General features: G+C 44.0%; 1 protein-coding gene across 1 annotated transcript; it reads right to left on the bottom strand.

The window, feature by feature from the left end:
- Window positions 1-72,659: 72,659 nt before the first annotated feature.
- Window positions 72,660-143,597, bottom strand: plppr4a (phospholipid phosphatase related 4a). Its single transcript, XM_078561819.1, has 7 exons — window positions 143,398-143,597; window positions 113,391-113,576; window positions 101,197-101,326; window positions 97,933-98,128; window positions 86,268-86,325; window positions 80,492-80,665; window positions 72,660-75,936 (listed from the first exon to the last, which is right to left on the bottom strand). The coding sequence occupies exons 1-7, from the start codon at window positions 143,473-143,475 to the stop codon at window positions 74,596-74,598; spliced, it is 2,163 nt and encodes a 720-aa protein (XP_078417945.1). The 5' UTR covers window positions 143,476-143,597; the 3' UTR covers window positions 72,660-74,595.
- Window positions 143,598-144,179: the final 582 nt, after the last annotated feature.

Genomic DNA, 144,179 nt, shown 5'->3' with positions numbered 1-144,179 from the left:
GGCCCAGGCAATGTTACTCTGCAAACAACAATCATTCCACTTCAAAAGGGGCCTAACACTAATGTTGCATAAAGGATCAGGCACAGAACTTGCAAATAACTTTTGCTATTGCAAAGCGTCTGGAAATCCTCTGGAGTCTTTTTGGAGGTGTTGCGGTGAGTTCCTTGATTTGGCAGGGAGTACAGGGAGAGCAGAGAAGTAGGTGATCAGTCCACACAAAGGCTACAACAAGGAGGCTGCCTCTGGGTCTGCAGCATGACATGGGGATAGAACAGGAGCTGTGGAGAAGGCAAGCTCTGCACAATGCCCTCTGGTAGCTTGGAGCTGGATTCTCCCATGCTTCTTGACAGTGGCAAGTGGCAGACCAGCCAATGCACCCAATAACTTGGTGTGCATGCCCATCAGCTTTTTCCTGTCTGTTGGTCTATTGAGGTCTGAGACCTAAGCAGCAGAACTCTTCTGTGACTTCACCCTCTTGTGGGCTAGCTAGTGAACCCCCCTTCACACCCACAGCCCACTCATGCCCAGATGGTTCACTGTGTGCTGACCCCAACTCTATACAATCCTCCAAGCTGTGTGCAGTGCCAATATTTAAGTTAATGGCTGTGAGAGTCAGATCAAACATCGGAGCCTCTTCCTTTGTGATGTGCTGTTGCCCTCTCTCCCTCTCTCTCTCTTTGGGCTGTTATGGCTGGGCAGGTGGGAGTTCTTGGGCATCTGAAAGAGGAAATCAGAAAGGGAGAGGGAAGGGGATGGGAAGCAAGAGATCCATGGTCACCCCCATCTGCAGCTTGCTCATCGTGCCAAATAGCAGGATGAGGGTGAACTTTGAGTTGAGAAGGGGCATAAGACAGGAAGATACCATCATCCGTAATATTCTCAGTGACACTGGATGCCATGGGCTCCATCACAGCCAGCCCCATGATCTCCTTCATAGGGCTCCGGAGATGCAGGTGTCCTTGTTACCCACTGCTTCTGCTCTGCTCTCTTCTATTCTGTCCCACCTTGATTTGTGAGAGGGAGGGCAGAATGTCAGTGATGGTGTAGCACTGTTTTTGGGTGATGTGCCTGCCAGAGTTGAATAGCTGGAGGTATGAGGATGCAGTGAGAGGTGAGTGTGAGACTGGCAGCATTGGAAGGTTGTGTGAGAGTGAGATGGAGTATCTGGATGTTAGATGTGAATGCCGAATGACAGGAAGTGTTGGTGGGTGAGTGCAGTGGATGCAGTGCACTGAGCAGTACAAGAGATTGGTGATGTGTTGGGTGGGACATGTCATGTGAAGATGCATTCACTGACTTTGACCACCCACATGGTGGCACTGTTGCTGTATCCTCAGGCCTAGACTCTGGGAGTTCACCTGTTTGGCCACTGTGCCCTATCCCTTCTGATGGTGATCCTTGAGGGCCACCTGGTAACCCGCAGAAACATGATGTCTCTCCTTCTGTCCACCTCCAAATCTAATAACTCAAATGCCTCATCTATCCCCCTAGAACTCTTTCCTTGCTCTTGTGTTCCATTTCTCATGATTTAAATTCCAGCACCATGATTCAGTACAGCTTCCCTTTAGGAAGAACAGGCAGCTGGCAGCCTGCACCGCCTGCTCTCAGCACAACGCTGAGTCCTCTGCTGAGCACATAGACAGGCAGCAGTGGCTCACAGGAATCCAGCAGTGAGGAACCCATTTGCCCCTATGCTACAATCATGGAATTTGCAGGCGGGACCGGAGATTCCTGCCCGAAATCAACGGACATTTGTCTGGTCCGTCAATTTTTCCGTCTCACCCACAACGATTCCCACCATGGGATTGGCACAGGCAGTTTGCGAATCGTGACACTGGTGCCCAATAAAACAGGGCCAACAAATGCATCCCTCTGTAATGGGCTTTCCTCTTATTGAGGAATTTTAGGACTGAATATTCAAATATAATAACAATATATTTCATGTACGCCTACGTTTATGGTGTGAAATAATCTTACAATTTACAAAATAGACCGTCATTGAGAGCAGGGAATGCTGACTCCACTCTTCAGTTCAACAGGAGAATGGAGTTCTCTGAGGTTCATCTGAGGTGGAAGAAAAACAGTTCATATAGGAGCTGAAAGATGGCCTAAAAGAAAGACTGATAGGTCTTTTTACGTTGTTTTGGTTTTGGGATAGCTTTGTACTGCTACTGCCTCCTGCAATTTAAGAAAAGCAGCTACAAATAGCCAGGCGTTTCCCAATTTCACCCATTATCAAATGCATTAGTAGTATAATTGGCAATGTGAGTTGGCAGGAGTGTATAACAAGTGATATCGGACTACTGTCTGTTGACTTCAATGGAAGGGGAATCTGGCGGAGCGTATAAGCTGATCAGATCACGCTCCCGCCAATAACGCAATGCAGTGAACCTATAATCAGTTCAAAATAACTGCTTACTGCAAGCCCATCCTTGAAAGAAACAAGTAAGGGAATAGTTCAATCAGCAGGACAATAAACTTAACGGTAGAGGAGCTAAGCACGTGTTAATCATTTGCATCAGGTAATATAATGAGCTCCTGACCCTCTATCTATCTTTGCTATATTCAGAATTGCTGAATGCATTTACTTAATTACATCTGCTCTCTGCCTGCAAATGGATTGTCCATCTCCCACCACTAGTTCCCACTCGAACATGATAAATTCTCTTTCTGCATTGTGTCTGTCAGAGCTGAAACTCTGATTCAAGTATAATAGTGTTTGATTGAAAGCTGGGCACATCCAGCCTTTCAATTTACTTGACTGGGTGAAAACTACATTAGAATCGCATTCAATTCTCCTCCTTATTGTAAAAAGCACTGGCATGTCTTCTTGCACGTGAGGAGTGCTTTATAAAATACAAGTAAATGCACATGGTTACCTGCTAAATAATGACTGTTAGCTCTCTCATGTATGCATCGGTATGTTACGGAAATGAGCAAATGAACACATGTATTGTAACAAATTGATCATAGTCAATGTTAGAAAACTGTGCTCGTGACTGAATTGCTTGGACTGTTGTAAAACCTCAACTAGTTCACTAATGCCCCTCAGGGAAGGGAACCTGCTATCATTTCCCAATCTGACCTTCATCTGACTCCAGGCGCCATACTGAGTATATCCGTCAGCACATTCTCAGGGCAAGCAGGGACTGGTTACTGATGCAGCTTTGCCAGGGTCCTATACATGCCTAAACAAATGTTTTAAAAATACAGAATTCATGTTTATGGTACACATGTACTGTGATGGATAACTTGGTATGGAATGGCATCTTAAAGTCTTTGCATAGTGAATCACTATCCGTAAATATGTAGGAGCTAGGGCAGAGGGATAGGATGCCGCAGATACCAGTTTGCTGGAAGGTCAGATCAAATACTCAGCTCTTTGCTGCAGACTTTAAGGTTAGCAAAGAAAGCTGATGGGCATGCACGGCAAAATGCTAGGCGTACTGTACAGCCTGCCAGTGAGCATGTGCACAATGGCTCTGGGCATGGAAGAGTGTTGCCTCCAACTTGTTTTGGTGCTTGGAGCAGAACCTAGAAACCATTCTGTCCAATACAGTCCCAGTGGTCAACTCCGCCTGCTGACAGGCCTGGCAGTTTCCATGGAAACTCTCATTGCTGCATGAAAGCTCAGGTCACTGCCATCTTGGTTCTGGGGGCCAGGACTTGAGTCCCATCACTTCAGCACTCTGTAATGCTAAATAATGCTACACATTACCAAGGAGTGTCCCCTCTACAGACTAGGTGGTAGATGTATCACCTTGAACTCAACAAATGAGGAGGGTATCACTTGGCTTTTGGGATTTGCATTCATTAAATAAATAAATAAGCACTCAGCTGTTGTGGAGGGCTGTAGGAATGCTCAAGCATTGTCCCAGGAAATTGCCTTTAGCTCCATGGAGGAGAACCTGCTGTCCTCACTAAGGATGCCGGCACATGCCACCTAATAGATCTGGACAATGATCTCTTAAAATGGCCGAAGCTATGCCTAACTGTGACCTTAAACAAAAGAGCTATCAGGGCAGTATCACCAAGTCTGGTGCTTCATTATCTCTGAAGAGGCGCAACTACGTCTGCGGGCTGCTGAGACCAAATTCAAAGGGAATTATACAAAGGCCATCTACATTTCATAAGCCAAGCCTGGCCAACCGGAGCTGAATCATCTGCTAGGAATAAGGATCCTGCACCCTTCCTTTCAAATTCTTAATGGTTGGAACATTAACAATCTCAGGAACCTAGATAAAGGAAAATGCACCCTTTGTCAAAGTCAAAGTGGAGAGGTGGGATTCATGTGATGTTTTTTAAAATTATTTATTCATTTATTCATAGAAGATGGACATCGCTGGCTAGGCTAGCATTTATTGCCCATTCCTAATTGCCCTTGAGGAGGTCGTGGTGAGCTGCCTTCTTGAGCCGCTGCAGTCTATGTGGTGTAGGCACACCCAAAGCGCTGTCAGGGGGGGATTCCAGGATTTTGACCCAGCAACAATGAAGGAAATGGCGATACAGTTTCAAGTCAGGATGGTGTATGGCTTGGAGGGGAACTTCCAGGTGGTGGTGTTCCCATGCCCCTGCTGCCCTTGTCCTTCTAAGTAGTAGAGGTCACATGTTTGGAAGGTGCTGTCGAAGGAGCCTTGGTGAGTTGCTGCATTGCACCTTGTAGTTGGTGGACATTGCTGCCACTGTGCATTGGTGGTGGAGGGACTAGATGTTGAAGGTGGTGGATGGGGTGCTAGTCAAAGGGAGTGCTTTGTCCTGCATGATGCTGAGCTTCACGAGCGTTGTTGGAGCTGTACTCATCAAGGCAAGTAGAGAGCATTCCATCACACTCTTTATTTTTCCCTTGAGGATGGTGGACAGCCTTTGGGGAGTCAGAAGGTGAGAAGGCAGGATTCCTAGCCTCTGACCTGCTCTGGTAGCCACAGTATTTATATGGCTGGCCCTGTTCAGATGTTAACCTCCAGGATGGTAGAAGGATTAGAAGGGAAGTTGAGGAGAAATGTTTTCATCCAGGGGATGCTGGGGCTCTGGAACTCACTGCCTCAAAAAGGGTGGTAGAGTTAGAAACTTGCATCATACTTAAAAAAAAAACTTGGATATGTACTTGAAGTGCTGTAAGGCTACAGACCAAGATCTGGAAAGTTGGGTTAGGCTGGATAGCTCTTTTTTGGTTGGCACAGAAACAATGGGCCTTCTGTACTGTAAAGGCCTATGATTCTGTGAAGTATTTTTTTATAAGTAGGTTGTTGGCCATTATAACACTCTCAAAAGTATTTATGCCTGTTCACATAAAAACTCCTACAATGGAAAGTTTTATAACAAAAATCAGACTTTTATTTTTGTCTTAGAGGTGTTAAAATCGTGTTGTGACCATTCACAAAGCAGTGAATTATTTATAAATCGTCCATAAATAATTTAGGGAGAAGGTGTTTCTGGCTCTCTAGTAATTAATTAACTGAGTATGGAATGCTACCAAATAATTAATGAGTTAATCTGATTGACTAAAAGGTGTAGAATATAAAACCAAGAGGTAATGATGGTCCTATTTTAAATCTTAATAAGACCAATTGGTTTACTGTGTGCAGTATTTGCTCCACATTATATACTTTGAGGCTTTATAGAGGAAGTGACACAAATTACTAGGCTGCTGCCTAGTATAAATAAATCCAAATAAAACAAAAAAGACATGGAAAAAATGGGGTTCAGATTACAGGGCAAAATGATGGGAGTTACGCAACTGGGAAGTTCACAGGATTGTTACAGTACAGAAGGAGACCATTCAGCCCATCACATCTTTGCTAACTCTCCGTAGGAGCAATTAACTCCCACTCCCGTGCCCTCTCCCTGTAGGCTTGTATATTCTTCCTTAAATTCTCCCTAAATTATTTCCTTAATAACGGTCCAATTCCCTTTTGAAAGCCTGCGTTGAACTTACTTCTCCCACATTCTCAGGCACTAGCCACTCACTTTGTAAAAAAAACTTTCCTCATGTTGCCATTGCTTCTTTTGCCAATTATCTTAAATCTGTGGCCCCTTGTTCTCGATCCAATGAGAACTGTTTCTATCTACCTATTTTGCCCAGCCATCTCATGATTTTGGATACCTCTATCAAACCTCCTCTCAAGCTGGGATCGAGTAGATGCCTGAAGACTGTTTTCAGTAGTTGAGAGATTTGGAATAAGCGCCCATAGTTACAAGATGAAATTAAAGAGATTTCAAACAGAGTGCAAGAGGAACATCCTTCTACAGAGAGGCGTCAGACTGTGGAATTCACCTGCAGGATTAGTTGGTGAGGGAGGACCTTGGTGTAACGTGGGGTTGTGACGTGTGCGAGATTGAATTGACCCATCTGTTATACACCAAAGGGGAGGAAACCAGACAGGGTGTATAACGGATGGTTGATCTACTACCTGCTGTTTTGTGCTCCCAGTAAAGTTGAATTTTACCCCACTACTGTCAATATTCAAGATTATATTGGATAGCTGAATGAGGAAAATGGGATGAAGGACTGTGGAAACAGGGTAGACAAGTATGATTAGGACAATGTGCTTGTGTGGAAGATAAATGCCGACATGGAGTGGTTGAGCTGAATAGTTATTTTTGAATCATAACTTACATGTATTCCAGTTACTTTCTCTTCACATGCCATGTTTCTTTAGCCAGCCTGTGTGATCGTATCACAGAAAGCTCTTTTTGTACTTTGGTACAACTGGGTGAGGAGGGACAAACTGGCTCTCCTTCATTTAGGCTACTTGGTTGGTCATAACAAAGATTTTTTCAAATTCCTATTCCCGTAAATACCTTTTCCAATCCAAATGTATTTACTTTTTAACAAGAAGTTAATCAAACCAGGTTTTCTAGAGTCAAAGAAAGAGCAAGTTTATTAATTACCAAAGTGGAGAAAAAATAATAAAATGCATGACCACACACACACAGATACACACAAACACACACACTCAGACACACACACATGCACACACACACACTTGAAGTTAGCTAGTTTCCTTTAAAATCCTAGAGTTGAATTGAAGTCCCAATATCTGTATTTCACTGAAAACAATTTCCTTCCTTTTAATTCTGTGATCCATCTCTCAGAAATCGATAGGTTTCTCCCGAGGTTCTTTCTGATGGAAATACCTTACCTCTGTGAATTATTTTTAGTTTAGTTAAGAGATAGAACTTTTCTTAGCTTCAGAGAGATTCTTTTTTGCTTCCCTCAGCAGTTTTTCCGGATGACTTCAATCTCTTCTCTCTGTTTCTGTCCTGGCAAAACTAGTTCTTAAAAACCTCCTGCCTGTATATTCCAAGAAAGGAATTTGACTAACGTATCTTGAAGTAATTGTTGTAGAACAAATAATTATATTTTGATCTTCCATCTCAGAAACTTTGACACATTTCAAGATAGTAGAAACCAATAGGAGATGGGGTTATTTCATCCTCTACAGGGGGGTTCTGAGTGTATGTTAGGTGTATCCTGGTTAGCTAACGCTTCCCCACTGCCTTGACAGACTTATAGTTGATTAAAGTTCAGCATTTTGCATTTTGAATGCCTTCCTTTTAAGAGTCCATTTTTTGAAGTGAACCTCGACACCCCCAGGTGTGAAATTCCATGCAACATGTCAGGGCAGGTCTGCAGTGCAATCCATATAGGAACTTTCCAGAAAAGTGGTCAACTTACAATACCAGACATCAGGTGACTCATGGTAGCTACCTTTGGTTGGTGTCTTTTCTTATATATATTTTTTTTAATGTCTTCTTTAAATAGTTCAATGTGTTTTTGGTTAGCTGGTAAAGTTATAGGTAGCTCTCACTCAGTCACAATTTCCTGTCATTGTGAAAAGTTCGTAATCTGATGCTTTAGCTTCTTGTTCAGTGCACAATTGAATGGAAAGTCCCAGTTCCAATGATTGCATTGTATGAAAATGTCAAATTCAATGTTGCCGCGTTAATGACAGGTTGGGTTGCAACAGGTGTAGTAAATGTTAGTATTCCTGTGAGTAATGTGCTGAACATGAGTACATAATCATGAATGGTGTCAATGTTTTACATAATTTTGTGCTAATAGTTGCTAGCACCTTTCTCTTCATTTTAGATGAGCTGTATCATAGCAACATAACTGCTGATCTTGAGATTAGTGACACTATATGCCCCAGGAGCACATGTTGGGATACTTGCAACATGTCAAGCAATTTACCATTAAGACATCCTATGGCTCTCCCCACGTCTCCTGCCACTCCATGAATTGGTTCAGCTTCTTCATTGTTGCATATACCTGTTTTCATCGGCCTTAAGTTACTTCACACACCTTCCTGTTTCTTTGTTTGTAAACAAGCAATCGAACAGATGTTAGGGTTACATCTAATACCTGGAAAAGTGCATTAATCATTTTATCAAAAGCCTAGTTATTGTGCTTAGCAGCTTCCTTAAACTGTTGCCTGTATAAACAGGTAATCCATACCTAATTATACCATATATGTTGTATTCACCATCCTACTATATAGGCTATAGTTGTGGATCTGCTACACCACTGATGTGGACATATCATTCACACACTTGATTCCCAAAGCTGTCTCCCATAAGAACGTGCAGTCCGGGTGTTAGAACTGAGCTGGACAGATGAAACACGAAAGATTATCTTCAAATCTTGCAATATTAACCCAACAACTGGTAAGATGCAGCCACCAACAAACTGTGATAATGCTTTGTCCAGAATTTTCTGAAGATACTTTGTTTTCAGGAATTCGGCCCATTTGCAGGACCTGACCCCACATTGGTCTGCTGTGTGCCCTCTGGCATGATCTTACGCATATACATTCCAATGAGAAAGAAATATTCCAAGGGGAGGACCCATCATCCATGGTTAACTAAAAAAGTTAAAGATTGTATCAAACTTAAAGTAAAAGCGTTTAATTGTGCAAAGATAAGTGGCAGGTCAGAAGATTGGACAGAATATAAAAAACAACAAAGAATGACCAAAAGATTGATAAGGAAGGAAAAATCAGAGTACCTGGCGGGCTGCACTTCCCTTGGGGCTTCAAGGTTTGTTTGCCTACCTTGCTTCGGTCAGCGCCCGCAGCCATCAGCGCCCGGCTTCACAGACATCATCACCACATCACTTTTAGCGGGGGCTCATAGCAGGTCTCTACCTACCAGATCAGCCATATGTGGGTGGCTTTTCAATGGCTGCAGGGCGAGGGCTTGCTTGGGGAAGGGGGAGAAGTGGCCTCAGACGAGGGAAGTGGCTGCAGGATGAGGGCTGTACTGGGGAATGAGGGTATCCTAGGGTATGTGTGGGGGCACATGTTGATCTGTGCAAGTGGTCTCCAGATGGCGAGGGCTGAACAGGCAGTCTCCAGAGGAGATGGACATGTGAGCGTATGTGTGTGAGAAAGGGTGATAACGTCCCTTGAGCTGGTAGTGAGTGAGATGGCAGTGAATGTGTGATGGGCTTGAGTGTGAGTTTAGAGTGATGAGGTGGTTGCTATACCCTGGCCCCATGGATGAGATCATTCACCCTTTATCTGCATTGGATGGCCAACCTCTCCTGTGCAGCATTGGCACTGATCACCAATGCCACTGCCTCCCAAGCCTGGTTGGTCATGCCACTGCCTATCCTGCGGCCAGAGCGAGGGTAGAGGACATCGCAGCAGGCCTCCACAGCATCCAAAAGGCATCCCAGTGCTGCATCACTAAACCTGGTGGCTGCAGTCTTTTTGCCTTTCATGGACATCTTCCCTGTGGTAGTCGTGGGCTGGAAGCACTGAGATGGGTGTGCACAGCTAGGCTTTACATATGACACCCAGCGTAATTAAGCAGCGAGGTGATGGCAAGGCGGGTGAATGAGAGCCCGCCCGCCATCAAAATGGCGTGTTTCCCGGGAACACATAACTAATGTGGCAGGTTTGGGATGATACAGTATGAAAACCGGCCATTGCGGCCGACAGGTAAAACATCACGTTTGGTGCAAAACTGGGAAGATTCCCCCTTAGATTCGGTGAAGGTTCCATTAGATTGGAAAATAGTAAATGTAACTCTTTTATTCAAAAAGGGAGGGAGACAGAAAGCAGAAAACTACAAGCCAGTTAGCTTAACCTCCGCCACAGGGAAAATGTTCGAAGCTATTATTAAAGGCATTATAGCAGGGCACTTGGAAAAACTTAGGGTAATCAGGCAGAGTCAACATGGAATTGTGAAAGGGAATTCATGTTTAACCAATTTATTGGAGTTATTATTTGAGTAACATATGCTGTGGATAAAGGAGAACCAGTGGATGTACTGTATCTAGATTTCCAGAAGGCATATAAGGTACCACGTCAAAGGTTATTGCGAAAAATAAAAGCTCATGGTGTAGGGGGTCACATATTGGCCCAGATAGAAGATTGGCTAGCTAACAGGAAACAGAGGGTAGGCATAAATGGTTCTTTTTCTGCTTGGCAAGATGTAACAAGTGAAGTGCCATAGGGATCAGTGCAGGGGTCCCAGCTTTTTATAATTTATATAAATGACTTGGATGAAGGAACCAAAAGTATGATTGCTAAAGTTGCTGATGACACAAAGATAGGTAGGATAGTAAGCTGTGAAGAGGACACAAGGCGGCTACAACAGGATGTAGATAGGTTAAGTGAGTGGGTAAACCCCTGGCAAATGCAGTGCAATGTGGGAAAGTGTGGAATTGTCCATTTTGGCAGGAAAAATAAAAAAGAAGCTTATTATCTAAATGGTGAGAGATTTCAGAGCTCTGAAATGAAGAGTGATCTAGGTGTCCTAGTGCATGAATTGCAAAAGGCTAGCATGCAGGTGTAGCAAGCAATTAGGAAAGCTAATAGAAGGTTATCATTTATTGCGAGGGGAATTGAATACAAAAGTAGGGAGGTTATGTTTCAGCTATACAGGGCACTGATGAGACCACATCTGGAGTATTGCGTACTGTATTTGCCTCCTTATTTAAGGAAGGATATAAATGCATTGGAAGTGGTTCGGAGAAGGTTTACTAAACTAATAACTGAAATGGGCGGGTTGTTTTTTGAGGAAAGGTTGGGCAGGCTAGGTTTGTATCTGCTGGAGTTTAGAAGAGTAAGAGATGACTTGATTGAAACGTAAGATCCTGAGGGGTCTTGACAGGGGCAATGTGGAGAGGATACTTCCGCTTGCAGAAGAATCTAGTACTAGGGGCCACTGCTTAAAGATAAGGGTAGCCCATTCAGGACAGAGATAAGAAGAAATTTTTTCTCTCAAAGGGCCATGAGTCTTTGGAACTCTCTCCCTCAAAAGGTGGTGGAAGCAGAGTCTTTGAATATTTTTAAGGCAGAGGTAGATAGATTCTTGATAAGCAAGGGGGTGAAAGGTTATCAGGGGTAGGCGAGAATGTGGAGTTGAGGTTCAAATCAGATCAGCCGTGATCTTATTGACTGGCGGAGCAGGCTCGAAGGGCCAAGTGGCCTACTCCTGCTTCTAATTCGTATGCATCTTCCAGGCGGTCATCTCTGTGTCTGCCATCCCATGAAGAATGATGGGCAGATTCCTGAAGCTGCAAGCCCAATCAGAAGGCCCACAGCTGGGGACAGCCGGCAGCCGCATTGGGTGAGGTGGGAGCTTCTCAAACTGAAAGGCAAGTGTGAGCACGCTGTAGAATGGAGGTACTCTGAGAAACGTGAATAGAATACCAAAAATAAGGAAGCCTGGAGCCAGTAGCCAATAGATTGGAGGAAGAACACCTTCTGGGCATTCATTTGGGCCCCAGCTGCAGCCCCATCGTTGGTGTATGGAGCCTCTGGTTTTGATGGCCCCTGGCCCGCTGCTGGGAAGCTGCCTCCATGGAGCTGCTGGATTCTGCACTCAACGGGACCCCTCTCCAATACCAGTAAAATCCAAATGGAATCCTCAACGTTCCGCCACCGCCGCACCCACCCCCCACCAACCCCCCACCCCCCAAACCCCCACGCCCCACCCCTGAACATTTGGCACTATATTGATCATTATTGGCTACCCGCCTCTGCTAGGTGAATAGCTGCTGCCAATGTTCGGCCGCCTCAGGAAAGATTGCTGGGAAGCGGGAACACGTGGGGGAGCCAGCCCAATACCCTTATCTCTGATCCAGCACTCAATCATGCCATCGAACGTACCTCTGCAGGACTGAATGATTCTGCCCCACGGTTGCAGTGTTGATTCGAATGAATTGTAAATGTCAAGGTTCATAAGCCCACTGAGCCTGCTCCATCATTCAATAAGATCATGGCTGATCTGATTGTTGCCTTGACTCCACTTTCCTATCTGCTCCTCATTAGCCTTGACCCCCTTGTCAATTAAAAATCTGTCTAACTCAGCCTGGAATAGACTCAATGACCCAGTATCCACTGGTCTCTGTGGAAGAGGTTTCCAAAGACTAACAACCCTCTGAGAGAAAAAAATTCCTCTTCATCTCCATCATAAATGGAAGAGCCCTTACATTTAAACTGTGCCCCTGGTTTAGAATACCCCACAAGGGAAACATCCTCTAACCATCTATACTGTCAAGCCCCCTGAGAATGTTATATGTTTCAATAAGATCACCTCTCATTCTTCTAAACTCCAACCAGTATAGGCCCAACCAACATGCTCAAGACAAAGCCCTTCATCCCAGGAATCAGTTTAGTGAACTTTCTCTGAACTGCTTCCAAAGCAAATGTATCCCTCCTTAAGTAAGGAGCTCAAAATTGCACACAGTACTCTAGGTGCAGTCTCAACAATGCTCTCCACAGTTGTAGCAAGACTTCCCTAATTTTATACTCAATCCCCCTTGCAATAAAGGCCAACATTCCATTTGCCTTCCTAATTATTTGCTGTGCGTGCGTGCTATCTTTTATAATTCAAGTACAAGGACACCCAGATCCCTCTGTACTGCAACAGTCTGCAGCCTCTACACTTAAATAATACCTTGCTTTTTTATTCTTCCTGTTAAAGTGGGCAACCTCACATATTCTGACATTACTCTCCAGCTGCCGGATTTTTTCCCACTTACTTAATCTAGCTCTATCTCTTTGCCGACTCCTTTGCCGGAAATTTCCGTGCCCGCTGGCGTCGGGTGTGTTTGGCCGCCTAAGTAGACAATATGAAGAGAAGGCCAAAAATTGGTTTCAGAACTTTGTGAAGCAAGTTTGCAATCATCCACTCTGCCTGTCAATGGCGGGCCACGTTTCCCGCTGTCTGACATCAGGAACCACACTGCGATACATCTGCATATTATTATAAGGCCAGCCCGCTGGAATCATCCCCTTGTGCACCCCCCACCCAGCCCGCTGGATCATCCGAGCACGCCAATGTGTTTCACAACAGCATATATAAGGCATGCACTGCGAGTGGAACTCAGAGGTGAGTGCACAGTAACATTGTGCAACACTCACCAGGGTTGCCTGTTGGACTTCAAGGTTGAGGTGCTTTCGTGGTGGGGGCCACAGCTGCCCTGCGTTTGAGGTGAGTTTGGTGGGGTGTAAAGGCTGCCCTGCATTTGAGGTGATTTTCTGGGGTCGAGGGAGCTGGTGGGTGGCAACCAAGGCCTGCCCTGCAGTTGAGGGGAGTTGATGTGTGGTTTGCAAGGGCTGCACTGCAGTTGACGATGGTGCAAAAGCACGTGTGGGGCGATGGGGAGGGAAGTGGCCACGCATTAGGGAAGCCTTGTATAAAGTGACCATTCCTCCGCAGCTGAGACAGTTCAGACACAGCTTGGAGTCAGGCCTCTAGCTTATCTGCCCACTCAAGCATCAAAGTGCCACCAAGTGCTGCAGAGCTTTTCACCCTCAATGGACTGCAGAACAGTTGGACGAGTGGGCACGTTGTACAATCTCCTTGCAAAAGCTGGCCATGGAGCAGTCATTGGTGGAGGCTCACAGCCCCTTGCAATGTCATCACTCTGGTTTGGACCAGTCTCCCCCATGGTTCCAGCTAACAGTGCTGCCTAGCAGCGTGGGTTAGGAGAATGCCTGTGCCTGAGCTGAGAGCACAGCGTGCAGTCCAATGGGCAAAGCTGCCACCAATCGGTCAGGTGGAGCGGGGCGGAGGTGGGTGGGGTTTTGGGCATCCAATTATGGCCATCCAACTGGTTGCCAACACTCTCTGGAATGCATTAAGGGGCTTTCAGACTTAACCAAGAGAGGTTCTTCGAACAACCATGCTAACCCACATGTCTCTCTCTTTCATCCTGCAGGAGGAGTACATCAGCATCTTGGAGCCTGGTGAACTAGCTGTATGCCTCATGGTGTACAGAGAGCGAAGATGACGGAGAAGAGAGTGACCGGAGCACCTGGTTGCACAGAGTGGGGACCAACACCCTCAGGAAGTAGAGGCCACTGGGGCTTCTGCACATGCCACTGAAGAGCCACAGTGAGCCATCACTGGTCAGGACCTAGCTAGACCCAGGGTGTATAGACGCTGCCTTTCATTCCTGCAGATGACCGAGATCCAATGTCACCGAGGACTGTGCATGTCTGGGAACTGGTCGGGCACATCTGGCAGCTGCTGCAGGATTTGGTGCCATGGGGACATGGAGGGCATCCACTGCCAGTGACGTGAAAGTGACCGCGGTGCTCAATTTTTATGCCAGTGGCTCCTTTCAGAACTCCACAGATGACCTCTGTGGGATATCACAAGCCTCCACCCACAAGCACATCCATGAGGTCACGGAAACTATCTTTGCAAGGACACACAACTTTGTATTTCACCCGGGACAAGGAAAGCCAGGATGCAAGAGTAATCGGATTTGCCCAGATTTCGGGTTTCCCACAGGTGCAGGGTGCGATCAACAGTGCTCACCTGGCACTCAAGTCTCTATCACAACACACAGTAAACTATGTCAACCGCAAGGGTTTCCAATCACTGAATGTGCAGCTGGTGTGTGACCACCACAAACGCATCCGGCAGGTGTGTGCATACTTCCCAGGGAGTGTCTATGACTCCTACATTCTCAGTCAGTCACAGATCCCTGACGTTTTCCAGGATTCACAGAAGCTGCAGGGTTGGCTCCTCAGCGACAAGGGCTACCCACAGAGGCCGTGGCTGATGACACCCATGCAGCAGCCTCAGACTGCAGCTGAGCAACAGTATAACGAGGATCATGCTGCAACTCGCACCTTGGTGGAGCAAACCATCGGGATGCTGAAAATGAGGTTCCGGTGGCTGGACCAGTCTGGTGGAGCCCTGCAATACAGTCCACAGAAGGTGTCACACATCATTGTCGCCTGCTGTGCCCTTTACAGAGAGAGGAGCTGGCTGAGGAGGAGATGGAGGAGCTGGACACCTCCTCCAATGAGGAGGATGTCGATGGGGATAAGGGTGAGGAGGCCCTTGAAGGTGAGGATGATGGCGATGATGCCATCGTACTGGCTAGATGAGGCAGGCATGCTCACAAAGCCCTCGTAGCTGCTAGATTTGTGGAGGGTGATGACGACATGCAGTGAGGAAACACCATAGATCCTCACATTGCATCTATGAACTCCAGTCTGGCTGATGGCAGTGCACATACCTTCTGTGATAAGGAGACACAGCGGAGGCCCTAACAGGTCACTCGATCCCAGGAGGATGATGACGACATACAGTGAGGATACTTCATAGATCTTCACATAGCCTCTGAGAACATTTGACTCCTGTCTGGCCGAGGGCAGCTCGCTTGCACTCCGTGATCAGGGTCATATGGAGACGCAGTCGTGAAACTTTAAAAGCACCTAATCCTTTATCAGCCTTCAGCACCTGACCCCTTCAGGAGCACAGCATCACTGGTTACAGATGCTGACAAGAATGGGGCCAGCCCCATCTGAAAGGTGCTGAGAGCACACAGAGAGAATGACAGAACTCTGTGACGCCTGCCAACAACATTCTGGCAGCAATGACAAGCACCATTGAGGTGCAGGCATCAGTAATGTGTCCAGTGAGTGTGAGGCCGGACCATCACTTTGTTCTGAAGGCTACACAAAGCACAGGGGAAAGGCCCTGGACTGAGACACCTTCCTTTATCTTGTGCAGGAACCAAGGTTTCACATCTGAGTGACACAAACACTGCTCATCATAACAAGGAGCCACAGACAAGGAAATGTTATTGGGAGTTTCTTTACAATCGTGAACATTATGTACAAGTGATTAACACACTTGCCCAGGCTGTGCAATTACATCTTCTTAACCTTCCTAACCCTGCCCCTAAGTCTTGGTCCTCCCCCGACATCCACAGCGGAGATGGAGGCAGCCTGTTGACTGTGACGCCCTGTTTGTGATGACCTTGGCGGGCGTCCTCTGGAGGGCCAAGACTAGGAGGGCCCTGGCCTGCATTCGAGGTCCTCCTATGTGGCAGAGACACCCTCCTCAGCCTGTGGGAATGCAGCTGCTGATGTTACAGGAAGAGGGGAATCGGATGGGCCAGACACTCCTGGAGTCACTTGGGTGGATGGCCCCAGGGTGTGCACCTGCTGATCCTCCTCCCTATGGGTGCCAGAGGGCCCCTGACTAGCTCTTTGAGGAGAAGGGGCAGCTGGAGTGAGATCCTGCCCCACACCCCTCTCACGCACATACTGTTGGAGGCCAACTATGGCATCAGCAATGGAGTTCAGCCCATGCAGCAGTGCAGGACCAATGTCTTGGACCAAGCTCTCTATGCATGCAGCCGCCATCCTACAGTGTTGACCTCAGTGCATTGGTATGACAGCGCTAGCACCTTAGTCTGAAGGTGGATGGACAACTCCATCATGCCTTGCAACCTGAGGAGTGCAGCGGACATCCCTTCCTGATGTTCCTGAGCTTGCCTTTGCAGCTCCAACAATTGAGCTATGACCAAGTCCAGTGGCTCGTCATCTGACTCGGACTCAGCAATGTTCTGGCCTCCAGCAGTGCTTCGAGTGCCAGAGACCTGGAAAGTCTCTGCCACCGCCTGCTGTGGATCAAACAGTGTGATGTGCTCACCAGATTGTGATCCCGGGGCTACTCTAAAACTAGGTCCCACAGAGGTGTGTGTCTCTGCACTGGTGGAGGGTGTGGGTGAATGCTTGATGGGATTTCAAGGAGGGTGCCTCCAGATTCCTCTTCAGAGGTTTCTTCAAGGCTTGACTGGAGCGCCTGGGTCATGGACTCCCTCGGCTGTTTCCCAGATGTGCCAGCGAAAGCAAGGAGAGATAACTAGTGCATGGCAGGGGACTGCGGAAAAGGACACATCACTCACAGGATAGTAGTCTGATGGATGTTGCACTGCTGGATTCTCACTTGGTTGAGCACTGCCAACCTCACCATCAGAACAGGACAGGTCCAGATCCAGCGCAGGCCAGCTGAATGGCTCTATTTTCAAAGTCTGCGAGGACCTTGATTTCAGGCATTCCTTCAGCAGCTTGTGACCTTCTTGTTGTGTGCCAGCTTGTCCTGCACGAATAGAAATGGAGAGAATGTAAGCAGGACACCTGCCAGACCAGGTGATAAGTATGCCTGGCCTGTGCAGGTGGTGAGTGGTCCCATGGACGGGATGAGGACAATGGTGGTGAGTGTGAGAGAGTGAATGGTGATGTCCGTTGAGCTGGCAGTGAGTGAAGTTCCTGTGGATGTGTGATGCATTTGTGAGTATGTGACTTGAGAGTGATGAGAACAGAGGAGGTCATTCATCCTTTATCAGCACTGCGTGTCTATCCTCTTTTGTAGAGCACTGGCACTGACCACTGCTGCCACTGCCTCCCATACAGGGTTAGTGATGTTCCTGCCCCTCCTACAGCCAGACCGAGGGCAGGGGACATCACGGTGAGCCTCCACTGTGTCCAAAACATGCTTGAGGAATGCGTCATTAAAATGCAGTCTCCTTGCCTTTTGGGGCCATGTCTTCTTTGCAGCAATCTTGGGTGCAAAGCACTGAGAGGTCTGTGCGTGACTGCATTTTAAATATGGCGCCCAGCATGATGAAGCAGCGAGGTGATGGCATGGTGGGCGAATGAGAGCCTGCCCACCATAGAAATAGTGTATTTCCCAGGAATGCACAATTAATGAGGTGGGATTGGGACGATATGGCGTGAAAAGCCGCCATTGTGGCCGGAAAGTAAAACATCCTTTTTTCTGCCCGCTACCTCACATAGAGCAAGCCTGGGATGATTCCATCCTTTGTATCCTCCTCACAATCTGCTCCCCTGTCTTGCAAATTTGGATACAATACAATTGGTCCCTCCAACCAATGTCATTAATATAGATTTTAAATGGTTAAGACTCAGTACTAACCCCTGCAGCACTTCAATAGTTACAGTTTGCCCACCTGAGAATGACACGCTTATTATGATTCTCTTTTTCCAGTTGGTTAGCCAACCCTCTATCCATGCTAATATATCACACCCACACCAGGAGCTCTTATTTTGTGTGGTGACCTTTTATGTAGTACCTTATTGAGTGCCTTATGGAAATCCAAATACACTACATATAGTTCCCCTTTATCCACCCTGATTGTTACTTCCTCAAAGAATGTTAATACATCTTTGAAACATGATTTCCCTTTCACAAAATCATGTTGACTCTGCCTCATTGTATTATGTTTTTTCTAAATAACCTGCTATTACCTCCTTAATAATGGATTCTAGCATTTCTCAATGACTGATGTTAAACTAACTGTCCTATAGTACAGTGGATAAAGGGGAACTATATGTAATGTATCTCACTCCTTTCTCGAGTAGTGGTTTAACATTTGCAACTTTCCAATCTGCTGGGAGCTTTCCTGAATCTAGGGAATTTTGGAAGATTACAACCAAGGCAACCATTATCTCTGCAGCCACTTCCTTTAAGACCCAAAGATGCAGGCCATCAGGTTTGGGACACTTGTCATCCTTTAGTCGCATTAGTTTTCCCAGCACTTTTCCACGGTGATCATGATTGTTTTAAGTTCTGCTCTCGCTTTTGCCCCTGGTTTTCTATCACTCTCGGGATGATCATTGTGTCTTCTACTGTGAAGACATGTACAAAATACTTGTTCAAAGTGTTTGCATTTCCTTGGTTCCCATTATTAATTCCCCAGTCTCAGCCTCCAGGGGACACTTCTTCCAAGTCATTAACGAAGACTGTAAATAGTTGAGGCCCAAACACTGATCCCTGTGGCACCTGACTAGTTACAGTTTGCCTATCTGAAAATGACCCATTTATCATTACTCCATTTTATGACTCTATTCCCTGTTCATTAGTCAATCTGTGTTAATATATCACCCCCAACACTATGAGCTTGTATCTTTGTGCAGTAACCTTTTATGTGGTGCCTTATTGAATGCCTTTTGGAAACCTGAATACACTACTTCTACTGGTACTCCTTTATCCACCCTGCTTGTTACATCTTCAAAGAGCTCAAATTTGTCAAACACTATTTCCTTTTCACAAAGCCATGTTCACTCTGAATGATTGTATTTTGATTTTTTAAATGTCCTGCTACTACCTCCTTAATAATGGATAGTAGCATTTTCCCAAAGCCAGGTGTTAGGCTAACCGGTCTATAGCTTCCAGCTTTCAGCCTCCCTCATTTCTTCAATAGAGGTGTTACATTTGCAGTTTTCCAATCTGCTGGGACCTTTTCAGAATCAAGGGAATTTTGGAAGATTACAACCAATGCATTCATTGTAGTTGCGACTTCTGGCTACCAAGTGCCTGGCAAGGAAAGCACCCTTTCTCCCCGCCTCATCAGATGTTCCTTGTGATTTGTGCAGTCTAATGTCTGTGCCCAGGATTAGCTTTATCTCCCACCAGTGCACCCTTAACAACTGAGACTTATTCATTGGTTCGGTGGGAGACTCCATCAATTACTCAATCCATTGTTAAACCAATATTATTTGTATCCTTCGCTTAATGTGAAAAGATTTATTTTTTAGTTATGTAAATTTTATCTATAATTATTTCTACTGTTATTAATGCTAATCCTCTAATAAGCTGCTAAATCTGAAATGATTACATAATGAAATTTTGTAATGAATTTTATCTCTTGTAGATTGAGCACGGAGAGCAGGAAGAACCCACTCTCGTCTTCTATCACCGATATAAGTCCAGAATTATAGATGACAAAAATTTCAATTGAATAGGGATTTAAAGCAGCTTCATGTCCATTTATAGTGATTAATGAAATTAATATTCTATATACTATTATTTAAAAGGGCACTCTCTGACATCCCATGGTTATAAATTTCAGTTTTGTTTCTTTTAGTAACCATGAGTGGCTAGAAAGCTGCAAGGAAAAACAGTATATTATATTTTACTGCTTACTTCAAATGCTAATAATGTTATTTATTGATGATCCAAACAGTTGTTACTATGATTTAAGGCAAACAATCCAGACCTTTCGAATGCTAAGATAAATCCAGTCATTATATAATCCAAAGAAGCTGAAGCTGAAATTTCTTCACAATTGAAATGAGAAAAATTATGATGTGTGACTTTTATATCATGTCAAAATTCCTAACTAGAAATAACCTTAGGACTATCATGTTGCCATATACTTGGTAGATCATATAATTCATGGTTGGCATTCTACCTTTCACTTTTTACAATATTCTCCAAGACAGAGTGACCCTGCTTTTGTCTTCATGGGTTGCATAGCTATGTACCATAAAGCCTTAGGGACCATCTATAAGAGGTAATTTTACAAGGCTCTGTTTCTGATACCCAGATTCACAAGCTGCAAGTGTGGCTGCACAGCCACAGTCACATCCAACAACAACAATAATAACTTGCATTTGTAAAGCACCTTTAATATCGTAACGCATCCCAAGGCATTTACAGGAACATTATCAACAGAATTTGACCCTAAGCTATATAAGGGGATATTAGGATAGATAACCAGAAGGTTGCTCAAAGAGGTAAGTTTTAAGGAGTGTCTTAAAGGAGGAGAGTGAGGTAGGGCAGTGGAGAGGTTTAGGGAGGGTATTCCAGGGCTCAATGCCTAGGCAGCTAAAAGCACGGCTGCTGACGTTGGAGCGATTAAAATAAAGGAATAGAAGCCAGAATTGGAGGAGTGGAGAGAGCTCAGAGGTTTATAGAGCTGAAGAATGTTACAGAGATAGATAGTGAGGCCATTGAGATTTGAAAACAAGAATGAGAACTTTAAATACAAAGATTGTCAGAGCCAATGCAGATCATCAAGTGCAGGGGTGAGAGGGGGACGAAACTTGGTGTGAAGTTTATAGATAACAAAAATTTCAATTGAATAGGGATTTAAAGCAGCTTCATGTCCACTTGTAGTGATTAATGAAATTAATATTCAGTTCTAAATGCACTTGAGTTTATGGAGGGTGGGAGGCCAGTCAGGAGAGCATTGAAATTGTCAAATATAGAGGTAACTAAGACACGGATCAGAGTTTCAGCAGTTCTTTTATCGTGCCATGAGAAAATAATTGGTAATGTGTGTAAGGAGGAGGATTTCAATGATATGTTCAGGATTGAGTTTTTGTTTTTGCCAGCAAGAAAACAGGCTAGAACAACAACAGCTTGTATTTATGTAGCACATTTATTCAGAATCACAGAATTGTTGCAGCGCAAAAGGAGGCCGTTCAGCCCATCGTGTCTGCACCAGCTCTCCAACTGAGCATTATGCCCTCGTGACATTCCCCTGCCTTTTCCCCATGCCCTGCACATTGTTTCTATTCAAATAATCATCTAGTGCCCTATTGAATGCCTCAATTGAACCTGCCTCCACCACACTTCCAGGCAGTGCATTCCAGATTTGAACCACTTGCTGGGTGAAAAAGTTTTTTCTAACATCACATTTGCTTCTTTTGTAAATCACTTTGAATCTGTGCCCTATCATTCTCAATCCTTTTACGAGTGAGAACAGTTTCTCCCTATGTACTCTATCCAGCCCCCTCATGATTTTCAATACCTCTATCAAATCTCCTCTTAGCCTTTTCCTTGCCAAGGCGAACAGTCCCAACCTCTCCAATCTATCTTCATACCTGAAGTTTCTCATCCCTGGCTGAGGCCTAACTAGTGTCTTATATAAGCTCAGCATAACCTCCTTGTTGTTGAACTCTATGCCCCTATTAATAAAGCCCAGTATACTGTATGCTTTATTAACTGTTCTCTCCACCTGTCCTGCCCCCTTCAATTACTTTTGCACATATACACTCAGATCCCTCTGCTCCTGCACCCCCTGAAGAATTGTACCCCTTATTTTATATTGTCTTTCCATGTTTTTCCTAACAAAATGCATCACCTCACACTTATCCACATTGAACTTCATCTGCCACCTATCTGTCCACTCCACCATCTTGTCTATGTCCTTTTTGAAGTTCTACACTGTCCTCCCCATAGTTTACAATGCTTCCTAGTTTTGTAACATCTGCAAACCTTAAAATTGTCCCCTACACAACAAGATCTAGATCATTAAGGTATATCAGGAAAAGCAAGGGTCCCAATACCAACCCCTGGGGAACTCCACTACAAACCTTCCCCTAGTCCAAAAGATATCCATTGGCCTTTATGTTTCCTATTACTCAGCCAATTTTGTATCCACATTGCTATCGTCCCTTTTATTCCATGAGCTATAACTTTTCTCACAAGTTTGTTGTGTGGCCTTTTGAAAGCCCATGTACACCACATCAACAGCATTACGCTCATCTACCCTCTCTGTCACCTCTTCAAAAAAACTCCAGCAAGTTAGTTAAGCAAGATTTCCCCTTTAGAAATTCATGCTGGCTCTCCCTAATCAACCCATAATTTTCCATGTGACTACTAATTCTATCCCAAATAATTGTTTCTAAAAGCTTCCCCGCCACCAAAGTTAAACTGACTGGTCTGTAATTGCTAGGCCTATCCTTACAACCGTTTTTGAACAAGGGTGTAATGTTTGGGGTTCTGGCATCTCCCCTGAGTCCAAGGAAGACTGAAAGATTATGCCCCTGCAATTTCCACGCTTACTTCCTTTAATTTCCTTGGATGCATCTCACCCGGTCCTGGTGCCTTGTCAACTTTAAGTACCGACAGTTCATCCAAGACTTCCTCCTTACCAATTCTGAAACCTTCAAGTGACAGAGTTTCCTCCTCTGTTACCGTGGCCTTGGTAGCATCGGCTTCCTTGGTAAAGACAGATGCAAAGTATTCATTTAACACCTCAGTCATGCCCACTACATCCATGTGTAAATCCCCTTTCTGGTCCCTAATCGGCCCTACTCCTCCTTTTACCACCCTCTTATTATTTATGTGCTGATAGAAGACTTTGGGATTCCCCTTTGTAATAAAATGTTTCATGATATTTTACAGGTGTGTTATAAAGCAAAATTTTACATTGAAACACACAAGATGATATTAGGGCAGATAGTCAAAATCTTGGTCAAGGAGCTAGGTTTTAAGGAGTGTCTTAAGAGGTAGTTAGATTTAGAGAGAGAATTCCAGAGCTTAGGGCCATGGCAGCTGATGGCATGGCAACCAACGATGAAATGATGAAAATGGTAAGGGGCCTGAACTGGAGGAGTGTTATGGCACGGCAGATGATGTGTGCCAAGCTGACCAAATCCACAAGGGAAACTTAACCGCGCTATCACAACGGTTTTGAAATGTGTATTTGTTATGAGAAGCTATGTGCATGAATTCAGAAGTAATGAGTCCACCAAGACATTTAGAGATTTAAAAAAATAAATTAGAACATTTATTAACAATGTAAAAGATTTCAAGCACATACATAAGACTACAAATTACTTATTACTATAACAACTTTTAAAATTCCTAATTAACCTGACTCCCAGTTACACATCCCCTTTAAGGCAATAATCCAAAATAGATTTTAGATTTTAAAACAAAACCAACAAGTTAACACAGTACCCACTTGACAGTGGAATTTCAGATGGCTTCCCCAACTTCAGTTACTTTACATAGACTTATGCAGAAATGGCTGGAGGCTTCTCGAAGGCTGTTTCATACACTCCTGTTAGATCTTACATGGCCATCTCCTAACATAGCCTTTCATTCTCCTTTATATATGTCCCTCTCTCTTTAATATTCTATTGTTCCATATGTCTTTGAAACTGTATCTTCCTTACAATATAAAAACTTTCATATTGCCAATATTGTCAGTAACCTTTGGGAAAAATAAACACACTCCTTAGTCTTGTTTATCTGGATAGTTGTAAACAGACTAACATCCCTTTGAAATCCAAACAATATGTTCATTTATCTAAAAGAATGCAAGTTCCCTTTACACCTTACATGCTAAGCTAGCATCCATGTTTACATTTCAAGCACATTTCTACACCTAGCTTCTCTTGATAATTTAAAGCTTGCAGTCTACTTGACTCCAAATGTAATTAAATCACACAGGCAGAACCAACAATACTTACACCCATAAGTCTACTTCACAATAAATGAGAAAAATGTTATGAAAATTATTACACTGGCCATAATTGTAAGTTGCAATTAATATTTAACCACAAGACAACAAGCCTAGAAGTTTGTTATTTGTTACTTGAGCTTCTTTCATTCTATATCACCCCCTAGAATTAAATCAGTTTCTACGAATCTCACTTTATTTTATTTTATGGTCAAGAACCCCTAAGGTTTGGAAAAGCGCTGTGATATTAAAGTGAGCTAAATAATGCTGGTCTGATACATTGGGTGGAATTTCATGGCTGCCGGCGTCGGGCGTGATTGGTGGCATGAGCGGACAATATGGCGTGATTGGTTTTACGACGGCAGGAAACAAGTTTTTGATTGTCCGCTCAGCCCACCGATGGCAGGCCACGTTTCCCACCATCGGACGTCAGGAACATCGTTGTAATACACCAGCATATCATTATCAGGCCAGCCCGCTGGAATCGTCCCCCCTGCTGGATCGTCCGCCCACATCGGCGAGAAAACATACCGACGCATTTCACAACAGCACATGAAAGGCATGCATTTGGCAGCCTGTGCTTTGAGGGGAACTCGGAGGTGAGTACAAAGTAACATTGTGCAGTGCTCACAAGGGTCGCTTGTTGGACTTCAAGCTTCAGGGGCTTTGGGGGCTCAGGATTAAGGGCAGCCCTGCCGTTGAGGCGACTGGTGGTGGGGGTGAGGGGGGGCGGTAGTGGCAAGGCAGCCTTGCTGATGAGGTGACTGGTGGCCGGGAAGGGGGGAGGTGGTGCTGGTGTTAAGGGCAGCCGTGCCATTGATTATAGTGCATAAGCATTCAGAGTGGGGGGCTAGGGTGGGCGAGGGAAGTGGCCACGCATTAGGGAAACCTGTATAAAGTGGCCATTCTTCTGCAGCTGAGACAGTTCAGGCGCAACAAAAACGGAAAATGTTGGAAAAACTCAGCAGTTCTAACAGCAACTGTGGAGAGAAAAACAGAGTTGATGTTTCGAGTCCGTACCGCTCTTTTTCAGGGCATCCACAGTACTTTGCTTTTATCGTACAGTTCGGGCGCAGCCACATTAATTTGATTCGGGTCAGGCTCCTAGCGTATCTGCCCAGTAAAGCAACGCAGAGGCATCAAAGTGCCACCAAGTGCTCCAAAGCTTTTCACAAACCCCCTCCCCCCTGCCCTCAGCACAGACTGCAAATTCATGAGTGTTTTAGCGGACTGCAGAACAGTTGGATGACTGCACACATTGTATAAAGCTAGCTATAGAGCAGTCACTTCTGGAGGTGCTCACATCCCCTTGCAATGTCAGCATCCCGGTTTGGACCAGTCTCCCCCATGGTTCAAGCTAACAGGGCAGCCATGCAGCACACTAATCTCTGGCCATCCAAGTGGTGGCCAGCACTCTCCTGGGAGCATTAAGGGGCCGTCACACTTAACCAGGACTGGTTCTTAGTACACCCATGCTAACCGTGTCTCCCTCTTTCATCCTGCAGGAGGAGTCATGGAGCCTGGTGAACTAGCTGTATGCCTGATGGCCTACAGAGTGCGAAGACAGCGGAGGAGAGAGCGACTGAGGCTCCTGGCTGTGCAGAGGCAGGAGCAGCAACCTCAGGAAGAAGGGGTTGCTGGGGCTCCCACACATGCCGCGCAAGAGTCACAGTGAGCCGTCTATGGTCGGCGCCTAGCAACACCCAGGGTCTCTAGATGCCGCCTTTCATTCCTGCAGATGACCGAGAACCAGCGTCACCAAAGACTGTGCACATCTAGGGAACTGGTCCCTCACATGTGCCAGCTACTGTATGATTTGGCGCCATGGGAACATGGAGGGAATCCACTGCCAGTGGCCGTGAAAGTGACCACGGCACTCAATTTCTATGCCAGTAGCTTCTTTCAGGGCTCCACAGCGACCTCTGTGGGATCACACTAGCCTCCACCCACAAATGCATCCAGGAGGTCAAATCCATGCAGTTAACCCTCGACTAGGACAGCCAGGATGCAACAGCAATTGGATTCACCCAGATCTCGGGTTTCCCACAGGTTCAGAGTGCGATTGACAGCATCCATGTGTCACTCAGATCTCCGTCGCAACACACGATGGACTACATCAACCACAAAGGATTCCATTCACTGGTGTGCGACTTGCAGGTGTGAGCAGGATTTCCATGGAGTGTGCACAATGCCTACAACTTCAGTCGATCACAACCCCTCAGGTCTTCCAAGGTCCACAGAAACTGCAGGGATGGTTCCTCGGCACAAGGGCTACTTGCAGAGATCATGGCTGATGACACCAATGCGTTGGCCTCAGACTGCAGCAGAGTGACGGTGTAATGAGGCTCATGCTGCAGCTCGCAACTTGGTGGAGCAGACCATCGGGATGCTGAAGATGGAGTTCCGGTGCCTGGACCGGTCTGATGGAGCCCTGCAATACAGTCTGCAGAGGGTGTCACGCATCGTCGTCGTCTGCTGCGCCCTTTACAACCTGGTGCTCCAATGGGGAGACAAGCTGACTGAGGAGGAAATGGAGGAGCTGCACATCCCCTCCGATGAGGAGGACACCGATGGGTATGAGGGTGAGGGGGTCGGAGGCGACGATGACGGGGATGAGGCTCTTGCACTGGCTAAACAAGGCAGGCATGCTCAGGAGGCCCGCATAGCTGCTAGATTTGTGCAGGATGATGACGACATGCTGGGAGGTGTCCCCATAGATCCTCACATTACATCTGTGAAAGTTTGACTCCAGTCTGGCTTATGGCTGCGCGAATACCCTCTGAGAGAATGCTCCTGTCATGGGAATGCAGTGGAGGACCTAATAGTCGCTCGATTGCAGGAGGGTGATGATGAGATGTAATGAGGACACTCCATAAATCTTCACATAGCCTCTGAGAATGTCTGACTCCTGTCTGGCTGAGGGTGGAGACGCAATCCTGAAACTTTAGAAGCATCTGATGCTTTTTCCGCCTTCAGTACCTGAGCCCTTCAGGAGCACAATCAATTGTCACAGTTGCTGAAGAGATGGGAGCCAACCCCTCCTTAAAGGTGCTGAGAGCACACAGAGAGAATGAGAGAACTCTGTGGTGCCTGCCCAATACATTCTGGCAGCAATGACAAGCACCGTGGAGGTGCAGGCATTAGTAACGTTTCCAAGGAGTGTGAGGCTGGACTATCACTTTAGTCTGAAGGCTGCACGGAACACAGGGAAGAGGCCCTGGACTGAGAAGCCTGCCTTTGTCTTGTGCAGAAAGGTTTCACATCTGAGTGACCAGATCACTGCTCATCAGAACAAAGAGCCATAGGCAGGGAGACATTCTTGGGAGGTTATTGACAATAGTGAACAGTATGTACAAGTGTTTAACACTCATGCCTAGGCTGTGCAACTACTTCTTCTTAACTTTCCTAACCAACCCATCTTGGTGCTCCCTGGACATCCACAGCGGAGGTGGAGGTAGCCTGCTGTCTGTGATGCCCTGGCTGTGATGACCTTGACGGGCGTCCTCTGGAGGGCTGAGACTTGGAGGGCTCTGGCCTGGTTTCAGGGTCCTGCTGTGTGGCAGTGGCACCCTCCTTGGCCTGTGGAGCTGGAGCCGCTGAGGTCACAGGAAGAGGGGAGTCGGATGAGCTGGACACTATCGGAGTCATCTGGATGGTGCGCCCAGAGAGTGCACCTGCTGATCCTTCTCTCTATGGGTGCCCGAGGTGACTCCTTGAGGAGCAGGGGTAGCTGGAGTGAGATTGAGCTACCCGGTACCCCTCTCATGTACACACTGGAGGCCAAATATGGCATAAGCAATGGAGTTAAGCCTATGCAGCAGTGTAGGAGCGAAGTCTTGGACCATGATCTCCATGGTGGCCACCAGCCTACAAGTGTTGACCTCGGGCGTTGCAATGCCGGCACTATCACCTCAGACTGAAGGTGGATGGAGTCCTCCTTCGTGCCTTACAATCTGAGGAGAGCAGTGGACGTCCCTTCCTGATGTTCTCGAGCTTGCCTTTGCAGCTCCAGCAACTGAGACATGAGCGAGTCCAGAGGCTCATCACCTGACCTGGGCTCTGCAAAGTCCTGGCCTCCAGCAGCCCTCCAAGTGCCGGGGACCTGGGAAGTCCCTGCCTCCAACTGCTGTGGATCAGTAAGTGTGATGTGCTCAGCAGATTGTGATCCCAAGGCTACTCTAAAGCTAGGTCCCACTGTGTGCATGCCTCTGCACTGGTGTGGATGAGCGCTGTGACGGGACTTCAGGGAGGGTGCCTCAGATTCCTCTTCAGAGGTTTCTTCAGAGCTTGATTGGATACCCTGGATTGTGGACTCTGTCGGCTGTTTGGCAGATGTGCCTGCGAAAGCAAAGGGAAATAATTGGTACATGGCAGTGGCCTGTGAAACAGGACACAACACTCACAGTATGGTCATCTGATGGATGCTGCACTGCTGGATCCTCATTTGGTAGAGCTGCGCTGACCTCACCTTCAGCACAGGACCGGTCCAGATCGGCACTGGCCAGTTGGATGGCTCTGTTTTCAAAGTCATTGAGGACCTTGATTTTGGGCATTCCACCACTGGTCTGCGACCTCTCCCTCTCGTTGTGTGTCTGCTTATCCTGCATGAATAGAGATGGAGAGGATGTAAGCAAGACACCTGCCAGGCCAAGTGATAAGTATGCCTGGCCTGTGTGGATGATGAGTGATCCCATGGATGGGATGAGAATGATGACAGTGAGTGTGAGAGAGTGAAAGGTAGTGTCCCTCGAACTGGCAGTGAGTGAGAGCTCTGTGGTTGTCTGTTAGGTGTGTGAGTGTGTGAGTTGAGAGTGATGAGAAGAGTGACTTACCCTGACGGAACAGAGGAGATCATTCATGCTCATGCGGCACTGGGTGGCTGTCCTCTTTTGAAGGATGCTGGTGCTGACCATCGCTGCCACCACCTCCCAAGCCGCATTCGTGCTGTTGCTGCCCATCCTGCGGCCAGAGCGCCAGTAGAGGACATCCCAGCAGGCCTCCACAGCATCCAAAAGACACTCGAGGGATGCGTCACTGAACCTGGGGGTTGCAGCGTTCTTCAGTTTCAGGGCCCTGTCTTCCACGCAGCAGTGGTGATTTGGAAGCACTGAGATGTGTGCTTGAGGCTGGACTTTAAATATGGTGCCCTGTGTCATGCAGTGGCGGGGTGATAGTGGGCAGGGCGAATCAGAGCCCGCCCGCCATGGAAACGGCGTGTTTCCCGGGAGTGCATAATTAGTGTGGCGGTTTTGGGATGATACGGCGTGAAAACCCGCCATCGCGGCTGGCAGGTAAAACGCCATTTTACCCGCCCGCTACCGCACTTAGTGCAAACCTGGGACAATTCCGTCCATTGGGTTACATCGAAATCCACAGACAGGACAAGATTTGTCAGTTACTACCCAGGCTACAAGATGAGATACCTCACTCTTGCAGCGCTTCTGTATTGAGATATTTCTTCCTCCACACCAGAAAATTGCATTCCATTTCAAAATAGAACTTTAAAAGTGGATTCAGTGTTGCAGGGTGGCCCTGTGTCCTGAATTCTCCATTTCAGGGGGCTATATCTGAGAGCTTTGGGACTGAGCATTTCTGTGGGAGGGAAGGATATAAACTCTAATTCAAATTAATGTCATTGCAAATATTTACATGCAGGATGATTCAATCATTGTCATCCTTACATCTGTGATTCAATCATTAACCATTAGTTTAATTGATGGTTTTTATTTATCTTTGCAGAAATATTTAATATCTGTCATGAAATCACAGTGTGAAAATTGGATTTGCTGACAATGATTCCTATGCTGCTCGGTCCTAACGATGCAAAAATATTACTGCACACAGATAATCCTTGTGATGTTGCAAATGAATTGGACAGATTTTTTTTTTGCCAGTTTGTAAATGATGAATTTGAGGAGCATGTGATTCTGCAGTTGGCATCACTTCGTGAATGAGAAGGATGTTGTGTGACTATCAACAAACGAGAGGTAGAGAAGCAATTCAGCGAGTGAAACCACGGGAAGCCTGCAGCCCAGCTCAGATCTGAAGGAATATGCTCATCAGTTGGCATTTCCTTTCTCTCTGGTCTTTCAGAAATCATTTGACATGGATGCTGCTCCTTGCTTTTGGAAATCAGCCATTATAGCCCTGATTGCTAAGAGGTCACGGCCTGCTGAGCTGAATGATTACCGACCAATTGCTCTTACATTAATAGTCGTGAAGTGTTTTGAGCGCATTGAGTCAAAGCATCTTTTAGATCCTCTTGTTCCACATATTGATTAGTTAGTTTGCGTCTCAATCTCATAAGTCAGTGGACAATGATGTCTGACCTTGGCCCATCTGATCCAACAGCACACAGATAGATTAGGCTCACACTACCTTTGTTGAATTTTCTTAAGCTTTTAATACTATTCAAGCTTATTGAAAAATTGAAAAAACATTTCAATCTTACTCTCCTACTTTGGATCAGTGATTTCCTTCACAATGGGACCCAACGGGTGTTAAGTTTCTGTGATTTACCCTGAGTCCATGTTAACAAATACTGGATTTCCTCAGGGTTGTGTGCACAGTCACCTTTACTTTCCATCCTCTATAAAAATGATTGTTGATCAAAGTATGACGACATAACTATCTTGAAGTATGCTGATGATACAGTACCTCTGGGTCACATCAGGAATAATGAAGTAAACTATAGGGACTCGGTGGAGAAGTTCATAAAATGGTGTGATAACAATTTTCTAAAACTGAACAAAAACAAAAAAGAACTAGTTATAAGCTTTAGGTAAAAGGCAGTTAATGTTTATTTTATACATTAATGGAATCTGGGCATCGGTGTCTAGGCCAGTATTCAATGCCCATTCCTAATTGCCCTTGAGAAGGTGGTGGCAAACTGCCTTTTTGAACCGCTGCAGTCCATGTTGCGTGGGTACACCCACAGTGCTGTTACAGGGAGAGAGTTCCAGGATTTTGACCCAGCGACAGTGAAGGAACGGCGATATATTTCTAAGTCAGGATGGTGAGCGGCTTGGAGGGGAACTTGCAGGTGGTGATGTTCCCATGCATCTGTTGCCCTTGTCCTTCTACATAGTAGTGGTCATGGGTTTGGAAGGTGCTGTCTAAGGAGCCTTGGTGAGTTCCTGCAGTGCATCTTGCAGACCGTACATTCTGCTGCCATTGTGTTTTAGTGGTGGGGGGAGTGGACATTTGTGGATGGGGTGCCAATCAAGCGGGCTGCTTTGTCCTGGATGGTGTCAAGCTTCTTGAGTGTTGTTGGATTTGCACTCATCCAGGAAAGTGGAGAGTATTCCATGACACTCCTGACTTGTGCCGTGTAGATGGTGGACAGGCTTTGGGGATTCAGGAGGTGAGTTACTCGCTGCAGGATTCCTAGCCTCTGACCTGCTCTTGTAGCCACAGTATTTATATGGCTAGTCCAGTTCAGTTTCTGGTCAATGGTAAGCCCCAGGATGTTGATAGTGTGGAATTCAGCAATGTTAATGCCATTGAATGTCGAAGGGTAATGGTTCGAATCTCTCTTGTTACAGATGGTCATTGCCGAGCACTTGTGTGGCGCAAATGTTACTTGCTACTTGTCAGCCCAAGCCTGGGTATAGTCCAGTTCTTGCTGCATTGGAACATGGACTGCTTCAGTGTCTGAAGAGTCATGACTGGTGCTGCACATTGTGCAATTATCAGCGAACATCCCAACTTCTGATCTTTTGATGTGGGAAGGTCATTGACAAAGCAGGTGAAGATGGTTGGGCCAAGGACAGTACCCTGAGGAATGCCTGCAGTGATGTCCTGGAGCTGAGATGACTGACTTCCAACATCCATAACCATCTTCCTTTGTGCTAGGCATGACTCCAACCAGTGGAGCGTTTCCCCAATTACCATTGACTCCAGTTTTGCTAAGGCTCTTTGATGCCACACTCAGTCAAATGTTGCCTTGATGTCAAGGACAGATATTGTTCATGTGAAGATTCATGATGTGGACATTGAAATAATTACTAACTACAAGTACCTAGGTGTCAAGCTAGATGATTGGTTGAATTGAAGGGAACAGTGTACAGATGTGGTGGCCGAGGGATATACATGATTACATGACTTTAGAAAATTAAAATCCTTTTGTCAATCATGAAACTCCTCTATATATCTGTAGTTTGAGAGTGTTATCCTCTTTGGATGTCTCACATGGTACTGTTGTCTAAGGAAAGCAGACTCTTTAAGGGTACAGAAATTGTTGAACCAGGCAGGAAGGGTATTTGATGAGCAGCTCTTTCTTGATTGAATCTGCTCTCGAAGAATTTTGATGAGTGTCATGAACAATGAGAATCACCCTCTGCCTCAGCATGACTGCCGGATGCATTCAGGGAAAAGGCCACTAGCCCTCAGATGCAGGACAATTCAGTCCCTGAACTTGTTTGTGCCCTTCTCTTTAAGAACTTATAACAGCAGCTTGATGAATGGATGAGGATATGAACTCAGGATGAGACTCACTGGCTGAATATTTTAATGCATTGGAATAATTTTTAATACATATTTTAATTAAAGTTAGCTCGCTGTTGCAATAAACTTGGACTGCAGGGCTAGTTTCTTGTAAGAAACAGTAAACTTTATTTACAGACTCCTGGTGAGGCGACATGCTTGTTCCAAGGCCAAGGCTCAAAAACTCTGCCCCTAAGATTCCCTAAGATGCTTAGGGCTGATTCGTCAGTAAAGTCACATGATCCCCATAACAGTAAGAAAAGGTTTAATTTACAATTACTACAGGTGTGATAGGGTAATTTTCTTTCTTTTATGGTTATTATTTTAGATGTATTTTTTTTTAAATGAATGAGCAATGTTATGAACTTCCATATGAATTTCCGTATGGATAATAAAGTGAAATTGAATTGAATTGAACAATTTCACTCCTTATCAGTAATACTGTAAATTGTTTTTTGATCATCACAATACAGGAATGCAGTAACCATGTATGATTATTTTGCACCAATCCCTGGTTGCCAGAAGATGGTGGTGAGCTGCCTTTTTGAACCACCTGAGTCCATAGTGAATGTACTTCCACAGTGGGTAGGGAATTCCAGCATTTTGATGCAGCCAAGATGGGACATGTTATGCCTCACATGATATTGTCATTTCTATAGGATTATTTAAGAAAAACTATGGTAGGTAACCTTATTTCAATTAGTACATCCCTACGCATTAAAGGTCAGGCTCAATCTCGCTCTTTCAAATTACTTCCTCCACACCATCAGTTTTTAGCTTCTTGGACCATATCAACTGAAAGTTTTGAATATGTACAATGAAGGGAACATATCTGTGGAACATATTTCTGAGATCAGAATGTGCTCAGAAATAACTCAGAACTTGGGACATTAACTGAACAGATTGGGAATACCTAAACAAATGCTGTACTGTAGTCATTAAATGTATATGTGGGTGTGGTATTCCCCTGAAACTTGACAATAAATAGAATTATGAAAGATTGTAGGTGAGCAATAAGGCTGTAATTTAATTGAGTACTTCAAATGACATGAGCCATGAAAGCTAATCTCAAATGATTTATAGAAATTGTCTGAATCTCAAGTTTAAATTACAGCTATACTCACTTTCCACCATCCATCCTTTTAAAAATGGTCTAAATAAGGTGAGACAATATCTATGTGAAATTAATTATTAGATAACTGACAGCATCGTGCAATAAATTTTAAACCTGTCTCCAAAAGCTGCACTGCTTTGCGAATGAATTGCAGACAGAATTAATAAATCATTGCGAATATTCCTGTGTGCCATTATCCCAACTTGCCATATCATGGGAGGAATGACCCTACCCTGTGGCGGTGCAATATCTTTGTGGGGCCAGAAGGAGCCCTCACAAAAAATTTCCCCCCAAAATTGCTCCAGGCTAATTTTGAAGAGGCCTACGACATGTCCGTCAAAGATCTCAAATTCGGCTGCTCATCACTGGTACCAATGGATAGGGCCTGTCCTGCACCAATTTGTTCTCCTGAATTGCAAATGGCATTCTAAACTGACACTGGGCCCCATGTTCCATATGTAAACAGTTTTTCATGGTGCAGTCACCGGGCCTGCTTGAAAATCTTATCAAGCTGTCTTTTGGGCTTGAGGGGTGTCTGGTATTTTCATTTGCCAGACATCTTGTAAACAAAGGTGGCTGGTAATTGAAAATCATGCCAGTATCTATCAAAAAATTCTCCTTGTATCACTAAAGATTCATAGAATTTAGCTATGCAGAAGGAGCCTATTTAGCCCATTGTCCCTGTGCTTCTTTGAATCTACTTAGTCCCATTCCCTAGCCCTTACTCCACACACTTGAAAGGAAACACATTTTTCAAATACCTATTCATTTCCCTTTTTAAAAATATATCGCGGATTCAGCTTCCAACAGTGTTTTGGTCAGTTAGCTCATGTCCTAATGACCCTCTGCATAAAGAAAATCAGGCTTATTGAAAGCAAATTCCCTTGCATTAAGATGATGGAAGCCTCAGCCTTTACAGGATGGGGACCTGAGACAGTTAGAAGGGATCACAAAATCTCGTTGGAAAATTCAAACAAATCTGATGGTAAGATAAACCTTTTGGCATCAATTGAAATTAACTTCTTCCTATTTATTTCGACAGGATATGTATATATTTCTCATTAAGGAGGCACTTGAAAGCGATTTTTCGTGGCCCGTCCAATTTTACGGTTGGCGGGATGGACCGATCAGCCAGGCGGTTTTTACATTTTTGCTCAAACCTCAGTCGAGAGTGGGATGAAATCTCCACGGGGAAATAAAATGAAAGGAGATACCTGGGGACTTTTTTTTTAATGAGGTATGCTTTCAGGTGCTTGATTGTGCTGCATGGACATGTTTTGCAGCATTTTGTTGTTGTGTTTATTCTGTGGAGGTCTGCAGCTCCCCGAGGCAGCTGTCTGCCTTCAGGGAGCTCATGGAAGCGCTCACCAGCACCCGCGGTGACATCGGCGCCTGCCCTTTTCCCTCCCCTACTGGCAGGGCTGAGCCTTTCTCAGCACGCGTTTCACACTGGCTGGCTGTTAATTGGCCAGCCTGCATGAAATTGCAGTTGGGGGCCAATCACAGTCACAGGCCCGCTCTCTGTCTGCTCCCGGGCCCGCTGACTGCGCATGCCCAACAAGCGAAAAATTGAGGCCCATATGTTCACAATAAATAACATTGCGATGATTGTTGGTGATAATACTGAACAACTACTTAATACGTTTGTATAACATTGGCATTGCTTTAAGTGAGTTAATGCCTCGACTAAAATGCCTCAGAATCCATAAAAGGAAGGCTATTGACATTTGGATTGTGCAGCCTTTCATCAGAAGGCTGAAAGGCCAGAAAATAAGGAAAAGCAACGCAGGGAAAAGAAGAGAAGGAAGAAAGCTATAAATGCAGCTGATTTGAAATTAAAACAGAAGATGATAGTGTTATGACGTGGCAGATGATGTGTGCCAGGTGGACCAAATCCACAAGGGAAACCTGGCCATGCTGTCACAATGGTTTTGAAATTTGTATTTATTATGAAAAGATGAGTGCATTGAATTCAGAAGTAATGAGTCCACTAATACCTTTAGAGATTTAAAAAACTAAATTAAAGTATTTATTAACAAAAGAAAAGGTTTCAAGCGCACACGTGGGCGAAATTTTACGGCAGCGGGATTTTACGTTCCCGCCGAAGCCAATGAGGTTTAGAATGTCTCGCCGCATTTCACGGCCCCATCCCCACCGAAACGGGGCCGTTAAATTCTGCCCATAAGACTACAATTACTTAACACTATAAGAAATCCTAAAATTCCTAATTAGCCTGAATCTAAATTACACACCCCCTTTAAGGCAACAGTCCAAAATAGATTTTAAATTTAAAAAACAAGCCAGCAAGTTACCACAGTACCCACTTGACAGTGGAATTCCAAACGTTTGTCTCTAAGCTTTTTAGTTACTGGACACAGCAGACTTATGCACAAATGGCTAGAGGCTTCCGAAGGCTGTTTCACACACTCCTGTTAGATCTTACAAGCCCCCCCAAACAAGGCCTTTCATTCTCCTCTTTATATGTTTCTCTCTCTTTAATATGTAAATTCCATTGTTCCATATGTCTTTGAAACTTTACCTTTCCCATAATATAAAAATCTTTCATGTTGCCAATATTGTCAGTAACCTTTGGGAAAAATAAACACACTCCTTAGCCTTGCTTATCTGGCTAGTTATAAACATCTTAACATCCCTTTGAAATCCAAACAACTCCTTCACTTATCTAAAAATGCAAATTCCCTTCACACCTTACACGCTAAGACCCCATCCATGTTATTAGAATTTCAAGTACATTTCTACACCTAAGTTGTTTAAAGTGACAATGAATTCAACTTAAATGGAGGTGGATAATGATAGATGGGAACTGAGAGGCTCATTGGAAATAGGAGACAACACAGCGACCATCCTTGTGATGGATAGAAGTGCAGAGAGGATGTGAGCCCATGGTGACAAAAGGTTGCTTGGGACTGAAGAGTCTGAAGCCATTAAAGTGGCTGGGGGCCTCAGAGGAATCATAGCTATATAGGTCAGGGGATTATATCACCAAGGATTAAAAACTAAGGACTAAAAATTGGGTTGTGGTGGTGTTGCAACCTGTCCACGACCATATGCAGATCGAGGTGAAGAAATGCAATTTCCATGCACCCATCTCACCTGCATGATTGTTCATCAAACCAAGTACTCCAAGCTCCCTATGGTTTCTGCATACATCATGGGGGCCTGACAACGTTGTTTGCTGATCAATTGGTACAGCCAGCTCGTTCTTCTTAAAGGCAGGTTCTACCTTGAATGGAGGCTGCATAAAAATCTTACTGCAATGTAAATTGTTGAAAAGTGAACACCAGGCCAGACAGAGGGTTCCAGAGTGATAGATGTGGCACTGGGAGTTTGGAGTAGTGGAGGTGGGAAGGAGGAGACATGCCATTGTTCCATGGGGTTGGAGGGGGCGGCGGGCGCTTCGTGACGGGGGGGGGGTGACCATCCTCAGAAGGGAGTGAGAGGAGGTGGCCAAGAATGTTAACTCCCAGAGCCTAGACCCAAAGATCTGACAGCAGTGTCACAAGAAGCCTAACGATCTCACATGGGTGGTTAAGGTGGTTAAGACCGCATCTTCACCTTACACTCCTACCCGCGCCCCCCACATCATCAATCTCTCACCCTGTTCAATGCACCACACCCACCTAGCAGGACTCCCTGGCACTCAGCATTCACGTCACATCAATGCCGGGATTTTCCAGCCACTCGAAGCCAACAGACCTTTGGCTGTGACAATTTCTACCGTGGGCGGGTACAGAAAATCCCAGCCTAAGATACTGCTCTGCCTCACTATCACACACCTTCCAATGCTGCTGACCTCAAAGCCGCCTCTTGCTGCCACCATATACCTTTGGCTATTCAGTTATGGTAGCTACATCACCAAACGCAATCACTGGCAATCCACCCTCTCTCTTGCAGGACAAGGTGGCACACAATAGAAGGGAGCAAAGCAGAGCAGGTGGCAGGCAATGACACCCTGCATCTCATAAGCCCTGCAGAGACCCATTGCATCCAATGTCACTGAGAAAATTGAGGGTAATAGTATGTTCCTACCTTATGCCCTTTCTCAGCTCCCAGCACAACCTCATCCTGCTATCTGGCATGGTGAGACAACTGCTGATAATGTGACCATGGACATCTTGCTTTCTACCACAAGTCACTTATCTCACATCAATCTTCCCCTTTAGGGTTCCTGCTTTCCAATGTCCAAAAGTACCACCTCCTCAGCCACAAGAGCCTGAGGAGAAGGAAATAGAGCAACAGCACAGCACAGCACTGATGAAGAGGCTACATCTGTTGACCTGACACTCTCAGCTGCCAGTTCAGATACTGACACTGTACATTTCTCTAGCATAGAGTTGGCATTAGCATGTGGTGAGTCACCAGGCAGGAGTGGCCTATAGCCAGGCCTGTGATAAAGGATGGTTCAGCTCCCAGCTCACCAGAGGATGAGGTTTCAGGCAGGTATTGTTGTAGAGGACTCAGATGAGGGCATCAATGAGGCATCATGAGAGTACTGGGGAGCATCAACATGCTGGACCCAAAACAAAAACAGAAAATGCTGTGAAAACTCAGCAAGTCTAACAGCATCTGCTGAGAGAAAAAAAAAACAGTCAATGTTTCAAGTCGGTATGACTCTTCCTCAGAGCTAAAGAGAAGTAAAGATGTGATGAAATTTATACTGTTTAAGGGGGGTGCAGCTGGTGAAGCTGGATAGAAGGCCAGTGATAGGTGGAGGCAAAGGAAAGATTTCCAGAGATGTCATGGACAAATGGACAAAGGGGTGTTAATGATAGTGGTACTGGCTAGAGGAGGTGTTGATGGTGTCATTAAGATCAGAAAGCAGAATGTGATAATAGCAGGACAAGGGTGAGCACTCTGGAAAGAACAACATTAACAAGTGACAGATGACCCTAGTGAGGGTGGGGTGCAAGGAGGGGATGGCGGTGGGAAAAAAGATTGAAAATGGGACACAAGATGGGGGTAAAACAATGAATAAAAATGAAAATAAATAAAAATAAAAATAAGTGGATAAAATAAAATTAAAATGAATATTGAAAAAAGGGATTAAAAAGGTGGTGAGGATGGAGGAGAGAGTTCATAGCCTGCAGTTGTTGAACTTAATGTTAAGCCCAGAAGGCTGTAAAGTGCCTAATCGGAAGATGAGGTGCTGTTCCTCCAGTTTGCGTTGACCTTCAATGGAACATTGCAGCAGGCCAAGGACAGACATGTGGGCATGAGAGCAGGGTGGGGTGTTGAATTGGCTAGGAAGGTCTGGGTCATGCTTGCAGACAGACCAAAGGTGTTCCACAAAGCAGTCACCCAGTCTGCGTTTGGTCTCTCCAATGTAGAGACCGCATTGGGAGTAGCGAATGCAGTAGACCAAATTGAAGGAGGTGCAAGTGAAGTGCTGCTTTACCTGCACTGAAGTGTTTGGGCCCTTGGATGGTGAGGAGGGAGGAGGTAAAGGGGCAGGTGTTGCACCTTCTGCAGTTGCATGAGAGGGGGTTGAGGTGTAGGGGGTGATGGAGGAGGGGACCAGGTTGTCCCAGAGGGAACGGTCCTTACGGAATGCCGACAGTGGGGGTGAAGGAAAGATGTGTTTGGTGGTGGCATCATGTTTGAATTGGAGGAAATGGCGGAGGATGATCCTTTGAACGCGGAGGCTGGTGGGGTGAAAAGTGAGGACAAGGGGGACCCTATCATGGTTCTGGGAGGGAGAGGAAGGTGTGAGGGCAGAGACATGGGAGATGGGTAGGACACGGTTAAAGGCCCTATCAACCACAGTGGGTGGGAAACCTCGGTTAAGGAAGAAGGAAGACATGTCAGAAGTGCCGTTTTGGAAAGTGGCATCATCGGAACAGATGCGATGGAGGCGAAGGAACTGAGAGAATGTGATGGAGTCCTTACAGGAAGCAGGGTGTGAGGAATTGTAGTTGAGGTAGCTGTGGGAGTTGGTGGGCTTGTAATGAATATTGGTGGACAGTTTATCACCAAAAATTGAGACAGAGAGGTCAAGGAAGAGAAGGGAAGTGTCAGAGATGGACCATGTGAAGGTGATGGAGGGGTGGAAATTGGAAGGAAAATTGATAACTTTTCCCAGGTCCAGATGAGAGCATGAAACAGCACCGAAGCAGTCATCGATGTACCGGAGAAAGAGTTGTGGGAGGGGGCCTGAGTAGGGCTGGAACAAGGAATGTTCCACATACCCCATAAAGAGACAGGCATAACTGGGGCCCATGCAGGTACTCATAGCCACACCTTTTATTTGGATGAAGTGAGACAAGTTTAAGGAGAAATTCTTCAGTGAGGGAACAAGTTCAGCCAGGTGGAGGAGAGTGGTGGTGGATGGGTATTGTTCGGGCCTCTGTTCAAGGAAGAATCAGAGAGTCCTCAGACCATCCTGGTGGGGGATGGAGATGTAGAGGGATTGGATATCCATGGTGAAGAGGAGACGGTTCGGGCCAGGGAACTAGAAATTGTTGATATGATGGAGGGCATCAGAGGATTCGCGGATGTAGGTGGGAAGAGACTGGACAAGGGGAGAGAGAACGGAGTCAAGATAGGAAGAAATAAGTTCCATGGGGCAGGAACAGGCTGACACGATCTATCTACCGGGACAGCTCTGTTGATGACTTTTGGGGAAGAGGTAGAAGCGGGCTGTCCGGGGTTGGGAGACTATGAGGTTGTAAGCTGTGGAGGGAAGATCTCCAGAGGAGATGAGGTCAGTGACAGTCCTGAAAACAATGGCTTGATGTTCGGTGGTGGGGTCATGGTCCAGGGGGAGGTAGGAAGAAGTGTTTGAGAGTTGGCGCTCAGCCTCTGCGAGGTAGAGGTCAGAACGCTAGACAACAACAGCACCACCCTTGTCAGCAGGTTTGATAACAAATTCAAGGTTGGACCTGAGAGAACGGAGTTCAGCATGTTCAGAAGGAGACAGGTTAGAGTGGGTGAGAGGAGCAGAGAAATTTTGACGGCTTATGTCACGCTGACAGTTCTCAATGAAAAGATCAAGAGCAGGTAAGAGGCCAGAGGGAGGGGTCCAGATGGAGGGAGAATACTGGAGGTGGGTGAAAGGATCCATTGAATGGGGGGAGGACTCCTGCCCAAAGATGTGAGCATGGAGACAAAGGCGGCAGAAGAAGAGATCAGCATCGTGCCGAGCCCGGAATTCATAGAGGTGAGGGCGTAAGGGTATGAAACTGAGTCCTTTGCTGAGTTCTGAGCATTCAACATCAGAGAGGGGAAGGTCAGAGGGTATGGTGAATACACGGCAAGGGCTGGGATTAGAAGATAGGATGGGGCCAGTGGAACGGGAAGAGGCGGAGGGTCCTGGATGGGCGGTATCAATGAGTTGTTGGAGCTTGCGTTCCTTAGCACCTGAAAAGAAGAGACAAAGTTTCTTGTTAAGGCATTGGATGAGGCAAAGAATAAAATGAAATTGGGGACAAGGACAGCTTAGAGATAGGGTGAGTCGGTGCTGCTGGAGGGAGAGGTCAAGTGTGTTCATATGGCAGCGCATGGCACTGAGTGTGGATCTCAGGATGTGGCGAGAACAGCAGTCCAAGGAGTGTTGTATGTCCCGGAGATCCTGGGTGGATTCAAAACCTGAGGGATGGAACTTCAGTTGGAATCCACGTGGGGTAAGCCAGAGACAGAGACAGTCACTGAGGAAGGAAATATGGCTGTGAAAACAAGTTTTGACCTTGTCAAACACCAGGAGAGAAATGGAAAGCAATGAAGGTTATCAGGGCAAAAGAGACAAACGGAAATCCTGTCAGAGAGAAGAGCAATACTTCTTCAAGGTAGGCATCCCTGGAAGAGAAGTGGCAGTGAATTAAACACTAAAATAAAAGCAAAATACTGCGGATGCTGAAAATCTGAAACAAAAACAGAAATTGCTGGAAAAAGCTCAGCAGGTCTAACAGCATCTACAGAGAGAAAAAGAATAGCACTTACCCTTGTCCTGCTATTGTCACATTCTGCTTTCTGTGCTTAATGCCACCATAAGCACCCCCTTTAGCCAGTACCACTACCATTAACACCCCTTTGTCCTTTTGTCCATGTCATCTCTGGCAATCTCTCCTTTGCCTCCAACTATCACTGGCCTTCCATCCAGCTCCACCTGCTCCACCCTCCTTAAACAATATAAATTTAATCACATCTTTACTTCTCTTTAGCTCTGAAGAAGACGATTTTTTTTCTCTCCACAGATGCTGTTAGACCTGCTGAGTTTTTCCAAGATTTTCTGTTTTTGTTTCAGATTTCCAGCATGCGCTGGAACTCTAAATTGGCAGATGACATGGCGTGGAACTTGTCTTCTCTGCAACTTCTGTTCCATTTCCATGTTGCCCTGTATCCCAGAAGAAGCGCCACGAGCTGCCCCTATCCCTGGTGCAGCATTTGTGGAGACAGGTCGCCTAGCCCTCTGGCCCTTCTTGTATGAATGAGGCAACACTCTCTGGTAAATCCAAGGAACTCACTGCAACATCTCCAAAGGCTTTGAGTACTTCGGGATGTTTTGTAATAGAAAAAAATTCAAAAAATTACTTTACCTACAATTAGAATTCTGGCTCTATAAATAAGACTGCCCACCCCACATTGCAACTTCACACTTGTTTGTTTTTTGAGTGAAAAACAGATTTGCTGTTTCCACAGTCTTTGCTCAAATTTGGGATCCTGATGTCACATAAGCTGGTTGTGCTGTGTGATTCAGAATAACGTTAAATCAGTATAACATCATCCAACATAAGAAAGAAAGCCATCTACGAATAGCCTTGTGCCAAGAGAACGCCAAATGGACCACTCAGGAACTAGCCAGCAGCACGGGCTACATGTGTCCACAAGGGGTGATGTGTGAGACAATTTTGTACCATAAAACACAAAAGCTAGTATGGGCCAAATAATATTATTGTTGCTACCTATGGTGGTAATACTGCTTTTCAGTGATGAACAAAGGGGAGGAGGCCAGGTGGTTAGGCCATATTAAGGTGCTGCTAATGGCCTGAATTTCACCTTCGGCGGGAAACAGGCACAAAAATTCTGCCCAATGTACTGAAAAGAGAGGCATGCTGCCGAACTTTTTCATCTCTCACTCATCAGGACAAACAGAAGAATGCCAAATTTCAAACGGTCACAACAATTTATACTACAGTAGAATTGTTTATCCTGATGAGTGCAAGACAAAAAGCTTTGGCAACATCTCTCTTTTCAGCAATATTTGAGCTCTGTATTACCAAGACCCTGTACTGCTAATGTTGCTATAACTATTTTTAAGGGAGTGAACCCACTTTAAATTCAATATGCCTATACCAACTACTTCATAAAATAATAATAGGGATGATATGTCACTATTGACTATTACAATACACTTTAGTAAAATCTTAGAAACTCAACCTAAGGGTCTTAATATCGTTCTATGTCCAGATTCATTTTTCTGGTTGGAGGCATTGCAGCTAATGATGAAATGCAACTTTTGGATTTCATTCAGCACTCAATGCCTTTTCTCCTCATGCTAAGAGATAACACTGGTGCATTCATGCAAAAGCACTCTAGAAACATAGATAATTCAGACTGTCAATATTTAGTGGTGCGAACCTTTCAATATATAAAGGCTTTTATCATCCAATTGGGAATACAGTGACCCAGTTTTGCAGCATTTAAAACTGTGTTGGTTCATTTCATTAACTAATCCAAGACTTGAGCACGTAAATATGGATTTTCACGGTTTCCTTCCCCCATCTACAGACCAGTGCACCAGAAATGTGCTGCATCTGAACAAGCTTGGGATTACTTGGATGTCTTGATCAAAAGTCATCAAAATAGCTCAAGGCACCCTTGGTGCAAGTCAGAAAGTCCTGAATAGATTTGAATGTCCCGGAGAGGGGAAGATCATAAGATATTAAGAGGCTTACTTGTATCTTCGATTTCTCAACTCACTATATTACCAGAATATTGTGAGTATAAGGTCAAATAGTGGGCTGGATTTAATGGAAGCTGATAGGGGTCTCTCCCACCAGCTGGAGAGCCAGAGGGAGCCTTATGTCACCTTTTTCAGGGTAGGTCTGTCAAATTGGATGCCGCTGAGGCACTTAACCTGAGACTGACAGGCCTTCCCTGAGATCAAGGACCACGAGGGAGGAAGTCCCATCCGCTGAGACTTGACAGCCAGTCAGATCCCTGTAGTTCTACTGAATGCCAGTACCACTAGGGAGGCAGTGACTGTTGCCGGTACAACAGCCACCCAAGGTCTAGGATTGAGGGTCACTGGATTCCAGGCCACAAATGAGTGATGGAGGAGAGGAGGGTTGTGGGTTGCGGAGGAAGGGAGTCAACAGCAAGGGCAGGGGATGGCTCTCAATGGCTCCCCACATCCCGATATCGGGTCCCTCGATCAGACGCTGAGTGCCTTTAAATGCCAACCTGCCAACTGCACCCTACCCTCGCCCCCCTCCCCAAAATGGGGGCCTACAAGCAATGCTGCACGTGTTTTCTTGTCATGTTCCCTACATGGCAAGCTTCCTGACCATTGCTGGGTTAATACCAGTGGGGACAGGATGAGGCCCTTAAGTGGCCATTAATTGATAACTTAAGGGCTTCAATTGGCCGTGGAGGATTCAATTGGAAGGCTGTCTGCAGGCCTTCCTGTCAAAGGCTTAATAGGGGTGTCAGCTGTGGCTCAGTTCATAGCACCCTCGCCTTTGAATCAGAGGGTTGTGGGTTCATGTCCCACTCCTGGAAACCAAGAACTGTGATTGTACTCGAAAAGAGTTGCAATCTGTGACCATTCGATTACTCGAAAGAGTATCAAAGGCTTAATAGGGGTGTCAGCTGTGGCTCAGTTCATAGCACCCTCGCCTTTGAATCTGTGGGTTCGTGTCCCACTCCTGGAAACCAAGAACTGTGATTGTACTCAATAGAGTTGCAATCTGTGACTGTTGATAACTCGAAAGAATTCAAAGGCTTAATAGGATTGGAGGTGGGAAGGTGGCAGGGTCCCCACCTGCCACCCTCATGCCTGATTAAATGCTGCACCCCTCCCCCAATCTCACTACAGGGTAGGGCAAGAGATTCCGGCCACTGGGTCATCCTGAGACCATGATGAAATATTATATCAATCATGCTTGTTGATTTTCCTGCTGAGCAGTACTTACAAAATTCTTTCAAGTTCTTTGACATAAGAAACAGATATTGTTACATTCAAATTTATTCTTATATTACACATATCCAAACATTTCAATCAGAAGTTTATGTTGAAATGGAGTGAAATATCACTATAATAAATTATACAATGCGGAAAAACATGCACTCATTTGTAATTTGAAAAAGATTCGTTTTACCAATAATTCTCCCTAAGGTGAGCTAGCAATCATTTATTCTAAAAAAAAACTCATGAATCTATGTCAGGTTAGTCATACATGAGTGCGATGTGTATTGGGAGGATCACAACGTTCCATACTATGCTACTCCTGGGATTTGTTCTTCCCAACTTGTGCTGAATTGTTAAACTCTCTTTCAATCTGGGTCTGTCATATAAAATAAAATATCCTCTTATTTGAAATTCAATTACATCATTCCATTAGCATAGGCCATTGATCTGTGTCTCATAACACCTGAAGAGAATCCCCATAGAAAACACAACATTCAACGCCAGTAGTAAATCTCTGCCAGTCATTAGGAGATTTATTTCAAGGCTTGCTGTCAGCGTTAATGTACGATGTATTTAAATGTAATTTTTACCTGAGCAAAATCTAATTAAACTATGTAAAACGCACGATGCCTGATTTTTAATTGTTGGTGTTTATGCCGAGTTGACCAAGCACTGTGCCTTCTCTTCAGCTGCCCTTTCAATTGGCATTTTTAATGTTATTGTGTTTGCTTCTTAAGTTTACAAGGGGAATTTGATTTCAAGGCAAATGGCAGGTTAATGACGTTGCTTGGAACTAGGTATAGTTTTAAGTAAGTTGTATTTGTAGCTGTGGGTGATAGGAACAAAATATAGCTTTAAGTTTAATTTATGCCTTTTTTATTTGTGTGTTAAGAAACATGAGACGTGGGTTTGGTTTCATTTTAGTGGGGTTTTTTTTGAGATGGAGCCGGAAAGTCTCCAGGCCCTGTTTACGAACGTGCATTTTTAATGAGGTATTACCACTGTTGAAGTGAAGAGATGGGTTACCAAGGGGTTACAAGGGGTTAGTAGTTTAGGGAAGTTAAAACAAACGCAAGAAGTAGGGCTTGAATTTTTCCTTGTCAGGCACGTGCGATCAGCGAGCCTGGGAGCAGACGGGAAATGGGGCCCCCGACCGCAATTTCACGCCGGCTGGCCAATTAAGGCCCTCCCAGCGTGAAACGCATCTTCTGAATGGTTGGGAAGGGCCGGGCGAGGGCCGGGGCTCTGTTGGGCACCAGGTCCAAAGGTGACCCAGCGGGTGCTTTAATACCGGCTCCCTGAAGGCTGCCAGGGGAGAATCTTTACTGGGCTCGGAGACTGGAACAATGGCCTCACCAGTGGCGGGAAACATCAGGTGGGAGGGCAGATTGAATGGGCCTCCCCCCACCGTTTCTCAGATGAGTGCCTCACGGTCCTCGTGGAGGAGGTGGGCGTCGGGCGAGTCACGCTCATACCGCAGGATGGCAGAAGGAGGCTACCGCACCAGACCAAAAAAGCTTGGGAGGAGATGGAAGCCGAAGTCAGCAGCCCCGACGTTGTGAGACGCACGTGGGTGCAGTGCCGCAAAAGGTTGAATGGTCTGCTGCACTCGGCAAGGGTGAGTACCGTGTTGGTATAGGTCAGTGTGGAGAAGTGTTAAGGGCTGGCCATCCCCTCATGGAGCTCAGGGGTGTTATGAGTATGAGTGCCAACTGTCAATGATGCCGGAGATGACCAAGGGGGTGAGCCCTGGCTGCTCGGCCTGAGTGCCTTGCAGCTCGAGGGCCACAACTCAGATATGCTCCGCAAGGTGTTCCTCAGGCCGGGTTGGCCAGGCTGCAATGGCGCTACGGGTGGAGAGTGGACTAATCAATGCTCCTCTGTTCTTTCAGGAGAAGACAAGCCATAGCAACATAGAGAGGTCAAGGAAAGGCGGAGGTCCCCCAAACCTCTTAATCTTGACGCGGTACGAAATGGATGCATTGGAGCTGGAGAATCACCACCCACCTTGGCCAGCCGGTCGTGGAGAGGCTGGAGTCTCTGATGAAGGTAAGAGTGCAGTACAGAGAGGTGAGAGTGTCGGATTGTGAAAACATTCTTGTGTAGTCTCATCATTAATGGAAGCCTCAAACTTGGACTCACCATTGGTCATTGAAAGACGATGGCACCATGATGCACATCTCCATTGTCTCACCAGGGTGCCTGGCATACACAGTGACAGTGTGATGACTTAAACTAATGACATGTTGTTATTCTCCCTTAGATTCGCCAGCACGCACTCAAATGCAGGACCCCAAAGAGCCAACCCTGACGCCAGAGGACCGCCGGGCTTCACATGCACATGCGTCACACCCACTCTCTGATTCAGGCACCAGCGCAGATACCAGCACCTCGGTGGACGTTAGATCATTGGCTACCATGTCGGTGCACAGCAGTGAGGGCAATTCACACTCGTTTGAGGAACAAGTGGAGGCAGAGTGCCCAGGGTGCTGGAGGTCGGAGAATTGCTGGAGACCAGGACGATGCTGAGTCAAAGGCAGATGATGAGCCTCTGGAGTCATCCAATAGCTGGAAGATTCTGGATATTCAGCAGTATGTGTGGGAGGATCTGGCGGAGATCCATGAGGGTGCAGATGTCATGGTCTCTGTTGTGGAGGAGTTCATGTGGAGCATGAGCACAGCGTTGACCCTCATGGCCGAGCGCACTGCCTCCTCCATTGAGAGAGTGGCGACTCTCATGGAGAGGCAGCTCCAGGGACAGATTGAAGGGTTCCTGGGGTTGCGCTCGGACCTGCAATCCCTCACACACGCAATGACCTCAGGTGGTCAGTGCCAGTGTGGGAGATGGATGGGGCACCCAGTATCCCAGCTAGGTGCCTGTTCATCAATGGCGAGCAGGGAGGTCCAGAGCGACCTCACATTGATGCACGAGCTGCTTGTCATCTCTGTGTGCTCCTCTCAGGGTGCTCTGGATGACGGCAGCAGCTCCTCTGCCCCTCTGCCAGTGACTGTGGAATCTGATGAGGCTGCGATGACTGGGGGGAGGCCAGCCGTGGCACCGGCCGCTCCCTCCCAGTGGGGCCAGCACAGGTTCCACTGGCCAGAGGATGCCCGCCAAGGTCATCAAAGCCAACAAGGCAGCAGAGTCAGCCGGCTGTCTCCAATGCCAGTGCCAGTAAGGGGGTGGTGGGGGAGGCAACAAGATACAGCACTCGTAAACGTAAGTTTAAAGCACCATGAGTACAAGAAGGACTGTTCACGGGTGATTTTCTGTTCTGTAATGTTTTGTTTATGCTTACTGGTGTGGCCATTAACACCAGGTATAGTTATGTTCATTTATTGTGAGTGTCAAAGTGATATAAATTTTGCTTTTGTCATAATGGCCTGAGTATGCTTCACCTCTTTTTTTGATGCAGGGCATGCCAGTATCTAATGCTGGACATGAGTAGCTCTAAACCTTACTGCACAGGCACTGAGTAGACTTGGGGTTCAAATGAAAGGGTCATTTCAGGCACCCGGGATGGAGGTGGTAGCCCTGGCATGAGGTGGAAGCAGATCTTTGGCAGCTTAGCTGAAGGAGCATTGGATCAAGGTGTCCCTGTTGTCCCTGCCTCCCTGAAGGACCCAGAGGTCTGCCTCCATGCCCTCAGCATTCTCCTCACCACTCTCCTCTTCTGACTCGCCACTGAATGCATCCTCTGTGGCCTATGGAGCTGCCTCAAGACCCTCTTCCTCCAGTGAGTCCCCCTTGCCAGTGCCAGATTGTGGAGAGAGCAGCATGAAACCACTATCAGTGACACCCACTCTGGGGGGTATTGTAGTGCTCCCCTGAGCAGTCCAGGCATCGGAAGCACATCTTCAGAAGACCTATGGTCCTCTCTACTACAGTCCTTGTGGAGGCATGACTCGTATTGTAACACTTCTCTGCCTCTGTTCTTGGGTGGCGGAGAGGCGTCATAAGCCGCTTTTTCAATGGATAGCCCTCGTCACCCAACAACATCCACCCAATCAGGCTGGAGCACTTAATAGCCTTGGCACCTGGGAGTGTCTGAGGATGTATGCATCATGGGAGCTGTCAGGGTACCTTGCACAGACTTGCAGAATCTGCGTCCTGTGGTCACAAACTATTTGGACGTTCATCAATTGGAATCCCTTCCTGTTGACAAAGGCACCCGGCTGACCCTCTGGCACGATGATGGCCACATGTCATTTGCACCCTGGATGACATGAACTCAGCAATCGCTGCAAAGCCTCTGGCTCGCTCAGCTTGGCTGGCCTATTCCGGAAAGGAATAAATGTCATTACCGCCTGAATAGAACGCCAGTGACCAGCTTTACACAACTGTGCACAGCTGATTGGGAGACTCCACAAAGATCCCCCACTGACCCCTGGAAAGAGCCGGAGACATAGAAGTTGAGGGCCACTGTGACCTTGAGAGCCACCGGCATGGGGTGCCCACGCACACAGTTGGAGGTGATCTCAGGCCCAATCACCTGACAAATGGAGGTCACAGTCTCCCTGGAGAGGCAGAACCTTCTTTGGCATTGCACCTCGGACGTATTGGGGTAGCTACATCACTGCCTGTAAACCCTGACAGCAGGATGGTGGCATCTTCTGCGGACTCAACTCTCCTCCCACCGGTCGCTCCCCTGGAAGCTGCATTGGGACACCTGGCCTCCTCTCCCTTCTGCCCCTTTCTTCCTCCTCAGAGGAGGTTCCACCAGCAGAGACCATGATCCCCATTACCAGGGTTACAGAATGCTGTCTGATACCTGGAAGGGTCCATACGGTCAATATTCTCCGGGGGCGTTGGAGACACCAGTGAGTCCTGAAATGAAGCCTAGAAATGCTAAGACTGAAGCTCAGAACTGAGATGAAGCTGTTAAGTTCAAATTAGCTACCAGCAGCAAACTATCTCCTAAACTCCTCAGTTCTCACAATGGCAATACTGCTGACCCTTTTTATTCTGCACTTAGGTGAGGTTTCGTAAAATGTGGGCTGCCCGCCTACCCATTTTGCGTGAGCGCGAAATCACACAAGCAAAGTAAAATCGCAAACAATTGCCTTTTTTAATGGCCTTAAGTTGCCTCTTAATTGACGGCAGGCTGACACCCACGTGCGCCCGTCGGCCTGAAGATTGCTCGCGTGCGGGACGACGTCGGGACGCTTGCCCACCTGAAGGTGTAAAATTCTGCCCTAGGAAAAACCATGCTGTTGCCTAGCAACAGAGAATCAGAGAGAGACCCACAGAGACACAGGGAGGGACAGAGAGGCAGATTTTAGTTCAGTTGGTCTGTATATGCCACAGAGTGAAGACAGAAAAGGTCTAATGCTCTCTCTCGCTGAAAATGATGCCAGACTGCTGAGGAAATGAGTTTAAGGAGCTCATATGTATTGCTCTAAAGTTAATGTAATGGTGAATTTAGAGTGAGTTTTCTGGATATCTCAAGGAAGATACCAACTGTAGATGGACTTCTAGTGAATGTTCAGAAGTCTACTGGCAAAGAAACCTCTTTGCAACTGAACCAGCTCTACCCTTGGTGTGGAAATAGTGGCACCTCTTCACTGGAGTGTTGGGTCTGTAAGGGTAATGCTGGGATAAAAGGGGTACTACGAGCTTGAATCATTTTTTTCCTTCGTGTCTGTGTTGATGTCTTTTCAACCTCTGTGTTGTCTAGTGTAATATGGTTAATGTTTCTTGTTTAATAGATGTTTTCCCTTTTTGTTAAAAAGTCAACAGCAGGCTCTTGTGAATCTGTTTCAGTAAATACCCTCCACGGTTTAAATTTTTTTTAACAATTACGGTCCGTCAAGCCAGGTTTCATTCTGGCATCACAACAACATAAACGTTGTATCACTAATCCTCCTATTACCAATAACTTTCAAACTGTGGTGCATGCTGTGTCTTGTTAGCCTCACTGGCACAATGATGGAAAGAGTCTCTTTAAGATGTGCTTTGCTAATATGCTCACAAATAATTAAGTGCCTAATTAAGAATCTTGTTATTCCTAATTACAAACAACAAATTGTACAACACCATAGCTTACTCACAAGTTAGGCATAGTTAAACTAGTTACGTATTTTTCCCACTTCAAAGGTATCAGTTTAACCTCTCATCCAAACAACAGCACTCTAGTACACTACTGTCAGCCTCCATTATGTGCCAAGTCCTGAAGTGGTGCCTGAACCCACAGCTTTTTAATTAAAAGGCACAGCTACTACCAAATGACTCAAGTGGACACTATAGCAGCACATATCAAAAAATACTGGCTTCTAACGGCATCAATTTTATAAGAAATTTGTTAAAAGTTACCAAACAAACAAGAATTTTATTTGGGATTCTATCTTCTAATTTAAATTTGATTCAAATTACATTAATAATCCAAATCATTCTGCTTAGCAGCCATCTATTATCATGCTGAGACAGATACTGCAGCCTTGCAATATCTGCTGCCATAAAATCTCTCACATTCAATGTCTCCCATAGGCAGAATTTTATTGTTCATTGGTTATACTGAAGTTGAAAACTTGTTTTTTTAAAAATATTTTTGCCTGCAGTTTCATTACAAATAATAAACAGAAGAAACTGTCATGGAGGCGTTTATAATTTAATTATTTATCAAGGAAACTTTCCCCAGCTACTCAAATTCATATGACATTGGCTCAGGAATTGCTGGAGTGATGCATAACATGGCGAGCTCCGTAGATTGGATTGTTTACCTCAACCTTCATAGATCATAATAACTCTGTACCATCAATTACTGAAGATATGAACTGATAATGGTCAACAGCACATCTGGGATCCCCTGAGCATTGAGTCCAATGGTTTATCCCCTTTATTGATGAAATTTACGAATAGAGAAAAAAGCAGAATGAATAACAGAGAAAGAAATTGGGTGAAATAGTGCCAAATTAGATATAGAAAGAGCATTAAAAAGTGGAAAAGAAAGAGAGCCCATAATAGGAGAATAAAAAGACAGAAAGGAAAACTAAGATTATTTTTAAAGTAGGAACAATTCGCTATCTGTGGGAGCGTTTCTCTACAGGTTCAATTGTTCCTTCTCTGGACATCCAAGGTTGAGAGGCACGTCAGGACCATACATCATGGTTGGGATTTTGTAGAGCAGTGGTGGCCCCCTTCCACCTGCCAAAAAGTTGGGGGAAACCATGCTTCGACTGGTTATGGAAGCATCGACTTGGTTTTATGTGACAGCCTACAGTCAGGACTCCCACCCTCCTAAGGGATGAGATCCCGCTGCCCGCCAACTGGATGGCCAGCAGCTCTTCAGTACCAGCAGCGCCACTGGGAGCGTGGCCACTGCTGGGATCAAAACCTGGCAGCAGCAGTACCAATGGAAGAGGTCTGTAAAGGAACAATCATATTTTCCTGATATTACTGTGGGATATTTAAAGCAGGCTTATGATTGTGTGTGTGTGTGTGTGTGTGTGTGTGTGTTTCTGTGTGTGTGAATAGTTTTAGTAAACTGCAGACTATTAGCCTGAAGGTTTGAATCATCAAAGGGGTTAAGTGTAAGGAACAGGCATTTGAAATACAAATGGACGAGCCAAGTAAAATGGAATTTGCATTTTTAGATAAGAGGAGAGAGGCTGTTGGCTTTTCAAAGGGACATGGTAAGATGTTTACAACTAGCAGGATAAATAAGGCAAAGTTATTATGTTTATCTTTCCCAAAATGCTGGCTACAATGACAACATGAAAGATTTTTATATCCTGGGAAAAATAACTTCCGAAGACAGGTTGGAACAATGGAACTTACAGATCAAAAGGGAGAAAATATATTTAAAGAAAGATGGAAAGCTGTATGGGGTGTGGCCGTGTGAGATCTTGAAAGGTGCGCTGTGTGGGAAAAGCCTATAGTCGGCCTGGAGACGTTTGCTGTTCCAGTAACCAAGGTTATGTTAAAAGCCTTTGGAGCTTCACTGTCCAGTGTGAGTGAGAGAGAAGCTGTGAACTACCTCCCTTACAGCAACAGTGGGTGCTTGTGGTAATCTTGCTGGGTGTTTTATAGATTAAGAATCTATTTTGGACTGTTGCCTGAAAGGGGTGTGTAGCTGGGAGTCTAGTTAAGTAGAAATTTTGGGAACTGTTATAAGACTGAATAACTTGTAATTGTAATCTTGTGTTTGTTTAACTTATTTTCTTTTGTTAATAAATGTTTTAATTTAATCTTTAAAATCTCTAAAGGTGGTAGTGGACTATTACTTCTGATTTCAGTGCACAAACGTTCTCATAATAAATACAGATTGCAAATTCATTGTGATAGCGTAGCCAAGTTTCCCTCTGGGATTTGGTCAGCCTGGCACATACCACCTGCCATATCATAACAAAATTGGGTCTCTTCGTGGAATTTTTTAAATTCCTTGATTGGCTTAGAGTTGGTGAGCGTTAAGACTATGAGCACTAGAAGAACATTGAACTCAGGAGCTGGTGTTGAGGGATTTTAAAGAGGTTAGACTGAAAATATGGCTTTAACAATTTCTAAGACTTTTCTGGGGGTATAGATTGCAACCCTGATTGGTTTACAAAAAGTAACTATGGGTAAGTTAACAGAATTGGCGGAGAAGTTGCAGTTAGGATTAACCGCAGGGGTAAAGAAAGCAGCCATAATGACACAGCGTTTGAAATTGGAAGGGATATCTGGAACTAGTGAGTCACAGCTGGAGGTAATGAGACTTCTACAAATGAAGAAGCTTGAACTGGAACAAGCGATGGAAATGAAAAGACTTGAATTAGGGGTAAAAGGAAAGGAAAGAGAAAGAGCATTTCAAAGGGAGCAAGCAGAAAGGCAGGAGAAAAAAGGAGAACAGGACAGGGAACACAAAAAATCTGGACTCTAAAGGCATCAAGGAGTATGGGGAGCATGCAGGAGTACGGCATTGAGATAAGGGCCCTTAATTGGCCTCTTAATGGTTTCAATTTGCCCACTGGCAGGTGAGCCATCTGTCAAAATAGGCATTTGGTTTTAGAATTCTACATGTGTGGGCTGTTCAAGTGGGGTCTGTACTCTACCAGCCCGCTCTTGTAAAACCCAAAACACAACGTCCACTGTCTGAGTGTGCTAGCAGCTACACGAACACCCCATTTAAGATTGTCAGTCAAGCTCACAATGTGGCTCATTTACGCTTGCTGGAAGTGATGCACATTCACATGTAGGGACCGGTTCTCTGCAAACAAAAGAAATTTGTTCAAGTCTGCACCTTCTATGAATGCCCCAGGAACTCGGGAAGCCTATAATTCCCCGATGCTTTCTCCATGGCAATGTTTTGGCCAATCAGTGTCACTTGCCAACCAATCAGCATCCTTTTATTCCTGCAGTATAATTTGTTATGATCATTTTAAATTTGGCATTCTTATGTTTGCCCTGATGAATGCAAACAAAAAAACTTTGTCTTTCTTTCCAGTAATAAATATAACTTGTTAGGAACATAGGAATTCCAAGGTGAAAAGAGATTACAGCCCATCATGCTAGTTACACAATGCAAAAGTAATAGATTTGTTGACTAATCATAGCAATCAATTAATTTACAACTGTCCCAGACATGAGATGAGGAAAACTCCCAGTGGTGGAGAACTTTGAGAACAATAGGTCTGAGTTCACATCCACACCACAAAAGAGAGAATATAGCCATCCCTTGATATTCAACAGCATTACCATCACCGAATGCACAACATCCTGTGGGGGTTGCCATTGACTAGAAACTGAACTGGACCAGCCACATAAACACTGTAGTTACAAGAGCAGGTCAGAGGTTGGGAATTCTACGGTGAGTAACTAACTTGCTGACTCCCCAAAACCTGTCCACCATCTGCAAGGCACAAGTCAGGAGTGTGATGGAATACTCTCCACTTGCCTGGATGAGTGAAACTCCAGCAACACTCAAGAAGCTCAACACCATCCAGGGCAAAAAAGCTCACTTGATTGACATTCCATCCATCACCTTAAACATTCACACCCTCCACCACCAGTGCACAATGGTAGCAGCATGTACCACCTATAAGATGCAATGTAGCAACTTCATCAGCGCCTTCCAAACCTGTGACTTCTACCAGCTAGAAGACCTGTACTTATACCACATGGTCTGCAGTGGTTGAAGAAAGTGGCTCACAACCACCTTCCCAAGGGCTGTTTGGGATGGAAAATAAATGCTGACCTTGCCAACAATGCTCACATCCCAGGAACAAATGAAAAATACCTGTTCTTCCCAAGCATGTTACATTTACCATATATCATGTCTGTCATATACAATATCCCAAGATATTATTTTCTGGAAGAAATGTATCTAATTTGCACTTGAATGAATCAACAATATCTTCTTTCACCCTCTCGCTGGGGAGACTGGTCCATCGATTGACCATTCTCTCACGGAAATGTTTCCATAGATTAATTTTGAACTTACAACTCTTTTAAAGCATGGACCATGTCTTCTAGTTCTACTGTTTTGGAAAGATGCAACATCATGTCATTGTCTAAATTGTTATAAACTCTGTAGAGACCAACAACTTTCAGAAAGAAATTTGAATCTCCAGTTAATAGCTTAAAGGATGGTGCTTCAATATTTCACATTTTAAAACTTTTACTGTTGCAAAGGACTAAAAGCACCATCAGCTAAACATTATTCTTTTTGTAGGCAACTTATACTTCAAACTACAGAGATGACCATTCCTTTTTATATTTTTCACTTATTGCATTCTCCATGGAATTACAGACCACAGGTTCTCCCAGCTTCCAATGTGTTCCCGTATCTCCCTTTCACTGAATAGTAATTTCAAGTGACCATCTCTAGGCACTTTCCTCAGCTTTTGGAGAGTTTCTTAAATCCACCACCAGCAATAAAGCCTGTTGCAATGATTCTTCTTTCCCTGGCTATGCCTGGCCAAATCTCCCGGAATCCTTAGATACCTGCAGGATACATCTCTTCGACTAGTGAATGTTGTCCTCCTGCATCCAGCTGTGGTAGCTCGCAGAGCCAAGCAACTTCTTCTCTCTGCTGACCACACAGAATCTCTACTGTCTGTCTTTAATAGTCATTGATTTTAGGGAAGACTGTAACCTGACCTGAAAACCTCTTCCCCATGGCAAAGTAAAACACATTAACCCTGTATCTAGATAGAAATACTAACTAGCTGTCTTTGATATCAACTCCCTTTTATCTTAGAAGTAAATGTACCATTTACAGTACAACTGATTACAACTTGGTGCCAACATCACTTTTCTGGGGCTTTGGGAGGCTCAGAGTCTACTCGTTGCAAACCCAGCGATTGTTGTCATTGACTCCAAGGGTGAATACCTTGCACTTTCTTCTCAATAAGACAATCTAAGCTTTCCTTTGATCTCTATCAATCAAACCACCCAGGCTTACTATCAGGCAGACTTCAGAACATGTTACATGGTCCCCTTTAACTTAAATTTAAAGTTATAGTCCCAAAGTATAATAATCTTATAAAGCTCATAATTGTAAGAACATTAACCAGTCTCTTTAGAATTCTAAGAACAGTAATCACATCACCTTTCCGCCTTCTCTTTTTCCAATGAGTACGTGCTCAATTTACACAATCAGTCATCATAAACCAATCCATTCATCCCTTCAATCATTCTGGTTGCCCTATTATGCATACTTTCAATAGCTGCAATTTTTTTTGTACCATGGCTACCAGAACTATACCAAGTGTTCTGAGTTTGGTCACACCAATGGTTAATGATAGCTAACATCAGCTAAGATACTTAGCAATGATAATTCCAAAGTACGAACGGCAGCTCGCTAAGTCTACTGTGAATTAATCTTTACAATTTACAAAATGATTGTAGCCAATTATTGAATTATTGTCATGGTTCCTTGCAGTACAAAACATTTCAATTATTTTAAATTTTATGACAAGATGTGTATTGTTCAAATAAGCCCTGGCTAGTTTGCATTTCATTTGCCTTATATAGGTCAGTACAAGGATTCTTGTTGTCACGGTTAGGTTCTCATGGTTACTTGCAGGCTGTAATAATGATAAAATGCCATAACGCATCATTTCCAAACAATCCTTAGTGCTCACAGCAGTAACGTTAAAATTACTCCTCATGGGCTGAGCCTGCATAGTGAGTAACTACCATGGACTGGAGCTGAGCTGTAATAATGAAATTACAATTGAAGCAAGGCTGCATTCAAAGTAAATACATTACAGATTGCAGCAAAAGCAAGAGAACCATAATGAAAACATTGTGGAGACAAAATTCGATGGACCCCAAAAAGGGCCATAGAGATCATCATCTGTGATTAATGCATACCCATTGCTTTCAATGTAGGAAGAACGCCAACTTCATGCTGTCTGCTAATGTTTTTTTATTATTCTTTCACAGGTTGTGGGCATTGAATATGTTCAAGGCTCAGCTAGGCAGATTTTTCATTGACGAGTCAAAAGTTACAGGGGGGCAGACAGAAATGTAGGGCTGGATTTTACAGAGCACTCTATTCCTCGCTTCCCCGACCAAACCGTTGGTTGGGAGCCTGCCCACCAAAAAACTGGCTGCCCCACAGCCATCTTACACTTGGAGGGCATTAATTGGCTCAAGGTGAGACTTCTGCCCTCATCATGATTGGAAGTCCAGCCTTGGACAGTTGCTGGCCAATCTGATTGGCTGGTAGATCTGAGGTCCCATCAGCGCCAGGTTCAAGTGGTGACCACTGCTCGGACTACAGCTAGTCCCTGAACAAGGGAAGGTTATGCAGCTGGACTTCAAGATTAGTCCAGGATATTGGTGGAGCCTGGTTGGCAGGCCCTCGTGAGGGGGTGGGGCAGGGCCAGGTTTGAAAGGTCCTGGCAGGAGGGTTAAAGGGGGGGCATTACCTTCAGGTGGGGAGGGGGTGCCTCCGATGGCCACAAAGGACCCCCAAATGAGTTCCACCCCACCTGCCCTTGACCCACACACTGTGCAGTAAAAGCTGCTAGGCTACCCACCTGGCATGGGCCTCCCTATGCCATTGGTAAGATAGCGGCAGGGGCGGGATGAGGCAATTAGTTGGCCACTTAAAGGCCTCAATTAGTCCAAAGGCAAGATGGCTGTCTGTACCTCACCACCCCCTGTAAAATGAGAGGCAGCTCAGGTGCAGGCGGGAAAGTAGCAGGCATTTTACAAGCCCCCTGCCATAAAATCCAGCCCATTGAATTAAGGTCACAATCAGATCAGCCTTGGTGGAGCAGGCTGGGGAGGCCAAATGGCCTATTCCTGCTCCTATTCCTCATGTTTTTTTGTTCTTATCAAAATCTGACCTCACCTCCAACACATTGCATGGATTGCTGTGGCACTGCTCTGGGCGAACTGACAGCGGCATCATACGGCACCAACCTGCTGTCATTCCCAGGGTGACAGCATTCATCATCTCACCAGAGCCCAGGAGAGTGAGGCAGGTGCACACGGTGCTGCTCACTGAGGCCCATGCTATTGGGGGGGGCGGAGGGGAGCTGGGCTCATTGGCCAAGTAGCCTGTCAATCTGGATGGTCAGTGTTCAAAGAGCCAATCTAGCGCCCAGACCATCCTGACTGGCAGGCGACTCAGCCAATGATTCCTCTTGCTCTGAACAACAGCATTAATTGGCTGAGTAGGTGGCACCAGACTCTCCATCCCTCCTTCCTTGCTTAGCTTGTGGACTGTTCTATTTGGGCCTTGTCCGGTGCTGTTTTCTTCACTCTTCCAAGTTCAGCCCTGGCTGGAGGCTGCTGGAGCGCGAGATAAGCCTAGTGCCTCTATGATTAGTTTACCCCCACAAGGCCCTTGGCTTCCCGATCCCTCCTCCAAGACATTTGAGAACATGTAGTATGTATGTTCTCCATATTCTTCCTGGAACGCACATAAATCAGTAGATGGAGATTCCTGTTTCCAGTGTACGATATAAAGATGATGAACAGACATTCTCTTTTTCTTTTTTTTTGGTACTGTCGTTTTAGGGAGTGCTGCTGGCTGCCCTTTCTCGAAGGAATGAGGCTTTGGCAGCTTCTGTTAAGGCTTGTATAGCTGTAGTGGATCTGCAATCTTCTAATCCAGCAATTCCGTTGTCTGGCAAAAGTATCCATCGCTGAAGTGCATTCACTGACTCCTGTACCCAGAATGAAGTGCTGTGCAATCTCAATGTCACATTCAAGAATGAATCCAAACAGAAGAATGATGATTATTCTCAAGTGGGGTTGATGACACCCTTGTTACTGCTGTGGGGTTTTGACTTCCTGCTTGCGGTTGTTTGGCATGCACACACTCTGCTTTCTCATCAGTGTGAGTTTGTGATAGGCATTGGCATTTTAAGAGATTCAGCAGTCAAGGCAACATCTGGAATAGAGCTGAACCCCACCTCGGGTTCTGTTACTATACAGTGTTTTACTGGGTTAGGTTGTTGTTCTGCTGCTTCTACCAAATTCAGAGAAGCTTTTTATTAGTATTCATTCATGGGATATGGGCTTCGCTGGCTGGGCCAGCATTTGTTGGCCATCCCTAGTTGTCCTCAAGAAGGTGGTAGTGAGCTGTATTTTTGAACTGCTGCAGTCCCTGTGTTGTAGGTACACCCACAGTGCTGTTAGGAAGGGAGTTCCAGGATTTTGACCCAGCGGCAGTGAAGGAACGGCGATATATTTCCAAGTCAGGATGGTGAGTCACTAAGAGGGGAACTTCCAGGTAGTGGTGTTCCCATCTATCTGCTGCCCTTGTCCTTCTAGGTGGTAGTGGTTGTGGGTTTGGAAGGTGCTGCCGAAGGAGCCTTGGTGAATTTCTGCAGTGCATCTTGTAGATGGTACACACTGCTGCTACTGTGTTTCGATGGTGGAGGGAGTGAATGTTTGTGGATGGGATGCCAATCAAGCGGGCTGCTTTGTCCTGGGTGGTCTCAAGTTTCTTGACTGTTGTGGGAGTGGCATTCATCCAGGCAAGTGGGAAGTATTCCATCACACTGCTGAATTGTGCCTTGTAGATGGTGGACAGGCTTTGGGGAGTCAGGAGGTGAGTTATTCATCGCATGATTCCTAGCCTCTGACCTGCTCTTGTAGCCACAGTATTTATATGACTAGTCCAGTTCAGTTTCTGGTCAATGGTAGACCCCAGGATGTTGATAGTGAGGTATTCAGTGATGGGAATGCCATTGAACATCAAGGGGTGATGGTTGGATTCTGTCTTGTTGGAAATGGTCATTGCCTGACACTTGTGTGATGTGAATGTTACTTGCCACTTGTCAGCTCAAGCCTAGATATTGTCCAGGTCTTGCTGTATTTGGACATAGACTTCTTCAATATCTGAGGAGTCGCAAATGGCGCTGGACATTGTGCAATCATCAGCGAACATCTCCACTTCTGACCTTATATTGGAAGGAAAGTCATTGATGAAGCAGCTGAAGATGGTTGGGCTGAGGACGTTACCCTGAGGAACTCCTGCAGTGATGTCCTGGAGCTGACATGACTGACTTCCAACAACCGCAACCATCTTCTTTTGTGCTAGGTATGACTCCAACCAGCGGAGAGTTTTCCCCCTGATTCTCATTGACTCCAGTTTTGCTAGGGTTCCTTGATCAGTCAAATGCTGCATTGATGGCAAGGGCAGTCACTCTCATCTCACCAAGTTACGCTTCCTTATACATCTGAAGTATGTGTGAGATTAGTAGCTAGTCTATCAGCAGTTGCAGTCCCTTCCTCTTCAGCCTTACATCAAGGTTTGCAAAGTCAGTTTTGTGTCCTGCAATTGTCTTACTGGCCATTGTTCCTATTTTTTTTTGTGAAGATCAGTGCCTGCACCAGGTTGTTCTGTGTCATCAGTGACCTTACCAGAATAGTCAGGTGGATTGGTATCCTGGTCACATTCATCATTAATGTTCTGATCACACTCATTAGCAGTATCTTGACTGTCATCCTCATCCACTCTCTCTTCAAAAAGAATTGCGAGGTCCAGAATTCCCTCCTCTGGCTGGTCTCCATCATCAGTGGTGGTCCGATCTCCTTATCCATCAATGTACTTCTTAAAGGGATATTTCCAGAATATCCTCCTGTGGCTGCAGGTGTGGAGCTTCGTCTATGGAGACTAGTTCAAACCGTTCTGTGTCACCTTAGGTTTCTGCAGGAACTGGTGAATAAAGAGGCTGCAAATGTATACAAGCTTCTCTGATTAATCAAGAGAAATCTTGATTTTGAACAACGTAAAGAGCTTCGGTAAATTCTGTTGCATTATGTCGAAGTGTGGCACTCATCTGCCACATCATGTAGCTTCAGTGGAGTGCCCCCAGGACCGTGGAGTCAAATAGTAGATGGCTTGAGAAACTCAGGTTTCAGACACTGTACTGTATCAAAAAGGATGGACAGTCCTGCCTGTGTGTCCAGCTTAAGATTGGTTTTGTGGCCATGTTAAGAAATAGAGATAGTTTTAGTATGTTATATTTGTATTTGGGGGTGTTAGGAATGAGCTTTAGCTGTCAAGTTTAAGTTTGATTTGTATTTCTGTATCTGTGTGTTAAGAGAGGTCAAATGGAGTTTTAGTTTCACTTTAAAAGGCTGCTTGCATTTCTAATGAGGAGTTTACGATTACTATAAGGTAAAGGTAAACACACAAGAGTAGAAAAACAATGCTGTTGCCTCAAAACGGGGGGGCAGGTAGGCAGGTTCCTCCCACAGACATACACACAGAACTAAAGAAACAGCAGTTTTAAGATCAGTTGAAGTCAGGACCCCAGAGAGACTGGACACTGGGAGAGGGAACTGTAGATTTCCCAAAAGAGCAAAAAGGTCCCAAGTAAAGAAAACCCCCAAAACCCAGGAGAGTGGAGGAGGAGAAAGTCCAAAGGAGACTTAGTAGTCAAAGGAAAGACAGGAACCTGGGAAAATGTCCTGCTAAGTGAAGTTAAAAGTGAGGGGCAGAGGGAAAGACTGCAAGCTTCAAATTTAAAGTGAGAACAGCTTGCAAGAAGCAAGAAGGTTCAAAGGGACAAATAAAGATTTGTAATTCTTTGCTATGAGCATGTGAAGCAGTGGTCTACTGTTGAGGCTGAGTTGGTGAGAGAGAGTGCTTGAATTCATGTAGTGACCCGGGGATGAGGAAAATCAGAAGGAGAGTTCAAAACCCTGGAGGTGAGCCCTTGTGGAAGGCGTCCAAGAGAAAGCATCGGTTTGAGAGAAGGTTCCAGGGCGAGGTCTTGGAGAGCGGAGATTGGAAACCCTCGAGTGAAGGATGGAATTCAGTGAGACTGGTTGGTTCAAGGTGTGACAAGCATCTGGGGGGAGTTGAGGAGAGATCCATAGCATCTGGTTGAGGTGACATCTGTCATTTGGTTTCAGAATGTGATGTGTCTGACCACAGGTTGCCTATTGGTACATGGACTGTGTACTTACTGTGGACTTTAAAGTATAAGATAGCTTTTGTAACTTGTGTTATCCTTACAAATCTGTATACATCTGTAAAGGTATAGTTGTGGGTGAAAGAGTACTGTAATATAGTTCATCTTTTCTTGTTAAATAAATGCTTTATTCTTTTATTAAAAGCTTATCAGTTGATACCTGTGACTCTGTTCAGTAGCTACTCTCCGCGCATCTACGCACACAAATAAAAGTTGGGATCTATAAAGCTGGGTTCCATTCTGGGATCAGGCTTGTCCGGGGGTCTCAGCTGGGATCATAACAGCCATTGACTATGATATTCACACTCCAAGAGGCCCTCTTGGATTTTGCAACTTCACCCAAGAAAGGCACTCTGTGTTCTTCTGTATCTCCTATTTCCTGGATACTTCTTGACCTGATTGGTCTCTCTTTCAATATTGGAGTAGGAGGCTTTCTGTTGTGGCATACCATTTTCAAATGACTCTGCCTCCTGCTGGAATGCCACTCTGCGTTTGTGGTAGGACAGCCTTCACACCTATGAATTTTTTTTGCGCCACAGTGAGAGCATTGCATAATGGTGCTGACTGCCGCCCCTTCGTTCTGGGTCTGCTTTTTAGTCGGCGCACTGGTACCTGTTCTGGTCACAAACTGGACTGAGTCAGTAGTCTGACTCCACAAAGGGTCTCTATCACTCCATACTAAAACTAGGTTCTGCTTCCATAGCTCAGACTGTCTCACTAAATGAAGTGCCTTGGATAATGTTAGCTTTCCCCTGGACTGCAGAAAATCAGATAGGGTTTTATTGAGTAATCCCATCACAATCCGGTCTCAGATGAGTTCATCCTTTAGAGTGCCATATTCATAACTATTAGCCAAACAATACAGGTCATTAGTGAAAAAATCAATACTTTCCCTGAATGTCTGAGTGCACCTGTTAAACCTCACTCGGTCTATAATAATGTTCCTCCACTGCAATACAATTTGAAGGTCTTAATAATCTCTTCATAGGCCGTTGTGTCCACATTAACGCCCTGCCTTATTAAGATATCACCTACACTGCTGCCTATGGAATAGAGGAGTACGCTGACCTTTGCTTTATCAAGGTTCTGTGCTAACCCCAAAATGGTCTTATACCTACTGAATCTGCAACACCAGTTTTTCCAGAGTGCTGCTTGGTTGGGAACTTCCATGTGGTCAAAGGAGTCATGTAGAGGTAGGACTTTCCCATGACTGTCTGTTACTTTAATCAACTGTCTTGGGATTCAGATGGCACTTTTCCTCCTGATGTTTTGCCACAGTCATTCCGTCACTGCTTTATTTTTGATGGCTTTCACTTTCCCTACCATTGGCAGTTTCATCAAGGATCCTTGCTATTCAGTAGGTTTACCACTGCCACCATGAAGTATCATCATAAATGGTCCCAGGGTGCGTTTAACAGAGACTACTGAAAACAAGGCATTCAGGAGCTTGCAAACATCTACTATGAACTAAGTCCAGGGATAGATAGATAAGCATGAGGCTCCTTCCAGAAGCACCTCTTTCTGAGTCCCAGTGACAAGTGACCTGACATCACTGAAGATGTATGTTAGCTATTAGCATAATAGCTATTATCCCTTTATACCACATGTATGCTAGAGAGTGAGTGTATGCGAGAGAGTGACTGTGTGTGTGTGTGCATGCGTGTGTGTGTGTGTGTGTGGGTGGGTGGGTGGGTGGGTGGGTGTGAGTGTGTTTGTGAGAGAGTGTGAGAGAGTGAGTTTTTGTGTGTAAGAGAGTGAGAGGGAGTGTATGTGAGTGAGAGGGTGATCTGGATTTTCATTCTCGAGGCAGGTAAGGGGAGTTGGGAACATTCCCAACTCAGCCCAGCCAACTCAGGAGAAAGTGCCTGTAAAGGCAGGTTCTTCAATGCTGGGGGCGGGTGTGAGCTGGAGTTGGGCCAGCCAACTTAGGAAGATGTGTGGAGTCAGCCACAGGCACTGCCGGGTGATGAGGTGGGCTGTTTCAAAAGGCTCACCTCAGTGCCATGAGACTTTGTCCCAGTTAAATTAAAAACACAAAGGCTCTCCATTCTGCACACCCCCTTCACCCTCAAAACACTCCCAATGTCCCACCCATGTTACCTCATGCCCCCACCCAGCCCCATTGACCCTCATGCCCCCTATGCCCTTCTACATATGGTGCTTCATTTTCCTTTATGTCAAGCTCTGGCATTTCCATCCCCATTGATCCACCATACACTTTGTAGAGCCAACGAACCCTACAGTGTAAAGTGGTTGTGTAAAAAAAAACCTTCAAAAACCACAACCCCTTGAAACAACTTAACTTGTGTAATCAAACATTGTGAAACTGACCACAGGAATCAGAGAGCCTGAGCTGTCAATCAAAAATGTTTCCTCTGGGGAGCAGGTGTTCTCATATTCTAATAGCTCTCTGGGCTTTCAACCAAGTGTCACTATGTATTTCTGCCATTTCCACCAACTCCAGCATGATGCCACCACCAAACACACCTTCCCTGTATCTCCCCTGTCAGCATTCTGAAGGGACTGTTCCCTCTGTGAAACCCTGGTCCACTCCTCCATCACTCCCAACTCCTCATCCCCTTCTCATGGCACCTTGCCATGCAATTGCAGGAGGTGGGACATCTGTCCCTTTACCTCCTCCATCCTCACCATCCAAGGCCCCAAATACTCCTTCCAGGTAAAGCAGTGATTTACTTGTACTTCTTTCAACTTACTCTACTGTATTCACTGCTGACAATGCAGTTTCCTCTACATCGGGAAGACCAAGTACAGTCTAGGTGACAACTTTGCGGAACACCTTCACTCAGCCTGTAAGCATGGCCTCCATCCTCAGGTCACTTGCCATTTCAATTCACCACCTTGCTCTCATGCTCGCACTTCTGCCCTCAGCCTGTTACAATGTTCCAGTGAGGCTCAATGCACGCTGGAGGAACGGTACCTCACCTTCCGATTAGGCACTTTACGGCATTTTGGACTCAATATTGAGTTCAACAACTTCAGGCCATGAACTCTATTTTGATCCTTTTCCCCTCAAGCGCCAGTCTGTATCTTGTTCTGATGTTTTTGCTTTCAGACAGCGCTGATCTATATTCTGCAATTAACACCTACTCTGAACCAAAGCTTTAATCTTTAATACTCACATTACCACTCCCTTTGTCTTGTGTTCCATTACATTTTTGTCATTTAACCTCCCCCAAACTATAGCCTATCCCTGATCTTCTATTTTGCTCCACCTGCCCCTCCCCACCTTTTTTAACAGCACATATATACCGCACCAGTTCTGAAAATGCCAGATTGGACTCAAAACATTGTTATGAAATCCACTTATCTCTGTGTCCCTGTGGAGACTGTAACATTTCAGGTACAGCATGTTCCAATGTTGTTACATCGGTTCCTGCCTAGTAACAGGGGTGGGACCCCATGGGAGTGTGTTGATAGGCTACCCAGATCAATTCAAGGGTCATTCAATTTTAGTCAGTCAGGGTTAGTCATGATCAGCAGTTGAAGTGCTGTTTGTTAGCTCTAAGGAGCTGAGTTGGCAGGCTCCATGTAGAGAAGGCTTGGGAGAAGCCGTGGAAAGGGGAAAACACACCAATAATCAAAGGCTGGAGTGCAGACTCAGAAGTCTAGGGGAATGTAGTCTTGGGAAATGAGATGGAAACCCTGGGAAGTGAGCAGTAGTTGAGGTAGCTCGAGTCAGAATGGCTTTGAAGAAGTTCCGAGGCTGGATCTTTGAAAGTACAGAATTGGAATCCCTTGTGAAAAAGACAAGAGTTTAAAGAGACTGTGTAACTCACAGTGAATACTAACATCTGGGTGGGTTCGTGAAAAATTCATTTGCTCTGTAATGTGGTGTGTTCGACCACAGCTTGTCTGTTAATTCACATGTACCACATACTTAACTTGAATGTTAGAAAGAAGATACATATTGTAAATTGTTTTATCTTTCTGGGCTTGTATAGTAAATTTTGTTTTTGTTGTTCAAAACCCGTGGGATCTTGTGAACCTATTCCAAAAGCAGGTGTCTTAAATCGCAACCTTTATTCACTTTAAATAAAACATTATTGGTCCCTATCCAGATCCCCCCCCTTCCCCCCCACCCGCCACGTCCTGAGTTCTAGCCAAGGATCGTAACAACATTAACTCTTTTTCTTCCTCCAGAGATGCTGCTAGACCTGCTGAGCGTTTCCAGCATTTTCTGTTCTTACTTCATTATGCATGTTTGGTTGAGAGCCCAGACAGCTATTAAAATACAAGAGCACCTGGTCCCCAGAGGAAATATTGTTTGATTGACAGCTCAGGCTCTCTGATCTCTGCGGTCAATTTCACAATGTTTGTTTACACAAGTTAAGTGGTTTCAAGGGTTTATGGTTTGTGGTTTTTGAAACTTCTAAGGGCCTGAATGATTGACACTTTATTAGGTTGCAATTCAGACTTCTTTTTCAATGGGGGAAACTTCTCAATGAATGACTTTTTTTTAATACATAACTTTACACTATAGGACTCCTTGCTTACAGTGGGTCAATGAGGATGGAAATGCCGGAGTTTGGCATAGGGGGCACGAGGGGACATGGGGATGGAATGGGGGCATGAGGAGGACCATTTGAACTTACCTTTTAGAAGGTCTCCTCATGCAAGGCTGGGGTTTATGACTCCACTGAGGAGCCGTGAACTGCGACTCTTAAAACGTGGCCCAACTGCATGAACATTACAGAGGAGTAGGAGGTTCCTATTTCCGCAACGGAGCCAACCTGGTTGGGAATGTCAGATGTGGGCTTTGGACAGGAACCAGTCCATACCCATTAAAGACACTCCCAAAAATCGCACAGCCCGGGAATCCCGGAATTGGGAACATTTTTAAAGGGCTCCTGAGTCAACCCGTCTCAGCGAAAATCCAGGCCAATGTGTACGAGAGTGAGTGTGTGTGCGAGGGAGTGTGTGTGAGAGAGCGGGAGAATGTGTGTGTGTGTGTGTGTGTGTGAGTGGGTGAGTGAGTGCATGTGAGAGAGTGAGTGTGTATGTGTGTGAGAGTGAGTGAGTGTGAGAGAATGAGTGTGTGTGAGAGACTAATAGTGTGTGAGCAAGCGTGAGTGAGTGTGTGTGAGTGACCATGCTTGTGAGACAGTGATGAGACTGGAAGTGAACTGGACACATACATGCACACACTCAGGCCGGGATTTTCCAGCCGCATCACAGACGGGATATGCCACGGGCAAGGCAGCGCCCCAGCTAGAAGTCCATTGACTTGTGGCGGGACCGGAAGATCCTGACACGGGCGGGTGTGGAAAATCCCGCCCTCAGGGTGTGTGTCACTAGAGGCTTTTATTAGTTGGCTCTGCCGCTTGGAACTTTTTAATTATGATTTTTAATAACTACTCATTTTGTTAAATTATCAATTTATTGCTTTGGCATTGATTTTTTTTTTTGCTCAGCCAAGCTATGTCTTCTTCACACCTTAACTCTTTTCCAGAAACTCATTTAATGTGGTGCCAAACGAGATCTCAGGCAGCTGCCGCTGGGTTTCTTGCTGAAGGGGAATGAGAAGCTCAGAAGAGTGGGATTGCTTTTTGGAGGGCTGGGTAAAAGGGGTTATCTTTACTCCAACAGAAATGGGAAGTGTTGGAAATGCTCAGCACACCTTGTGGCGTCTGTGCGGAGAGTGAGATGCCCGTGGCCTTTTGTCGGGACTCGTGCAGATTGTGGACCTGAAGGGTTTACTCTGTTTCTTTTCCCATAGTGCTGTCTGGCCTGCTGAGAATTTCCAACATTTTCTGTTTATATTTGAGATTTCCAGCATCCGCAGTGTTTGCCTTTCGTGTTGCATAAATATCAGGCCCTGTATCCATTTGCTGTCATGCGTCATTATTCACCTCAAGATTCCTACTGCCAAGCAAGTTCCTGATAAATTTGATAAAAGCAAAATACTGCAGAAATCTGAAACAAAAACAGAAAATGCTGGCACATCCGACTTACCCCACGTGGATTCATAATATCACCACTGTCAACACCCCTTTGTCCTTTTGTCTATGACTTCTTTGGCAGTCTCTTCTTGACCTCCACCTATCACTAGCCCTCTATCCAGCTCTACCTGTCCCACCCCCCTCAAACAGCTTATATTTCACCTCATTTCTATATGCCTTAGTTCTGATGAAGGGTCATACGGACTTGAAACGTCAACTGTATCCCTCTCCGCAGATGCTGTCAGACCTGCTGAGTTTTTCCAGCTATTTTTGTTTTTGTTCCAGATATCCAGCATCCGCAGTATTTTGCTTTTATCTTAGTGTTTAATTGACTGCCACCTCTCTTCAAGGTATGTCTGCCTTGAAGAAGTATTGCTCTTCTCTCCGCCTGTCTCTTTTGCCCTGTTCACCTTCACTGCTTTCCATTTCTCTCCTGGTGTTTGACAAGGTGTTTACTAAAACTTGCTTTCACAGCCATATTTCATTCCTCAGTGACTGTCTCCGTCTCCCACTTACCCCACGTGGATTCATAATATCACCACCGTCAACACCCCTTTGTCCTTTTGTCTATGACTCCTTTGGCAGTCTCTTCTTTGCCTCCACCTATCACTGGCCCTCTATCCAGCTCTACCTGTCCCACCCCCCTCAAACAGCTTATATTTCATCTCATTTCTATATGTCTTAGTTCTGATGAAGGGTCATACGGACTTGAAACGTCAACTGTATCTCTCTCCGCAGATGCTGACAGACCTGCTGAGTTTTTTCAGGTATTTTTGTTTTGTTACAGAAAATTCTGGAACTACTTAGCAGGTCTAGCAGCATCTGGGGAGAGAGAAACAGAGTTAACGTTTTGAGTCCATATGACCCTTCTTCAGAGCTGAAGAGAATTGGAAATGTGATGAAATTTATAGGGCTGAATTTTCCCCCTGTTGTGGGGGGGATGTTGATGGGCGGGCACGTATGGGCGCACTTCCGATCGGCATCCCCGATCAGAGGCGCGGCACCATTTTACGCTGTACGCTCCCTGTGCGGGTGGGGGGGGGGAATTCCTAAAAACAGAGAGTGCGCACTTTCGCACGAAAGAGTGCACTCATCTCCCTGAGGCTAAGTGCAGCCTCAGGGAGATTGGTTCTACATGTAAAAAAGATAAAAGTAGAAAAATAAAATTTCCCCGCTCACCAACTCGTAAAATTCAGCCCATTGTGTTTAGGGGGGGTGGGGGGTGGTGGCAGGTGGAGCTGGAAAGGCGGCCAGCGATAGGTGGAGACAAAGGAGGGACTGACAAAGATGTCATGAACTAAAGGGCAACGGGAGTGTTAATGGCAGTGGTTAGTGCTAAAAAAAGGCGCTGATAATGGCATAAAGGTAAGAAAGCAGAACGTGATAATAGCAGAACGAGGGTAGCATTGTGTGAAAGAACAACATGGAACAAGTAACAGATGGCCCTGTAGAGGATGGGGTGGGGGGAGAAGGTAGTGGTGAGGAAAAAAGGATAGAAAATGGGATAGAAGGGGGGATAAAAAAAAGGATAAAACCACAGATAAATGAATAAAAATAAGTGGATAAGAAATAAAAATGAATGTAGCAAAAAGGGGATTAGTAAAAGGGGGTGAGGACGGAGGAGAGAGTTGTTGGTCTTAAGTTGTTGAACTTAATGTTGAGTCCAGGAGGCTGTAAAGTGCCTAATTGGAAGATGAGGTACTGTTCCTCCAGTTTGCATTGGGCTTCACAGTTGGAAACATTGCAGCAGGCCAGGGGCGGACACGTGGGCATGAGAGCAGGATGGTGTGTTGAAATGGCAAGCGACAGGAAGGTCTGGGTCATGCTTGCGGACAGACAGGAGGTGCTCCGCAAAGCAGTCACCCAGTCTGCGTTTGGTAAATTTGAGTCCATTGTATTTATTGCTTTTTGCAGAAATCATTGCGACTGTAAGTTTGATTGTATGGGTGGAGCCAGTGTAGACAGTAAAGATCATAACTGCCATTTACCCAGAACTCTTGAGGTTGGACTTTACTGTAATGTTGATCACCTAACCTTGATGTCTTGGAATCTGGTTTTGTATAAGCCCAATATTACAGACGTAATGTCTGAAGTGGCTTGCAGATGTAAAGTCTTCCTGTTTAGGACAATAACTATAGTTGAGTTTACAACCCCACTGGGTCAAATCCTGAAACCCCCTCCCTAACAGCACTGTGGGTGTACCTACATCACTGGGACTGAAGCGGCTCAAGAAGGCAGCTCACCACCACCTTCCCAAGGGCAATTAGGGATGGGCAATAAATGCTGGCCTAGCCAGCGAAGCCCACATCTCCTACATGAATTAAAAAACCAACCAGTTAACTCATACACCTAGAAACCTGATACCACAGTGATATTTGAGCCCCTCTTCCCAAAAAATACAGATTCAACATTGGTACTTAGCTGTTGTTAATGGAATAAAACATGTTATCATCAAACAGCGTGGGTTTGATCCCGATGAACCATTATGCATTGGTGCATATGCCACCTGATGCCTACTTATGAGACTGGAGAAATTTCAGTGATAGGGAATCACAGGGTAGTTACGGGGAAAACTGATTTATTAGGATTGAACTGTTTTAAGAAAACTATTCCTGGCAGAATGGGATTAACAGATCAATTAGCTTTTCCTCACTTTGAACCACACATTGGGCAAAATTTTTACCACAGCGGGCGGGCACGCACCCGAACCTCTCGAACATAAAATGACGCACGTTGACATCGGGCGAGCGTCCCGACGTCAACGCGCAGTCGCGCGATATTTTGCTTGGGCACGTGCCGGAGTCGGCAGCACGCCCGCCGACAATTAAAGGGCCTGTTAAGGCCATTAATTTATCGCTTAAATAGAATTTTTCGCTGCTCGTCCAGCCTTACGGTTGACGGGCAGGCGAAAAGGCCAAGCGGCCTTTGCACTTTTTAGGAAACCTCACCCACAGGCGGGACGAAGTTTTCCTAAAGCAAATAAAAACAAATTAAAAATTTAAAACCTAATTAATAACATGTCCCTGTTCATGTGACTGGAGCCACATGAGGGGACTTTTTTTTTTACATTTTTAATTTTTTTTATAACGCTTCACAGAGGCAGCTCTGTGCCTCAGGGAGATCATCAAGTGCGCACTCGCACGTATGCGCAAAGTTCGCCCTCACCCTGTTCGCCCTCCTCCCCCTCCCACCACCCGCACATACAACGCCACTCGTGTTTCACGCTGGGCAGACCTTAATTGGCTCGCCAGCGTGAAACCACCTTCCGGCCCCGATCGCGGGTGGGTGGATTCCCGACCGTCCCCACTGAGCCCGCCTGACAAGGGGCAAGGTTCTGCCCAATGTTTTGTCATTTGTATGCGGTATATGGCTGACCACCCATAGTTGTCCGGAGAAGGGATAGTGGGCTTCATCCTTGTGGGCTTCATCCTTGAACTGCTGCAGTCCACATGCTGATTTTCTCTGAAAGTACGAGTGGATAAAATCGTAAAAAGGCCCGTGACATTTTCAGTTTTATAAATACGTACAGAGGGTACAAAAATAAAGAAGCAATGACAAATTTATACGAACCAGAGACATGGTTATTGAAAATTTCAAATTATCACAGAGTGAGGAAGAAGATGGGCAGAAATGTCTATATATAGAGAGAATTTGGAGCATGGAATGCTTTCCTGGAGGGCGTGGCTGAGGCAAAAATCATTGTACCTTTTGAAATTGGTTAACTGTTTGAAATAAGTGTACAAGATTCTGGGGAGAACAATAAAACAATAGGATTAATTTAGAATTGCTCTGGCAAAGAACAAGTCCAGATGTTTTTTTTATTCTTTCCTTCCCTAAAGGACATGAGTGAACCAGATGGGTTTTTAACTACAGTCAATGATAGTTATCATGGTCACGGATACTGAGACTAGTTATATGTTGCAGTTTTAATGATTTAAATTGATTGAATTTAAATTCCACCAGGGATTTGAACCCATGCCCTCAGAGATTCAGCCTCAAGATTTCTAGTCCAGCGATACTACCACTATGCCACCATCTCCCCATGATGGGTGAATGAGCCTTATCCTGTGCTGCAAACAGTTTAGGCATTTTTATTTTTCCTTTCAGACGTTAACTAATGCAGGAAAAGGTCGTGACAATATAAAGCACGATCATCTAAAAAGTGTAAATTATTAGACAATGCTTGAAATAACAAATTATGCTTTGGGCTTCTTGGATTTTGAATGAAATTGTTGTAGTCCAGTGGGAAAAAATAATACGCTTCTGTTTCTACTTTGGTGTTGTAATGAAAAAGAAAACATGATTTACTTGTATCCAATGCAATTAAGAAACATTTATTTTGCAAATAACCAACACACTTGGGAAAGGTACAGTGTAGCTGATATCTTTCAAATATGATAATAGAGGCATTGATTTTCTTTTCCAACAGAAATAAGTTCCAGTATTTCTCCCTTGGTTACTTTTTCACGAGACTTTTGTATACCACAATTTAAGAACTCGCACACAATAATGTTTTGCGCACACTTACTGAACCAGTGCTCATTTTTTAAAACACTTCTTGAAAAAAAGTTAACAGAATATTTTAAACACATATGCCACTACACAAACCTGTGCATACCTTAGTTAAATGGACTTCCCTTTAACATACAAATCACTTAAATATAATTTTACTGGGCAAATAAACAAACCTTCCATAAGATATCACAGTTTGTACCAACTAGTAATTATTTACAATTACAAAAAATGGTGTCACCTGTTAAATAATTCCTTAATAAATATTTAATGAAGGCATTGATAGCAATGAAAATAAAGTTTAATTTTACAGGAGCTACTGTATAAAAAAATACATGCAGCTGTTTGAATTTTCTTCCACCGTCCAATGCGTTACACCCACTCTTATCGTGGCAGGAACACTACAGTTTTATCTAGCCATCATAATAAAACATAACTAGGTCATAATGAACATAAAGAAGGTTTTTACTTTGACCACTGGAATCATTCAAGCTGATAGCTCGTCAAAATGAGATGATTCCTTAAGGAAAAATGACTACTCTCCCCAGGGTTTGAACAAAGACATTACAGGAAAGTGCTGTAACACACTATTTTAATTGTCGTTTGAAGGTTCCTGACTGTTATATACCTTTGTATAAGCTGTATCCAAAACCACGAGTATAAACAAGTTAAAAATACATGTTTTTTTTCAATCAATATGGATCTAGTAATAAGTGCCCAAATGATTTCCCTTAGCAACTCTAAAAGATAATACAGCATTATATTTGGTACACAACTGGGGTTAGTAGGGGTGTGCTTGAGGGGTGGGGGAGGGAGGGTTTGGGGAGGTGGTAGTGGGGGTGCTGTGGAAATGGCAGCGCTGTTATATTGGAAACCTTCCTTCATTACTTAACAATGTAGAAACAGCTTGGTACAACGCCTGTAACTTATGATTAAAGGCATATTTTATATTTTTAATAGTTTTGAAATACAGCCTTGTAAGCTTACAAAAAAAAGATGCTGTCAAATTACTTAAAAACATTTTCTTTAAAGGCATGATCTCAATATGCTAAGGCTACGATAGGTATAAAAATCTATGATATAAATAGTGATCAGTAATCAATTACTGTTCATTTTACATTCTGTGAGAAAAGAATTCTATTATTTGTAATGTACGTGGTGCACATTTGTATACATCTCAATATAGTTTGCATGTCATTTCTATAAAACCTACATGATTTTCTCATCTACATGATCCCCTTGGAAGGAAGCTTTGTAACTAACTAAAACTTTGACTGATTGTTGCCCAAGTAATCATTGCAACCCCAATAATGTTTCCACAAATATAATTTCACAAAACCCTTCATAACAGTTGAGTATATAAGCACTACCTAGAGCTTTAATCAGGAAATAAATTCTAAATTAGTCATTACAGAAAAAGCAGTACAGCCAAAGCTTTCTAAAAATATATAAATTGCTCAATACAATGAGTGACATGTTCAAAATGGGAGAAAATGCATTCACAGTTTATTGATATAGCAACGTAGCAAATACTTCTTTCACAAGGCTCAGGCTTTGCCTGTGTGCTTTTGATTAGTATGTAAAAATAGCATATTCATGCAACCATGTTTAAATATCAGTAACTTCTCAATTAATAAACCACTGAATGGCACATTTAAAACTGCTCAATCTATTATCGATAAGTACTGGTATTCAGCATCTGTTTCCAATGGATTGTCTTTCAGCAGGTTTCCATAGTAAGGATTCATTCTTTGTAAGCTCTGGTGGGCGATGTTCCCTTGTAGAAGATATTTCTTGTACTTTCTGGGCTGTTTCCTCTTTCTGGTATTAAAATTATGTTAGCTTTTCGCCTGAGGGTTGAATCCCGACTAGAGGACACCGAGTGCGTTTCAGAAGCGGCTTCACTACCTTCCACTGGCGTTACTCTTATGGTGGTGATTCCGTGGTGATGGTGTTCACTACTGTCTGGATTGGTTTTCTTTCTATCAGATGTAGCATAGCTATCTTTTACTGATTCACTGCTTTCAGAGTCTCTGTTAAGATCATTTAACTCAAATGCTTGGCGAATGCTGCCTTTCTCATGGGACTTCCATTTCCATGATCCACTTCCTTCACTGCCCGATGGTACTTGCACGAGCGGCCTGTTGTTTTCTGGATGAGCTTCTACTCTGACAATATTACTAGGCTCATGCTCTGTTAGAGCTTTGTACCTTATAGATCCTGTGCAAGTTACTGTACTACCATCGGTACTTTTTGGGCTGCTCTGTAGCATACCTTGCTGCTTGGACATAGCAATAACCTGCATAATTCTTGGTTGGGTGCTTGCCCTGCCAACTCCACTCTTCTCAGCTACTTTAAGCCACTTTGATCGAGCTGAACTGACTTTTGGAGAAGTGCTTACGTTCTCTTGTGTTTCCTCAGGTATATGAACCAGCTGTGACGAGCCTGGGCGTGACTGCATGGAGACTCTTGCTCCTCCACCAATGTTACTGGCGCTGCTAGTCCCAGGAATAGTACCAGCTTGAATTTTCAGATACTGGTTGAGTTGTGCCTGTTGGTCTCCATTAAGGCCTACTCCTGCTGGCTCTGAACTGGATCTCATCTCCATGGACTTTGGTGGAGAGTGACCAGTTTCTGTCTCCATTACTTGCAGGGACAGTTTCCGATTTTCATTCTTGGACTTCCATTGTGACAAGAGCTGTTTAGAACGGGCAGAGTCCATAGAAGCATGAATTGTTGCATTCCTTCTGGCTGCCTCATCCAACGATGGTGTGTTGACACGTGGCAGTGTGTTGCTAAAGGTTACCATGTTCTCCTTTGCCATTGGACTACGAGGAGTAATGATCTCAACGTCGGCACTCGTTCTCTTTAAGTTTGTAAGGGAGCCCGTTTCTCTGTGGTTTCGGTTCAGAATGCTTTCGGAATGGTGGGATGAAATCCCATCGATGCTGCTGGCAGTTTTTCCTTGGAGTTGTCTACTGCTTTCCTGGCTGAGGTCTGTCAGCGACCTCAAAGGTTCTCTGTGATGGGTCTGGTGGGTTATGCCATCATCACTAGGCTGGAAATTGCTCACAGCATAAAGACCCTGCATTTGGAACAAAAAAAATAACATGGAATCAAAATACACGTTAAGGGTTATTTATTTCATCGAATCATAGGGCAGAAATTTTCGCTTGGCGGGTGGGTGCACGCCTGACACGCTTGAGCGTGAAATTAATGCGTGTTGACGTCAGCCGAGCGTGCCGACGTCAATGCGCAATCGCGCGATCGTTCAGTTGGCGGGCGCGCACAGCGGAGCTGGCCGTGCGCCCACCGACAATTAAAGGACCTGTTAAGTAATCAATTAAATAATTTAATTATTTAACTAACGGCTGGCGGGGCAGGCAAATAAGCCAAGCGGCCTTTGCATTTTTTTTGGAAACCTCATCCACGGGCGGGATGAGGTTTCCAAAATCAAATAAAAACTTTAATAACATGTTCCTGCCCATGTGACAGAGCCACACGAGGGGACATGTTTCATTACATTTTTATTTTTTTATTACTTTTTTCCATTACTCTCTTATATGGCCTGAGGCAGCTCTGTATTTTAGGGAGATTAGGAAGCGCTCACTCAGGCACATGTGTGAAGTTCGTGCTTGGCCCGCTCGCCCTCCTCCCCGCACCCGCACAGGCAGCGCTCAGCGTTGCCACTCGCGTTTCACATGGCCCGTCAGCATGAATTCTCAGTGCGGTTTCGATCACGGGCGGCGGTCGGCTTCCTGACCGCCCCCATCCGCCCCCACCAAGCACCCCACCCCCGCCAAGGGCAAAATTCTACCCATATAGCACAGAAGGACCAATGTGGCCATGCAAGACAACAGTGCCTACGCTCAAAAGAACCTAATTGACTGTAAAGTGGTTTGGGACATTGAGGTTGTGAAAGCTCCTATGTAAATGTACATTTTTCTTAAATTTCCTTTCTATTCAATTAGTCCCACTCATTTATTCTTTCCCCTAACACTGCAAATTTCTCATTCATAAGTAGATAGCCAATTCCCTTTGGAAAATAACTATTGAATCTGCTTTGACCATCTTGCTGGCATTCCAGATCACATCAACTCGCTGCATCGTTTTATTTAATCTAATAAACATTTTCAATATAAAACTTACTTGCAGGTTACGTCTTAACTGCATTTTTTTCTCAATTTAAATTTAATGTATCTTTAATTCTCATGTTGTTCCTTTTTAGAGAAAGAAATTCGTCATTATATTTTTATGAAATTGATGGCCTGGTCAGTCAATCCCACTTCTCCCTTGCTACATCTGGGCCAGCTGAGCAGATGTAATAATGATCCTGCTTTGTCTCATCGTACCATGTGGTGTCTGGGAAATTAGGTCAGGCCCTAAGTTAATTGGAATTGCTGAGCTACTGTCTGTTGATCCCATCTTGTGTTAAATTGGAATGTATACTTAAACCTTTATCTGGATTTGGATCTGAAGTATTTTGTGGGGCGCAGTTCATTTGCTCAAGTGGATTTTCTCCACTTCTGATCAGATGCAGCAGAAAATCATGGGTAGAAACGTATTTGTGAGCTTAAGTGCTTGGAACATACCACAAACAGCATTCTGGTTTTTAACTCCCAGAGGTTAAAACATTAATATTATAAGGCATTTTGAAAGGGTAGAAAGGAAGCTAAACTTACAATTATTCGGCATGTTTCACAGCCTCAGGACATTCCGAAACACTCTACAGCCACCAAAGTACTTTTGAAGTGTAATCACTGTTGCAATGGAGGGAACGCAGCAGCCAATTTGTGCACAGCAAGCTCCCACAAACAGCAATGAGATTATGACCAGATAATCTGTTTTTGTGCTGTTGATTGAGGGTTAAATATTGGCAGGGATTTCGGCAGGAACTCCCTTGCTGTTCTTGCAAAGGGTGCCATGGGATCTTTTACACCACCCAGGGAAGCAGACGAGAACCTCTGTTTAACGTCTCATCTGAAAGACAGCTCCTTCAACAGTGCAACATTCCCTCAGAACTGCACTGGAGTGTCAGCCTAGACTTTTGAGCTCAGACTCTTAGAGTGAGGCCTTCTAACTCAAGAGGTGAGAGTGCTACCCATTGAGCCACAGCTGGAACAGTTAGATAGAGCTAAAGTGTTTCAAAGTATAACACCTTCTTTCAGAATGCTTTCTATCCCTTTGAGTCTTTTGCTTGGATAGTAGGCCAGAAAGCATGAGAAGTTTTACTACAGCTTTTCTAACAGTAGTACAGCACAAAAAGGGCAGATCTGTGTCTTCAAAGCTAAGTGTGCTGGATCTGGACTACCAAGTATAACAAATATCAATTTATTCCAGAGTAGGACAGTGTAGCACATGGCAGACTGTGGTGTCAAATACTTTCCTAAAGCATTAATGAGTCACTTAGATAAATTACACTTGCTCTGATATGATGTTTGTGAGCCTGTGTTTTAAGACAAAAGCTACATTTAACAAATAAAATGGTAACCATAACTGTTTGAATTAAGGATTCTGCCACAACATTGGCACACAGTCCTTGTGAGTTCAATTGGACGTCTGAGCATGTTAATCTTTATTTAAAAGACCAACACAAATGATCTAGACTTCAGCTGATTTAACTGAATTCAATTCCCAGACACAGAGGCCAGAATTTTCACGTCGGCGTGCGGAGGAGGGGGCCAGCATGCCAATGTGTAACATGACGCACGGTGACATCGGGCATGCATCCCGACGTCACCATGCGTCATTCAGATCTTTCGTTCGACGGGCGCGCGCCGGAGGCAGCTGCGCACCCACCGAACTGTCAAAGGCCTGTTAAGGCCATTAGAAAACCAATTAAAGTAGGTATCAATGCTGCCCGTCCAGCCTTAAGGTTGGCGGGCAGGTGAAGAGCCCAGGTGGCCTTCGTATTTTTCAGGAAACCTCATCCACGGGCGGGATGAGGTTTCCTGAAGGTTTCATTAAAAAAATAAATATTTTTTTCACAATTCAGAAACATGTTCCAGCTCACGTGGGACATGTCTAAATAATTTTTAACTTTCTTTATTTAAAACATTCAATATGAACTTAAGCTCCCTGAGGCAGCTCTGTGCCTCGGAGATTTCTGCGCTCTTTCACGCGCATGCACAAAAGAGCGCAGGCCCCGACTCTCCCTGCCCGCACAGGTAGCGGCCTTAATTGACCCGCCCACGTAAAATGGCGGCACACAGCTGATCATGGGCGGCGATTGGCTCTGTGCCTGTCCACGCCTGCTCCCGATCGGTCCACCCGACAGGCAGAAAATTCTGCCCAGAGAAACAGTGGCCTAGATGTTCCAATCTCCGGATCATCAAAGACGAGATATACCCCCCCTCCCCCACCACAAGATGCTCTTGGGGATCCCCGGGAAGTCCCGGCACAATGACTCTATGGGAATTACCCGGGAGGGTTGAACTTCTGATGGGCATTTTCCCATTCCCGGGGACCCTCCAAAAAAGTCTCCAACTCTGAGTTAGAGTTGGAAACTTCGGACAGTTCCACAGTACCTATCTGGGTAGTTACCCAGGAAGTGTTTGACAGAAAAATCTTAGTCTAACTTCTGGCTAACCAAGCAACTGACACTCCCAACTGCCCCCTCAACTTCCCCCACTGCCCGCTCCCACCCCCGAATACCCATCTCACCCCTCCGAACCTCCCAACCTACCCACGACCCGACCTGACTAGTGCCCACTACCTGACTTCCTCCAGACCCCCTGATTCCCCCTTGACTCAACCTGACTAGTCCCTACTGCCCGACTCCCCTCAAACCCTCCAACTCCCTCGATCTGACCTGACTAGCTCCCACCATCCACTTCCCCCAATCCCCGACCCACCTACCCACCTTACCCACCTAGCCAGCTGCCACCCTACCCAGCTCCAACCCTAGCCACCTGTCAACTTACCTCGCCCACCTACCCACTTACACACCTACACATTTACACACTCACTCACTCATACATACACTCGAACACACTGAGAATAGGGCAGCTAGTGCCGTAATAAGAGGGTGTGGCTTGTCTTCCCCCAGTGGTCCAGCGCTACAAGAAAGCAGTTCCTTTGACGGCGTGCTCCGCATTTCTGAAGAAGCTGGGATCGGATGACCAGGCCAGAAATGCGGAGCTCTGTCATAGCGCAGAAAAGCAGGAGCAGAGTGGCAATCCAATGGTGATTGCTGTTCCTCGAAAGATTCGGACCAATATCATAACTTCGTCCTCCCAGTAGACAATCCTACCTATAAATGTGTGTATCAGATATTGGGTCACATGCTACTTATAATTTTCTAATCATCTAAATGGATGGTTGGGATTTTGTGCCAATCACCAAAATAGTAGTCACAATTAGGAATCCTGGGCAATGGCGTCTGTTCTCTAACCCTGAAGCTTGATGCCTGTTTTATGGTCCTTCTACATCCTCCTGGTTGATTTAAGCTGAGTGGGCCAATATATCTGTCTGGGTTTTCTGCACAGCAGTTTTCCAATCTGCTACCATAACAGCATCGGAAAATTACAGGCCACCAGACTAACAGCATAACTGGCTGAACGAGGGCCATTCGTAAAAGCAGTGAGCACACACCGTCAAGAAATATATCTTTGTAACAAAATCTAAGACGCAACACTCACCAAATAGACAGCAATTCCTCCTCCTATCATAAATCCACAGTACACATCAATCGGATGATTCTTGTACTGGATAATGCGTGTTAATCCAGAGATCACTGCACAGATGATAAATGTGAAGACCAGTAGTGGCTTGAGGAGTTTGGAGGAGTCTGTCAGGGTTGCGTTGAAATACATCTAAAAGATAAACAACATATGATAACAATTGAATCAGTTTTGAAATGAACTAAGAATATTATCTTGTGTTACTTGTCTTGACCCGCGCAAACATTTATGAAAATCATTGAATTTTATCTGGCAACTGAACAGCCTGAATTGCAGCTACAGAAGTTGTAGCACAGAAGGAGTCCACTTATGCCAGTGCATTATTTTCCAACTGAAGCTGTCTATTGCCCTGCCCTTTCCTCGTATTATGTCCAACCTTTTCAAATGTTTATCCAATTCCATTTTGAATGAAGTATGGGGCAGGATTTTTCCCTTGCCGGGTGGCCTCAGCGCGGGCGAGCGGGAGCGATTGAAAAGCCAACCGCAATCGGGGCCGCACCGCGATTTCAGGCTGGCCGGCCAATTAATACTCGCCCAGTGTGAAACACGTGCAGCAGCGCTCAGCGCTGCCTGTGCAGGGAGGGGAGGAGAGCGAGCGCCTCACAGAGCTGCCTCAGGGAGATGAACAGTTTTGAAAATTAAAAAATGAACTATTTTAAATTGTTAAAAAACATGTACCCTCATGTGACTGGACATGTTCTGAATGAAATGTTAAAATTTATATTTTATTTTTAATTGCCGTTGGAAACCTCATCCCGCCTGTGGATGAGGTTTCCTAAAAAGTCCAAAGGCCGCTTGGTATTTTCGCCTGCCCTCCAACCGTAAGGTTAGATGGATAGCGAAAAATAACATTTAATTAAATCTTTAATGGCCTTAATAGGCCTTTCAATTGTCGGCGGACGTGCTGCCGACTCCCGTGCCCGCCCGCCAAGCGACATCATCAGGCGTCATTTTACGCTCGAGCGGGTCGGGTGTGCGCCCACCCGCTCAGCGAAAAATCCTGCCCAGAGTCTCTGTCTCAATTGTCAACATGGGCAAGGCAAGTTCGGTTGTAAATGTTCCTCTGTGTATTAAAATTTCTCCTAAGATCTTTTCCATTCTTCTGATGATAATCCTCAGTCTATGTCTATTTGTTATCAATTGAACAACCAGAACGAACCAGTCTTTCACTATTTACCCTCTCAAAACTTTTCATAGGGAAAAAGTGATGGACACGTCCCAACTCATGTGACAGTGTCTCATGAGGGGACATAGAGCCATAGACAAGTTACAGCACAGAAGGAGGCCATTCGGCCCATCTTGTCCATGCCAGCCCGAGGACACCCAGGTGCCCTTTCTAATCCCACCTTCCTGCACCCGGCCCATAGCCCTGCAGCTTACAGCACTTAAGGTGCAGATCCAGGTACTTTTTAAAAGAGTTTAAAGTTTCTGCCTCTACCACCAACTTGGGCAGTGAATTCCAGACACACACTACCCTCTGCGTAAAAATGTTCTCCCTCATGTCCCCCCTACACCTTCTGCCACTTATCTTGAATCTATGTCCCCTGGTTCTAGAATTCTCCACCAAGGGAAACAATTTTATCCTGTCCACTCTATCTATTCCCCTCAATTTTGTACACCTCAATCAAGTCACCTCTCAGCCTTCTTTGTTCTAAGGAAAATAACCCCAACCTATCCAATCTCTCCTCGTAGTTACACTTTTCTAACCCTGGCAACATTCTTGTAAACCTCCTCTGCACTCTCTCCAGAGATATTACGTCCTTCCTGTAATGTGGTGACCAGAACTGCACACATTACTCCCGTTGTGGCCTTACCAGTGTTTTATACAATTCCAACATTATATCCTTACTTTTATATTCTATACCTCTGCCAATGAAGGAGAACATTCCAATATGCCTTCTTTACAACCTTGTCTACTTGAACTGCTGCCTTCAGGGACCTGTGTACTTGTACGCCAAGATCTCTCACTTTATCTACCCCTCTTAGTATATTTCCATTTATTCTGTAATCCTTGTAACTGTTTGACCTCCCTAAATGTATGACCTCACACTTCTCTATGTTAAAATCCATCTGCCACTTTACCGCCCACTCCACCAAACCACATATATCGTTTTGGAGATTATGGCTATCCTCTACACTATCCACTACTCGGCCAATCTTTGTGTCATCTGCAAATTTCCCAATCGTGCCCCCTACATTCACATCCAAATTGTTAATATATAACACAAACAGCAAGGGTCCCAACACTGAGCCTTGCGGAACACCACTTGAGACAACTTTCCATTCGCAAGGGCATCCATCAACCATTACCCTTTGTTTCCTGTTACAAAGCCAACCTTTTATCCAGTTTGCCACATTACCCAGAATCACATGGGCTTTTACTTTCCTGACCAATCTGCCATGTGGGACCTTGTCAAATGCCTTGCTAAAATCCATTTACACAACATCCACTGCACTACCTTCATCAACCCTTCTTATCACTTCCTCAAAGAATTCAATCAAATTTGTGAGGCAAGACCTTCCTTAACAAATCCAACCTGATCATCCCCGACTAGTCCATGCCTTACCACATGATAGTTAATCCTATCTCTCAGGATTGATTCTACTAATTTGCTCACCACTGGTGTAAGACTAACTGGCCTGTAATTGTTTGGCATTTCCTTTGATCCCTTTTTAAACAATGGAACTACATTTGCATTTCTCCAGTCGTCCGGTACCTCCCCTGTATCTAGTGAAGATTGGAAAATCATCCTCAGAGTATCTGCTATCTCCTCCCTGACTTCCTTCAGCAGCCTTGGAAACAATCCATCTGGCCCTGGTGACTTATCAGCTTTCAAGGATTTCAACCCTTCGAGTACTTCCTCTCTCTTTATGACTATCCCATCCAATATCTCACGGTGTTCCTCCTGGACTACTATGTCTACATCCTCCCTTTCCTTTGTAAACACAGAGACAAAATATTCATTCAAAACCCTTCCCACAGCCTCTGCATCTACACACAAGTTTCCATCTTCATCTCTGATAGGTCCCACTTTTTCCTTAACTAACTTTTTAGCATTAATGTATTGGTGAAACATCTTTAGGTTATCTTTAACTTTACTTGCTAATCTTTTTTCATGCCCTCTCTTTGATTTCCTTATTTCTTTTTTTACTTCGTCCCTGCACTTCCTATATTCGTCTAGGCTATCTGCAGTGCTTAGTTCTTTGTGCCTATTGTGCACTTTCTTTTTCTGTTTGTTCTTTATCACTTTTAAATTCGGAGCTGATCTCCCCGAGGCAGCACTTAGCCTCAGGGAGATGAGTGTGCTCTTTGAGCGCACTCTCGGCTGAGGGAATCCCCCCGCCCCATCGCCTGCACAGGGAGCGCATAGCACTTCCTTGCAGGCGTCACGCTGGGCAGGCCTTAATTGGCCCATCCATGTAAAATGGTGGCCAATCGGAGGCATGCCTGCTATCCATCTAACCTTACGGTTGGAGGGCAGGCGAAAATACCAAGCGGCCTTTGGACTTTTTAGGAAACCTCATCCACAGGCGGGATGAGGTTTCCAACGGCAATTAAAAATAAAATATAAATTTTAACATTTCATTCAGAACATGTCCAGTCACATGAGGGTACATGTTTTTTAACAATTTAAAATAGTTCATTTTTTAATTTTCAAAACTGTTCATCTCCCTGAGGCAGCTCTGTGAGGCGCTCGCTCTCCACCGACGCACTTAGTCTCATTGATGGGAAATTCTACCCAGTGGTACTATTGTATAAATGTTGCTCTGTCCAATATTTTCCATTAGGGAGGCTTTAACCCATTTATTTAGGGCTCTCGCTAGCATCCTTGCTAAAATATTATGGAGAGGAATTTCAGATAAACATGTTAAGTGTCTGTATGCTTATGGGCTCAAGGCATAACTTCAGGGCAACTGGCTAAATCGCACAGCACCATAATTTGTCCTTGCAAAGTTAAAGAAACTGTTGGTGCAAGTTGGAATTGAGTAGTTGATTACATAAATATGCTTGACAAAATACATTAGGAACATAAAATTGCTGTTACGGTTAAATGATGTAGTTTTGTTGCATCTTGCTAATTATCTTCCAGTTTAAATAGTTTAAATGTCACTCACACAAATGATACAATTTTAAAGGGAGCGCAGGAACAAAGAGACCTGGGGGTGTACGTACACTCATTTTTGAAGTTGCATGGCAAGTTGAGAAGTCTGTTTAAAAAAAAAGTACAAGAGATCCTTGGCTTTATAAATAGAAGTTGGTTACAAAAGCAAGGAGTTTACTCTAAACCTTTAGAAATCACTGGTTAGCCTCCAGCTGGAGTGTTGTGTCTAATTCTGGGCACCACGTTTTGGGAAGGATATCAAGGCCTTTGACAGGGGTGCAACAGAGATTTACTAGAATACTACCAGGGATTTCATTACATGGTTAGGTGGGAGAAGTTAGAGTTGTTCTCCCTAGGGCAGGGGAAGTTAAAAGGAGATTTGATGTGGCTGTTCAAAATCATGAAGGGTTTTGGTAGAGTAAATAAGGAAAAATTGTTTCCAATGGCAGAAGGGTCAGTACCCAGCAGTCACAGACTTAAGATAATTGTCAGAAGAACCAAAAATGAGATGAATAGAATTTTTTAAACACACTATCTTGATATGATCTAGACAATGTTAGTGAGGGCGATGGAAGTAGATTCAACAATAACTTCCAAAAGGGAATTGGATAAATAAAAAGAAAGGCTTGCATTTATATAACATTTTTCCTGACTGCCAGATGTCACAAAGCGCTTTAGAGCCAATGAAGTACTTTTGTAGTGTAGTCACTGATGTAATTTGGGAAAGACAACAGCAAGTATGAAATAAAAACAGAAAATGATGGAAAAACTCAGCAGGTCAGGCAGCATTTGTGGAGAGAGAAAACAGAGTTAACGTTTCGAGCGAATATGAGCTCAGCAAACTCCCACAAACAGCAACGCGATAATGACCAGATAATCTAGTTTCTTTGTCATACTTGAAGGGAAAAATGTTGCAGCTCTATTGGCAAAGAGCAGGGCAGTGTGACTCGTTGGATAAGTCTTTCAAAGAGCCAGCACAGCCATGATGGGACGATCGGTCTCCTTCAATACTGTTTAATGCCAAGATTCTATGATAAGCTACAGAAGTAATATGAGGACGGCCAGGGGACACGAGGTTAAACTGTAAGTTGTTATGCAGTTCTCCTTTTGCCAGAGAGTAGTGGGCCTCTAAGAATACTATGCCGCTGGTGTGGTGGCCACTGACTCTCTGCCTTCAAGAGATCTGTTCTTGACTGGGGCAAAAATCGTTTCATTTGGAAGGCAAGCGTCTTCGTAGATGACACCTGGTTCATGTGAACTGCTGGACTGGGTTCAATTGTGGGTGTCGGAGAGAAATTTTCCAGAGTGATTTTTTTTCCCTTATTGACCCAGTTTCTCCTATTTTCGCCTCTCCCAGGAGAATACATGGTTGTGGTGATGGGGGAGGGAGGAGTGTTAATTATAATGGTTCGGAACAATAGACCAGCTGGTCTTTTCCTGCCCATCAATTTCATATGCTCATCTCTAAATTCTTTCTAATTTTCACACTGATCATTTCACCTACTAACGAGGGTTGCAGCTAATTTACATAGCAGAGCAAGATCTTACTCACAGTTAATAATTAATTGACAGATTCAACTCTGTGCTGATTATGACACTGTAGATCACACAAGGCAGCCTTGATTACTTACAGAAACATACACAGCTGCAAAGGCTGCAAGTGTAGCGTGCTGGGATGGGAAGGATTTTCTGCAAAGAGGAAAAACAACAATTTAATTATGTTGATGTTTTAGTCACTTATTAGGACATTATTTTTGTGCAGCATAATTTCAATCCAAGGGACGAATGTAATTGAACTGAGTTATATACTATCCCCGTAGCTTCATTCTGTAGCTGCTGTAAATTTTATTAATTTGCCCAGCATTTTCCTGTGCTATATAGTAAGACTGGATAATTAACTATTAAATCTGCACAGAAAGCCAATTAAGCTTATCTTTTACAGATTTTTTTCTTACGTTAATATACATTTTATAATGGGTGTCATATGCTACATTCTATATAGAGTACACCGTAGAGTGTGCTGACTAGAGACACAAGCTACCTTCTCACAGACAGTTTGTGATTCTAAAATGTACATGCAACAAATCATCAACTCAAAGATTTCCTGTTACATAGGGAAATAAGTTATCTAAGGCACATTTTACTGATGGTAATAATCTTCTGCACTTGCTACCTGACATTAAATTGATTTTTTTGGGGGGAAAATGAGAATTGAAGTGATTTAATCTAGGGAAAGTGGTGTTGATATTTTCCCATTTGAGGCAGACTTTTAAATCATTAGTTTTAAGACAACACACCATTTTTCATTATGTGAAATCTTTATGATATGATGTTGAATAAATCTCTACTAGGAAATAAAATATAATGGTTTGATTATTAAGATATTTTCAGTCACTCCCTTCTTGTTGAATTTGTCAGCCTCCTCCATCTTACAGCAATGTAAATAAGCAAACACTAACTCTTAATTTCAGCTGAGATGATATCTTGTTCCATGACCTATTGGCTTTCTGCATGGCTGTGTATTTATTTACATTACATGTCACACTGCCATGTTAGCATTTCTGAACCTTCTGCCTGCTTGTATTAAATATTGAATTTTGAACCACCACCACCACCAATATTTTTCAATTGCAACATTCTAAAAGGTCAGTGCTAAAAAATATCACCACGCTATATTGCAGTGAACTGTTACACGGCAGGTCTAAATGGAAGCAAATAAATTATTCAGAAAGCATCCGGTGGCTTGTATTTTTAAACAGTTGTGTTTGAAAACAGCTTTAGTGCCTCTCAAATGAACCTTTTAAGGTGATCTGTAATGAATGTATCAAGGAAGAATGTTCTGCTGTGATATCAAGTAGATTGTGGCATCTGAACATAATTTGAACATGTCATTCCAGTGATGCTACAGCATACTAAAGTTTCTATTTCCTATGTCATTCAGTGGAAAAGTGAACTGATTGATATGACTTCGGGGATGCCTACAGGACACTGCCTATTCTTCTACAGACCTAGATAGTCCAAGACATCAGCTGCTGAAGCATTGAAAAATTCACACTTGTTTTAAAACCTAAAAAGTTCCTTATTATTCCTGTGAAAATTCATATATTTTGTGTTAAACAAGGTACTGAGAAATGGATAATTTTTCCACTATTGGTATCAGGGATATTCTTTCACATCGCACAGTGATGATCATTATTCCATTTTTGATTGTGTTGTTGTTTTTTGCATATTTATCTTTAACAACGTAAATTAAAATGGGCTCTAACAAATAACTGTTACAAGAAATTAACTTGCATATGTAATCACCTGGCCCGGCATAGCCCCAGCATGCCCGCCATCTATCATTACCATCAAGCCGGGGATCAATGCTTCAATGAACAGTGCATGAGGGCATGTCAGGAGCAGCAGCAGGCATACCTAAAAATAAGGTGTCAACTTGGTGAAGCTACAACACAGGGCTACTTGCATGGCAAACAGCGGAAACAGCATGCGATAGACAGAGCTAAGCAATCCCACAGCTAACAGAACAGATCAAAGCTCCACAGTCCTGTCACATCCAGTTGTGAATGGTAGTGGAGAATTAAACAATTAACTGAAGGAGTTCGCTCCACGAATATCCCCACCCCCAAAGATGGGGAAGCCCAGCACATCTGCACAAAGCATCTGCAATCATCTTCAGCCAGAAATACCGAGTGGATGCTCCACCTCAGCTTCCTCCTGAGGTCCTCAGCATCATTGATGCTAGCCTCCAGTCAATTCAATTCGCTCCATATGCGATCAAAAAATGGGTGAAGGCACTGAATACTGCAAAGGTTATGGGCCCTGACAATATTCCGGCAATAGCACTGAAGACTTGTGGTCCAAAGCTAGCTGCTAGCCAAGCTGTTCCAGCAGTGCTCCAATATTGGCATCTACCCGGCAATAATGTGGAAAATTGCCCAGGTATACCCTGTCCACATAGAGCAGGACAAATCCAAACTGGCCAATTATCCCCATCAGTCTACAGTCCATCATCAGTAAAGTAATGGAATGGGCCATTGACAGTGCTATCAAGCGGTACTTACTCAGCAATAACCTGCTCACTGGCACTCAGTTTGGGTTCTGCCAGGGCCACTCAGTTCCTGATCTTATTACAGCCTTGAGCTGAACTCAAGAGATAAAGTGAGAGTGACTGCCCTTGTCATCAAGACAGCATTTGACATTAACATCAAGGACATTATCATCTATAAGATACACTGCGGCAACGCAACGAGGCTCCTTTGATAGCACCTTCCAAACTCACGACCTAGAAGGACAAGGGCAGCAGACAAATGGAACAGCACCACCTGAGGGTTCCCCTCCAAGTCAATCACCATTGCGACTTGGAAATATATCGCAGTTCCTTCACTAACACTGGGTCAAAATCCTGGAACCCCCTTCCTCACAGTACTGTGGGTGTTCATATATCATGAGGGCTACAGCAGCTCACCACCACCTTCTCAAGGGAAATTAGGGATGGACAATAAATGCTGGCCTAGCCAACGACACATACACTCCGTGAAACAATTTTTAAAAATCCTTAGTCCTCCTGTACTCCCCCAGTATCAGACTGAAGTGGCAGCATGAATTATATACTCAAGTTTCTGGAGTGGGTCTCAACCCTACAACCTTTTGACTCAGAGGTGAGGGTACAACACTGAGTCAAGGTTGACTGGGGCCATAGATTGTTACCTTCCTCCATTTCATTATGCTTTCAATATCTTGCTTTTCTTCCCCAGACCCCATCTGACATTGATTAACCTTGTTCAAAATCTCTCTCGCCTCACACTAAGTCACTTTTCTCTCTGGCCCATGGAGTTGGATGTTCAATTACTGGTGGGGGTGGGTAAGAGAAGTGCGGGCATGATTTGAAAATTGCATTCCTGGAGGGCAGCACTAGATCCTGCTGCTCTTGGGGCAGTTTGCAATTTTCAAGGAGTCTGCAGGGGGTAGGGAACAGGAAACCTACTTGCCTTCAATTAACAGTTCCTTAAGTGCCTTTTGGGAGCTTATTAAGAGGCCTGCCCAGAACAGAACGGGATTTTCAACCTTTTTTTGAGACAAACCGAAAAGTCTGGCCACGTTCATGCTGTCGGGATCACCATGCGGCAAAAAGTTCCTTTTCATCTGTGTTTGTGAAATTTGAGGAATCGACTCACATCGGGTTGAGTGCTGTACCTTGACTTGGTGCCCATGGACACTTTGTGCTGTCTTTATCCTCCTGCTTCTTTCATGAGCTGTCTGCTCGCCTCAGGGAGGCTGCCGCAGCTCCCAACACAGCAGAAGCCTACCTTTGCCCCTGGCACCAGGAGAGCTGCTCCCACCATCTGGAGGCCCTTGTTGCCTCTAATTTCACACCAAGTTCACCTTCTGCCCAATCAAATTCCATTCACATTTCAAAATTGTGCTGCAAAAGTGACACGGTTCAGATGTGGGCTCGGGACCTGGAAATCGTCTGGGTGTCAGGTGCCTGACACCGTTTTGTAAATCCAGCCCATGATCTCTTCAGTAGGAGTTTAACAATTAGAGCATGCAAATGGCTGAATTTCCCTTATTAGCCTTGAATTTCCTGGAATGACATGTTTGACCACGATCATCATAAGTAAGGTTGCTGTACTCCTGGCTCCTCCAGTGTCAAATTTATACTACAATTTGCCGTAGAACTGATTAGAACACACTGCCGCGTGCTTTGAGGTGAGACAGAAAATATATGGCTAATGTCTAATACAGATCAACTGGACACAGAAGGGCACAACAGGTTATTTAATGTCTCCATAAAAATCATAACCCATTATCTTTAGCTGTTTTTAACTGATTATTTATTTTACGATTATTGTCTTTTGCGTTGATAATTGTTACTTATTGTGCAATTAATCTGCTGAGCAATTGAATATTGATGCTGAGTCCTCCAGTTTGTAACAGTTTAATTGGCAGTGGTGATCATTGTAGTGTTAATTCAGCATTGTTGTGATCGCCATTGATTTTACTGGTGGACAGAACTACTATAACTGTTTTGACGAGTCACCGCAAGTTTATGTAAAACAACACTAATGATAGTATTCAAGTGTACTTTACATATGAATTGTATTAAAACATCAATGTACCTAATAATACACCAGTCCATTGCTAGAACAGAATTCTATAAATGGAAAATGTTTGTTACGTAGAAGTTAAAATGAGGGGGTTATAGTTATGGCTTCACCCCCAGTTCAGAAGGTGGGTCAGGGAATTGGCACTCGTTATATGACCAACTGTGTCAGTCATGGAGTTTCACAAAATTTCCCTTTATGACCAAAATGCTTTATAAAATGTTTCTGTATTAGTGAATTATTTTTGCTCATTAAGGTGAGAAATACTCTGCTTGCCTGCCTCCCATGTCCACTCACCATAACTTCCAGCTCATCCAACTGCTATACCACGCCAAATTCTGCTCCCCATTAATCATCACTCTTGCTAATCTACACTGGCTGTTGGTCACCCTATCTCTGTTACCTCTTCCCCAGATTTGTTGTCCTTGTGACTCTGGTCTCTTGTGCATCTCCCTCTTTTCATCTCCACGAATGATAGCTGTGGTTTAACTGTCCTTTTTTGGAATTCCCTTCCTAAACCTCTTTGCCTCTATTCCCTTCATTTCTTTTAAGTTTCTTCTTAAAATCCACCTCTTTTACTACCCTTTCATTGACCCCACCTAATCTCCCTTCTTTGGCTCGACACCCATTCTCCTCAAGTCTCTATGATGTGCCTTGAGGTGATTTTCCTTATTAACGGTGCGAGATAACTGTAAACTGTTAATGAATGAGGATGATGGTGAATAGAGATCTGCCTATTTTGGACCCATCATTCCTCAAAAAGGGACAATGTTGGTTAAATAGAGTCAAAAGTTCCCTCAGGCAGCAGCACAATATGTCTCAGTGCTAATTACAGCAGGATAACTTTAATGTACCAGCATGAAATTTCCTAGATTAGTGTTCCTTCCCCTCTCCTGTGCTTCACAGTAGGAGTGTGCAAATTATTAGAAATGAGCCCATTAGGAACTGAGTTAAAAAGGCTTAAATCCATCTGACAGCTATCAAAGAGATTAAACATTTGTTTCAGCTGTCTGAACGAGACCAGACATGGGTTCCCTTCCTTTACTTTAATATTAAAAGCATAGAAAGCATTAGATAGGACTTATCGGTAGTTCAGTCATTAATATTTTGATCCTATCACTAACCATGTATCAATTTTTAAAAGAAATCTCATCCATTGAAAGTGGACTATGATGTGGGCAGGGTAAAGGCAGCAATTCAATGTATCCCCACTCACTTGCTGTCACGTACCCGGCAGCATAATGTCCAAGAACAGTTGTGGTAGATTGACTACATCTGTCACTGTAACTGAGTTAGAGACAAAGGTGAAGCTTGGTTGAATGCTACACTGAAGCCATGCTTCATAAAATAATATTAATTATAATCTATTTTTCTTTAATATACTTCAGGAAAAGTACTTATAAGTTTACTGTAAATAGATCATTAAAACAAACTGCAGGGGTGTTGGTTGGTAATTGGATTGTGGTTGGTATTTGCACAAATTTGTGAAGGTAGCAGGGAAACACACACACGTGTACACACACACACACACAAACACGAGCACACACACACACACAATCCTTGGCTTTGTAAATCAAGAGAGAGAGTACTAAAACAAAGAAGTTATGCTAAACCTTTATTAAACACAATTAGGCTCCAGGTGGAGAATTGTGTCCAATTCTGGATACCACGCTTTTGAAATATGTTAGAGATGGTACAGAACAGGCTTACTGAATGGTGCCCAGAATGAGGGACTTCAGTTACATGGAGAGATGAAAGAAGCTAGAGCTGTTCTCCTTACAGCAGAGGAGGTTAAAAGGAGTTTGATAGAGGTGAAGAATTTTGACAATGTAAGTTAAGTAGAAACTGTTTCCAGTGGCAGGAGGGTTGGTAACCAGAGGGCACATATATAAGATAATTGACAAAAGAACCAGAGGTGACATGAGGAAAAAGGTTCTACTCTTTTGTAATGGTGTAATCTGGAAGGCACTGTAATGGTGGAAGCAGAATCAAAAGCGACTCTCAAAATAGTGTTGGATAAATAATTCAAGGGGAAAATTCGTGGGTTCTGGGTAAAGAACAGGGGTGATGGATTAATTGGATAGCTCAAAGACACACAAGAGCTGGCAAAGATACAATGGCCCGGATTTTTGCCAAGTCGGGATTACTTTAAAAACGGCAGGCGGGTCTCAATTCCAAGGTTCCTGACCCCATTCCTGGGGTTTTCCGATTATCAGAAGTTTCTTTAAAGGGTACGGGCTGGTTCGGGTCAAAATCCCATGGCCTACCCTTCTGACTTGGCTGGCTCCATTGCAGAGATAGGTACCTCCTACTCCTCTGCAATTTTCATGGAGTCGGGCCAGAATTTTGAAGAGTTGGCTCAGAGGTGTCGTGAACCATAATCTGCATGAGAGAACCTTTCAAGAGGTAAGCTCAAAAGGTCCTCCTCATGTTCCCTATGCAAAGGTATGCCCACCCAGAGAACCTCTATGCAAAGCTTTGGCACTTCCATGCTCATTCACCCACTATACACTGTATCGAAGCAATGAACCCTATTGGACAGTAGGATGTGTAAACAAGTAATTCATAAAAATATATTTTACTACAGCCCAATGAAAATATCAACCACCCAGACCCTTTAAAGTTCAAACAGCTGAAACTGCAAGCACTTGAAATCTTTTTATCTTGTATAAATAAACATTGTGAATTTGACAGAAGGGATCAGAAAGCCAGAGCTGTCAATCAAGCAATGTTTTCCCTGTGGCTCAGGTGCTTTAATATTCTAATGCATTTCTGGGTCCGCTGAATATATGTCAGCACATACACAGATACACCTAGCAGTGGGAGTGATTTTTTAAAAAATTCATTCAAGGGATGTGGGCTTTGCTGGCTAGGTCAGCATTTACTGCCCAACCCTAGTTGCCCTTGAGAAGGTGGTGCTGAGCTGCCTTCTTGAACTGCTGCAGTCCATGTGGTGTATGTACACCCACAGTGCTGTTAGGGAGTTCCAAGATTTTGACCCCGTGACAGTGAAGGAATGGTAGTATATTTCCAGGTCAGGATGGTGAGTGACTTGGAGGGAACTTCCAGGTGGTGGCCCCATCTATCTGCTGCACTTGTCCTTCTAGGTGGTAGTGGTTGTCGGTTTGGAAGATGCTGTCTAAGGAGCGTTGGCGTGTGTTTCTGCAGTGAATCTTGTAGATGATACACACTGCTGCCACTGTGTATCAGTGGTGGAGGGAGTGAATGCTTGTGGATGGGGTGCCAATCAAGCGGACTGCTTTGTCCTGGGTGGTGTCAAACTTCTTGAGTATTGTTGGAGCTGTACTCATCCAGGCAAGGGGAGAGTATTTCATCATGCTCCTGACTTGTGCCTTGTGGATTGTGGACAGGCATCAGGGAGTTAGGAGGTGAGTTACTCGCTGCACGGTTCCTAGCCTCTGATCCGCTCTTGTAGCCTAAGTATTTATATGGCTAGTCCAGTTCAGTTTCTGGTCAATGGTAACCCCCACGGTGCTGATATTGGGGAATTTAGCAATGGTAATGCCATTGAATGTCAAGGGGCAATGGTTAGATTCTCTCTTGTTGGAGATGGTCATTGCCTGGCACTTGTGTGGCACAAATGGTACTTGCTACTTGTCAGCCCAAGCCTGGATGGTGTCCAGGTCTTGCTGCATTTGGACATGGACTGCTTCAGTATCTGAGGAGCTGCGAATGGTGCTGAACATTATGCAATCATCAGCAAACATCCCCACTTGTGACCTTATGATGGAAGGAAGGTCATTGATGAAGCAGCTAAAATGGTTGGGCCTAGGGCACTACCCTGAGAAACTCCTGAGGTGATGTCTTGGAGCTGAGATAATTGCCCTCCAACAACCACAACCAACTTCTTTTGTGCTAGGCATGACTCCAACCAGCAGAGAGTTTTCCCCCTCATTCCAATTGACTCCAGTTTTGCTAGGGCTCCTTGATGCCACACTTGGTCAAATGTGGCCTTGATGTCAAGGGCAGTCACTCTCATCTCACCTCTGGAGTTCAGCTCTTTTATCCATGTTTCAACCAAGACTGTACTGAAGTCAGGAGCTGAGTGGCCCTGGCAGAACCCAAACTGAGTGTCAGTGAGCAGGTTATTGCTAAGCAAGTGCTGCTTGATAGCATTGTTGATGACCCTTCCATCACTTTACTGATGATCAAGAGTAGACTGGTAATTCGCTTGGTTGGATTTGTCCTGCTTTTTGTGTACAGGACATACCTGGGCAATTTTCCACATAGCCGGGTAGATGCCAGTCCTGTAGCTGTACTGGAACAGCTTGGCTAGGGGCGCAGCAAGTTCTGGAGCACAAGTCTTCAGTACAATTGCCGGAATATTGTCATGGCCCATAGCCTTTGCAGTATCCAGTGCCTTCAGCTGGTTCTTGATATCACATAGAGTGAATCGAATTGGCTGAAGACTGGCATTTGTGATGCTGGGGACCTCTGGAGGAAGCTGAGATGGTTCATCCACTCGGCATTTCCAGCTGAAAGTTGTAGCAAATGCTTCAGCCTTATCTTTTGCACTGATGTGTTGGGCTCCTCCATCATTGAGGATGGGGATAATTGTGGAATCTCCTCCTCCAATGAATTGTTTAATTGTCCACCACCATTCACGGCTGGATGTGGCAGGACTGCAGAGCTTAGATCTGATCCGTCGGTTGTGGAATCGCTAAGCTCTGTCTATCACTTGCTGCTTATGCTGTTTGGCACGCAAGTAGTCTTGTGTTATAGCTTCACCAGGCTGACACCCCATTTTTAGGTATGCCTGGTGCTGCTCCTAGCGTGCCCTCCTGCACTCTTCATTGAATCAGGGATGATCCCCTGGCCTGGTGGTAATGGTAGAGTGTGGTACATGCCAGGCCATGAGGTTACAGATTGTGGTTGAGTACAATTCTGCTGCTGCTGATGGCCCACAGCACCTCGTGATTACCCAGTCTTGAGCTGCCGGATCTGTTCAAAATCTATCCCATTTAGCATGGTGGTAGTGCCACATAACATGATGGAGGGTATTCTCAATATGGAGATAGGACTTTGTCTCCACAAGGACTGTGCGGTGGTCACTCCTACTGATGCTGTCATGAACAAATGCATCTGTGGCAGGCGGGTTGGTGAGGATGAGGTCAAGTATGTTTTTCCCTCTTGTTGGTTCCCTTAGCTATGTCCTTTAGGACTCGATCAGATCAGTCAGTAGTGCCAAGCCACTCTTGGTGATGGACAATGATGTCCCCTGTCACCCTCAGTGCTTCTTCCAAGCGGTGTTCAACATGGAGGAGTACTGATTCATAAGCTGTGGGTGGGTGGTAAGTGGTAATCAGCAGGAGGTTTCCTTGCCCTAGTGCCATGAGACTTCATGGGGTCCAGAGTCGATGTTGAGGACTCCCAGGGCAACTCCCTTCCAATTGTACACCATTGTGCCACCACCTCTGCTGGGTCTGTCCTGTTGGTGGGACAGGACATGCCATTGTCATTTTTGGTGCCTAGATCGATGCTGGGTGGTCTGTCTGGTTTCATTCCTTTGAGATTTTTTAGTGATTTGATACAACTGAGAGGCTGGCTAGGCCATTTCAGAGGGCACTTGAGAGTCAACCCCATTGCTGTGTGTCTGGAGTCACAAGTGGGCCAGACCAGGTAAGAATGGCTGATTTCCTTCCCTAAAGGGCATTAGTGAACCAGATGGGTTTTTTCAACACTCAACAATGGTTTCAGGGTCATTATTAGACTTTTAATTCCAGATCTTTATTGAATTCAAATTTCACCATTCAAACCCCAGTCAGCATTACCCTGGGTCTCTGGAATACTAGTCCAATGACAACACCACTACGCCACTGCAGTGAGATTGGCCTTTGGCAAGAGGCAGACCAAGCACTGTCATTGACTTGCTCAGCGTAAGCTGCCGATAGTGATCTGTAGCAAAGCAGAAGCCTTGACCTGCATAAGGAACAATTTAAGGGAGCCAAAGCTCTCTGGACCCAGTGAACAGAGATGCACAGAAACAAAGCTTTATCAGTACAGACAGTAAATCTCTCTGGTAATGCAATTATAATTTAATCCTTATCATAATTTGCAGGAGTAGTTATTTATATACGATGACTGAAGAAGGTTGGCTGCATGCTAACAATTATAAAGTTTCACATTTAAGATTTATAAATGAAAGAATGCTGCTGCAATAAAATCATAAATCACTTCATTTAGTTGTGTGTAATTGTGCACATTACTCAACTCCCAGGCTTCAGATTTAATCATAACAGACAAGCAGTATGTCAGTGTTTATTTTCAATTTTGATAATTAGTATTTGAACGACAAGTCAAATGTTTGCAGTAAGGTTTCCAGCAACGTCACAGACAACAAAACTGTCAGTCTTCCTTTGATTCTGATTAATGTTGCAAGTAGCGTTGAAATAAAGTTTGCTAGGAACTTTTAGAAAAACTGGGTATAATTTCCTTGCATGTATAAAGACAAAATTCAAGCCAAATCATTTCCAACTTTAGTTTTTATTAGCTGCAGTGACAAGAAGAGCCCTCAGACTATCAAATATTTATGTCATGTGAATAACTTGGGATACATCTTAATTAATCCAGGCATCATCCTTTCTGATGTTGCTGTCTAATATTAAGGCCACTACAATGGTTTTCAGCACAGCGTGCAAAATATATTATTATAATTTGCAGGATGGACATGAAAATGAAATTGATTTGTTCTCGTGGAATGGGACGTGGAGATGAAGGGAAACAAATCTCAGGATTATTGGGGTTTACAGCTTCTCTCAAAGCCCATGCACCCTACTTGTTTCAATGCAGTTCAAAATGAAGTGAGGTTCCTAAGTAGTTGCTGGTGGACATGTGTGCCCACAGAACAGAATAAATCCCGATTTGAATATGAATAATCAAGTTACAACCGTCAGCAGTGATGGAAGGCGAGTTTCTCATATTACATGGAAACGTTGTTCTGAGATGAGGATTGAGGTCAGTTTTTAAAGATAATAAAGGGCCCTGCAATTAATTCATCTGAGAGTGCTTTAAGCCTTTACTAAGCACAAGGTGAACATTGCCTTGGACATCTGCACCATTATCTAAAATGCTGTGATGAAGTTATGCATTTATTAAACACATTCCCAAACTGAGCACAGAATAAACAAGCAGCTCTTTGTTATACAGAAAGTGAAACGTAAAGTCTAACCTGCCAGCGTTAATGAGAGCAGGATCAGATCCTGTGCAGATATCCTCCACAACATATGGATTTTCTTCACAGGAAGTATTTAACGACGTATAATTGGGCTTACACACTGTAAGAAAATATGGGGCATGGTACCCAGTTGACAGCTGAATAATGTCAGTGATGAGAGCGGTGGCACAAAGGCCAAACACATGAACTCCTAAAACACTCAAGAGAAATCAAAAATAATTAGCATGACAATTTTTCTCCAGCTGCTAGTTCAGAATCATATGGTGCAAGACCGTTAATCCCAAATAGTGGCAAATTAATGCCAAAAATATCAAAGCTGCTAGAAAATACACGTACCATTAAGGAACATAATTAGCCCAATCAGTATACCAGAGAGAATTTGAGTGTTTTGGACCTGTTGATTAACTGCGTTAAGTAGAATATATAGTTTCCATCAATATATTTTCTCAGAACAATAACACTTCCAGCAATAAGGTCAATAAAAAGTTGTCTCTATGATTCTTATTAAAAGCAATAATTGAAATTGCAGTGCTACATATCAACACGATTGCAGAACAGACAATGGACTGCAGCGGTTCAAGAAGGCAGCTCACCACCACCTTCTCAGGGGCAATTAGGGATGGGCAACGCCACATCCCATGAACAAATAATAAAAAAAATTACACAAAGAAGAAACAAAGGTTTTGCTTTTACCCATTTACATCTTGATCTATATGTTAGATGGCATGCAGATAATCTTCCCTTTTAAAGTTGCTTCAGATAAAGTTGAGGAGGTAGAAATCCAATCAGGCAGTGGTGCCTGTTCCAAGCAACACTTGATGTTTAATTCCAGGGAGTGCAGTGGAACTCAATATCAGGAGTTGTGTGTAATGGTCAGTCGATCCAATACTGTCCTTATTACACTACTGCCTAAGGTGCATTTTTACCCCAAAGAGGCAGAAGCATGAATCTGTAAGCTAAGCAGTTCTATGCAATGAAATGCTTGGTCGTACAGAACTTGACTATTGCTGAAAAAAAGAGACATGCTATCAAAGCTTTTCATCTTGTACTCATCAGGTTAGTTCACAAGAAATTACCAATTATAATGGGAGAACAGCAATTTATACTGCATGACAACAGAGTGCTAATTGCTTGGCAAGTGGACTCTGATAGGTGGAGATGCTGCCATGGAGAATGCAGCATGGAACAGTTAATTGCCCAGTTTTGTTCAATTTTTTTTCCATGCTGCATTCGCCATGGCAACGTCTCTACCAATTAGAGTCCACTTGCCAACCTATCAGCACTCTCTTCTTGTGCAATATAAATTGTTGTTTCCCCATTACTGTTGGTAATTTCTTGCAAGCTATCCTGATGAGTGCAAAATGAAAAGCTTTGATAACATATCTTTGTTTTCAGCAATACACGATGAAATGTATTCCTATTCACCTTCTACACACTGAAAGGGGAAGAAAACATAATTTCCACACCATAAATACATCATAAATACCTTTGTTTTAAAACAAATTGCAAGAAGCGAATTAAATTGGATTTGTTCTAATAAGTCTGGTTGAATAAAGTTGATTCTGCCAGCTTTAGTACATTAATTAATCTTTAATGTTGAGATGATTGTACACATTCACCTTATGATATCTATGCAGTGATCAATTTGAAATGTAATTTGCCTATGAGACTCAGATGGTTTTTATAATCATGCACTCTGAACTGGAAGAAATTTCCAAAAAATGACTTGTGGCACTTAAGCAAGCAATCTGTAAACACTGTGCTGCATGTAAATCACCGCAATGTCACATACGAATCATGTACCAGGCCATATTGTTTTGCTTTTGTAATAGGAATGCAAATTTAAACAACAGACCTAGAAGAAATTAGAAAAAATGAAACACTACTGTTACATTCAGCAGAATTTCTCAATTTGAGTAAACCTGTACTTTCAATAAGAGCTTCAATAATATTCACATTGTGCTCTAAAGTCTAGAATTGATTTTTTAAAAATGTTTCCAAACCCAACGACTATTTAACAATACAATCAAGTATTTTCTGTAACTCCATAGCTACCAAATTTTGCTGCACTTGGTGCTGAAACAGTACTACCTAAACCCTCACACAGAGTTCTCAAAATGGTCACCAAACACTGTGAAAAGGAGCAAATGGGTGAGACACACAAATCTGTATATTTCAAATAGCTATTAAAATTGATTCATTTTGTAATTGTTGTAATCATAATTTAGAATTTAGAGTTATTTTCACTTGCTGGCTGTTGGTATCATTAACAACACCTGGGTCTTCTGCAGATACCCATCAGATTTAAATGTAAAGTTGATGCTCCAAAAGACTTATAATTTGTGACAGTTTTCACACAGTCCATTGGAATTCAATGTCCAGAAAGGTAACTTGCGCAGTTAGTGCTATTCTCTTGCAAGACAAGCTGCCTTTAGATATGCAGCCAGGCTGTTAACAATTTTTTTTTAAAAAGTGGATGAATCAAGAAAAGATGCCAATAGACAACAATGCGGTTTTTGGACTATAGTTTCCACAGAGTGCGCCTTGAGCAACCTAGCCAGCGTCAACTGGGAGCTAGGCTGAAGAAAATCCACAAGGTGAGTTTTTCTTTATTTTAGTGGAGTGGGGAGGATCAGGGGTGCACCTACCACTCCCACAAGCCCAACAGCTGCTCTGGCTTCCCCGCTCCAGCCCTCAGTCAATTGGACTGCCTACCCCAGGACCCCACCTTCCTCTAGCTAGTGGGTTACACCCAAGGCACTTGGATTCTGGCCACAGCCCTCTGGCTTGGCTAATATGACGTCCGGTCCTCAAAAACGGACTGGGCCTCGTGGGCAGCCAGCAGACACATTCCTCCAGCCAGCCACTGGAAATCGCTTTGGGGGAAAATCCAGCCCATAACTGCTTTTGCCTTTGAAAAGTAAATGTGAATCAAATCATACTTAAATATATTTTTGTTCAAGCCTATATTCATAGCACTCACTTCCCAATTACACAAAACTGCATGCCTATGTGTTGGTTTGAAAACATGGTGCATCTAATTGTCAGCCAAAGCTAAAGATACGCTGCTCCTACAGTTAAGATTATGCGCTCCTTTCCTGAATCACATCAATTGGTAACCGTATCGAAGCCTAAAAGCATTTTCATTTCAGCAAAAATGTAAATAGAAATCCACGAGTAGCTATGTCAGGTCTCCTGAATTGCTAACTTTTTCTATTCAACGACATATGAACATAAATAACCGGCATTTGAACCCACCGACAAATCTGACAGCTCGTCTGAGGAATGAGTTGAAGTTACAGCCACCAGCGTTGATGTTGGCCTCAGATCCTAGTCCATTTCTTCTTTTAGTCAGACAACAGTAAAGAATGCCTTCACCTATCATAATCTGCAATGACAAGAAGGATGGTTATGCCTATTAGTCATGTCACTGCATTGCATATTAGAACTGAAAATGCTTTGCGGCATCATTAGAAACATGCTTCACAATTTCGCAAAGCAATGTTTTGTCATCTTCTTATTACATAGGAAAATAGATTTGCTGAACAACATTTCCAAAACTCGTCCTCCCTGGGATTTTCTTTATCTGTATACATTAGCTACTTACTGGGAAAACTCACCATCTATTAGGAAACAGTATTGTTAAAAGGTTAACCATTCATTTTAGCTGTAATTAATTTCTTCGGTTTTTACCATTCAAACATGCTTTGTACCTGACAAGGATGGTTTTTTTTTCATACTATGTGTCACAGTAAATAAATTAAATATAAGCATTTATTGATTTAAAAAAAAATCAGGGCAGAACTTTATGCTCCCCCAGGATTGGCCTGGTAGGCAGGCAAGGGCATAAAATTGTGCATACTGCCATGGGTACCACTGCCAGCACCTACCCGCCTGTCCCTATCCCCGCCACAATTTTATGAATGGGGAGGAGATGTTGGGTGGTCCACCCACCCATGGGCCAATTGAGACCCTTAAATGGCCCCAATTAATGGTCACTGAAAGACCTCTGCCCACCCCCACTGCAACAATTTTTGTGTCGGACCAGCACCAAATGAGAGGTCCTGCAGCCCTCACTGCTCGGACTGCTGGTAGGCAATGGGGGATACCTCCTTTACAGGCCCCTTTGGCCCATCGGAGACCCCCCCGCCCCCACAGCCATGGTCTTCTCTTCCCCAGGATTCCTGTTCCCCCACCTGTCAGCCCCGGCGCCCCCACTCCCCTTACCAGGGCCTGCTCACCTGCCCTGCTGAAACCTCACACAACCACCCCCGCACTCCATAACCCCCCCAACCCAACCCCCACACTTAACTGCCCATCTGTCTCCTGTGAAGATCACTGTTTGGGATTGGGTGCAGTCCCAGCAGTAGCCACCTCTCTCCCAATGGCGTAGTTGGGACCAGTGTGTAGTATTAAGACTCAGCAATCATTCCAAAGCTGGACTAACCAGCATACTACACAGAGCAGCTGGAGACTTGATTGGCCATCAGCTCTCGGAGGCAGTGCTTCCTCCCCAGATGGGGGCGGAAATCTTGTCCTGAACCAATTAATACCCAGCTGAGCGTTAAATATTGTGGGCCATCCCACCAGAGTGGGGTTGACTTCAGGAATCAGACCCATTTTTGTGTCAGAAACCCGACTCTTGTGGGAACTTGACTGAGTTTCAGATTTTCCTGGGCATGAGCCCTTAATTAGGATGGAGACATCTTTACTTTCCAATTAAAGCTAGTGGAATGGAGATGGGTTTCAGGCACCCACAGCAGCCATCACTGAGGCTGTTGTTTATCCTGAGGGAGAGAATTTGTGACAAAGCCTTCCACTGCATCACAGGGACCCAAGATGACACTGGGGAGCCAAAGGCCTAGCACCAATAAGGGGGCAAAGGGAGGTCCTCTTCCCAGACAGTGGTAAGAGGAGGCCACCTCATCGTGCAGCATGGGCACCTCTTTTTCATTAATATCGCCCTCTGCCAGAAGGTATTTCAGGGCACCACCTGAACACTCAGGGTCCAGACCCCATGTCCCCTGAGCCCATGATGCTCCAGCAGTTGTGATTCTGATGTGTTGTCCAACAATGGTAAAGAGGGCATCTGTCACCGATGTGAGATGCCACAGAGGTCCACGCTGATGAGGGCCTGTGACCATCTGCCTAGAGAGTCACAGTCTCCTGTGGCACTGGTTATCAGTCATCTACAGGTCTCTCTACCTCTGCCGACAAATTCTGTGCTCATGGTAGCGTCTCCTCTTTTATGCTTCTCGTCCCTCCCTTCTGGCCTCCTACAGCGCTCTGTTGTGCCTGTGCAGCTGCTGCTCTTCATCGCCAATGGCTTCGATTTCTGAGGGTGCAGCTTCCATTTCAATCTGCAGCCTTTCTGATGCTCAGGTGGAGTCCAAACAGCCATGCCCACTGTTTCAATGCCCAAGCGATGCCAGGAGGGTGACAATGCCCTGAACTGACAAAGTTCTTAATTCTGGCTCCTCTCTAACCTTCAACAGAACTTTAACTACAAAGAAGTAAGCCCTTTAAACTACAAAAACCAGGTTTACTTACCAAGACAGCAGTAAGGCTACAGGGGTGGCTTTCAGCAGCCCTACTACCCCTTCCTGATGTTGGGCCCCTTGATCGGGCACTGAGTGCCTTTGAACGAGGGCCTATCCACCCAACCCGGGAGACCGCGTTTTGCTTGCTGTGCTCCCTACATGGCAAGCCCCCCCATCTGCTGCTGGGTGAAAATCTGCAGCGGAGGGATGAGACCCTTAAGTGAGCATTAGTTGCCCACTTAAGGGCCTCAATTGGCCAATTCCATGGGCCTTCTCACCACGGACTTAGTCGGGGTGGAGGCAGGAATGTGGCAGGTTCCCTGCCTGCCAGGTTAAATGCCCCCCCACCACCAAATTCACCATGAGTGAGGGCACAAGATTCCGCCCTAGATGTGAACCCAGGTTAAAATTGCTATTTTCTCACATATGGACCCTGGATTTCAATCCAGCCCAAACAAATCTAATGAAAACCCTCCTTTTCCTGGCAGATCCAAAGCATCAAACACTCAGCTCAGAATTCAGCACAATTTAGCAACCTCACACAGCGCAGGCATAATGCTGCCAAATATGTTCAAATGGAAAAGTTCACATTGGCACAGTAGGAAATAACTTTACAAACTGGGCATAAGGGTAAAGGCTGATCTAAGTCAGGGTCTATGCTGTACATTGGCTGAGAGCGCTTGATGTTATTGGTATCTAACTTTGAAAATTGTTCCATCACTGATTGATTTAGGAAAAAAAAAATTTAAAAGAGCAGTCTGCAAAATAAAAAAGATTTCCAATGTTTTTATTTCTGTTTGAAATAATGAGATTGATTTTAGTATCCTTGGGAATTGAGGCTCATAGATTAGTGCAGCCAATGTGATTTTTTATCAAGTTAATGCGGAAGTTTGGCAATATGCATGATAATACTCAAATTTTCCCCTCATACTCTAAAGTAATCATAGCGCATCAATCTTATGCAGTGTTTATTTTGTTCTAAATAGCAGGACTCAACTCTTGAGTAATGTTGTGATGAGTTGCTCCTTATCAATTCATTGGCTTTTCACTATAAGAAAATTAAGTATTGCCGATAGCAAATGCAACATTCGAAACACATAGAACAAAGAGACTCAAATAGCTGAGGAACAATCAAAGTGCTTGAATGCCCTTAATGTAAAGAATTGACTGGCTGCTTTTCCATAATGCATTATGACTTACAAAGAGTGGCTCCACCCACCATGTAATTTAAATACTAACAAGGACAATGGCCATTTATGTAACTTCACTCAAGTAAAATAACACCTTTTAAGCTTCAAATGGAAATCATCTAAAAGCGATTATTTGTATTCAACGTTTGGGGATATTGTGGTAATGGTTGCATTTTACTTCTAGATTTTACCTCAAGGTTCTCTTAGTCACGATTTAATATTACTGAGAGTTTTTTTTTGCAATAGGAGGTCTTGCTAAAGTGAACAGAGAAAGTTTGCCTCATAATGAAAAGTAACAGTATTTTATAATGGTTGAATCCAAGTTGAATGAGCTGTATGACTGAGCTGTCACCTAGACATAGAAAAGCAGTTAATCTACCTAAGCCACTTATTATTGCACTTTACATACACAGCACATGTTTTCTTTCTTCTATCTTGTTTGGGAAACTGAGTAGTGAAGTAGGTTAGGAGACTGGATAGTGAGGTGGCTTAGTACTAGTACTTAGTACTAAGCTTCTACCTGTGGCTATTTGTTTGAAACCACCTCAGAATTACACCTTTCTCCCTTTGCTCATTGAATATTGGATGTTGGACAAACAGTGACAAACCACTGACTTTTGAGGGGTCCGAGCAGGTCATGGTAAGGGTGTTAGCACCATACATATGGAAGCGGATGCATTTTTGGATGACACCACTGCGGGGTATCATGTAGATGAGAAGCAAAAGGGGGTCAAGAAGAGAAACTTGGGAACCTCCGGAGGTAACAGAGCAAGAGTGGGAAGAGGAGCAACTGCAGGTGATCCTCTGGTTCCAATAAGAATTGAACAAAGCTGGGGCAGTTTATTCCAGCTAGCTCACACAGGAGAAGCATTGGAGGAAGATATGGTCAACTATGTTGAAAGCTGCAGAAAGATCAAGAAGGATGAGAAGATATAGTGTATCATGGCCGCAGTCACAAAGAATGTCATTTGTGACTTTAACAAAAGCCATTTCAATACTCGGTCCAAGAAATCTGGACGGATTGAACATGGAACTGTGGGAAAGGTGGGCACCTTTTGATTTGGGAAGCAACATCACATTCAAGGAACTTAGAGGGAAAAGGGACAGTGGAAATGGGGCAATAGTTTGCAGGTACAGACGGATCAAGGGTAGATTTTTTGAGGGATGGGTGATGACAGCGGAATTGAAGGAGAAAGGGGGCTTGTGGAAAGGGGGAACCATTAGCAATATCAGCTAATATTGAGACCAGTAAAGGAAGTTGCGTGGTCAACAGTTTGGTTGGAATAGGATCGAGGGAGCAGGATGTGGTTGTCATGGACAAGATCAGAGCGAGCATTCAGGAGATAGGAGGAATCTAGAGAGAGACACAATTAGGGCTAGGGCAGTGCGGATTTTTTAGGGAAGTTTGTCCAGATGGATTAGGGAAAGGAAGGAAAGTGGAAAATACGGCTGAACAGATGGTCTCAAGCTTTGTGACAACAAAGTCCATGAACACCTCTCACTGTAGGAGGTGAAGATCAAGGAGGCAAGGGAGGGTAGTTTAAGAAGATGTTTTATTGTATAGAAAAGAAGGTGGGAATTACCTTTGCACTCATGAATTTTTTTAATTAGTGAGCATTTTTAGCAATAGACAGCATTGCCTGATAATGCTTCAAGTGGTCTGCTCAGATCTGGAGAGGAATTATTAAACCAGTTGTTCATCAAAGACAATCATGTCTGAGTCCCTTGGACTTAGGGGAGCAGGAAAAAGAGACCTGAATTTACACAATCAATGAAGAACACTTTTTGAAGTGTAGTTACTCATAGGAAATGCAGCAGCCAATCTGCACACAGCAAGCTCCCACAAACGGCATTATAATAATGACCAGATAATCTATTTTTGTGATGTTAATTGAGGGATAAATATTAGTCAGGGTGCCGGGGATAACTCCAGTACTCTTTTTTGAAATAGTACCTGGAATCTTTTACATCCACCTGAGGGAGCAGACAGGGTCTCAGTTTAAAATCTCACCTGAAAGATAGAGATGCAAGGTATACCAGGGGAATGATTTTGGGTGAGATAAAGTAATAATGGTGGAGAGGGTGTGATTTAGCAAATCAATAGCTGTTAGGGCCAAAATCAAGATAGTTGCGGTATCTTTAAGTCAGTTCTAAATGGTTAAGAACTCGTTCAAATCCCATCTAATAGACTGGATTTAAGGAAGGCGATGGGGGTCTTGTCCTGCTTCGTTTCTTTTAGGGATAACCCATCGCATTAAGTACCACTTAGGCACTTAACTGGGCAGGGGCAGACCTTCCCCTAGATTAAGGACCCTGGGGGCAGTAATCCCACCTGCCAAGAGCTGCAAGCCCGCCAAGATGTGCCGGCCAATCAGAGGAAGCGATGACTGCTGCTGTTACATCACTCACCTGTGCCTAGTATTATTGCTGGATCCCAGGCCACAGGTGGTTGATGACAGGAGGGTGGGTTGCATAGTGGGGGCTGCGGAGGAGTGTGGTTGGCAGCAACCCAAAAGGGTTAATTGTCGTGTTCCTCGCATGGCAAGCGCCATGGCCACTTAAGGGCCTCAGTTGGCGGCAGGGCAGGAAGGCTGTTCACGGGCCTTCCCGCCAAGGATTTAATCGGGGTGTAGGCAGGAAAGTGGTGGGGTCCCTAATGCCAAACTTCCGCCTGATTAAATGCACTCTGCCACCAAACTTGCCATTCAGCAGAGCATTAAATTCTGCCCAATATACTGAGCCCATAGGGCACCCCCATTCTGTGGCATAAAATAATTCAAATAATTACTCAAAACCTCAATTGTTGAGTTAAAAGGATCTAGAGGTTGCAAGAGAGGAAAACTACGTGCAAGTCAAATTTAAAGAGCTGTTAGTGACAATGTATGAGGCATGACACAATGCAGAGACTAAAACAAATCAGATTTTTTCAGCAGGAACAATTATGGATGGCATAAAAACAGGCACTGCCTCTATAATAACCATACCGCTGATAATACTGTAAGAAGGAGTAAGTCAAAAACACATCCAAAATAATTACTGACTGCTAATTAAAACACTACCATTACTGCACAAGGTTTGTGAACATAGGCTGACAAAGGAGAAGTGCCAAGGGAAACTGAATATTTCAAAGATTCTAATCAAAACATTAAGAAGAAAAACAGATTTTGAATTATAATAAGGCACAACCATGTGAATGCCTCTATCTGTACAACAATATTTTGTAGATACTGCCCAGGGCACCGTAAAGGAAAACCTCTTCAATCCTATCAAAGGAGAAGCCACAATCCCAAAGCCTGCAGGCTTGAGAGTTGATGCTACAGTGTTGGAATCAAGTCCCATGGCTCAATGTCAAGCCCAACCTTGACAGCCGTTCATAAATTTATGCTTTGATTGATTGGGAATTTTACCTCTTCTGTCCTTTCTGGTGAAAATATTTTAGCTGCTTATTTAAGTTGCTTTGATTGCTAATGCAATAAATGTTTCATTTTATTCATTATTTTTATATCCCCCCTGTGGTGTGACCTGTGCAATCTCTGGCCTGACCCCCACATACGCGAGCATTTGAAGGGGTCTTTCTATGTCTTGCTGGTGCAAAGTTGCTGAGTAATTTCGATTACTTCTAACCTTTTCAATAATTCAATTTAAATAATAATATAAATTGCATTGTACATAAAACCTCTGTCATGAACCAATATATCACCTGATTGATCAGAGCAAACTCACAGGAAATTCAATAGTTAATATCAATTTGCATTATGTTATCATCAATACCTCATTTAATAACATCATCAGTTATCAGGATCCAGGATATTTAAATTTTTAAAATAGCAGATTGCATATCAGATTATTGGTAGCATAGTGGTTATGTTACTGGACTAGTAATCTGGGGGCACAAGTTCAAATTCCACAATGGCAGTTTAAGAATTTAAGTTCAATTAATTAAAATCTAGGAATAACAAGCTGGCATCATAAATGGGCCATCTGTAAAAACCCATATGATTCAATTAATATCCTTTAGGGAAGGAAATCTTCCATCTTTACCCAGTATGGTGTCACGTATAAGCCACACATTCAGTAATGTGGTTGGCTCTTAACTGCCCTCTAAATAGCCTAGAATGCCTCTCAGCTGTTTTCAAGAAGGCATCTCACTGCCACCTTCTCAAGGGCAGTTAGAGATAGATAATAAATGATGGCCTTACCAGTGATTCCCATAGCCTGTGAATGAATAAAAAATAAAATTCTGCCATACCATGATCGGTCAGTATAAGATTTATTTTTATAATCATTTCATTGATAATGAACTGTACTATAGCCCCCCTCCCCACCCTTTCATTATAAACTGTTAGCATGGTTCCCAAAGACAGCACTCGTGGTACATTTAAATGGCTATTGTTCATTTTCATTTGTAGCAAATAAGCAGCTAAACTAGTTGTAACAGCCCTAATGTAGTAAAATCATCTGCTGTGATTTTGTTGTGGAGTTAAATATTACATCTTCAGGCTGCAGATTTAATTTTCTCCACAATCCAATGTGATTCAGTCCATGGCTGTGCAAACAACTCCAGCTTCCACTGAATTAAATTTGATGGATCATTTGAAGTACCCAGTTGTGAATCTGATTTAGAATCTGTGGAGAACTTTAGCTTCTTTTTTCACAATTTACCACAACTAACAGAATCGCTGTTTCTGTTAAATCACAGTAGGTAAATGTATAAATCCAGTGAATTAGCTCTTCCTGAGATCAGTCATAGACTCATGTTCTTCCTTTGTTTATGGTACCATTTTAAAAATGTTCCTTGTGATTGCTAGTTTCCCTATTTGTTCAGCTTGTTGCGTTTTTCCTGATCCGATATTTCAGATGGAGGCGTGGCCTCTGCAGGCCTGAATATTGAGCACTCACACACCCCCCCCCACCTCCACCACCCCACCATGGGTGGGAGAGGGTTGTGGGGGGTGGGGTGGGGGGGGTTAAAAATGAAATTCGCATCACCCCACTACACACACTGTGCATGCCGTGATTATCACACTTAAATTGGGTCCCTGCTTGGGAAGTGAGAACTCTCAGCATGGAGAGTCCCCAACTCCAGCTCCAGCCCTTGGCATCACTAGAGGCAAAGCAGAGGTCCCCTCCCCTTATAAAGTGAACAGGAGTTGCTGGAGTTGGCAGGAATGTGCTGTATGCTGGTCGTTTCAGCTGGATCCCTTTATGGTGGGACCCTGGCAGAATTCTCAAGGAAATTCAGGGTCATAACTATACTATTCAACATACATTTTTGGGGAAGGACCTGGGCTGTGTAGACAACTCTATGCTGGCCTTTGACCTCTAAGGTAAGTGTCTTGGGTGAAATTGGTTTCACTCATTCTCAATCCGGTTCATAGGGTCTTGGGCAAAATTGCACAGCCAGCATACTTTGATGCTAATTGTCTCTCTCACTAAGAAATATCATAGAATGGCTGATTCGGCAAATGGAAAAGTATCGCATTATCCCAGTGCAAGATGTTGTTTTGAGATTAGGGTTGGGGACAGAGTATGGGGCAGAGTAAAGTGAACTCAATCTGCATTCAGTTGTGCAATACCTAAAGTAGGACACTGTCGCTATCTTCAAGGAGGGAGATAAATCATGCTGTGGAGACTTTCTAGGCATTTCATTCTTGTCCATAGCAACAAAAGTACTGACATGTATTCTCCTGAATCACCTATTCCTGTGGCTGAGGAAACCCTCCCAGAGACACAATGTGGCTTTAGACCTTCCAGGTAAACCTCCAACATGTTATTTTGGCCAGAAAACTTCAAGAAAAATGTTGAGAACGACACCAGGAACTTGTCATTGCATCCATTGACCTGACCAAAGCATCTGACTCAGTAAATCACAAGGACCTGTGGATTGCATTCCAAAGTTATGGATATCCAAGAAATTTCCTCACTCTCCTGTAACTGCTTCATGATGATACGGCTCCAACTGTCTTGAGTGGGAGATCTGGAACAGTCCCCTCCAAAATCCAGAGCGGTCAAGCAAGGCTGTGCGATAACCCCCAGAGTACTGACAAACTACCTAACAGTGGTTATTCACCTCATCAAAGAGCAACTGCCCTCTGGTGTCAGTATTAAGTACTGTCTAGATGGAAAACTCTTTAACCTCGGTTGCCTCTGTGCCAAAACTAAACTAATCACCATAGATATACATGATCTACAGTTTGCGGATGGCTGCAGTGTCATTGCCCACTCTGCACCAAATTTGCAAACCACTCTCGATCTCTTCAATTCTGCCTGCCCTTATTGTTGCCAAAACAAAACTCATATCAACCCGCAGCTGGTCAGCCAAATATTCCACCTCCCACATATGTTCAAAATATGTTGAACACTTCCCATTCCTTGGCAGCCACCTCTCTCAAAAGGCCACCATTGACACCAGATCAGCTGTGCCAGCTCAGCCCTCTACAAAACTACAGCAGTGACTGTTTGAAAACAAAGATCTCCGCAAGTCAACAAAAGTTCTAGTCACAGAGCAGTTGTCGTCAGTACGCTCCTATACTGCAGTGAGACCTGGACTGTGTATCAGCAACACATAACAGTGCTAGAGAAATTCCACCAGCAATGCCTCCGGCGCATCCTCCAGATTCAATAGGGGGGCCATCGAATAAACGCTAGCGTCCTTCTTGAAGCCAGATACACCAGCATTCAGGCAAAACTCCTGCAAAGTCAACTATGAAGGACTAGATGGCCAAAAACTGTCACCCCACTAGGTCCCGTTCTCTCAACTCTCAGGTGGCCAACGTTCATGGAAGGACAAATAAAATGCTTCAAAGACACTCTGAGCTCTCTTTAAAGCACAGCTGTATTAACCTTAACGACTAGGAGGAGTTTGCCACCAATCGTTCAGAAGGCCGACAACTTGTCCATCAAGCTTTGGGTCCCAATGCATTAATGGTGAGGCCGAGCGGCAGCTGAGAAGGAAAGAAAAGGAAGAAAATTCTGCACTCCAGATGGAACTACCCGCGGGACATCCTGCCCCATGTGCCAAAGGATCTGTGGGTTGAGAATCGGCCGGTTCAGTCACATGAAGACCTATGACTGAAAGCTGTGAGCCTGATTAGACGTCATCCTCGAATCAAGGGCAGCTGATGATGACCTGATGTAGCAGTGCTTGAGATTTATACAGGGTTCTGAAATGAAAATGATCATTCCTCATCTAAATGAGCTAAATTTTGTTTACTAATATAAACTCTCTCTTTGCTGAGCTCCAATATATCCATCGGAGTACCGTTGATAATGAATTACATCAGATTCAATCACCTAAGAGAGAGGAACTCTCCACAGTTGAAGGTGCTTTTACATTACAGGAGAACAGCCCTTCAATGTCTGACCTACACAGAACAAACACCAGTACACTCATAAAATCAAGCCTGGGTCTACAAATGTGCCATCAAGCCAGGAAATTAGACTAAAGTTGGTAAACATGGAGCAGCAGTCCTCCATACTTCAACTGATGCAGTGACTGAGTGCCTGAGTGGAATTTAATAACCTCCCTCCTCCCCCAAGGTTGGTTCTGAGGTCAAGATGGGGCGGGTTGGTAGGGGTGGGGGGGGCGGTGATTGGGTGAGAAGGTGTGGGGTGGAGATCCTGCCGCCTTTCTGCTTCCCTCCAATCAATTCTGGGGCTGGAAGGCTAGGGGATGGCCTTCCCACCTGGAGGCTGATTGAGGCCCTTAGGGGACCACTCATCCCACTGCTGCTGGTAGTTAACCTCCCAGACACTTGGTGCTTGATGGAGGCATCCGCCGGTGTGAACGAAAAGCCTGGAGCAAAAACACTCTCTGTCCTTCAAATTGACCAACCTAACCACCCCTCCCCATCCCGCCCCCCCCCCCCCCCCCCCCCCGCCCACCGATGCTTTCTGCAGCCTCTGTCTGGCCCTGGTGAACTCGACCCATTCACCTGTTTCCTGGGACTTCACCATGGCACAGGTGAGACTGCAGTACCGGCAGTGGCCATTGCTCGCAGTGGCGCTGCCTGTACAGGAGAGCTGCTGGCCTTTGATTGGTCAGCAGCTGAGGCTAGCAGCTCTAGGAGGTGGACATCCATCTCGCACTAGAATTTCTAGTGGGAGGGTGGGTGATATCCCCCCTCAGAGGAGCCAAGAAGCTTGACGGCGGGCAGGTAAGTGCCCGATTGGGCCTGAAAATGGCCATGGCAGGGTTTCCATTGGTTTTCCAGACAGCGGTGAGTATTTAAATTCCCCCTATGCAGCATAATGCACCCAGCACAACTAGCAACAGAGTTAAAAGTAAAAGGGTAATGTAGGGAGTTTGCTATTCTTGGAAAGGATGGAGACATCTGCACAATTGATGCTGTGAAAAGAGAAATGCTCTACGTGCTCTACTGCCCACTAGATTGATGTACTTATGTGATGGGCACGAGACTGTGGCAGAACGTTGAAAACAGACTCTAAATAAAGCCTGAAAAATGACTTTCTGCTGCCAGCTATCCAATATTATTTAAAATAAGAATTAACCTTTAAAACGTTCATGCGTGAAATCTCAATCTTATGTGCAGTGAAATTGTACGTCAAGCTTGCAGAGTAACAAGGAATTATTACGCGATTTGATTCGCACTTAAATATGAGGGCGGGGGTTACGATTGGAAAGGACTCTAAAATCAATCATAAATTAAATATGATGTTTCAAACGTAAGATGGATTTCATAATATTATCTGAAGTACGCACCATGGCTGCAGGTCCAGCAAATGCCAAGCTAAGCAACATGAGGAAGGGGATGATTTCCTGAGTGGGTTCAATGTACGGCATGCTGAGCGTCCTGTCATGGCAGTTGAAGCCTGAGCGAACTGGCTTAAAGACATCGGTGAGCTCCAGGAAGTAAAGGCTGACAATGGAGGAGGCCAGTATTGGCAGCTGAGAAAGGAAAGTGAGAAAAGGACATGAGCTATAGCCCAACATACCACAAACAGCAACTACAATAATAATTATTCCAGAAAATAATCTTAAGCCCATTAAATATTATAAACTAAATTATTTACGTGTCACAGGTTACACACAATATTTAAAGATTTATTTGATTCTCATAGTTGTAGCAGTGATCAGGATTAAAGGGTTAGGAAGGTGCATCATATAGTAGAGATACTTGCATTTTTATACTAATAACAATACCCCAATGTAAAGATTATTTGTTATTATTATTATTAAATGTGTTGTACTACCTGGACTATGGTGTTTTGAGGAATAATATTAAGAATGAGAATTGTGTATTGATTACATAATACATGATGGGTTGTCAACTCTCCAGGATTGGCTTGGATTTCTCCAGGAATTGAAGATCAATCTCCAGGACACTGGGGTGTGCAGCCTTAGATAAATATCGTAGGGCCATCAAAGAAGATTGGTGTTTTTTCTTAATTTTGTTTGAACATTTCTCTTTACCAAATATATAAATATTGAAAATGGGGGAAAAAATGGCTGTTTGGCCGACAGTCATCCAATTGCTTTCCAATTGGCACAGGAAGGTAGTGTATCACAAGCATGGATGTGTTGGCCAATTAATGGCTGAAGAGCGGGGCAAGTCGTGTGATGAAACATCCAGAAATACAATTAATCACAGTTGGCAACACTAACATCTGATACATAATACATCTGAAACTAGCTTCCATTATAATACATTTAAGTAAACGTGATTGTATAACTGTATTGAAGAAACATTAGGGCCGGGATTTTCTGGCCCCATTGGGGGTGGGACCCACCACGGGCGAGGCGGCATCCCAGCCTGAAGCCCACTGACTTGTGGCGGGACCGCGAGGTCGGAGCGGTGGGCAGGTGCGGAAAATCCCGCCCAAGGAAATATTTATGTTTTTGTCATTCATGGAAAGTGGGTGTTACTGGCAAGGTCAGCACTTATTGTTGACCCATAATTGCCCTTGAGGAAACGGAGGCGAGCCATTTTTTGAATTGGTGCAGCCCTTGTCTTAGCGGTTTGGGACAACTGAGTGCTTTGCTCAGCCATTTCAGAGGGCAATTAAGAGTGAGCCACACTGGGCGGGATTTTCTGGTCCTGGCCGCTCTCCAAATTTTCCCGTCCCGCCTGTGGTGGGAATCGTCATGGACAGGGTCGGAAAGTCCCGGCCATCCTGTGGGTCCAGTGTCACAGATATGCCAGTTGCCAGAACGGAGATGCAACTGCTTGTGTAGGTTGGTTTAAAAAGTAATAATTAAGCAATATTTTGGTCAGTTTGGGTCTTTCCTGTACTTGTAATGGTTTATTTAAGTACCAAACTTGAGAGTTTTGATTTCCAATGAAAAACCATGAAATACGCATATGCCAGGTCTTTTCAACACTTTGCCAAACACCTGAGCTGTTCCTGAATCTCTCTCTGCCGATGAGTGCGGCTGTGAACTGGTTAAAACACTGATGGTAGTTGGCAGGGTGGATGCTCAGCCTGTGCTGGAGCCTGTGCTCCTGGGTAGCCATCTCTCACCAGCTACAATACTGAACTGGTTTAAGTTTCTACGGTCAAGTATCTTTAATCTGTAAATCCAAAAACCGAACACATCCAAAGACTGTACTTTTTTTGAACCTCGTCGACTTATAGCATGGGAAGTCTGGTCGCTTGTCTGCACTTGAGTTTTTTGTGGTGAACATGCCAAAAAGAAACTTACTACAGGTGATTCATCTTACTTTTAGCCATTTTATTTACTTTAGCCTATAGCTAGCTTAGGCTTAGGCTGCTGTAATGTAAGTTTATGTGCGGTATCGGAAAACTGAAATGACCTGAAATCCAAAATGCAACTGGCCCCGAGGGTTTCGGATAACGGATATTCAACCTGCATTTCAGCCAGTTCCTTGTTGAACAGGTTTTCTGCCAAAGTGTATAATTGCTTCACTATTGAACTAACTCCACTTGACTAGACCAGCTAACTCCAATCTGGTAACTTTAACTTCTCTCAGGGGGGGAAAAAGAGACACATGTTTCTCTGAATTCACATTAACAATGCCTCGGCAAGGCATAATCAGCAATAGCAGATCCTTCAAAAGAAACTGTCATGACAAGTTTCACTCCCCTTTTATTTTGGGCAGAGAATAACAAATCTTTAATAAAGGAGAAACTGATTCTAACTTTCCAGTAACAATAGTGCACCAGCTCTGCTGCCAATCATTTCAAAGTTCAGGGAACCCACTGGGATCAAAAGTTGTTACAAAATCTCAATCATAACAAGCTGTTATCTGATCATTAGTTAACTTCAGTACCAATTATTCAACTTGTAATGACTTAAAGTCTGTTGTTCAACAATGAAGTGATTCTTTCAAAAAAAATGAAGTGATTCTCCTGCCATCTGCTATAAAGTTAGAGTAGTGACTCCTCAGAAGCTTCTAGATAATTTAAGCAGCTATATTCTCTTTCACCTGACTGAAAAGGTGGTCTTTCACCTTTGGCGTGGCAAGCTGTTGAATTGGATGACTGAAAAGATGGGAAGCATCATATGATTAACACATATTTTCTGTCTTCTCACAACAGCTATGCCTGATTCCATTGGGGAATTGTGCCAGTTTTGTTTCTCTTGTCATCAATGACCTCGCATCCATCAGCAAAAGTGAAGCTGTTCACTTTGATGATCAGGCTATCGCCTGCGGATGATGAAAACAAAATTGGGGACAGCAGCCAGTTAAATGGTGTATTCGCTCCAGCGTTGAGGAAATCAAGTCAATAAATCTGTCTAGAGAGATTTACTATGGTGCTGACCACCCATGCTTACTCTCAGGGTGAAAACCGTCTTCAGTTGCAGATTTGCCGTTCTTAGATTGGGTAATTGTACTTGATTGTGCTGGTCCAAGCAGGCGATTGATTTAGGTTGTAAAATGAAGGTACTCTTAGTAAGAGGATAGTGCTTTTGTCAACATCAGTGGTATTTGTGTCATGCAAAGCTTATATTTATAGAACCACAGAATGGTTACAGCACAGAGGAGGCCATTCAGCCCGTCAAGTCTGTGCTGGTTCTCAGCAAAAGCAATTCAGCTTTGCCCCACTCCTGGGCATCCTTTCCCCCTAACCCTGCAATTTTGTTTTTATGCTCAGGTGCTTATCCAATTCCTTTTTGCCACAACTGAATCTGCCTCCACCACACTCTCAGGCAGTGCATTTCGGGTCCTGACCACTCGCTGCATTAAAAAACGTTTTCTCATGTCCCCTTTGGTTCTTTTGCTAATCACCTTAAATTGGTGTCCTCTATTTCTCAGTCCATCCATCCAAGGAAGCAGCTTCTCCAACAACTCTGTCTAGACTCCTCATGATATTGGACATCTCCATTAAACCTTCTCTCAACCTTCTGCTCTCTAAAGGAGAACAAACTTAGCTTCTGCTATCTATACACATAACTGAAGTTCCTCATCCATGGAATCATTCTCTTAAATCTTTTTTCCACCCAATCTAAAGCTTTCTCATCCTTCCTAAAATGCAATGCCCAGAATTAAACACAATAGTCCAGCAGAGGCCAAACCGGTATTTTATAAAGGTTCATCCTAACATCTTTGCTTTTGTGCTCTAAGCTTTAATTTATAAAGCCCAGGACCCCCTATATCTTTTTAACCACTTTTTCAATCGGCTGTGCCACCTTCAACAACTTGTGCACATATACCCCAGGTTTCTTTGTTCCTGTATCCCTTTGGAGTTATACGCTTCAGTTTACATTGCCTCTCCGCGTTCTTCCTACCAAAATGTATTACTTCACATTTCTCTGCATTGAATTTCATCTATAACGTCTCCACCTATTCCACCAGTCTGCCTGTGTCCTCTAGAGGTCTATCACTATCCTCCTCACAGTTTACAATACTTCCAAGCTTTGTGTCAACTACAAATTTTGAAATTGTGTCCTGTGCACCCAAGTCTAGGTCATTAACATATATCAAGAAAAGCCGTGGACTTGGTACTGGCCCCTTGGGATAGTGTTCTCAGACAGAATACAGACAGTCTGGTGGAATAGGTGGGCACGTCATAGATGAAATTCAATGCAGAGAAATGTGAAGTAATATATTTACTTCATACCTTCCTGCAGTTCAAAAATCAACCCTGTTCACCACTACTGTCTGTTTTCTAGCTGTCACTCAGCCAACTTCATATCCACGCTACAACGCTGTCCCTCTTCTTCCAGGGCCTCAATTTTACTGTCATGTGACACTTTATCAAATGCCTATTGGAAGTTTATGTCCACCACATCAACTGCAGTACTCTCATTAACCCTTTCCGTTGCCTCAACAAAAAAATCAATGGGTAGAATTTTGCTGTCGGCGAGCAGGGGGCGGGGCCCACTCACCAACGCGTAAAGTAACGCCGGCCAACGTCGGGTGGAACCCCTGACGTCATCCCCACCCATTTAAATTTTCAGGAAGGCGGGGGCGCAGCAATATCAGCTGCTGATGTTGGCCTGCTGACCTGTCAATGGCCAATTGAGACCATTTGCAGGATCATTTATACAATTAAAGGACCTGCCCGTCCAACCTTAAGGTTGGCGGGCAGGCCAGGAGCCCCGGCGGCAACTAGAAAAAACATGAAATCTCATCCAGCGGTGGGATGAGGTTTCATGCAGAGTTTTAAAAAAATTAATAAAGTTACGTAAATTATGAACATGTCTCATCTCATGTGACATTGTTACATGAGGGGGACATGTTAGGGAATTTATTTTTGTCTATTTTTCATATTTTTCACAGTGTAAGCGATCTCCCTGAGGCAGCACTTAGCCTCAGGGAGATGTGCGTTCTTTCGTGCGCACAAAAGAGCACACTCTCGCTTTTGGGGAATCCCCCCTGGCCGCACAGGAAGCGCTTCCCACCGGACATCACGCTGGGTGGGCCTTAATTGGCCCGCCCACGTAAAATGGCGGCGGGGCCCGCTTCTCCGGCGGGAATCGGCTCCCCGCCCACCGGAGATTGGGTCGGGCCCGCCCACCCGCCAGAAAATTCTGCCCAATAGGTTAACTTAATATGATTTGCCTTTAACAGGTCTTGCTGGCTTTCCTTGATTAATCCATCCTTGTCCAAATGACTGTTAATCTTGTCCTTGATTATCATTACTGAAAGCTTTTCCACTACCGAGATTAAACTGACAGGTCTGTTATTGCTGGGCTTATCCTTACACCCTTTCTTAAACAAGGATGTAAGATTTGCAATTCTCCAGTCCTCTGGCATCACCCCACTATCTAAGGAAGATTACAGGCAGGACATCCACAATTTCCACCCTTACTTTCTGCGGCATCATCAAATTCATCCAATGATGAAATGTTGTAGCTCTACTTAGCAATCTGTAAAAAAATTAAATTCTTACGCCTGTATCCAGTACAATTCTAAAAATGGAGAATGGTGGACTTTGTGATAATAGTTTGCTGTATTACAGAATCCATTTGCTCCAAGATGTTGCTGGCTGTGACTTTCCAAAAGATCTTGGCAGCAATATCTGCGCATTCTTTGTAATTGCAAGAGAAAAGATCAATAGCTAGCATTGCCAATTTCTGCCTGTAAAACTCTCTCCCGAACAGTATCATTGCCTGAAGTTCTTTCCTTTGTATAGCAAAGTTCAACTTCTGAATTATGGTGGTTGAGTCATGTTTTGAGCTGAAGCATACAGGGAAAGGTAACATCATACACTGCAAGATGCACCACTCTAGCAAGATCTGGCCCAGTGTTTTTCGGATGAGACATTAAACCGAAACCCTGGCTGCCTCGTCAAGTGGACATAAAAGATCCCATGGCACTGGTCAAAGAAAAGCAGGAGTCCCCCTGAATTCCTGGTGAACATTTTATCCTGCAGCCACCATCATTAAGCACAATGGAGGTTAAGTTTTTCGTGTAGCACCCTTTTTTTGACAATACATGCCAACTAAAATTTGAAAATTAGGTTAGAGGTATGTGTGTGTTCACAATTCTGACAGGAAGTGCACAGGACATGCTCTTGGTAAAAGGGTTTGCATGCGTGTGCATACTGACCGCTGGGAGCCTGCTCAACATTGAGATCATGATGCAAATCTGTGTGAAACCATTGCTGCCATTTTGCAACTCCACACTGTTGACCTCATCCAGCTGAGCGGAACATTAAATAGTATGAAGGACATTCTCCCTGCGCTCCCCCCACCTCTCTACCATATAGAGATCATCGAGCCTTTGTAGGTTTGTTGCTGAGTTATTTCTTTCGACTACTAGTGTGATCATGCATGTTATTGCAAATTTCCTATGCTCTGGTAAATGTTAAGCACTCTGCAGAGAGTGACCTGGTAGGTCTTGCAGCACTTTCTGGTCATTTAAAATATTGTGTTGAAAAATGTTGCTTCCAGACATAGGTGGCCTGGTAAGACTTCCTCTTAGATTTGAACATGACTGGGAGAATTCAGAAAGATCACACATCGTGGGAAAAGCTACTAGAGGAGGGAGGAGAGGAGTGAAGCCAGTCAGAAGGAGGCCAAGTCTGCTCAGGGTCTTCATAGGTTAATTCACTTACCTCAACATCACTGACAACCAATTCAGGAGACACCTTTGGTTCACAAAAGAAGCTGTGACTGTTGCATCCACAATTGCACTTGGTACTTGGCAAAGTTTCCCTCCATAGCCTCCCACCAAGAACCAGGTTTTCACAGGCAGTGCAGCCTCAAAACAGGACCAGGACAATATTGCCTGTGGCTGTCAAGATGACTGTGGCTTTTAATTCGTTATTGCCCCTGGATCCTTTCAGTCTATTGCTGGAGAAATGAGCAAGCTCTTAAAGGTTGCAGTGCAATGCCATAGAAAAAAAGAGGCCACTGGGACTCTCTACACAGTGAGAAATATTTCATTTCTTCTTGCCAGAGCCAAGCAGAAGGAGCATGCATGCCATTTTGCATGGAGTGCAGGCTTCCACATGGTGCAGGGTGCCATTGACTGCCTGCACCACAATCTCCATGTTCGTTTGCAGTAGTTTATCTAATTTAACCCCACCATCTGATATTTTGTGTTATTGCTATTTGAGTGATTGTTTATATTTAATGGCCATCATGAGTTTTGCAGATAAATTTTTGCCACAATTTTTTTATATATACACAGCATTGGATAATCAAAGACATCACTGTTTTAATATAACAGTAATTACTGGAGAGCAGTATTAAGGGTTGCAATGATACGAATTAGTTTGGAAATACAACAAACTAAAATAGGAAAAAAAGATGGGATTTTGTACTCTGTACCGGCAGCTGTGCTGCTAAACTAGTTTTCCTGGGTTAAGCTCATTAGAATTTTTCAAGCAGGCTACGGGTGGGACTCCCACCTCCGGTAAGGAGGTCATCTCAGATGGAGCAGGAGGACAATAGCTGAAGCAGGTTTCGGGCACCTACTTCTTCACCACAGACAGTAGGGCCTGGGAGTGGATAAAATGAAAACTTCAAAATGAAACCCTGCTAAAAATGCTACCTTCACTGAATTTTGATTACTTCCTTGATTCCGTTAGCAACCCTGGATGCTCCGCAGTAACACACCATTGTTCCCAGCAGCCACAGTTGCTATGTTTGAGTTTAACATGAGCCAATCAAAAGGTTTCAAAATATATCCTTCTGCATACGACTTCTCAGAAAAACTCTTTCTTTCAAATAACTGATAGTTTTTTCAAATCTTGATTGATAACACGTAGTAACACAGCAAAAATTGCCAACCACGAGGTGATGGCAACAGAAGGTAAGAATCCCAATGACAAACACTGAAAAAAACACTATATAGCACATTCACCACTCAACCATTTCAGCTGTATCTTGTGGTTAATATTTTTGCATAAAATACTTTTTTTAAAAGTTGTTTTTGAGTTTATTCTTCAGTCTTTGTGAGATCGCATTGCTATGATAACTACAATAATTGCCTTAACATGTAATGGTGTTGACAGTAAACTCTTAATCCCTTATGAGTGATATTAGCAATGTATGATTTAATGGTGTTTAATTCATTGATCGCAGCAGGAATTATATAAGTACCTTGCAATTGTGAAAAGCTACATGAGTAGTTCAATTTTGTCTGGTCTTGATCAGGGATTATGGCTGATCAGAAACTTAGAAATGTTGGCTAAATTGCAGAATTTACCATCTATTACTTATGGAAGGGTTATTTATGAAGATTACTTATGAAGATGGGCTTACTAGCATCAGTGAGTTTTCTTTTGCGCCCATGTTGTGCGCTTCCATCCTGTTAGTGAACGTCAGCAATAGGAACTATCTGTGTAGAAGTTCCTTTCGAGTGACATGACGATGGTCTTCTCCAGTCACAAAGAAAGGGAGTAACTTACATTTACATAGCACCTTGAATACATGAGATCTCAAAGTGCTTTCCAGGCAGTCAAGTACTTTTGAAGACCAGTTGCTGTGATAATGTGACAGCTAATTTGCACACAGCAAGGTTCCACAAACAGCAATGAGATGAAGGCCAGAAAATCTGGTTTGTTAGTGACGTTGATTGAGGGATAAATACTGAGCAGGGCTCTGTGGAGAACTCCATGGCTGTTCTTTTACATCCACCCAAGAGGGCAGATGGGGACTCAGTTCAACATCTCAACTGAAAGACAGCAACTCCGGTAGTGCATTACTCCCTCAGTGATGCACTAAGGTGCCAGTCTATGAGCTCCAATCTCCAGAGTGCGAACTGAAATCATAACCTTCTGATTCAGAGGTGACAGTGCTACTACTGAGTCAGGCAACAGGATAGAGTTTAGAGAAACTCACAAAATGCACAATGTCACTGGATTAGAGATTCTGTACACATTATTTATTAACAGTCTGCTCCGAGCCAATAAATTAAAAGCAAAAGCCAAGGAAATAATGGAATGCTGAGAACTATAGTAAGCGTATCAGTTAAAACATTAGAGATTGTGTGACAAGTCAATGGAGTATTATTCTCCCTTAACTTCAGGGAATGAAGCTTATAAATCATTTCAACAATTTGCTCAATTATTTTAAGAAGTAAACTAATGATTCTCCCATTGTTCAAGGGTTTTGCTGTGCGGAGACAATGGCTGGGTCTTGAGTGTGGAGGGGAGAGGGCTGTCAGGTTGGATGTGAAGTTGACCTAAGAGCTGAAATTTTATCAGTACAGTTGGTTTGTACTAACATCAGGCCAGACACTGAGTAGGGACTGAAGGTGTCTGATGGAGAGCGGTTAGGCAACAGCAAAAATTACATTGGCACACCAATTTTAACAATGAATTTATTGATTTCAGTGTGCAATGCATTATTAATTTAAAAATTGTTGTGACATTTAGATACTAAACAGATATATCTGTCCAATTTCAATAATGGATAAACACAAAACTCTCATAGCAGCTATGTTGCAATTGGTTCAGTGACAAGAGTGATCAGCCAAGAGTGACATGGTAGAAAGGTTTTGGTAAAATGTGGGTTATTTTTGTGTTAAAAATGGGACCATACCAGGATCTTTAAGTTGTGCCAAATTATCACGGTATTTCCATCCGCCCTGATTTCTTGAGGGGTCAACGTTCTGACAGTCAGAGTTTCCATCAGAAACAAGCAGGAGTCTCATATACATATACAATATATATGCACGCGGATCAAGGTCAAATCCTGCATGCCAATTACATTTTTTTTCTCAGCCCATCAGACTACCATCAATTCCCGCTCAAGTTTGGAAGTGGCTGTTTCCACTCATAATTAAAGAGATCTTCAGCTGTTGTCAGGGAAAACTTTTGGAAAGCTGGAAGGAGCTTCAGGGAGACATGTTTATGACAGTCAGTTTTGAACCTCAGAGGCTTTCAACTGTGATGTACTTGCTTCTGTACGCTTTATACACATGTTGCCTGCTGCTCCAAAGGACTGCTTCTTTTTTCCTTACTATTAATACCCCTCCCCTTTAAGGAGCTGCTGCAAACCCTGCACCAATACCCAGTTCCCTGTTTCTAGATTGACAACTTGCCCACAGGGGGCTAATTCCATTAGCAGCTCATGACCTTGTTATACTAAGGACCTAAGACCAAAATCAGTCGAGAACACTGTTGACCATTCCTGGCACCTGCTATAAACAATGACATAGTGGTATTATCTCTGGACTAGTAATCCAGAAACCCAGGGTAATGCTCTTAGGACCCGGTTCGAATCCCGCATGGCAGATGGTGGATTTTGAATTCAGTAAAAACCTGACTATGAAACCATTGTTGATTGTTATAAAGACTCATCTGGTTCACTAATGCCCTTTAGGGAAGGAAATCTGCTGTCCTTACCTGGTCTGGTCTACAGACCCACAGCAATGTGGTTGACTCTTACTGCCCTCTGAAATGGCCTAGCAAGGCACTCAGTTGTGTCAAACCACTACAAAGTCGCAAACAAGGAATGAAACCAGACAGACCACACGGCATTGGCCTAGGCAACGGAAAAGGCAATGGCAATTTCAGCCCTGTCGACTCTGCAAAGTCCTCCTTACTAACATCTGGGGGATGGTGCCAAAATTGGGAGAGCTGTCTCACAGACTAGTCAAGCAACAACCTGACATAATCATCCTCATGGAATCATACCTTACAGATAATGCCCCAGGCGCCACCAGTACCATCTCTGTCACTCCGGCAGGACAGGCCCAGCAGAGGTGGCGGCCAGTGGTACACAGTCAGGAGGGAGTTGCATTGGGAGTCCTCAACATCGACTCTGGACCCCATAAAATCTCATGGCATCAGGCCAAACATGGGCAAGGAAACCTCCTGCTGATTAACACGTATTGCCCTCCCTCAGCTGATGAATCAGTGCTCCTCCATGTTGAACACCACTTGGAGGAAGCACTGAGGGTGATAAGGGTGCAGACTGTAGTCTGGGTGGCAGACTTCAATGTCCATCACCAAGAGTTGCTCAGTAGCACCACTACTAACTATGCTGGTCAAGTCCTAGAGAACACAGCAGCTAGATTGGGTCTGCGGCAGGTGGTGAGGGAAAAATATACTTGACCTCATCCTCACCAACCTGCCTGCCGCAGATGCATCTATCCATGACAGTATCGGTAGGAGTGACCACCGCACAGCCATTATGGAGACAAAGTCCTGCCTTCAGATTGAGGATACCCTTCATCGTGTTGTGCGGCACTACCACTGTGCTAAATGGGATAGATTTCGAACAGGTCTAGCAGTTCAAGACTGGGCATTCATGAGGCGCTGTGGGCCAATTACCGCCCCATCAATCTACTCTTGATCATCAGTAAATTGATGGAAGGGGTCATCAACAGTGCTATCAAGCAGCACTTGCTTAGCAATAACTTGCTCACTGACGCCCAGTTTGGGACTTGCCAGGTCCATTCAGCTCCTGACCTCATTACAGCTTTGATTCAAGCATGAGCAAAAGAGCTGAACTCGCGAGGTGAGGTGAGAGTGACTGCCTTTGACATCAAGATCGCATTTAACCGAGTGTGACATCAAGAAGCCCCAGCAAAACTGAAGTCAATGGGAATCAGGGGGAAAACTCTCTGCTGATTAGATTCATACCTAGCACAAAGGAAGATGGTTGTGGTTGTTGGAGGTCAGTCATCTCAGCTCCAGGACATCACTGCAGCAGTTTCTCAGGATAGTGTCCCTGGCTCAACCAACTTCAGCTGCTTCATCAATGACCCTCCTTCCATAATAAGGTTACAAGTGGGGATGTTCGCTGATGATTGCACAATGTTCAGCACCATTCGCAACTCCTCAGATACTGAAGCAGTCCATGTCCAAATGCAGCAAAACCTGAACAATATCCAGGCTTGGGTTGACAAGTGGCAAGGAACATTTGCGCCACACAAGTGCCAGGCAATGATCATCTCCAACAAGAGAATCTAACCATCGCCGCTTGACGCTCAATGGCATTCCCATCACTGAACCCCCCACTATCAACATCCTGGGGGTTACCATTGACCAGAAACTGAACTGGACTAGCCATATAAATACCGTGGCTACAAGAGCAGGTCAGAAGCTAGGAGTCCTGTGATGAGTAACTCACCTCCTGACTCCCCAAAGCCTGTCCACCACCTACAAAGCACAAGTCAGGAGTGTGATGGAATACTCCCCACTTGCCTGGATGAGTGCAGCTCCCACAACACTCAAGGAGGTTGACACCGCATAGTAGCAGCAGTGTGCACCTTATTCATGATGCACTGCAGGAATTCAACCAAGGCTCCTTCGATAGCACCTTCTAAACCCATGACAACTACCATCCAAAAGGACAAGGGCATCAGATAAATGGGTACACCACCACTTGGAACGACTCCTCCAAGTCACTTACCATCCTGACTTGGAAATATATTGCCGTTCCTTCATTGTCGCTGGGTCAAAATCCTGGAACTCCCTTCCTAACAGCACTGTGGGTGTACCTGCACCACATGGACTGCGGCGGTTCATGAAGGCAGCTCACCAACACCTTCCCAAAGGCAAGTAGGGATGGGCAATAAATGCTGGCCCAGCCAGTGATGCCCACATCCTGTGAATGAATTTTAAAAAAAGCACGTGCACCATGAAAATCATCCCTAATGTGTTTAGTTCCATCACAAAAATAATCAGTTGAAAAGGAGACCATAGTCACCAGCCAAAGGCAGTAAAAGCATTGCATTTGAAAGAACAGACTGAGCCTATCATTAATGAATCAGAAAGCTCATAGCAGACACAAACCTGTTAAATACATAGATATGACAGTTTATACAATTTGATATTAAAGATATAAATTCATGATTTTAGAAATATATTATGTATGTAAAAGATCATATCACTTCTTTTCAATTATTTTAAAATATTTGGGGCAGAAATAGAATATTTCACTTTTAGGTTACAGGGAGGCATTTTAATGTTGTTGAAGTACTCCTGCCATTATAAGATAATGAATATTCTACATACAACTGAAATACTGCTTTACAGATGTCCCCGATGTCTACTTTGAATTGGGTCATGACCTATTGTCAAGGACAGTCAAAAATCGCTATTTTCTATAATTGTCCCCAGTGATTCAGTGCCTACATAGAGTGCAATTGCTTGATATCCACTTATTCTAACTCATTTTATTTAATTATTTTTGCATATAAAAGGAAGTATGTTTATTCTAAAAGTCCCCTGATTTGGATTGCTGAAGTTTTCTCCGGATCATGCAAATCTGCAGATTAATAACCTGATTGCTTTTGTAAAGCACTGATCTCACATCTAATGTGCGGTATCTTTCAGATAAATTCCCATAACCTGTGTTTCAATTTAGATTTTACTTCTGCCATGTTTCATCATATTATGAACTTTCAGACAACACTTTTCAAACTTCAGACACAAAATGCAGAATTTTCTGCCTACCGGGCGGGCGGGCCCGACCCAATCTCCGGCGGGCGGGGAGCCGACACCCGCCGGAGAAGTGGGCCGCGCCCCCATTTTAAGTGGGCAGGCCAATTAGGGCCCGCCCAGCGTGACGTCCGCCGGGAAGCGCTATGCACTTCCTGTGAGGGTCGCGGAAGGGGCTGGGGATTCCCCAAATGCGAGAGTGCGCTCTTTCGCACAGGCGCATGAAAGAGCGCACATTTCCCCGAGGCTAAGTGCTGCCTCAGGGAGATCGCTGACAGTTGTGAAAACATTAAAAATAGAAAAAGGAAAAAATCCTTAACTTGTCCCCCTCATGTGACAATGTCACACAAGATGGGACATGTTCATAAATTTCACTGAAGCTTTATTAAAAATTTTAAATCCCGACATGAAACCTCATCCCGCTGGTGGATGAGGTTTCATGTTTTTTCTATTCCCCGCTGGGGCTCCTGGCCTGCTCACCAGCCTTAAAGTTGGGGGGGGGGAAGGAAGGTCCTTTAATTGTTTTAATGATCCTGTCAATGGCCTCAATTGGCCACTGACAGGTTGGCGGGCCCGCAGCTGATTTTGCTGTGCCCCCGCCTTCCTGAAAATTTAAATGGGGCGGGGTGATGTCGGGGGCTCCCCCCAACGTCATACCACATCATTTTGTGCGTCGGCGAGTGGGCCCCGCCCCCTGCACACCGACGGCAAAATTCAGCCCAAAGAGTCTATTAAAATGGCCACTGTAGATCATGCGACCCTTGGCATTTTGGGCTCCGGGCAGTGTTGAAGCTCAAGCAAATACCTAATTAAGTATGAACATCACAGCCAGCCTGGAAATTTACACACCTCTTTGTTTAAGAATGGACCATCAACAACAGAACAATAGCATTCCAGCCAACTCATCTTTCCATTTCACCATGGATGAAAGAAACAGCAAAACTCAATGTGCAAGGGATCCCATCGGCCTGTCATTGTATTACAATGGGGGCTTCTCATCCAAACTAGGCAGGATGAATTTCAAAATGTCGGCCAACAACACAGGATGTGTAACCAACCCCCGCCTTGCGTCGGACAAAGGATTTTTGAACTTGTAAAAGTCACATGATGAGCACAGCCATGCCTGTCAGCCTACAAAACAGCAAAAGCTGCTTACAGAGAGAGATAAAGTTCCATTAAAGTCCATCAGAGAAGCCATCGAGCCAGCTGCAAGTCAAATACGCAGCCAAAGTAATAAACAGCAATACCTTGAAAGTGGGAGGACTCTCCCCAACCTGTTTCAACTTCAAGTTTGCCTGAGAACCCAACCTCCAGAAATTCAACTACAAGAAGCCTCGCAGCTTACTGAGAATTCTCTGCTTACAAAACCTCCATTTCAACTAAAAGCACCAACTCATCTAAGAATCTACACAAAAGAGAGACTGAGATAATTATTGTAATCATACTGTTTTTTTCTTCATCTGTATCTAATTTTTGTGTGGGTGATAATGTGCGTGAGGTGAGTAAGTGAAATAGAACTTTTTTTTTTAAATCTGCAGAGCAAGTGTGGAATAATAAATAACCTTCTTTATTTTTGAACTTACAAAAAGCTTTGCTGCTGGAATTATTTAAATTGAGACAATCACTCAGAGTAAGGAAATACACACATCACATGCAAAACACATTGATCTGGGACAGTGAGAAAAGACATACATTTTATCCGTGACACTTCTTTTAGAATGCCACTGCATCTTTCATTGTTTTAAAATGTAATTAACATGCTGCAAAATTAATGAGCTGGCTATTGGAAAGAAAGAGACTGCTGCTACATGCTATGGAATCTAACATTGAGTTTAGCCTATGTTGAACTCCCAGATAACTGCAAGACCATATTCAAAAGCAATGGCACGATTTTAAGGAATCTTCATTATTGTATGATTTTTAATGCATGTTACTGATCATTCCTATATAATGCATGCATGGTCGTTTGTCACCATCTTCAATGACAAATGCACCTCTTTCCTACTTAAGTCAAGAAATTGGGTGCCTTTCCTCCTGACCTGAAAATTTTCAGGTGCAACTACTGAATAAAATCCCAAGAATGGAGAACTTGTGAAGCCAGCATCAGCCCCCGTCAAATCTGAAAATTAACAATGTGTATTGCCATTGTGAAACTGGGGTATTTTAAATTTGAGGATGTAACGTTCATATATTCAAAGCATTTTAATGTGTCCATTAGATGCTCCAATTAAATCTGTAAAATATATAAAGGTTTATGGCCCTTGTTTAAAATGTACGATTCTTTTACTATATTTATTATGCAGCAAACATTTAACTTTGACTGATGTTACAGTTAATCTTTTATTGCCACCAAATTAAATTTCCCCTTAGATAATATCAAGAAGCTGTACAACCTAATCCTGACATTCAGCTTATTGTGTTAGCCATGTTACACAGCAGCACTTAAATAGATGTAAATATAAACAAACTGAATAACTGAATGAACTGTGTGTTGATATGGTTAGATGAAGTGAAAAAAGACTTGCACTTATATAGGATGTCCCAAAGAAACTTACAGCCAATGAAGTGTAGTCACCGTTCTAATGTAGGCAATTCAGCAGCTAATTTACACAGAGCAATCTCCCAAAAACAGCAATCGCATAATGATCAGATATTCTGTTTTTTCTGTGATGTTGATTGAGGGATAAATACTGACAAGGGCACTAGGGCTAACTCCCCTGCTCTTTTTCAAAATATTGCCATGGGACCTTTTACATCCAGCTGAGGAGGACAGACATCTCATCTGAAAGACAGTCTCTTAACAGTGCAGTATTGCCTCAGTACTGCCTTAATTTCAGCCTAGATTCTTGTACTCAAGTCCTAGTGTGGGACTTGAACCCACCACCTTCTGACTCAGAGTGCAAGCAACTGAGCCACAGCTGATATCCAGGTAGGGTGGGAGAAGGCTCCTGTGGATCAATTGAGGCAAACCATAGAACCATAGAAAAGTTACAGCACAAAAGGAGGACATTCGGCCCATCTTGTCCATGCCAGACCGAGGACACCCAGGTGCCCTTTCTAATCCCACCTTCCTGCACCCGGCCCATAGCCCTGCAGCTTATAGCACTTCAGGTTCAAATCCAGGTACTTTTTAAAAGAGTTTAAAGTTTCTGCCTCTACCACCAACTTGGGCAGTGAATTCCAGACACCCACTACCCTCTGCGTAAAAAAGTTCTTCCTCATGTGCCCCCTACACCTTCTGCCACTTATCTTGAATCTATGTTCCCTGGTTCTAGAATTCTCCACCAAGGGAAACAATTTTATCCTGTCCACTCTATCTATTCCCCTCATAATTTTGTACACCTCAATCAAGTCACCTCGCAGCCTACATTGTTCTAAGGAAAATAACCCCAACCTATCAAATCTCCCCTCGTAGCTACACTTTTCTAACCCTGGCAACATTCTTGTAAACCTCCTCTGCACTCTCTCCAGAGCTATTACGTCCTTCCTGTAATGTGGTGACCAGAACTCCACACAATACTCCAGTTGTGGTCTAACCAGTGTTTTATACAATTCCAACATTATATCCTTACTTTTATATTCTATACCTCTGCCAATGAAGGAGAGTATTCCATATGCCTTCTTTACAACCTTGTCTACTGGAGCTGCTGCCTTCAGGGACCTGTGTACTTGTACGCCAAGATCTCTCACTTTATCTACCCCTCTTAGTAAATTCCCATTTATTTTGTAATCCTTGTAACTGTTTGCCCTCCCTAAATGTATGACCTCACACTTCTCTATGTTAAAATCCATCTGCCACTTTACCGCCCACTCCACCAACCCATCTATATCGTTTAGGAGATCATGGCCATCCTCTACACTATCCACTACTCAGCCAATCTTTGTGCCATCTGCAAATTTCCCAATCGTGCCCGCCATGTTCATGTCCAAATCGTTAATATATAACACAAACAGCAAGGGTCCCAACACCGAGCCCTGTGGAACATCACTGGAGACAACTTTCCATTCGCAAGGGCATCCATCGACCATTACCCTTTGTTTCCTGTTACAAAGCCAACCTTTTATCCAGTTTGCCACATTACCCTAATTCCAATGGGCTTTTACTTTCCTGACCAATCTGCCATGTGGGAACTTGTCAAATGCCTTGCTAAAATCCATGTACACAACATCCACTGCACTACCTTCATCAACCCTTCTTATCACTTCCTCAAAGAATTCAATTAAATTTGTGAGGCAAGACCTTCCTTAACAAATCCAACCTGACCATCCCCGACTAGTCCATGCCTTACCACATGATAGTTAATCTTATCTCTCAGGATTGATTCTACTAATTTGCTCACCACTGATGTAAGACTAACTGGCCTATAATTGTTTGGCATTTCCTTTGATCCCTTTTTAAACTATGGAATTAGGTTTGCATTTCTCCAGTTGTCCGGTACCTCCCCTGTATCTAGTAAAGATTGGAAAATCATCCTCAGAGCATCTGCTATCTCCTCCCTGACTTCCTTCAGCAGCCTCAGAAACAATCCATCTGGCCCTGATGACTTATCAACTTTCAAGGATTTCAATCCTTCGAGTACTTCCTCTCTCTTTATGACTATCCCATCCAATATCTCGTAGTGTTTCTCCTGGACTACTATATCTACATTCTCCCTTTCCTTTGTAAACACGGAGACAAAATATTCATTCAAAACCCTTCCCACAGCCTCTGTATCTACACACAAGTTTCCATCTTCATCTCTGATAGGTCCCACTTTTTCCTTAACTAACTTTTTAGCATTAATGTATTGGTAAAACATCTTTGGGTTATCTTTAACTTTACTTGCTAATCTTTTTTCATGCCCTCTCTTTGATTTCCTTATTTCATTTTTTACTTCGTCCCTGCACTTCCTATATTTGTCTAGGCTATCTGCAGTGCTTAGTTCTTTGTGCCTATTGTACACTTTCTTTATCTGTTTGATCTTCCCCTGTATTCCTCTAGACAACCAGGCAGGTCTAGATTTGGCAGTACCACTCTTATTTTTGTAGGGGGCATGTCTACTTTGTACAATTAGGATCTCGCTTTTTTGTGCTTCCCACTGGTTTTCCACTGTTTTATCCTCCAGCAGTGATGTCCAGTCCACCTCAGCCAAGTCCCTTCTCATTTCTGCAAAATTTGCCTTCCCCCAGTTCAAGACTTTTACTCCTGCCTTATCTCTGTCCTTTTCCATGGTAATGCTAAATCTAACTGAATTGTGATCACTGTCCCCGATATGGTCACCAACTGTCACTTCACCCACTTGCCCTTCTTCGTTCCCCAATACTAGGTCTAGAATTGTATCTCCTCTTGTTGGGTTTGTCACTAATTGGTTGAAAAAATTTTCCTGGACACACTGCATGAATTTTTCTCCCTCAGTGCCCCTTATATTGTTTGAATCCCAGTTGATATTAGGATAGTTGAAGTCTCCTACTATTATTGCCCTCTTGTTCTTACAAGCAGAAATTTGCCTACATATTTGTTCTTCTATCGCCCTTTCATTATTTGGGGGTCTGTAGTGTGCTTCCAGTAGTGTGATTGCCCCTTTTTTATTTCTAAGCTCAATCCATAAAGCCTCGTTTGTTGACCCATTTAGTATATCATCCCTTCTCACAACTGGAATTGATTCTTTAACCATTAGTACTACCCCCCCTCCTTTTTTATCTCCTATTCTATTGTGTCTGAAGACTGTATAACCAAGGATATTAAGCTGCCAGTTTTGTCCCTCCTTTAGCCAGGTCTCCGTTATAGCAATGACGTCCTGCTGCCACGTGTCTACCTGTGCCCTTAACTCATCTACCTTGTTTGTAATACTCCTTGCATTGAAGTATAAACAGTTGAACCCCAGTTTAAACAGCCTGTGAATATAATGTAAATTCTATATAAGTCTCCAAATTAAATTAACCACCCACTTAATTCAAAATTAACAATGCTGCATTCATGGATCAGCTGCTTTCCATTGTTTGGCCTTCAAACAGTGTAAATGAGAGCAATGCAGATTGCTCACCAAGTGCTGCAACTCAGAACCCAGAACAAAGATAGATCACACCATTAGGCAAATGATGCATCGACATATCTGGAGAGTGGGAGGAAAAGAATGGTAAAGGAGAACATAAACGAATAGCGTTAAGAGACCAGGATATATATTTTCTTTAAAGAGATGGAGGAAGTGACTTGTGCAGACTGGAATGTAAGGAAGGCTGGTGTGACTAAAAAAGAATCAGCTGAAAAATGGCAACCATAGGGAGCATGTATGTTCATGGGGATGGTTGATGTTGATTGATAGAAAATGTAACTTTGTGAATTTAAGGTAATAATCTGATGGTGCATAGTGTTGACTTACAAATGGAAAAAAGGAAATTGCCTGGCATGCAGACTTTTATGTTTAGTTTTTCAGAACCTACTTGAAATTTGGCCTCAATACAGAAGCTATAAGATTTTCTTGAACCAGCAAGTAACATGTGTCCTAACATCTCTTCGGCCAATTAATGTCCACTTAAGGACCTCATTCCATCACCGCTGGTATTCAACCAGCGGTGGGCAGGCAATCGCCTGAAGAAGTCCACAGTAGTCCCTCATTGTCAGACACTTAGTGCCTGATCGAGGGACCTGGCATTAGGAAGTGAGGGAACCCACTGGGAGCCACTCCCTGCCCTTTCTGCCAAACACCTTGCCCTCCCAAGCCCCAGCCAGTGAGCGCCTCTCCAATGCTCCCATCTGAACCTCATCCGTCACGTGGAATAAATTCCGTTCTTCATCACTAATCCATGGTACAATACCACTTCTAGTTTTATGATATAGCTTAATATTTCTGGCTTAAATGAATCTGCTGTCCATTTGAAAGTTTAGTAACCACAGAACATCAGCCTATGAATACCTTTAAAATAGTAAGTTATTTTCCTCTACAGTTCTATCTCAATGTGACAAATGATCTTCGCTGGTACTGGAAGATTCTTTCAAGGATAACAAAACCTAGTGTGATTCTAGGCAACAACACATCTTGTGTAGTCCATGACCTCAACTCAACTCCCATGTCTTAATTCTTTGTAACATTCTTTAGAGTGAGCTATTCTATGAATATTAGATTAAACTTTGTGCAATATGTTTTAAAATTGTTTATGAAGATTTGATAAGAAAGGAACTATTTGTTTAATAATTAAAATAAGAACACCTGGCACAAGCCAACATAAAAGTGCTCTCTAGAACTTTCTTTTTCAAGCTTACTTTTAATTATTGACTTCTGTTCATAAATTGCTGCATTTAGATTAACACAAGGCACTTTGCAGGAGCAGAGAGGAGCACACGTTTATGTTTTGGATTCACTGGGCAGAATTGCACGGTCTCCCGCTGATGGGTTTTCTGTAAAATTCTCTGGCTGGCCTTTGTCGAGCAGTGCAGGATATGCCATGAGACCCTGAGACTTATGGGCGATATTCAGAGGGGTTACACACAGGAAAACTGTTCTGCCCCAGATATCGCTGAAGTTTGTCAGAAGGCATACAGAACTAGAGATGTGTGGGTTTCGATTTCATTTTAGAAAGTTGATGTGTTTACAATGATTAAGCGATTTGATAGGCATATACAGAGAAACACTTTCACTCTGTGGGAGAGTCCAGAACAAGACTGCATAGTCGTAAAATTAGAGGTGGACCATTTAGGTGTAAAATCAGGTAGTACTTTTTCACACAAAAGCCTGTGGATGCTTGCTTCATTAAAATGCTCAAGACTGAGAATAGATAGACCTTCTTTTGGGCAAGGGTATCACAGGACATGGAGCAATGGTGTGCAAATGAAGCTGAGGTACAGGTTAGCTATTGAAAATGCAGAATATGCTTGAGGTCCTGTCCAGGCTACAGCTACAAATGACACTACTGCTTGTAGTTTGTGGCAAGAATTAAAAAGCCAGGATACAAGGTTTGGCATGGTGATCTAAATTTTAAACAAATTTTCTCTTTAATCTTCAAGTGAAATGTCAGAACCTATGCACAAAAGATGTTCAAATCAGTTAACACTTTGGAGTGTGCTAAGGAGTTGTTATACCAGAGATTTAGACCGACATCTACCATAGACAGTTGACAGATGTCAGTTATATTTCTGGCTCCTAGTCAGGGAACAATGAAACATTGCATACAAATACAGAAAATGCTGGAAAAACTCAGCAGCTCTGACAGCACCTGTGGAGAGAGAAACAGAGTTAACGTTTCAAGTCCATATCGGACTCAAAACATCAACTCTGTTTCTCTCTCCACAGATGCTGTCAGACCTGCTGAGTTTTTCCAGCATTTTCTGTGTTTGTTTCAGATTTCCAGCATCCACAGTACTTTACTTATATCTCAATGAAACATTGTATGCTTGCTTCAATGTTCAGACGTCCACTCAAATTAAATGCTAACTGAAGGATAACTTTCCATTCTGTTGGTTCTTTGCTAACTTTAAAATCATGAGCAGTGAATATTTTATATAACCCTGCCCAGTGCCAGGGTTAAGGACATCTCCTCAGGGCTGGAGACGGACTTGGAGTGGGAGGTGAGGGATCCAGTTCTCGGCGTCCACGCTGGTACCAAAGATATTGATAGGACTAGAAAGAAGGTTCTGCTGAAAGAATTTGAAAAAGCAGAACCTCCAAGGTAATAATCTCAGGATTACTACCTGAGCCACAGGCAAACTGGCATAGGGTAAATAAAGTCAAGGAGTTAAATGCGTGGCTCAAAGATTGGTGCAGGAGGAATGGGTTTCAGTTCATGGGGCACTGACACCAGTACTGGGGTAGAAGGAAACTGTTCCGGTGGGATGGGCTTCACTTGAACCGTGCTGTGACCAGTGTCCTGGCAAATCGAATAACCAGGGCTGCAGAGAGGGCTTTACCAAAATGGGGGGGAGAAGGTTCTGGAGAAGGTTATGTAGGCTAACAAAGCAAAAGGATATGGCAGCATTGCAGGGTGGCTATTTAGGTAATGGTGCCCGGATTATGACAGGAAGGGACAGAGTGTACAAACATAAAATAAACAGCAGTAAATAGGGTCAAAGGGGGAAAAAATGGTAAAAAGTCAAAAGTAATGGCACTTTACTTAAATGCACATAGTATTCGGAACAAAATAAATGAATTAACTGCGTAAATAGAGGTAAATGGATATGATCTTATAGCCATTACGGAGACATGGTTACAAGGAGATCAAAGCTGGGAACTAAATATTCAGGGGTGTGTGAGTTTTTGAAAGGACAGGCAGGAAGGAAAGGGTGGTGGGGTAGCTTTGTTAATATGAGATGGAATAAGTACAATAGCAAGAAAGGGTCTTGGATCGGAAGATGTAGAATCCATATGGGTGGAGGTAAGAAATAACAAGAGGAAGAGGACACTGGTGGGAGTAGTCTACAGGTCCCCAAACAGTAGTTATACTGTAGGGGAGAGAATAAATCAGGACATAATGAGGGCATGTAAAAAGGCAGTAAATTAATTATGAATCACTTTAATCTTCATGTAGATTGGGAAAATCAAATTGGCAGAGGTAACCACGAGCAAGAATTCATAGAATGTATTTGGGACAGTTTCTTAGGACAATGTGTTATGGGATCAGGCTGTTTTGGATCTGGCAATGTGTAACAAGGCAGGTTTAATAAACAATCTCAAAGTAAAAGATCCCCTAGGAAACAGTACCATAACATGGTAGAATTTAGTATTCAGTTTGAGAGTGAGAAACATGGGTTGGAAACAACTGTGCTAAACTTAAATAAGGGTAATTACAAAGGAATGAAGGCAGAGTTGGCTGGAGCGGACTGGGAAAGGCGTTCAGCAGAAAAGATGGTAGATGAACAATGGTAGACATTTAAGAAAGTAGCTCTTAACTCACAACAACTATGTATCCCAGTGAAGAATAAGGATTCTAGGAAGGGGATAAACCAAACATGGTTAACCGAGGGCATTAAGGATAGTATCAAATTGAAAGAAAAAAACATACAATGTGGCAAAGTTTAGTGGTAAACCAGAGGATTGGGGAAGTTTTAAAAACCAACAAAAGATGACCAAAAAAAATAAAGAGGGAGAAAATAAACTTTGAGGGTAAACTAGCAAGTAACATAAAAACGGACAGTAAGAGCTTCTTTAAATATATAAAAAGGCAGAGAGAGGTCAAAGTGTACACAGGCCTCTTAAAGAATGAGGCTAGGGAGATAATATTGGGGAACCAGGAAATGGCAGAGGAGCTGAATAAATACTTTGCATCAGTCTTCATGGTAGAAGACATGAATAGCATTCCAAAAATACTAAATAATCAAGGGGCAAAAGTGGGAGAGGAAATGAACACAATAATTATCACTGGAGAAAAGTACTAGGGAAACTAATTTGGCTAAAGGCTGATAAGTGCCCTGGACCTGATGGGTTGCATCCTAGGATATTAAATGAAGTAGCTACACAAATAGTGGATGTACTGGTAGTAATCTTCTAAGAATCCTTAGATTCTGGAAAAGTCCCAGAAAATTGGAAAACTGCCAATGTAACACCCTTATTGAAAAAGAGAGGGAGACAAAAAACAGGTAACTATAGGCCAGTTAGCTTAACATTCGTCATTGGGAAAATGTTAGAGTCTATTATAAAGGATGTAATAACAGAGCATTTAGAAATGCATAATATAATCAGGCAGAGTCAGCATGGCTTCATGAAGGGGAAATCATGACAAATTTATTAGAATTCTTTGAGGAGATAACAAGCAGGACAGATAAAGGGGAACCAGTAGATGTAATATATTTGGATTTCCAAAAGACGTTCGATAAGGTACCACACATAAAGCTACTTAATAAGATAAGAGCCCATGGTGTCTGGGGTACTATATAAGCATGGATAGAGGACTGGCTAACTAATAGAAGACAGGGAGTTGAGATAAGGGGGGCATTTTCAGGATGGCCACCTGTAACTAGTGGAGTGCCACAGGGATCAGTGCTGGGGTCACAATTATTAACAATATATATTAATGACTTAGATGAGCGAAGTGAATGTACTATCGGCAAGTTTGTGGATGACACAAAAATAGGTGGGAAGGCAAGTGGTGAGGATGATACAAAGAGTCTACAGAGGGATATAGACAGGTTAAGTGAATGGAGAAAAACTTAACAGATGGAATATAATGTGGGAAAATGTGAGGTTATGCATTTTGGCAGGAAGAATAGAGGAGTTGGATATTATTTAAATGGAGAAAGACCGCAGAAAGCTGCAGCACAGAGGGATTTATGAGTCCTTGTGCATGAAACCCAAAAAGCTAACATACAAGTTCAGCAGGTAATAGGGAAAGCACTGGAATGTTGGCCTTTATTTTAAAGGGAATAGAATATAAATATTGGGAAATCTTGCTAAAGCTATACAAGGCACTAGTTAGACCACACCTAGAATACTGTGAACCGTTTTGGTCCCCTTATCTAAGGAAAGATATAATGGCATTGGAGGCAGTCCAGAGAAGGTTCACTAGGTTGATCCTAGGTATGGAGGGATTTTCTTATGAGGAGAGGTTGAGTAGGTTGGGCCTGTACTCATTGGAGCTTAGAAGAATGAGAGATGACCTTATTGAAACATATAAGATTCTTAGGGGGCTTGACAGGGTAGATGCTGAGAGGTTGTTTCCACTTGTGGGAGAGTCTAGGATTAGAGGGCATAACCTAAGTGTAAGGGGTCGTCCATTTAAGACAGAGATGAGGAGGAATTTCTTCTCTCAATCTGAGGAATTCTTTACTGCAGATGGCTGTAGAGGCTGGGTCGTTAATTATATTCAAGGCTGAGATAGACAGATTTTTAATCAGAAAGGGAATCAAGGGTTATGGGGAAAAGGCAGGAAAGTGGAGTTGAGGATTATCAGATCAGCCATGATCTCATTGAAAGGTGGAGCAAACTTGATGGGCCAAATGGCCTACTTCTGCTCCTACGTCTTATCAACCTTTATACTGCAGCAGATGCAGTGGTATGAGATTACCTCCTAGAAGTGGTCTCACACCTGAGTGAAAGTGATTTCAGGGTGTGCATCAACATACAAGTGGCAACATAATTCAGAGGATCCCTTGGAGGCTGCCACACACAGGTTTCAGCTTCCAAAAGTGTTATATAACTCAAAGCACACTTCAGTTGATTTGACACAAACGCACCACAAAGTTTATGATAATAAGATTCAACTATGCTTTGCATCAATACAAATTCTGTATTTATAATAGTAGTTGCTTTAAAAAAAGATATATTATAATCATTCGTGACATACATAGTTCTTATAGGATTGTTTTGTTACTTTTATTGAGGTCAGGGTAGTGTAAAATCTGTCTCTAAGGAGCGGCTTAACAGTGTACTTATAGCAAACCGTAGCTATTGGTCTGAGACAGTTCAGTATCTAGCTTAGAAGAATTGCATTCATATTGACTGCTCCTAGTTATAACCAGACGATCATTTGTAATGGTTTCTCTTCCTGCTTTTGTTACCACTGGGTTCGACTATTCCAACGCACTCCTGACTGGTCTTCCACATTCTATCTTCTGTAAACTTGAGGTCATCCAAAACTCTGCTGTCCGCATCTTAACTCGCAACAAGTCCCATTCCCCTATCACATTGGCTCCCAATCAAGCAACAGCTTGACTGAAAAATTCTCACCCTTGTTTTCAAATCCCTCCATGGCTTTGCCCTCCACCAACCCCAACCCAGCACCCCCATTTCTGTAACCTTCTCCAGCTCCACAACCCACTGAGATATGTGTGCTCCTCTAATTCTGGCCTCTTGTGCATTCCCAATTATAATCACTCAACCACTGGTGGCTGTGCCTTCAGCTGTAAGACCATAAGACGTAGGAGCAGAAGTAAGCCATTCAACCCATCGAGTCTGCTCCACCATTCAATGAGATCATGGCTGATCTGATAATCCTCAACTCCTCTTTCCTGCCTTTCCCCATAACACTTGATTCCCTTACTGATTAAAAATCTTCTGGAAAAACTCAGCAGGTATGACAGCATCTATGGCGAGAAAGACAGAGTTAACGTTTCAAATCCATATGACTTCTTCAGAGCCATATTCACTTCAGAGTCATATGGGCTCGAAACATTAACTCTGTCTTTCTCTCCACAGATGCTGTCAGACCTCCTGAGTTTTTCCAGCATTTTTTGTTTTTGTTTCAGCTTTCTAGCATCTGCAGTATTTTGCCTTTATCTGATTAAAAGTCTGTTTATCTCCGCCTTGAATATACTTAATGACCCAGCTTCTACAGCCCTCTGTGGTAAAGAATTCCACAGATTGACTACCCTCTGAAAGAAGAAATTCCCCCTCAGCTCTGCTTTAAATGGGCAACCCCTTACTCTGAGATTATGCCCTCTGGACCTAGACTCTCGTCTGGGCCCCAAGCTCTGGAATACCCTCCCTACACCTCTCCATCTTGCTTTCCTCCTTTAAGACACACTTTAAAACCTTCCCCCTTGACCAAGCTTTTGGTCACCTGACCTAACATCGTCTTGTGTAGCTCGGTGTCATACTTTGTTTTATAATGCTCCCGTGAAATGCCTTGGGGTGTTTCATTATGTTAAAGGTGCTATATAAATATAAGTTGTTGTTGCTTACTGTTTAGCAGCAACGATAGTAGTCTTGTCCAGGAGAGAGCTATGCACTGGCTTATACAGGTAAAAATTTGGGAAGAGCTCACTCCCAACAGTCCCAAATGTAAATACTCATAAAAGGAGAGGGGAAGGTCTGAGCACATTAAACATAATTGTGTCGGGGGGAGTGTGTGTGTGTGTGTGTGTGCACCCGTGTTTGTGTGAGCATTTTGTAAAAGCATATTTGACACTTCAATGGATTTACATTCCATGTGGTATTAAACTGAAGCAGAATGAGACCAACTCAAAGGATGGAATCTCCCTTCAAGCTAACAAATGATTCTCAGTTACTATGAGTGCGCTGATGGGAAAATAGCCCATTTCCTCAACGCACATATGTGGCTGCACATATTGCATTGGAAGCCCAATGAGTTGCCAAACATGCCTAGCACTTGGGAGCCAGGTTTTGCAATCTCACTGTCTCAAATACATTCAAACAGAGCCAGCAGAGTGACGCGATCAAGGTCCACCAATGGCCATCGTTTCCCAGATAATGGGTTTTTTCAAAGATGTCACATCCACAATTGTAAAAGCAATTACTCATTTTGGGAGATCCACCATGGAATTTCATTTCCATCACCAGCCGGCAAAATCCTTGCCTGCACTAGGCTCTGCCTACAGTCAATGGAGAAAATCCTCCCAGAAACTCAAGATAGATTTTGGCTTGCTTGTGCAACATCCAACTTGATTTTCTCAGCTTGTCAAATCTAGGAAAAGCGAAGAGTATCAGAGCCCTCCAATGGGTCTCAAATTTAACATTGGTGCAAAGTTGAAATTGCTTCTATCCATCATTAAACATGCAGTGTAAGTGTCTGCTAAGGGTAAACTGAAAGTGTCTGGAAATAAAATGACGGAAAGAGCCTGAGGTACTTTATAATGCAATAACAAAGAATTGGTTTGGTTCATGCTATACTGTACAATTGGAAGTGAAATAATAGGATACCAAACATTAAAAGTAGGTATTAATGTTGTTAATTTGGAACTGAAGGCTAATCTCCAAATTTCAGCAAATAGTATTATTAAGAAATAACACCACTGGAGACATGTCTAGGAATAGAATAGAAAAATGAAAGACTAACTCAGCTCTTGTACAAAAATATCCTAGTGAGAAAAAAATGTCTTTGTCCTATCTCTGTCAGGGACTAATCTACAATTGCTCTGCAATGGGAAGGTATCATAAGCTTAGCTGCACAAAGAAGGCATGAGCTTCTGCTGCTAGCCTGTTGTTTTAATAGATGCCAAAAGATGAGCCTATTCTTCTAACTGGAATAGGATAGTTATAGTGCTCCTGTTCAGCATGTGGGATCCTTGGATCTCACCACACAGGGAACACTAACAAGCACTCACTGCATCTTTTGCAAGGATGGTCCAGATATTGGTGGAGTGGCACATCGCATGGTGCGTGCTGTGAATTGGATTTTTTTCCTCAGATTGTATTAGTTTTGCACCTCAGATTGCGGAAAATTGAAATTAATGACAGTCCAGAGAGGTCAATGGGGTATTTGGGACCTCCTCACCATCAGGTCCACTTCCTTGACCAATTAAATTTAAAGATAAAGAGTGAAATTGACCAAACAGCTGAGAAGGAAATGGGATGAATTAGGTCAAACTTGATGTAATAAGTGAAATAAAGCAAGGGAAAGAAAGAAAGTGAATTAATATAGAACAAAAAAAGAGACAGAAAGAGACATTTTTAAATGCCCAATATTAAAAAAAGTCTAGGAATAATTTACTACCTGCGGGAATGATACTCTGGTTTCAATTGTTCCTTTTTGGGCCTTGAAGTTTGAGTAGAATGGCAGGACCACAAGTCACATCATCAGCAGGGTTCTTATGACATGTACTAAATAGCTTTGGCGAGATTCATTCGTACCAAGGTGTAAATCCAAGCAATTGCATGACATGCCAATAGGGAGGCTCACAGTAAAATGGTAGTTGTGCTGGTTGTACAAGGCTAATGGTGGAGCAAGGCAAATCACCCGGCACTCTGTAGTGTATCTGATCTTATGTGCAAATTGTTGTACTTTTTAAGGCACCAATAATGCCAGGCGCTGTGGACTCCCCATTACTCTTCTAGCTATTTCTAGGCCATTATGGGTTCATCATGTAGACTAGCAAGTTGCTAATTCTGCCCCATTCTATTATTCACGATATGAAATACAGGCAATTTGTTCAAAGCTTCCCTTAACACTCACAATGGTCCTATGGATTTGCTGTGTCTTCTCTACAGAAGGATTTTGAAGGGCGGCTTATTTTATTCTCCTTTGCAGCATGACATTCAGTGGTGAAAATATTTTTTGAAAAATGCTATCCATGAGGGTTCTATTCCAGTGTCTGTGAATTTTAAAAAAAGGGAAATAGCGCTCTGTTATGGTGCACTACTTAATCATTCAACGTGCAAATTGTAATCCTGCCCTGTGCATGCCCATTTTTCACAATTTTTATTCATGGATCAAATAATTGCATAATTTGTCTTAACAACTGGAAAGGGAGTGCTGGAAATATTGCGCCAGATGTACCTTTTCCCGGAGGCTCGTCCACTTTGGATCGATACATGCTCGATGAATACACTTTCAGCTGCCGTCGACGTGATTCCCATGCACGATTGTCTAATGTTAGGAAATAAATGGTCGTATCCTGGCTTTACCATTGGGGGGGAAACGCGGGATGTTTCGGAGACGAAGAACCCCCCCTCCTGAAAACATCTATCCCCAAATTGACACGGGCTGTGAATTTCACTATTTGGAAGTTCCAGCATTGGTAATCTTGGCATCGGTGACTAAGGGGGTCTTACCTGCGGCTGCCAGCGACTGCACACCCGGCGTGGTCCACTTACCTCCACGAAGTAAAAGCAAGGCAGCAGCGTAACGCTGTCTTTCGTGAGCCTCCCTTTCTGCCTCTCCTTCGAGGACATGTCGGATCTTCAGTCCTTTCCCCACACACCAGCCGCCGATTGGTACAATCGGTTGGGGTCCAAGTTCTGCTCTCGTCTGCAAGAAGCGTCGCCGGAGCTTCACATTCCCAAGCGTTGGCCGTGGCTCGATAAAACCACCCCCCCAACACCAACACCACCAGCCAGTCACCCCCAGCCAGTCACCCACCCACCCCCTTGCGAACCCCGGTAATGATCAGGCTGTGCAGGAAGAGGGGCAGAGAGAAAGCAACGCAGTCAAAGAGGCTTGTCCGCACATAGCCACATTTCAATTACTTGCCCTATTTCTGTCGGTGGGTGAGTGTTTGCTCCCTACCCCACCCCTCCCCTCCCGCCGCGTTAATATGCTCCAATTATTTAACCGTGCATATGAAATCCCAGAGTTTAGCACACAGGGACGGCGCGTCACTAACCCTTTCCATATCACCACTGTGACAGATTTTAAAGGCACACACACCGGCAGATGTAGATGGTATCGCCTGACTGAGGCTGTTAGGTTATGTCGACAACAACAGCAGCTTGCATTTGTGTGGCGCCTTTAAGGTAGTTTGGGTGGAGTGAGGGAAATAAGCTTCACGTGGAGCGTTAGTAAGGCAAAAAAAAATATATATTAAAAAAAATCGACCATCTCCATTAAGCCTGGGAGGTGACCCACGCATCCCGAAGAGTCAGGTAGATTAAAAACA

This window comes from Cetorhinus maximus, chromosome 17 (assembly GCF_964194155.1).
Source record: "Cetorhinus maximus chromosome 17, sCetMax3.hap1.1, whole genome shotgun sequence".
In the NCBI taxonomy this organism is placed as follows: Eukaryota; Metazoa; Chordata; class Chondrichthyes; order Lamniformes; family Cetorhinidae; genus Cetorhinus; species Cetorhinus maximus.
The sequence above is the reverse complement of the archived record's forward strand: the minus strand, read 5'-3'. Positions and strand labels throughout refer to the sequence as shown.

Bases quoted from the DNA above. Each gene is read 5' to 3' on its own strand.
- plppr4a (XM_078561819.1), bottom strand. From the start codon at position 143,475: ATGTCCTCGAAGGAGAGGCAGAAAGGGAGGCTCACGAAAGACAGCGTT. The intron at 98,129-101,196 runs GTGGGTTCAAAT...TGAGTGTTTTAG, and splicing joins ACGAGCTGTCAGATTTGTCG to GAGTTCATGTGTTTGGCCTT. The intron at 75,937-80,491 runs GTGAGTGTTGCG...TTCCAAATGCAG, and splicing joins GAGGAATTGCTGTCTATTTG to GGTCTTTATGCTGTGAGCAA.